We start from the raw sequence: 144,179 nt of genomic DNA, 5'->3' as shown, positions 1-144,179 counted from the left end.
TTCAGCAGCCCCGGAACTCCCGTAATGTTTTCCTATGTGTCCATGTACACTGTGTCATTTACAGGCAGTTGAGTTTACAGTCGTTTTTTTGAATGCACCAAACTTGTATTCAGGAGTTAACCGCGTTTATAAGCGTTTGCATTTAGAAGCGTTTTTTTTACTGTTCCATGTCCAGAGCCTTTTTTCATCATCAGAAATGCATGCAAAGCGTTTTCCATGTATTCAAATGGACCCGGTATACCAGTGCAGTCAGTTCCAGGTTTTGAGTGAAGGAAAAAATGGTAGAACGTGCCACATTATGTTCATGATGGGATCCATAGTGAATACAACCAGAAAAGACAGGTCATCTCAACACATACTGCTCTCTCTGCTTCTGCTCTCTCTATTTCTCTCAAAATGACTGAAATAATTATTTACTATTATTTAGTGCATTCTGGGCATTTGGGAAAGTCTTCTGAGGTTATCTTTTAAAAACACTTCTAAACGCAAATGCGCATAAACATGTTATGCAAATGCAGCTAAACTGTTGTTTTTTAACCTACGTTTTCCAGCAGTTTCCATTGCTTAGAAGAGTTTTCCAAATGCCCCGTGTACATGAGCCCTTAAAGTATTATTAAAAACACAGATTGTTTTAAGTTTTGGATATAATGGGGAGGGAATAGAGCACCCGTCAGGTTTGTATTGCTGTCTTTTTCCCCATTAGGGGGATTCATCCTCTCCATGTGGGAGGTTTACTAAAATTGGAGCACACCAAATCTGGCGCAACTGTGCATAGTAACCAATCAGCTTCCAGGTTTGATTGTCAAAGCTTCGCTGAGTAAGCTGAAGTTAGAAGCTGATTGATTACTACGCACAGCTTTACCAGATTCTGTGTGCACCAGTTTTAGTAATTATCCCCCTATGTGTCTTGTTTACCATTAACATTAAAATTGAAAGAAAATGAAATCCCAAATTTTGGGTTGTTTCCAAGACAGGAATAGATAGGAAATGTTCCAATGGGATGCTAGTTCTGGGGGCAACCAGGTATTCCCTCACTTTGGAAGGATTTTCTCTCACTTACCATTTTGGACTTGGGACAGGAAGTGAAAGGGAAATCTCCCTAATAAGGTATGGATGGACAAAAAAACCCCTGAGAGATGTTATAACCCTACCCTAAAAAAGGTAGAAAAAAAAGAGAGACTGGAGGAAGTGTGTCCCCTCGGATTGCGTATCCCATCACCATGTGAGGAGTCCAGTGGCAGCTGGGGCAATCTAGTCTTTCCCTTACACTGGATGCCAGGTTCATGTTCCTCAGTTTAGCTGCAGCTCCTTCTCTGTCTCCCACACACCATGCTCTGGACTTTGACTCGTGGTTCCTCATATTACTCCCTTCTGTGAGTACAATAATTTACTTTTTGCTTACTTTTGCTTTTATTTTACTTTCAATAAAAACGGTATTATGCTACGAGGCTTCCTGCGCCCCTTTGTCTATACCCTACCTTACTCTATCCAAAATGAAAAAAAAAAAGTTCTAATTGAAAGCCTATCTTCAGATTAAACAAAGGTTCAAAATGTCCCACAGACTAACTGCTATAGATCATGGCCACCTATCCTCCTCTAGGTTGAAAGACGCCCAGTGTGTCATGGCCCTACCACCTGCCTTGGGCTACTGCAGCAAGCCATGCCATGTTATTATGAAGCCTCTCTCTACAGTATTTAGACTTTGCCATGTAAAGTTAAGGACACAGAGGACCCATGGGGATTTATTTACTAAAGCTGCAGAGTGTAAAATCAGGCTCACTTTTGCATAGAAATCAATCAGCTTCTAATCTCAGCTTGCTCAATTAAGCTTTGCCAACAAAACCCGGAAGCTGATTGGTTTCTATGCAGAAGTGAGCCTGATTTTGCACTCTCCAGCTTTAGTAAATAAACCCCATGATGTCATTAGACCTGAGCAAAGACAACTGAAAAAGGGTATAACTTACACTCTCCCTGGCTTTATTCAAGGCTTTGGTTGGTTGCTTTTCCAATTAAGCTTCCCATAAGCACTCCCTGGTCTAGCACACTCCTAGGTCCCAAGGCCTTGTTCACATGGGCATACTTAAGCATGAGTCCCTATGAGGGCTGTGCTTACCCATATGGGGATATGCAGGTGTTCCATGCATGCCTGTGCCGGCAGTCCATTCATGTCAATTGGTGCGCAGCAGCTGCACTTGCACAGCCGCTGCTCACAATCCGACAGCTGTGCGACTGCGTGTGCGGCCCACACACAGAGAGTGCATTCGGGGCCACGCACCCATCAGTGTGAACAAGGTCTAAGTCTTCCTCAAGATAAATCAAGAAAACCCCACATATATCAGTGGGTCCAATTACTTTGATCAGGACTCTGCAAGGTGAACTGCAAATCTAAACCAGCAGCACTGCAGAAAATCCATAAGTTCCCTTTAACATCTGCCTAGTGTGGGAAAATTAAAATGGAAGAGAGTCAGGAGGTTCACAACTGAAGGATTCAACACCTTTATATATTCTTAAATCTTTACAGAAACACGTTGCAACATAATGACTGAAAATTTACATTTTGCAGCTACAAAACAAAAAGAAAATGCAAACATCTAACAAAAAAGCTAAGTATTTTCATACATAAGAGTTATAGTTACAATATCAGAAAAATCAGGAATAACAACAACAACTAAAACAACACATAAATAAATACTGTTGAAATTTTCTATACAAAAACAATTATTGTATTTGGGCTGTAAAATTGTGGAAAAGGCTTTATATACATAATCTTTATTCATCCAGACCCTTACCAAAGGTCTCCTTTTACAGACAACAGTATAGTGAAATCTGATTGGCTATTAAGCTTCATCAAAAACCCCATTTGTGTGGTGGAATCAGCAGTTATGATTTAAGTAGCTGGGATAGGGTCTGGACACACTGCAGATCTGCAATCGTGATGCTTTATGAAATTTTCTTAAGCTCATTCAGAGAGCTGAGGAATGGTGGAAGGATCACAAAATGTTAACAGTCTAGCTGTTCTAAAGAGCACCATACATGGTGTGTTAGCTCGTAACAACCTATTACAATTCGTTTTACAACTTGTGTAATATTAGCTTTCTAATCCACTGTATTGTGACCTTATTATAAAAAAAAACACATAATATAATATGCATCAGCCAACTGAAAAATGACATTTCGGTTTTTGGAAAATGTTGACGATTTAGATCTCCTGGTTTTTTTCCTCTTGAGATTTCTTCAAAAGTTTCCAGATCTGCCACAGCTATTACAAGGGGTCCCTTTCTTCCTGCATTACGTTTAAATTAGTTTATATCATGGAGAAATCTAAAGCTGGCTATAGAAGGATCAAATCTTAGCTGGTTCTGCCTGGACCAACTGAGATTCGATCCATCTATGGGCAGGCTGGTTGTACTGAAGCCGATCCATCGATTGACTTCAGTACAACCTGTCAGATTTTTTTGTATGCAAGTACTTCTGGTGGCTATAGCCACTAGCAGTGATTATTGGGTTATGCCGGCCGGGAAGGCTTCCTGCTGGCAGAACACAATAGCTCACCTGAAGGCATACCCCCATGAACATGACTGTGTTGATAGGGGAATCAAGCGATTTTCTTTCTTTCCACTTGTACCATCTATGGACTGCTTAAAGCAGAACTTCACCAAAAAGGGGAAGTTCCTTTTTTCCTCCTCATCCCTCCTCCTCTGTTAAAATTGGCATTTTGACAGGTTAGGCTCTCCCCTCCTCTCCCTGCAGCCTCTTGGGACACATGACAGGTCCCAAGAGACTGCAGGATCATTCACAAGGTGATGTAATAATTAACAGTTATTTGTGGTAACTAATAGAACTCCAAAGGATAAAGTCAGATGAGTGACACACAGCAGACCTATTAATAAAAGTAGGTTTGCTAAAGCACTGTGTATCTTATATAGTTTTTTTTGCTTTTTTTTTTTAGAAATAAAATACTTGTTTTTTTATCTTTTTTTCATCCTTAACTACATAAGCCTGTTTCTGGTTACATGCACTCCAATGATGGTTGTATAATGGATGGGTTTCCTGATGGTGACAACAGTGGACCATGCCTGCTTAATGTATGTGTTAAACCAGCCACTTGTAGTCTCCACCAGAAGCCCACTTGATACACTGACAACTGAAGAGCACAACTGGGAGACAGGGACAGAGTGTTGTCGCCCAATAACAGGAAGTGCCTGAACAAGGAGCATCATAGCAGGATCACTAGGTGTTAATTTAATAAAAAGCTACAGATTAAAAAAATATTAAAACAACTTTTGAAATTACATAAACATTTTAATGTTCATATGATATTGTAGTGATTGGGTTTACATACAGTATACTTTAATATAATTATTTTATAACATTGTATGCAAGGCTTCTCTGCTGAGCTGCATGAAAATGGGAAAAACCATTCACTGCAATAGATTTAGTTGCAGTGGATTGGTCCCTCCTCTGTCAGAAGTCAGGAAAGAGTGAATGGCACAAAACGCATTGAGTGATGTCAGCCATCCATGCTTATGGTACAGAGGCAGTTTGTTTACACGGAAGCATTATAAAGTACTAAATACGTCACCTAACCAATGACACGCCTAAACAGAACACACCTCTCTGAACTAGCTGTTCAGAAAAAAAGGAAAAAAAGGACACTTTTACAGTTAAGATGGGGGATTCTCACTTTTTTGCAGGTTATAGATAGCTGGACACTGGGGACATTCTACCCCAGCCACCAACCTTAGGAAATTTTCAGGGTTTCATTATTATGACTTGATGTGACATGGAGGCAAAAGGTCCACAAAGACCCTACTCTGAGCTGAGGCAAACTGCTGAAATGGTGCAGGATCCTGCATGTCCACGGTCATTCCTGTTAATTACAGTAAAGAGTGCATAGCTTGAATACTCTAAATGGAGTACAAAGCAACACCTAGAGGTGTTCACACACACATTTCAGGATAATAATTCCCTTCTCAGAAGCCCTGAAGTCAGAGAAAAGAATTGTGGGCTCCTGATTAGGTGACCACTGTGAGATCCAACCACAGTGGTCATGTGATCGAGAAGCCGCTCCATTTTCTGGCATTAATGCACACTTCAAGGGCCACCGAGAGGTAGTATGGAGGAGTTTAAAGTCAGCAGCTGCAGTACTCGGTTTAGTTTTCACACAGTTAGGTGAATTTCCTCTTTAAAAGGTGAAATCAAACATCCATACTCACCTCTGTGCTGCAGCTGTCCCAAGACGGCTCTAAGCCCGAGAACTGAACAATCATATGATCACTGATCACTCAGTTCTTGGTCGACTCAGAGCAGAGAGCAGTGACTGTCAGTCACTTAGAGGTGGAGCCAGCTGTCAATCATGCAACTGGGAGGACTCTTGACAATATTGGTAGGATCCTTCCAGAGCCTGGAGTGGCTCTGCCATATCAGCGGATAGTGGGTCACAGGAAAACAAATGTAAGTGCACTCCTGTGACCCACATGATATGTAGGGTTCATAATTCTCTTTTAAGTAAATACAGGCTTCAATATCTGAACTTGGAACTCTGGTATTCAGTCCCACATGTCCCAATGGGTTATCACAGTAGCAGCAAGCCTGGAAAGACACACAAGGTGGCAGACCAGACCTTGGATTTCAGGAACCATTTCCATATCTTAGAAACCCAGAACTCAGGGTTCCCAAGGAGTTCATCAAAAGGTGTGCAGGTTGATCTAGATGTGGCTTTCCACTTCTACTGCCGCTTCATTAAAATTAAATTTCTAAATAAATACACAAAATACATATATAAGTGCTCTTTTACAGGTCAAATGATTTGTATTTTTATTCATCTAGTCTTGAGATTTAGATATTCCTACTGGGCAACACAGTCAGACTGATAACCTGAATTTTCTCTTTTGCAGTTAAGTACTAAAACAAGGTTACCTCCATACTCCTAGGCTGCAATTACACATTACCTAGGCAGCAGCAACCTGATATGTTACTCTGCTCTATCCTTCTGTCAGCATGTTCCTCATCAGCTCATTTGTATACAGCACTTCTGACTGGTTCTTATCGCTGCCTCTCCTTCTCCAAGTCTGAATGCTGTTTTTAGAGTGTTGCAAGATAAATGAATGATGAATTCAGTTGTTTACACTAGCTGCTTTTAAAAATACAATAATTTTAATGAAGACATAACTGCATTCATTGGTGTTTTTTACACCTGCTTGGCATTAAGCTTTAAACAAAGCCCTGGTCCATGTTGGCATAGGAAATACTTCAACCATGGAGGGACTCCATGCACATCTGCCAAAGGCAGATCTAGTGCGAATTGCTGGATCTGCAAGGAGTCTGAACTGTGACTCTTTGGAAACAAAAGGGGAATTTAACTAAAACATTCTAACTAATCCCAAGTTAAGATTGCCATACATGAAGGCAACAAAGTGTCCTACACTGCAAATAATCTCACCACACGTGAAGCACCAGTGACCATCATATTAATGAAAGGAGAGTTATGCCCCCGTGCAACTGCCACACCAGGTGTGAAAACCTAGGAACTCCTTGACAGACATAAAAGTGATTATAAAGCTTTGGCTGTTTTTAATTCAAATAACAAACATGTCATACTTGCCTGCTCTGTGCAATCATTCCTCTTCTCGGGTCCCCCAACAGCGCTCCTGGCTCCTTCCTCTTCAGCCAGTGCCCCAAAAGAAAGCCATTTCCTAAGAGAACAGTGGGCTAGCTCCCGAGCCCTGCTGTCTGCATCCAGAGACAAAGACAGAGGGGCACAGTCCCGCCCCGCACATCACAGTGTTTGACAGCAGTGGGAGCCAATGGCTCCTGGTGCTATGGATCTGCCCTGTGAAGAGGGACACAGCATGCACAATGTTGGATTGCGATGGGGCTCAGCTAAGTATGCGGAGCCTGAAGGGACTGAATGCATTAAGGTAAAAAACCTTAAGGCTTCAGAACCACTTTAAGAACGCATTTTGTGTTATTACTGTAAAATGTATGTAAAAGAAATGTATAATGTTATTCTGTTTGCTGTCCTGTATTTTAATTTTTGCACACAGATTTGTAAATTCTCCCTTTACTGGTCATCTATATATAAGGGAATGTTATTAGCATGCAGAGTATCTAAACCAAAAACAAACATTTTACACATTGCAACTTACCAGTACTCAGTAGTAGTTGCATTAACATTCTATTGTAATATTGGTTTTCTTTTTCCTTTATTTTTACCTTTTGATCGTGCCAGTAACATACTTTCTGGGTGGGATGACAAAGCAAATTCCTTGAACTGTATTTATAAAGGAACAGTGTTGTCACACAGAATGCTCTCCTGATTTGGACTCCGTTATATAGAGTGAAATTGAATTGTAGTTCACCGAAGATAGCCAAGAAAGCTGATAACATTATTTGAGACTTCAGTTCACAGGAAGTTGCAAGAACTTAAGAAGAGATCAATTGGTATTTTTCTGTACTTGCAGAAAAAAGAAAACAAATGTAGCCACCAGATATAGGGACTGGTAAGCTGCAATATATAAAATCTTTGTTCTAGGGTTCAGACATACATTATTGACTGCTGGAAAAAAGCTCTGTTAATGTTATAGAGTGTACTGAACGCATCACAAACAGATGAGCCAAGAAGCCAGGTTATCAAGAAGGAAGCAGCGTTTGCATACATAGTGAACTAATGTGGCTGCTTACATGTCAATACATAGATTTATTTATATACTATAGAGAAACAAGTTTTTTTTTTTTTTTTAAACAATTTGGCCTCACTCACAAGGGCAGCCAGGGCACTGGAATAAACAGGAGGTGGAGTTGCAATTTTATCACTTCCCTCAAGTAGAACATGCACCAGTTCAGTGCTGTACATATGCCTTGGCAAATATGAAACCCTCAGTCATGTTCAGTGAGCAGAACATCCACCAAACGTCAGTAAATGGTGCAGCCTTTTCAGAGTTAAAGGATGTGGTGTGGAGGCGACATCATTCCCAGGTGCCTGTCACCTGCATTCTGCTGCCGCCTACGTGAACTAGGCCATACTGATAAGTTTACCTTTACCTCTCCTGCTACCATGAAGTGTATTATCAGCTGGGGTAGACTGACCTTTTAAACCTTTCTCAGATTTGTACTGAAGACATGTTAACATAGATATCACAAGATTGCTGATTAAAAGAAATAAGTAAACAAAAGAAAACCATTATAGAGACACAAAACAATATATAACCGAATATCAGTTTTAACACTTCTGGAAAAAGAATGAAATGTTTGTGAAAACACAAATGACCATTTACACTGGAAACCTATGGGCCACTTGATGAGTCAACCAACAACCTGGTTTTCCCGATGTTGCCAAGCCACCATGATAAGGAACAACTCCATTGCTTTAGATTCTGTGTCCAAATTCCAAAGGAAGTCCATCCCTTCAATAACTCTTCATGTGAACAAGAAGCTTCCTGAAGTCCTTCTAAATAGTTAACAAAGAAAGGGTGATTAAGACAAGTCCAATCTAGGAGAGCAGGGACCAAAATCTGGCCAGTGCTGGAAAAAGATGGCAGGTGGGAAGCACCACTGCCCTAATGGACTAGTTCAGGCTGATTCTCCACAAATGGCAGTACTCCGCTGACATAGTAAGCTATGCCGAGAGAAAGCAGAGCAATGACAATAAGGAGGAGGAGCACCCTCCAGAATCCCAGATCCTCCACAAATTCCTGCCAAGTGGTGCGGAAGCTGGACAGGACTCCTTCCCCCTGCTGCAAGTTTGGATTCAGGAGGGAATGGCTTTCCATAGCGCTGTAAAAGAAGCAGACAAGTCAGAAAACACACAGCAAATATCCAATATATGCACACAACACATCACATGCAGGAAAAGCAAGGTAAGTGGAGATGCAGAATGAGGGAATGAAAGGTTTATCATCCTTTGCCATACGACAGCCAATCATTTTCAAACTTCCACTGGAAAATGACACTTGGTGAAAAAGTCGGAATCTGATTGGCTGCTATTCCATGTTGGCATGAAAGATAGAGGCATGTTGATAATTCAGTGCATTTTTGTTACTGTGAAATAATCAGCCCCAATAACTAAAGCTGGCTATATACTGTACAAATTTGAGCCTGTTCCCCAGGAAATTTGCTCAGTGGGGGGCCCTGTTGCCTGACATCCCAACAGTAAAAGTGAAGTAGCCAAGCAGAACATTGTTGGCAGAAAGTAGCCACATCCGTTCAGATGAGCAGCATGAGACCTATGTTGTACAGTGTGAATGAAGGAGTATGTTACCTTTTACTGTTCAGCCTGCAAAAAATGATCACAGTATGGCCAGCTTAAGGGTGAATTGACAACGTATAGTGGATAAATTGCAGAGCTCTGCGTTGCCGGTTGTGCTAGGGGGGCAGTGTGGTGCACAATTCTGCACACCGCACAGCTCCTTGTGGTTTTTTTTTTGGTACAAGCTTTATTTGAAGTGTACAAAACATACACTTCATTAACTACAATGTCGAAAAGTGTGATGCACTGCACTGCCTGACATTGCAGGGCAATTCGGCCAGGTGCGTTGCGATAAAATGCAGCATGTCTTTATTATAACATAGCACTAGGCTACGTTGCAGTGTGAATGGGACACAAGGGAAACAATTGTTTTCTGTGTGTCCCTGCATGGACAGATGTTTTACCATGTGATAAAATGTCTGTCACCGCATATAGTGTGAATTGGCACTAAAAATCTACGTACATTGTCATCAACACCCACACCATCAATGCTAGTTTGCCAGGTGCAGGAGACCCTTTATTTTCTCTGCAGAAAAAGGTTGAACGAATATATATATATATATATATATATATATATATATATACACACACACACACACATACATATATACACACACATACATACATATATACAGTCATGGCCGAAATTGTTGGCACCCTTGATATTTTTCCTGAAAATCAAGTATTTCACACAAAAAAGGTATTGCATTAACACATGTTTTGCTATACACATGTTTATTCCCTTTGTATGTATTGGAACAAATATAAAACAGAGGCAGAAAAGCAAATATGACATAATGTCACACAAAACCCCAAAAATGGGCTGGACAAAAGTATTGGCACCCTTAACTTAATATTTGGTTGCACACCCTTTGGAAAACATAACTGAAATCAGTCGCTTCCTATAACCATCAATAAGCTTCTGACACCTCTCACCCGGAATTTTGGACCACTCTTCCTTTGCAAACAGCTCCAGGTCTCTCTTATTGGAAGGACACCTTTTCCCAACAGCAATTTTAAGATCTCTCCACAAGTGTTCAATGGGATTTAGATCTGGGCTCATTGCTGGCCACTTCAGAACTCTCCAGCGCTTCTTTGCCATCCATTTCTGAGTGCTTTTTGACGTATGTTTGGGGTCATTGTCCTGCTGGAAGACCCAGGATCTTGGACGCAAACCCAGCTTTCTGACACTGGGCCCTACAGTGCGACCCAAAATCCTTTGGTAATCCTCAGATTTCATGATGCCTTGCACACAGTCAAGGCACCCAGTGCCAGAGGCAGCAAAACAACCCCAAAACATCATTGAACCTCCACCATATTTTACCGTAGGTACTGTGTTTTGTTCTTTGTAGGCCTCATTCCGTTTTCGGTAAACAGTAGAATGATGTGCTTTACCGAAAAGCTCTATCTTGGTCTCATCTGTCCACAAGACGTTTTCCCAGAAGGCTTTTGGCTTACTCAAGTACATTTTGGCAAACTGTAGTCTTGCTTTTTTATGTCTCTGTGTCAGCAGTGGGGTCCTCCTGGGTCTCCTGCCATAGCGTTTCATTTCATTTAAATGTCGACGGATAGTTCGCGCTGACACTGATGCTCCCTGAGCCTGCAGGACAGCTTGAATGTCTTTGGAACATGTTTGGGGCTGCTTATCCACCATCCGGACTATTCTGCGTTGCAATCTTTCATCAATTTTCCTCATCCGTCCACGACCAGGGAGATTAGCTACAGTGCCATGGGTTGCAAACTTCTTGATAATGTTGCGCACTGTGGACAAAGGCAAATCTAGTTCTCTGGAGATGGACTTGTAACCTTGAGATTGTTGATATTTTGCCACAATTTTGGTTCTCAGGTCCTCAGACAGTTCTCGTCTCCTCTTTCTGTTGTCCATGCTTAGTGTGGCACAGACAGACACACAATGCAAAGGTTAAGTGAACGTCTCTCCTTTTTATCTGCTTTCAGGTGTGATTTCTATATTGCCCACACCTGTTACTTGCCCCAGGTGAGTTTACAGGAGCATCACATGCTTGTAACATTCTTATTTATCCGCAGTTGTGAAAGGGTGCCAATACTTTTGTCCAGCCCATTTTTGGAGGTTTGTGTGACATTATGTCGAATTTGCTTTCTTTCCTCCCTTTTTTTGTTTTGTCCCAATACACACAAAGGGAATAAACATGTGTATAGCAAAACATGTGTTAATGCAATACGTTTCGTGAGAAATACATGATTTCCTGGAGAAATATCAAGGGTGCCAACAATTTCGGCCATGACTGTATATACACACACACACACACACACACACACACACACATATATACACACACATACATACATATATATATATACACACACACACGCACACGCACACACATACTTGCATACACGCGCTCATACACACTCCAATATAGATTTGGGATTTCAGACATGTAATATACACAGCTCTTTCCCAGTGTGCTGTATGTATCAAACATCTTCAATTTGTCACAATTCTCTGGCTTGTGTGCAAGACATTACACACCAGATGACTTGCTAGAGACATCTACTGGTTACATCGGATAATGAACATGAGGCCACTAAATAAGAGATGATAAAAATATATCCTGCACCATGGGGTTGTATTCAAAAACTGCAAAACTCAAAAACAATGGTGGCACATTATAGGAAAGCAGAATATGTGTACAGTGCTACAATACACCTCCCCCTATTCTTTAAACATTATCATAAACACCACCAATACAATTTGTGCAATCAATGAACTGCTATGTGCAAAAAAAACATATTATATACTAAAGATGTGGGTGTGGCACTACAATACACCTCTCCCTATCCTTTAAACAATATAATCAAACTCCATTAGTAAAGTTTGGACAATCAGTAAGATGTGTGATTCAAACAATACTATGTAATCAATTTCTGAGATATATAACAAATGCGTATTAAGCTTGTGACTACCAAGCATTTATTGAGTGTAAGTGTTCCTAAAGATTTGTAACTTTCAGTAAATAAATGGTAATATACTATTGGGCGCATTTTTGGTTTTGTTCCATGTCCTCTCGCATCAGTTTCTAGAGGAGAGAACGGCATCTGGATACATCCCCAAGAGAGGAGAGAGAGGAGCTTGGTGGAGAGGCAAATGAGCTATTAGACCCATCTAAAAAAATAAGAGGTCATGGATGGCTGGTGAGTGCGGTGTGTGGAGGGGAGCACAAAACTGGAGTGAATACTGCACATTATTTTTTGCCACTTTTGAACTTTTATGAAATAAGCAGAAGAGACACTTTATGGCACTATTATGATGCAGTTTATGGGATTTCATTATTACATGAGGGGTCTTCAAAAGTTTCCGCAATTTCATATTTTCTTTGGAAACGGTAAGGGCAAAAGAAGTAGTAATTGATCATGTCTGAGAGTGTCATGTGACTAGTCTGCCTGCCAAGCTGGCTGATCTTGCAGTTTAGTATAGTAGTTGTCACGCTGTGGTGAAAATGGCTGTGAAAGTGTGGAAAGTTTTTGATGAACCCTCATATATTTGCATGAATTTTTTGTACATAGTAGCGTTTGAATCACAATACTATGTGCATCTTTTTGATCTCACAAACTTTACTAATGGAGTTTATGATATTGTTTAAAGGATAGGGGAAGGTGTATTAACCACCACACCCATATCTTGCTTTTTAGAAATAAAGAATACTAGAGCTTATACTAATAGCTAAAATTTGGACCCAACAAGTGATAATGTTTAAATCAGACATGAAGGCAATGTTTATAAACTAAACAGTGTACCTTTGACATATATACTAATAATTTTCTAACCATTTTTGTTTTAACAAAATAACGCATGGAGTTTGCAAATTCTCCCTGTGCCTGTGTGGGTTTCCTTTGGGTTTCCTCCCACACTCCAAAAGACATGCTGGCGAGTTTATTGTCTTCTGTCCCTGGCATGTGTATGCACGCATATGTAGTAGGAAGCTACTTGATGGCAGGGAAAGATGTTAATGTACAGTACGTAACATGCTGTGCAAATTGCCAGTGCTGTAAAAATATCTATTATAAATAAAATGTTTTTGAAATAGTTTCTTCTCAGTCACATGACTGCCATCTCATTGCCATGTACTGTGACGGCAAGGGCTTGGGGATGTATTAATGCAGCCCTGAATGTCGGATAGCACAGCTCTCTGCCTGAGCAGTAATTTTGATTCAGGCAGAAGGAGTACACTGGGTTGGCGGGATTACAGAACGCTGCAACGATGTGTGGCACTATTGCATTATAAGAGGGACCGTGAACATCGTATATACTCTGATAAAAAAAAAACTGTGTACTTACCTATTTTTAATCTGGTCTGGTGATGTAATACAGCAGCTCTGGCTCCTCTGTGTCAGTGAGCAGCTGCTGCAGGGGAGAAGAGGGAGCACTGACAACAGCTGGGCCATGGGAGCTTACAGATGATGTCACAAATCTTGGAAACCACAACTGTTGTTGAACACTCCCTTACACAGGGTAGCCGGAGTTACAGGATCACGTAACTGGACTGAGTTTAAAAAGTATACAAATCTTTTTTGATACAGGATAGGCAGAGTAGTTAGGAGGGGGGGGGGGGAGCATTTTTAGGAATAATTAGGCTTTACTATCACTTTAAGAACACAACACAATAAAAGCTAAATAATGGTCAGATACCAAAAGGGTACTTGAGAAAAGCAACCCCACAAAAGGAGGTCCTTTGCATAAACAATGGCATTGCTAAGGGGTGCATCTTAAGGTGTGGAGATACACTAACATGGGTTAGAGAATGGATGACCAGTGGCTCTGTTAGTGTGTTCTAGGACTTTCATGGTTGATAGGACAATGGCTAACCCATAATGACATACAAGTCACTAAGCATCCTTATTAAATACACAGTGCTGTGAAAAAGTATTTTCCCCCTTCCTGATTTTTTTATTTTTTGCATTTTTGTCACATTTAAATAATTCAGATCATCAGACAAATTTTAATATTACTCAAAGATAACCCAAGTAAATACAAAATGCAGTCTTTAAAATAATTATTTCATTTATTAAGGGAAAAAAAAGCTGTCCAAACCTGCCTTGCCCTATGTGAAAAAGTAATTGTTCATTCAACAATAAGAAAGATTGAGGAAAAATGGAATCCATGAGAGAGTTTCAAGGCGAAAGCTACTGCTGACCAAAGAGAACACAAAGGCTCATCTCACATTTGCCAAAAAAAAATCTTGATTATCCCCAAGACTTTCGGACAAATATTCTGTGGAATGATGAGACAAAATTTGAACTTTCTGGAAGGTGTGTATCCCATTACATCTGGTGTTACATCTAACACAACATTGCATAAAAAGAACATCATACCAACAGTCAAACATGGTGGTGGTAGTGTGATGGTCTGGGGCTGCTTTGCAGGACCTGGACGACTCGCCATAATTGATGGAACCATGAATTCTGCTCTCTACCAGGAAATCCTGTAGGAGATTGTCCGGCCATCAGTTCGTGACCTCAAGCTCAAGTGCACTTGGGTTATGCAGCAGGGCAATTATCCGAAACACACCAACGAGTCCACCTCTTAACGTCTCAAAAAAACAAACTTAAGGTTTTGGAGTGGCCTAGTCCAAGAACAGACTTAAATCCAATTGAGATGCTGTGGCATGATCTTAAATAGGCCATTCATGTTTAAAAACCCTCCAGTGTGGCCGATTTAAATCTATTCTGCAAAGAAGAGTGGGCCAAAATTCCTCCACAGCGATGTAAAAGACTCATTGCCAATTATTGCAAATGTTTGATTGCAGTTGTTGCCGTCAAGTGTGGCACAACCAGTTATTAGATTTAGGGGGCTAATACTTTTTCACACAGGGCCAGACAGGTTTGGACAGCTTTTTTTCTCTTAAAAATGAAATAATTAAAAAAATGCATTTTGTACTTACTCGTGTAATATTGAAATTTGAGGATCTTAATCATTTAAGTGTGACAAATACGCAAAATAAATAAATGAAATATAAAGAAGGGGGCAAATAATTTTCAACAGCACTGTATGCTGCAACAAAAATTGATTACATGACAGACATCTCAGCTGCTTCTTTACAGATCTGCACTGCTATGCTGTGCCACTAAATGGAAAATACAAAATGACTTGCGTTATGCTGAGGGCATATATACATATAGTATATATACTGATCTTAAAAAATATTAAAAGTAAAAAACCGATGTGGGAACACTCATATGGAAGTAGCCATTGTCCACACACATATGCTAGGTGTGGGGTAATAAAACCAAACATATTCATGGAATCACTGCTTCCATCTGAATCTAAGGCCTCATGCACACTGGTTTATTTTAAATGCTATTTCTCCTGGCAGGAAAAAAAAAATCTGTGTTATAAACTCACTTAAGCTAGATTTTTTCAAACCAGTTTAGGCGAGTTAAGCAGTGTTTGGAGTCTGGGCATTTATTTCAATGGCCAGAATTTAAATTCATTCTGGCCATTAAAATAAACTCTGAAGTGCTAAATGTGCCTAGCATTTAGGTGTGTTTAGATGCATTTAGGTGCATTTTTGCTGCGTTGGGCACTTTTCAGTAAAAGCACTCCTCTCCTGAACGTGATTCTTCTGTGTTCAGGAGTGGACCGTTTTGCTGCCTCTAAGCTCTGCAGCTCCTAAACTCTGGTAAAAGCAATTGTGTACATGGACACATAGGCTTTTATTAGGTTGAGTTCAGGAGAATTTGTTAAAAAAAAAAAAAAACTGCATGAGGTGTTTTAATTTATAATGTAGTGCCTTTTAAAGGCCAAGTTCACTTTTAGCTATATGTTGCATCTGTATATAGGGTGCAACATGTACTAAAGAGCACCTGCCTGTACCCGTGACAGCAGGCAGGGGACCTTCTCTCCGCACTCACTGTCACAATTTAAAAATAGAGCAGCTGTGCAGGGCTGCACCCGCACAGCCATGTCGTTCATTTGCAGCCATCTTCCACCGCAAAAGATGGCTTGCAGTTCTCAATTAACTGCAAGGGTGCTGGTGAGTGCTCTTGTAGTCCATTAATTCTTCCTGCTCTTCAGTAACTGCTTGCCCGTACAGGAGGTACAAGCAGACAGCTGTACTGAGAGTCTGCAGGAGCCTGACATTGCACTTACAATTTGCTGATCTGCTATGTAATGTTCTGCAAAAAAAATGTGCATTTATTTTTTTAAGTGAATTTGTCCTCTAAAATTATATCCTAACATTTTGGCACTTCTCTGGCAATAAAAACAAAGCTTTATGATGTTTGGCAGGGTTTTTGCCTAATAAAAGAATCATAATGAGAACACAAAGTGCGCACATATGTGAACAGTCTTACTACTACACCCGGTTTCACCAGTAGATGGTGCTGCAGCTGAATTATGTGGACAGGAGGTATATCCATTCTTGCTAGACATACCAGCCATTCCATTCACAACTGAATCAAAATCGACATCTTTTATTATACGTCTTTGGGAACAGTACGGAACCCTGAGTTCTATGGATAATACATAGCATTCAATGTAAGAAGTATGAATCAATGTTCCTTTAAAGGGAATGATCTCAATGTTCTTTAAAAATGTGCTGCAGAAAAACAGGGTCAGTGCCATAGAAAAAAAAAAAAATTATGAGAATGTTTTGTTTTAGGAGTACCTAAACCTACAAAAATAAAAATTGATAGTATTGCAGCTTACCAGTCCTTAAATATGGTGGCTGCATTTGTTTTCTTTTTCATACTTTTCCCCCGTTATTTTCACCTGGTAATCCTGCTATTAATACACTTCCTGTCCTAGGGCGGCAACCGTACTGAGCAGTGCTGTGACCCTTGGACAGGGAGTGTGTTAGGACTACATAACATCTCCCTCTCCTCTGCATAACATGGGGAGGTGTTTTGTAGTCCATGGAGATAGCAGGGAACGACGCTAATAGTCCAAAGGCAGAGTTACAGGAAGTTATCAGCTCACATGATATCTTGTTGAACAAACAGCTCTTTTTTTTTTGCACTTCTGAAATATATAATAAAAAGTTCTCAATGGTGTAACCAAAAGAGAGCATATAGGGAAAAAACCTATTGTTAAAGTTTACATAGACTTTAAATAAATACCCTCTTGGATTGGTAATATACTGGAATATATGATTAACTTTAACTCACCCATAAGATTTGAGAAGAGTGTTACACATTAGCCCAAGAGAGGTAAAAATCAAAGGTCACCCTCACTGTGAACACCAGCTTAGACTGGTCTCTCTGGTTTAAGAAGCGGACTTTTATATTAGCAATAGACTTGCTATAATAAAAAAGTCAAACCTGTCCCAAACCTAGCTAACACATGTATATGATGATAGATGCAGAGGTTACCTTCTGTAAAAGCGGCATTTTTAAAATATTCAGAGATACAGGCCGTGCAAGTTGTATCCAAATCAAAGTAGAAATACACTTTATCTAAGCTCCATAAACTGAAAATGCTATTTGATTCGTGTTAATATTCACACCAAACGCACCCACCCAACCAGGCCTCCATGCTTTATTTTATTGTGAAATCACTTTGAAAAACACCCTCCTAGCATTTCTAGCTGTGGCTACTTTCTGGAATCCATCTGCCCTTAACTCAGGCAGGCAGATAGGCAGGGTGTGCTTAGCTGAGAAAGCCCTCCTCCAGATGAAAGAAAAAAATTGCCCGAGAAGACTCCTGGGATGTATAACATAATTTTGGCCTAGACCAAAAACCAGGAAGCAACTAAAGAAATGTAAAGTAAAATAAAAAAGAAAAAAGAAAAAGGTTAAAAATCAAGTAAATATGACCTCCTACCCACGTTCAAATATGGGCTGCTAATTGAAGGGGGTGACTTGAATTCCCTGCTCAAACGACTCTTGGACTCTTCCAATGGGACCTCTTCTATATTACAACAAATCAAATCTCTACCCTGGCGGACATTACACCGGAACATGAAAGATTACACAATCTTTTCCCCTGCCACACCAAAAACACTCCAGACTGGATTACTTTTTGCTTTCTCAACCGGACTTAAATGTCCTAAAGCCTTAAGATTGTTTTACCCGCATGCATTCTGTCCATAATGTAAAAAACCTTGTGTGCCACAGGATCCTCCTTCATACCCATACCATTGCACAACAAAAAAAAAATTTAAGATTTACAATCACTTTAACTTACCTATAGTTGTTAACCAATGAACCAATGCTCACCTCTGATCACCATCCTACTACAATGATTTTACTCTTCCCAGACTGTGAACACCTCAACTTGTGACGGTTTAACCCTTCTTTAACAGAGTAATCCCCTTAACCTACAGACCCTCCAAACTAAACTTTGAGAATACTTTGCCATTAATGACACTCCAGACACTTCCACTCTTAGGCTACGTTCACACTAGCCTTGTTTGCAAGCGGCAGACAGGCGTTTTTGAAGCGTTTTTACTGTTTCCCAAACGCCTGTGAAAATTCTGCACATTGCAGCACATGGTGCTGTTCACACGGGAGCGTTAGCGTCACGTTGCATAGCGTCGCGGCAAAACGGATGCCTTTGGTCGAGTCAGGAGGAGTTGAAGCCTCCTATTCAAGTCTATGGTGCCGCTCCACAAACACCCGGCTGGCGTTTGCGGTACGGTTGCGACGCATTTGTGGGGTGTTTGCAGAGCGTTAACACCATTCAAACATCACTATAGGCGTTTGTGGGGCGTTTTTAACGCTCGGCAAATGCCTAGCAACCGCCGCCAAACCGCGCATGCGGCGTTTGCGGAGCGTTAAACGTTCCGCAAACGCCGGACCAACGCTTGTCAACCGCTATAGGGGCGTTTGGCAAGAGTTGGAAAAACAGTCAAGGGTGAACGAGCCCTTAGTCAATGGAAAGAGTATCATTGTCTTCCAAAGTAAAAAAAGAGAAACCTGCACATATCGCTGCCCTTACAACCTGTCTGCAAACACTGGAAGTGGCTCACAAGAAAACGCAGACCAAAAACATCCTTTGGAATTTTATTCAGGCTATAAATGCACTGTTATAGGAACTAGGAAAACAAACCTGCAGAAGGTTTGCACTTAGTCAAAATGTTTTGTGAACATGCCAATAAGAGTGACAAACTGTTGGATGAAATGCTACAGGCTAAAGGAGTGGAAATGACCGTCTACTCTATCCAAGACAAATACGAGACAGCTCACTGTAAGACAACAGATATTGTGCAGCAGTTCATATGTTATTATGAAAAACTCTCTAACTTCTTGACCACTTCAACCAAAAGCTCTACTTGCCCGACTAGCCAAAACCTAAATGAGAACCACAGCCAACCAACCATGCCTGTTAACCAGGCAGGTAATAGAAGCATAGGTCCCGGCAGAGGAACATCCCAAGCTCTGAAACAGAAGTCCTGCAAAAGTCTGGGAGCAGATGGACTGCCATATTACAAACGTTTTTGCAGACACTCACCCTATCGCCTCACTGCATTTAACTCTTTAGCAGATAACCCACACCCTTCAGCTCACTTTTTAGAAGCCCATATATCTGTAATCCATAAAAAAAATAAAGATTCCACACAAGTAACAAATTACAGACCAGTTTCCCCTCTCAATGTTGAATTGTACACAAAAATCTTAGTAGGGTTTATCCCTGTTAGAGAAGCCCACAATAATACCATCAAATCACTCAGTGTTCACCATTGGCTGACCACAAACTCTAAGAGAGACTTTTTCTTGTCCATGGACGTAAAGGTGTTTGACAGGGTGGCCTGCAGCAGTTCTTGTGGCTAATGGATTGAGAATGAATTAGAATACTAGCCCTATATACAACCCGTCAAAAAGTATGAAATCACCACTCTTGGAATATGTTCATTCAATTATTTAAATGTGTAGAAAAAAAAAAAAACAAACAATCACAGACATGCCTCAAAACGATTTTCATTTAACATTCCAACCTTGTGGCTTTAAGAAACACTTAAAAAAATAAAAAAGAAAGAAAACTGTAGTCAATTGCAACTATTTTTTCAGATCAAACAGAGGAAAAAAATATGGAATCACTCAATTCTGAGGAAAATATTATGGAATCGATCATGTACTTTGCAGTTATAAAACAAACATCTGCATCTGATTACATCTGCTAATTAGTCTGCAGTTAAAAAAAGCTGTTGCACCAAACTGATTGACATGAATCATGGCTCCAACACGAGAGATGTCAGATGAAACACAGGAGAGGATTATAAGACTTCTTCAAGAAGGTAAACCATCACAGAATGTTTCACAAGATGTTGGTTTTTCCCAGTCAGCTGTGTCTAAAATCTGGACCAAGTACAAATCAAATGGGAAGGCTGTAAAAGGGAAGAGTACTGGTATAACAAGGAAGACATCAAAGCATCAAGATAGAAAACTTAAAGCAATATGCCTTGAAAACAGAAAATACACAACAAAAAAAATTAGGAACAAATGGGCAGAAACTGGAGTCAATGTCTGAGGATGAATTGTAAGACATCACCCAAAGGAAATGGGATTTACATACAGAAGAGCCAAAAGAAAACCATCATTAACACCTAAACAAAAGAAAAAAAATACAATCATGGACTGTGGATGACTGGATGAAAGTGATATTCAGTGATGAATCACGAATCTGCATTTGGCAGGGTGATGATGCTGCAACTTTTGTTTGGTGCCGTTTCAATGAAATCTATAAAGATGACCGCCTGAAGAAAACATACAAATTTCCACAATCATTGATAATATGAGGTTGCATGTCAGGTAAAGGTACGGGGGAGATGGCAGTCATTAAATATTTAATAAATGCACAAGTTTATATTGAGATTTTGGACACTTTTCTTATTCCATCAATAGAAAGGATGTTTGCTGATGATGACATCGTTTTTCAGGATGATAATGCATCTTACCATAGGGAAAAAAACGTGAAAACTTTCCTTCAAGAAAGACATATAGGGGTTTATTTACTAAAGCTGGAGAGTCCAAAATCAGACTCCCTTCTGCATAGAAACCAATCAGCTTCCAGGTTTCATTGCCAAAGCTTCATTGAACAAGCTGAGGTTAGAAGCTGATTGGTTTCTATGCAGAAGGGAGTCTGATTTTGGACTCTCCAGCTTTAGTAAATAAACCCCATAATGTCAGTGGCATGGCCTACAAATAGTCCGGACCTCAATTCAATTGAAAATCTATGGTGGAAATTAAAGAAAAGAGTCCATGACAACGCTCCAACCTGCAAAGCTGATCTGGCAACTGCAATAAGAGATGAAGAATACAGTTTGTCGATAGTTAAATCCATGCCTCAGAGAATTCAAGCTGTTATAAAAGTCAGAAGTGCTGCAACAAAGTACTAGTGGTGTACTGCAGTGGGTTTTTTTTTCTTGATTTCATAATATTTTCCTTAGAATTGAGAAATTCCATATTTTTTTCCTCTGCTTGATCTGCAAAAACAGTTGCAACTGACTACAGCTTTCTTTTTTCTTTTTTAAGCGTTTCTTAAAGCCAGAAGGTTGGAATGTTAAATGAAAATAGTTCTGAGGCATGTCTGATTAGTTTTTTTCTACACAATTAAACAATTGAATGATTATTTTCCAAGAGTGGTGATTCCGTACTTTTTTGCCAAGGGTTGTACGTCCCTGTCAGAGTAAACGTAATGGCCATCTATTGGATGCGTTCTCTATAAGAAACAGGACCAGCAGGGATGTCCCCTTTAGCCCATTCTTTGCAGTATTTGCTCAAACCCAGATATTAAAGAATACGTTCACCTTTCATAACATGTTACACCGATATTCAGGATGTAACATGTTATGATCAGACCAGCCCTCGCTCCCCCACTTTGAAACGTAACTTTGCCTCCTGAGATGGTTTTACAATGCCATTGCCATTTCCACGGGAAATCTGGAGCTATTACGTACTTGGAAATACAGTTTCCACAACCTCAAAGACCTCTACTCCCACAACTATTGGCCTTTGCTTAAAACCTTCCAACAGGACCTTAATAATTGGGACAGGTCCTGTTCTTAGTGGTTTGGAAGGACTTTGAAAATGACTGTGCTTCTTAAGTTCTTTTACATAATGCAAACTGTCTCGATTAAGTTCACTGCAACCTTTTAACCATTTACATAAGGCTTTTACTTCGTTTCTTTGTAAATCAAAACCCCCAAGAATAAGTTTTACCCATTTATCACTTGCCAAAGACAGTGGGGGCACAGATCTTCCCGATATGAAGTGCTGTTGCAGAGCTAGTCAGCTGCAGAGTATAATAGACTGGCATGTCCATAGCTTTAGCCTTAGAAAACTCCTGTTTTCGATTCGCAAAGGCTTCCTAACTGTAACCATGCAGGAACACAATTATAAAATTTAAAGCGCTGAGCAAACTGTGGGCGCTATATAAATCCTGTTTAATAATAATAAAATATTTACTAGATGCTACAGGACGCCTATCTCCTCTCATAGGATTTACCCATACACGATGAATTGCTGCTGGCATGAGCTCTAAAAAAGGCTCTCTTATTCACATTCCATGAAATTGCCCCAACTTACAATCTGTATATGTATGGCATCCACAAGCTTATTACTAGGGTTACGTCTTTCCCCTAGACTTCTCCCTCGCATATTATCTGCTTCACCACTTGACAGCAATAGGCCACTCCTTTCATAAAACTTTGGCTATACACATGGGTAAACATCACATGTGTATACCTGATTTCTTAAGTTCACGGAGTTCAAATTCCCGTGACTGAGTTGAAAGTATGTTTCAGGGTTTTTTTTTTATTATTTTACTCATCCACCTTTCCAGCCGTTCAGTGTCTGCTACACCTCTCTGCCAATTCCTCCACTGGCTTCTGCTCATCCAACGAATAAAATTCAAAATACTAATAACTTGTAAAGCCACCTACAACTCAGCCGCCAGCTACATCACTAGCCTGCTCTCAAAATATCAAGCAAACCGTTCTCTTCGGTCCTCCCATTCTCGCCTTCAGGACTTTTTCCCAGCTTCTCCCATTCTTTGGAACTCCTTACCCCCATCTGTCCGACCATCCCCTAATCTATCCATCTTTAGATAATCCCCGAAAACCCTTCTCTTTAAAGAAGCGTATCCTGCTTCGAACTAATACACTGTGTTTTTACTTTCTCCATCAGCTCATCCCCCACAGTTATTACCTTTTGTATCACTTGACCCTCTCTCTCATATTGTAAGCTCTAACAAGCCGGGCCCTCTAATTCCTCTTGTACCAAATTGTATTGTAACTGTAATGACCGCCCTCAGTTTGTAAAGAGCTACGCAAACTGTTGGCGCTATATAAATCCTGTATAATAATAATTATTTTAGTGCGCAATACAATAAAATAATATGCTGGTCTATTACCCTGTCTTTAATCTTCAAGGTATTCCACAAACTAGTGAGGTGGTACGCTATCTTCCCCTAACCCTCATCCCTATGCAGCCCCCCCATTTTTTTTCCTCTCTTTCTCCACTCCTTTTTAACCCTTTCCTCCCTCTCTATTTTCTTATCATGATTCTTGACCTAAATGTTCTCTCTCTCTCCTGTGTCTGAACAAAGTACAAGTCAACACTACACAGGGTTAAAAGGTTCACCTTAACCCCTTCACGCCTAAGAGTAAAACAAATCTTAAATTTTATCAAAAGGAAAACTGGCCCAAAACAGTAAAAAAAAAAAAAAATTTTTTTAAAAATATTTAGTTGTGTGTTTCTTGTTACTACCATAACCTAGCACCAAAGAACAACCCAAAATAAATTTTCCAGCTCTTGAATATTGCAGCGATACCATATATGTGTATGATACTCGTTGTTTGTACCTGTACTACAGCCCAAAAACACACTGACACCGATACCAAGTAAAAAAAAATAAAAAATAAAAAAAATAAATTGTGACCTTTGACCCTGGCACTGAACTAGATCAAACCTTGATCTAGGTATTTTTACAGTTTTTTTTCTCTATGCAAGGAGAGAGAGAGGGGGGGGGGGGGGGGGAGAGAGAGATTCAAAGAGGAAAAAACCAAGGGGAGCAGGCTTCACAGTGACTGATCACTGTGATAGCCAATCAGAGGCTATCACAGCGATCATGTGACCCAGAATCGGGACCCTCCCATCACAAAGACAGGTACGCAAATATGCGGCCCCATGGAACAAAGCCTGGTTCTGTGAGACACATATTTGTGTGACGTCGACGCCAAGGGGTTAAAGGAAACCTGTGACGGAATACATATGTAGGCTGCCCTTGCTTATGAAAATGTTAGTTGCTTAGCTGACCACCTTGCTGTAATATTTATAAATTACAAACTCTTATTTGTATGCTTGTTCTGCATCTGAATAGGGACTTGTGACTTTTTTATTCTAATCTGCACACTTTTAGGTTGGTAACTCAAAGTATTGAAGCCATAGGGTCGACATATGCAGACAACTGGCATCTTCAAAATAAAATTAGCATCAGCTTCTGTTTTTCCCTCATGTCAGGTATACGTGTGATGGAGCGTGCATTGGTTTTCATGCAATTCCAGCTTATCAACATTGAAGATCACAATACAGGACTATTAAGATTACTTAGGAATGTTCACCTTGCCCAGTAGCCAATTCAGACTAGAAGTATCAACAGAAACTTTGCATGTTGGTGGGGTGAAAGTTGAATATAGACAGGAGACAGCCATCTCTAGCCTTAGATTACCCTATTCTACATCCTCATATCTTCACTCATTTCGCGCAGAATTAATGATTCGCTCCAAAAACAAAGTGACTTCATCACACACGTTTTCCAAATTTTTTAAACTAACCTTTTTTGTGGTACAAAGCTGTGCATCGCCCTATGGCTTTGTACACCACTTGTCATCAGCACACAGTGCAAGAGCTGGAAACTGCAATATAGGTTGATTGTGCAAAAAAAACAGCACACAGCCAACCAACATTCTGTGATTCCTAAGGTGACAATGCTGCTCCTGCAGGGGTGCAGACTCTGTTGGCACTGTCACGTTAGGACAGGAAGTCTCTTATTGGTGGGATCAACAGGTCAACTCTGAAGAAATAAAAAGGATGCAGAGAAAAAAAAACAAAACAACTCCCTCAATTCATCAGAAAAAAGCTAACATTATTTGGGGGGGGGGGGGCAATTTAGGTGAGCATCTGGGCACTGGAATTGCCATCTTGTTGACAATCATTTGGCCTTTTTTTTAACAAATCAAGCGTGGTTGCTAAATTTAAACGGTCAGAGGCAACAATATATAATAATACATTCTGTCCTGTAGGGAGATGAGGCTTGAGGCACTGAAAGGAAAAGTTAGCACATGAGCAGTGTTGTGTGCAGCATGAAGCAGTAGTTAAGCAAGGAGGAATTAGGTAAAAATATAAAGAGCTCCCAACGTACCAATCTTCCTCCGTGGATCCTTCCGACAGAGTGCTGTGTCCCTTTTCCATTAGCAGCTCAGAGCATTGGACATACCTTTCGCTTTCAGCCGTCTGCATGGTCTCCATTTTAGAGTGAGTGCCTCTATTGAAGCCCTTCACTTCTTGCTCTTCCAGAGACTCTAACATGCGGATGACTTCTTTATTCACTCCTCTGCGTTTGGCTAGGACAAGAGGAGTGGCCCCTTGGTGATTGCTGGAAAGGAATTAAGAATAAGTTCATTAAGGAAGAACTCTAAGAAGCACTATGTTGCCGCAACAAAATATCAAAACCATTTCAGAACCAACTACTCCCTCTTTGAAAACATTTAGGGGCTTCCAAGATGACCATTGTCACCAAACCAGAATGGGAAATCTCCCATTTTACAGCTGTCACCAAGACAGGGAGAGAAGTCAAATCATCCAAAGGGGACACTTGTTTCAGTGACAACTGTTTAACTCGGGATTTCCATCCATTTTGGAAAGATTTCCTCACTTCCTGTTTTGCCTTCGGGACAGGAAGTGAAGAGAAACTTCTCCAATGGGATACAGACAGCAAAAAACGCTGGACAGATCCTAGCAGGTACAAAAATATTATTACATTGTATTTGCACATATTTACAACATGGCTGTGCATTGAATATTGCACTTTTGGTTACATTAGTGTTGTCTGTTTAATGAAGAATCCTGGGCAAAAATGTTACCCACTGCACGGGTTAACTGCTCATTTTTGTCTAGGGGATCTCAGAGCCGAGATATACATACCCTATCCGCTGATCCTCCGAGTGCAAGACATGTCCCAGTTGCTCCTGCCCCCTTGCATTCTTGTGAATGGACTGTTCCTGATGTCATCACGCCCATAGATCAGCTCTGGACGTGAGGATGGCAGGAACAGTCCACCACTAGCCATGGAGGAGTGTGGTTTCCCGGAGGAGCAAAGGATTGGGTAAGTATACCCTTTTGGTGTGCCCCTAGACAAAACAAGCAGTTAACACATGGAGTGCGGGCACAGCAAAAATGTTTTCATGGAGTTCTGCTTTAAAGCCAAAAAATAATGCCAAAAGAAAAAGGTGTTAAAACTGTACAATTTGAATATTTTAATTTTTGTTTCCAACTTCCCAGCAGCCCCAACACAAAATACCCATACTCAGCAGTATGCTGTACAGAAAGATCACTAAGCTATGTTGTCCTCTTAAAATAGCCAGGCATGCTACCTGCCTGGTTTTAAACAACAGAGCTGCAATCAGCACAAAGGGTGAGTATTTCTGATTGCAGCTCTGCAGCTATAAACCTGTGCATGCAGTCTCATAGCTGCATATCTGTAGTGTGAAATCATCCAAGGGCCTGCTGCCTGTAAGTGCTAGTCTCAGTTGGAGTGACATCTTGTGAGACAACATTACTGTGCAGCCAACTGTTCAACTTGCTGGAGAGGATGCTGTACCTGAGCACCTGCAGTACATGGATCTTCCTTTTTCTTCTTCAACCATTTGGTAGACCTGTTCTTTCTGCACCTCTCCCGCTGCTGCTTGACTGTCAGTCCTTAGTTATCAGATAACTAGTCTTGGGGGGGGGGGGGGGGGATGACATGGCACATCATTCAATGAATAACAGGGGGACTGATATACCAGGGTGTGTCAATTTCTGGACCAGAGAAAAAATGTGAACTGTAACACAGGGTATAGACCAGCTCATGGTTTACACAGATAACAGAGAGGTTAATGAATGGTCTAGAGAATCTGACAAAATACATCAAATTGTCACAAACTATTGTGTAAATAAGAATTTCCCTTCACCTTTCAAACATCCTCATTTATGACCTCCAAATAAAATTCAAATGTGTGTTCACTGACATTTACTGCAACAGACAGGGAGCCTGAGACCAAATTACATGCAAACTCTCATGTCCATCATACTCATAGATGTAAATTGGTGAACTGAATACATGAGAAAGTAAAACTCTCTAAGGCAGACTTTTTCAACCAGGGTGCCTTCTGGGTTCTTCAGGGGTGCCTTGGCAAAATGCCTAAAAAAATGTCTAAAAATGATGTACAGGGCACCGGATAGACATAGATGGTGAAAATGTCTTTCATGCAACCATGGTCTGCAGGTAAGAAATTCACTGGATTCCCCCATGAACACAGTCAGTCTTGACAAGGGAATCCCTCCTGCAAAGCCATCATGTCTCCTTGTGGGGGGGGCAGGGGAAGCCGTCCATGCCGGGGGAACACAGTGATTCTTGCTAGTGGCTACAACAGCCGCTAGCAATAATCACATGTAAAATCCGTCAGGCTGGTTGTGCCCAAAATTGATCAATCAACTTGGGTACATTCAACCTGCCCATACATGGTTCAAATCTCAGCCTGAACCGGCTGAGATTCGAACTGTCTATGGCAGGGGTGGGCAACTGTGGCCCTCCAGCTGTTGTAGAACTACAAGTCCCATGAGGCATTGCAAAACTGACAGTTACAAGTATGACTCCAAAAGGCAGAGGCATGATGGGATTTGTAGTTCACCAACAGCTGGAGGGCCAAAGTTGTCCACCCCTGGTCTATGGCATGCTTTAGTTTTTCTACATTTTAGAACAGAGTGCCTCAAGATTGTGCTAAATTTTAAAGGGTGCCTTGACTGGAAAAAAGTTAAGAAACACTGCTCCAAGCAAGCAAATTTCTAAGCATTAACCCTGCATTATCTAGTTTAAAGTGCCCAACTGCTTAGACTATGGGCAATAAAGTATTTTCAAATGCTTAGCCAACAGTAACAGTGACCTCTCTAGCTTCTTGCACTGTGACGTAACTCATCACCAAAGATCCTTAAAGTGGTTGTAAAAGCGTTTATGTGCAGCTTTCCCCTCTCCCTCCCTGTGTACTTACCTGAGCCCAATCTCGATCTAGCACTGTGCACAAGAGCAGTGGTGCTGCTCTCTCTCTCCCTACCCACTGGACTCAGTGAGAGCAGTAGGAGCCACTGGCTCCTGCTGCTGTCAATCAAATCCAGTGACGAGGGAGCAGGAGGTGGGTCCGTGCCACACTGTCTTCGTCAATAGACACACACAGCTTGGCTTGAGATTGAGCCTGCACATGTGCCTCCATAGAAAGCGGCTTCCTATGGTGGCATGCGGAAAAGAGAAGGAGCCCAGAGTGCCAGCGGGGGACCCAAGAAGAGGAGAATTGGGGCTGCTCTGTGCAAAACCATTGTACATAGCAGGCAAGTATAACATGTTTGTTGTATATAAAAAAAAAAACAAAAAAGGGTCTACATATCACTTTAACCTCTTCCTTCCGGCCGCATGAATATGCAGCCTCTTGGCGAGGGGATTTTTAACACCGAGTGGTCACATATATCCTTCTATATGTAAACAGTTTACTGTGCTGAGAGAGCGCTGCCAGCACAGTAAATGAAGTGTCACGGAAAGTTCCCGATGCATACTTGTGATCAGGGGATTTCAATCATGTGACCACTGTTACAGCCAATCACAGCAATGGGCATGCCTGCCCCTGCCTCCCAGCTTTTCAATCCACTAAAAAGGACCGGGAAGGCAGAGGTGGGAAAAAAAACTCTGAAGTTGGTTTTAAACAGTTTAAAAACACCTGCCATGTGTTTAAGTTAGGCAGCTGGAAAGCAGCCATGATTCTGCTCCAAATGCATGCACACGGGCGGTTTGAAGCTTAAAATCTGTTAGCATAAAATCTCAGCAATTTTACCCGCCTGTGAAGCTGCAAGTGGTGCATATGAATGGCCACAGAAGTGAATGGTTGTATGCAGTCATACTTGGGTATACACCGATGCTCTCGTGCAACAGTGTAAAAATATATAGATTTTCCTACAACGCTGAAATTCTGCCCTCAGCGAATATGTGCTATGATGCATGTGTATATACTTAGATGACCTGCGGTATTTTTGTGACGTCATGATGTCACCTTTTCTCACCTCTCTTTTGTTCAGTGGCAGGGAAAATATTAACTACATTGACACTTCAGATTATATTTACAGTTCTCCTTTGTGTAATGGGTCTGCTCAGTAAAAATCTTTGGTAGAGAAACATGGAACACCTTGCAACAAGCACTTACCATATGTCAATTTTAAGGCCATTAGAGACAAGGAACTGAATAGTGTCAACATGGCCACATAAGTGAAGTGCTGTATTCCCCTGGTAATCCGTTGCCAGAAGATCTGCTCCAAACTTGTGCAGCAGCTGACAGATGTCTACGTTTCCTCTAGCTGCAGCCAAGTGCAGGCCAGTGCGGCCACGACTGTCCCGGATATTAGGGTCAAAGCCACTTTCAAGGAGTCGCTTGGAGTAGTTGAAGTCCCCATCAATGCAGGCCTGCAGCAGGGGGACGTTGGTCTGGGATGAATCATTCACAAACACATAGGACATGGTTGCACGTGGATGTACTGTAATAATCAAAAAGATTTATTTACACATAGAATATATCCACCAAATAAATGTCTGTTACAGCATAAATGATTTGGGTCCACCCTCTAACTTCTACATCTGCAGGACAGCTTGATCTGCTGAAAAACAGACTCACTGGCCCTCCTATCTCACGCACATAATTGGTTGGCCTTGGATGATACCAATGCGTCAGTGGTACTCAAAGTGGCTTCCCTTGGCTCTTCGCAATCTTCCATATCTACACCCCCCCGCGGTTCTCTTGTGATCTCCTGTCCGACCGACAGTTGAAAAAAACCTAGGAATCAGCTTTGATCCTCTCCTTTATAGTAAACTGGAAGCAATGACCTAATATCACTTCCAGTTTACTCAGAAACGTTGGTCTCCATTTTTCAAAATCTGAGAGCATTCAAAAACTCTGATCTTGTTTTGAATGCTTTCAAGTGCAGAGGTGAGATATGGGGTCTCATAGACCCCAAATCCTTCCATAAAGTGTACCTGTCATGTGCCTATTGCTGTCACAGGGGATGTTTACATTCCTTGTGACAGCAATAAGTGATGAAAATTTTTTTTTTAAATGACAGTGTAGAAAAAATAGTATTAATAATAACAATTAAAATAAATTCCAAACCCATCGATTTGGGCTGTTAGGGGAATAATGTCCTAGAGCAGCGGTTCTCAACCTGGGGGTCGAATGACCATTTCCCAGGGGTCGCCTAAGACCATCGGAAAACACATATTTCCGATGGTCTTAGGAACCGAGACACCGCTCCTCTCTCCGGCGATGTGTGGGCGGGATGATATGCTGCCCCTGTCACCGCCTCCTCGCCGCTGATTGGCCACCGGAACTGTAGCTCAGGAGAGGCACACAGGCGGCCAATCACCAGCGAGAAGGTGGAGCTTGGAGAGGAGGAGCCGAGCTGCAGCGCGCGGAGATCGAAGAAGATCGAGGGAGCTGCAGGAACGAGTGAAGAGAGAGGCCAGAGAAGGAAGACAGCTGACAGGTAAGTGCAAATTTTGCTGCTGCAGCCAGGTATGCAGGCTGTAGATGGGAGAGGGAGAGAGCGAGCCCAGGCTGGAGCAGGAGTCAGCAAGGTAAGTATCATTGGTGTCAGTGGAAGGGATAGTGCCCCATCATTTGTGTCACTAATACCAACGATGGGGCACTATTCCTCCCCCCACTGACACCAACGATGGGGCACTATTCCTCCCCCCACTGACACCAACGATGAGACAGTATTCCTCCCCTCACTGACACCAACGATGGGGCACTATTCCTCCCCCCACTGACACCAACGATGGGGCACTATTCCTCCCTCCACTGACACCAACGATGGGGCACTATTCCTCCCCCCACTGACACCAACGATGGGGCACTATTCCTCCCCCCACTGACACCAACGATGGGGCACTATTCCTCCCCCCACTGACACCAACGATGGGGCACTATTCCTCCCCCCACTGACACCAACGATGGGGCACTATTCCTCCCCCCACTGACACCAACGATGGGGCACTATTCCTCCCCCCACTGACACCAACGATGGGGCACTATTCCTCCCCCCACTGACACCAACGATGGGGCACTATTCCTCCCCCCACTGACACCAACGATGGGGCACTATTCCTCCCCCCACTGACACCAACGATGGGGCACTATTCCTCCCACTAACGCCAATGATGGGGCACTATTCCTCCCACTGATACCAATGATGGGGCACTATTCCTCCCACTGATACCAATGATGGGGCACTATTCCTCCCACTGACACCAATGATGGGGCACTATTCCTCCCACTGATACCAATGATGGGGCACTATTCCTCCCACTCATACCAATGATGGGGCACTATTCCTCCCACTCATACCAATGATGGGGCACTATTCCTCCCACTCATACCAATGATGGGGCACTATTCCTCCCACTCATACCAATGATGGGGCACTATTCCTCCCACTGACACCAATGATGGGGCACTATTCCTCCCACTCATACCAATGATGGGGCACTATTCCTTCCACTGACACCAATGATGGGGTACTATTCCTCCCACTCATACCAATGATGGGGCACTATTCCTTCCACTGACACCAATGATGGGGCACTATTCCTCCCACTGATACTAATGATGGGGCACTATTCCTCCCACTGACACCAATGATGGGGCACTATTCCTCCCACTGACACCAATGATGGGGCACTATTCCTCCCACTGACACCAATGATGGGGCACTATTCCTCCCACTGACACCAATGATGGGGCACTATTCCTCCCACTCATACCAATGATGGGGCACTATTCCTCCCACTGATACCAATGATGGGGCACTATTCCTCCCACTCATACCAATGATGGGGCACTATTCCTTCCACTGACACCAATGATGGGGCACTATTCCTTCCACTGACACCAATGATGGGGCACTATTCCTCCCACTGATACTAATGATGGGACACTATTCCTCCCACTGACACCAATGATGGGGCACTATTCCTCCCACTGATACCAACGATGGGACACTATTCATCCCACTGACATCAGTGATGGGGCGCTAGTCCTCCCACTGCAAAATTACAGTTATGAAGTAGCAACGAAAATAATTTTATGGTTGGGGGTCACCACAACATGAGGAACTGTATTAAGGGGTCGCGGCATTAGAAAGAACCACTGTCCTAGAGCATGTTTGTGATGGAACCAACCTGAAATCGTTTGACCGTTTTAAAGAACAGTTTAACCTACCTAACTCTTATCTGTTCAGATACCTGCCTATTCTAAACAGTTCTGGGCTTCTCCATTGACTCTTCTTGCTTCCTTCCATGGAGGAGCTGCTGAGAGACCCCTCCAGGTTTAGAATCTCTGCATTTCAAGTGTATCAGACCTTGATGGTTAGGACTGGGAAGAGGTTTTGGATTACCGTTTCACGCACATAGTGCCAGCACGCGGTAGATTGATACAGTTCAAGATTTTGAACAGAATTTATCCTACGCCACTGAGGCTCCATAACATATACTCGAGTGTCTAACCAATCTGTTGGCAATGTGGGAGTGGGTCAGCTGATTATATACATATGCTATGGGCCTGTCCACAACGCCATTACTGGGCTGCTGTATTACCAGACTCACTACTGTTCCTTTGCAACCTCAAGTATGCCTATCAGGTCTTGTAGAACCTCTAGCCGATGTAAGGCCAACCAGAACCCTATTAGGCCTTCTTTTGTTCTATGCTAGAAAGACAATCATTCTAAAATTGATAGACTATTGGTATCCTTAGTGGGACCTCTGGGTCGATTCAACTGACACTACTGAGTCATATATCGGAAAGTAATATTTTCTCATGTTGATATTTTCTGTCTCCTGTCACATTATGGTCCCAATATATGTCAAGACCTCGGATCATCTTGCTGATTGTGCTCAGTTATACCTTTATTGAGCATTTCCTTGCCCTGCAGGACTTTCTCATATTTTACCCCCCTGGTGTACTTCTCCTTTGCCATGCTTATCATGAGTGAGAAGTTGTTTGCTGTTCTTTTAAGCATTAGTTGGTTATTATACTGTAATTCCTTTGTTGTTACGTACCTTTCAGGCCTGGGAATGCCGAACAGGCCCTGTTTTTCATGTACCTATCCTTTCATAACTTAATAAAAAGTTTAAAGCAGAAAACAAAAAAAAAAAAACAAAACAAAAGAAAAAAAAAAAAGGAACTTACTGTCCAGATCACCAGGTGAAAGTAAAAGAAAAAGCCTAAAAATAAAACTAAAATAACCATCACATCTAAGAATTGGCAAGCTGCAATATAATTTTTGGGTTTAAAACTGTTTTAAGTAAAAATCTGATGTGGCCCTTTGCAAAACTGTCAAAGTCAGCGACCCAGTGCGCACAAAACCATCACAAATCCTTTGCTATATGCAAGGCAGCTGGATTTGAACATCGGATCCGGTTTGTATTACTCAAGACAATTCCGTTTTACAGTATCTCTCATTTCCATGTCATAATGCAAAACTATAAATAGAAAGTTCCATCACAACCATCCCAGGACTAGCACATCTCTGTACGAATATGTATGGGAATTGATGGAGTGGTTCCAAGCTTTGACGTTCATACTGACAGTGGAAGGGGCCCCTTCTCTGGACATGACAACTGATTAATGGAGGCCGCACACTGACATCTGATGGAGCCTGCACCTCCATGGACAGGTTGACAGTTTTTTTCTGACAGATTGCTTTAAAATCAGATTGCCCGCTTTAAACATACATGAGGAGAGAAAGGGTTGGCTAATAAATGGTCCCCATGGGCCAATAAGAGAATTGCAGTTTTCTTTTAACCAAACAAACATTCACACACAAAAAAAAATCATCTTACATGTTCTTCAATCAGTCAAAGGAATCCAGTCTATGTCTCCACGCTGGGTTGATAATTTGCAGTCCAACAGACTTACTTTTTAGATCTGGAAAAAGAAGAATACTTCTGGTCAGTTCACATACAGTGCAGAGCTTCTCTGTGTAGGTAATACTCAGGGCAATGTTTAGTATTCCAGACATTGTTGGTCACTCAATTTTCAACAATTTTACTGTACAACTTCTCATTGTTTTCCTTTCTTTTTTTCTTAATTAGTGGAGCTAGTACACAGCGTGATTTTTTGCATTGCATGAGGTTGCAGGTCGCCTGCAGAGCGGTCCTATTCACATGAATGGGTCGCATTCAATGGGCACTATGTCTGCCAAAAGCAACAGGGGGTATATTCCTGGGGTGGCGGCGAAGCAAAACATCATGGCCATGTGTACACCCATGGACACTGTCTCTGCATTTATAGGGGGAGAGGTTGGGAAACGGTGACAACACGGCTCAACCACAGGGTTTTACTGCCCTTCAACTGCTAGTGTGAACAAGCACTAACTGCAGAGTAAATTTTGACTTAAAGCAGAACTAAGCCCCCCTATCCTTTTCAGCCAAGGAGGCTAACATCTTAGCTGTTCTATCTGCAATTATCATGATGCTGCACACATGATCAGTTGTGACACCAGCCATTTGATGGTTTGACAGTTTGGTTGACAGCGCAAGCAACTGTGACAATTAGCACAACTGTGGCAATTACCAATCCCGGGATGCTGGGAACGTAACTGTTTTTTGAAACTGTTAAGTCAATGGTTTTATTTCTGATTCAAGCTGGCCATACACCAGCTTTGCTTGTATGAAAATTCAGAAAAATCATTTGTCAGTACATTTCCTCACTTCATTCAAAATTTCTTAAAATTATGTCCAGATGTGCTACTTGAATGGAATTCCAGATGTTGTAATTGGGTTTGTTTTGTGCCTAGGACAGCCTTTTGCAACCTTTTCAACACAGGAATCCTTGAAGTAAAGGTTTCTAGTCTCAGGAAACCCCTGCTAGACATGTACAACTCATGATACATCAGTGTCATAGTTCGTGGGAAGAATGCTCCTTACACTTGTGGACATTTGGAAGAATTACCCCTTACAGATAGTTAATAGGATCAATGGTGTCAGTGGAAACTTTTCTGAGAGGCAGAAATTTCTCATCGCTCAAGGAACCCCTAACAACCTCTGGAGGAATCTTGATTTTCTATTTTAATGGTTTTTATTAATTTTTTAAACAGTATAAAACAGAGGCAATAAAACACGCCCACGCAGGGGCTATCAATTGCACAGATAAACAAAATGCAAAATTACAAAAAAGGAAAAACAGTGCTCTAACACCAACAGGGCAAAAGGTACGCCTACGCAGGGGCTATCAATGGCACATAAGTTACAAAACATTAATGTAACTGACTATAACAAGTAAATGCAGCTGTCCAGTCATGCCAAAAACAGAGAGAGAGAGAAAAAAGAAGAAAGAGAAAAAAAAAGGGGGGGCAAAGAGCAGGGGTCCAAGAGCGCCAATACCGAACGCCATTACATCCCCAGACTGGCCGGGGAGAGTGAGGGAAAGCCATATTGCAACCACGGCTCCCATATTTTCAAAAATTTACGTTGGGAGTCGTTGCGGATACTCGACATCTGTTCGTTGAGCATCATAGTGGTCATACGATCCCACACCCCCTGAAGAGGAACAAACGGCTCTTCCAGGCCTGAGCAATTGTTCTAGTGGTGGATAAAAACAGATAGGAAGCCAACTTCTGCTGGTGAGCCAAGAGGCCCGGTATGGGGCAATGAAGCAAGGCATACCGAGCATCCCGGCGTATGGAGAGATGGAACAAGGTGAAAAGGAGGCCAAACGCATGAGACCAAAAACGAAACAGTCTCGGGCATGACCACCAGACATGCAATACATCACCACGATGGCCACAACCCCGAAAACATTGATCACTACAGGCAGGGTTAGCCCGGGCCAACCGAGCCGGAACCCAGTACCAACGAAACAATACCTTATAGGCTGCCTCCAGTGTGGTCGTATTAAATGAACATTTAGCTATGAGTGACCAGGCCTTATTCCAGTCCTCCGGATCCACAACCACTCCCAGGTCGCGCTCCCACTGAACAACATATGAAAGAGAAGTATGCGACGAGCGTCTGTTCAGAGCTGCATAAAGAAGGGATATAAGGCCCGGAGCGCCCGAACGCTGTTGGCAAAGCTGTTCAAAGGCAGATTTCTGGCACGGGAAAGCAGAAGTACCCCGCAGCGACAGCAGCCAGTGTCGCAATTGAAGGTATCGAAAGAATTCCGCCGGGGGGATATTCCGGGATTCCTGAAGAGAGTTCCAGGTGGGAAAGGACTGAAAAATCAAAAAGTGTTGCACCTGCGAAAAACCATTAGTCACCCACCAAGAAAATGCCCCTGGGTGATCTAAACCCAGTGGGAAAAGAGGGTTGTTAATAATTGGCAGCAAAGGCAGAAAAGGTGACATCAGGCCACCAGAATAACGTACCGAGTACCAAACTTGTAGGCCATGAAGTAACATCGGACTCAGTGCCATAGGGCGCAGGGCAGGGGGAAGCCATAGAAGCGTCGACAGTGCGATAGGGGCACAATAAGGTAGTTCCAACAGGACCCAGAGGGGGACGTCAGAAGAGGCGTGCAACATAGACAGCGGGGCAATCTGGCTTGATAATACTTAGTCACATTAGGCACCCCAAGACCACCCTGAAGTCTATGGGCAAAAAGCGTACTTTTGGATACTCTGGGGTGCTTATCGGCCCAGATAAAACGCATTAACTTCGCCTGAAGCAACCGAAGGAAATGAGGGGGAACCCGCACCGGGAGTGTGCGAAAATAATACAATTTCGGCAAGATGGTCATTTTCACCAAATTAACCTGTCCTATCCAAGACAGGTGCGGAGGAATCTTGATTTTCAAACAAAAACCACAATCACAGTTGGAATTTTAATTAAAAAAAAAAATGTTCCACCATGCTCCTTCAAATTTAGTTGCTACTGTGGTCATTGAGTTGACACCACATACAATAGAAAATTGAACAAAAGTTCTGAAAACTAAAATTTTCACACAAAATCCTACTGGTGTATATGGCCAGCTTCACTTCCAAGGCTGTTCAATTGTACAAATGAATGCCAACACAACGCACCACAACCTGTGCCTCCAGAACAGCGCAATCTTATGCACCCTCATGCTGTTTGAGCTTTGCATAACCTTTGAACAAATCTTTTGTCATACAGGACAGTGGTCTCCAAACTGCAGCCCTTTGGGGCACTATTCCGCTCACTGTCACCAACAGTGGGGCATAGTTCCTGGCACTGACACCATTGATGAGCCATTAGCTGGAGGTGCACATTGGAGGACAAAAGAATTCAATTAGAACCAACGGCACAAGGGACATGTGTTGCTAGGATTATCTCTGATACACTAGAATTGCCCATCCGGGGACACAGAGCTGTAGTTAGTCATATTTTAACCTGGACATTTCAGGGACTTTGTCATCTCAGGAACTGTCAGGACAACAGGTAAATCACTTCATAGCCACCAACAACCATTTGTCCATTTCTGCCAACTACAGCGGATTATACAAACAGATGGAAACCACCAGATGCTTCTGTAAGGGCCACAACCATAACAACATATGGACAAACAACTTTCCCTGTTATTGGCTCCGAACACCACGGTGACCGACTACTACAGTAAGACACAAAAGCCTACTAGGTTCAGTCTGACCGATTTCATTCCCATTCTTTGTCTGCTATCTGATCATTCTGCTATAGAGACAATTACTTTTATTACAAACCAACAACCAGAAGATGAACCAAATGAAAAAAATATGGCATGTCAGTGGTGTCTCAGTCCTGCAGTTCTTGGACATATGATCTCAGATACCTTTTGCTTTATCTCCCGAATTCTTCCCCTTATGACCTGTCCCCAGACACAGACCTCAGTGCCAGATCTGCCAGACACCAGACTCTGTGTGCCAAAGTACATGATCACCAGGGTCAGACTTGTGCCAGAGCTACAGGAACCATGTCTGAGCCCCCTGCCACAGCTATGGCCACCTTGTCTAAGCCCCCTGCCAAAGCTATGGCAGCGTCTGGGAGCCCTGACGCAGCTACAGGAAAGTTTCCACCACCTTTCACAGCTATAGCAATATCTTACCCCCCACAGCAGCTACAGCAGTGTCTTGGCCCCCTGTCACAGCTACAGGAAGAACATTTTAGCCCTTGGGTACCACATCTATGCCCCTTAACTAAGCTGCACAGCTTCTGACCATAGGATGGCAGATACCTTTTGCTTTATCTTCCCAAGATTTTCACCTTATGACCCGGACACAGGACTATTGCAATGTCCTGGCACCCTACTGTAACTAGGGCAATGCCATGGCCTCCTGTCACAGTGACAGAAATGTCTCGACCCCCTGCCGCAGCTACAGGAAGCACATTTTAGCAGTTGGGCACCACATCTAAGCCCCTTACCGAAAATGCACAGCTCCTGACCATTAGGTGGCAGATACCTTTTGCTTTGTCTTTCCAAGTTTTTCACCTTATGACCTGTCCCTGGACACAGGCCTATTGCAACGCCTCGGCCCTTCTGCCGCAGCTACGGCAACGCCTCGGCCCTTCTGCCGCAGCTACGGCAACGCCTCGGCCCTTCTGCCGCAGCTACGGCAACGCCTCGGCCCTTCTGCCGCAGCTACGGCAACGCCTCGGCCCTTCTGCCGCAGCTACGGCAACGCCTCGGCCCTTCTGCCGCAGCTACGGCAACGCCTCGGCCCCCTTACTCAGCTACGGCAACGCCTCTGCCCCCTGCAGCAGCTACGGCAACGCCTCGGCCCTTCTGCTGCAGCTACGGCAACGCCACGGCCCCCTTACTCAGCTACGGCAACGCCACGTCCTCCTTACTCAGCTACGGCAACGCCTCCGCACCCTGCCGCAGCTACGGCAACGCCTCCGCACCCTGCCGCAGCTACGGCAACGCCTCCGCACCCTGCCGCAGCTACGGCAAGCACATTTTAGCAGTTGTGCAACACATCTAAGCACCTTACCAAAAATGCACAGCTCCTGAACATTAGATGGCAGATACCTTTTGCTTTATCTTCCCAAGATTTTCACCTTATGACCCGGACACAGGACTATTGCAATGTCCTGGCACCCAACGGTAACTACGGCAACGCCTCGGCCCTTCTGCCGCAGCTACGGCAACGCCTCGGCCCTTCTGCCGCAGCTACGGCAACGCCTCGGCCCTTCTGCCGCAGCTACGGCAACGCCTCGGCCCCCTTACTCAGCTACGGCAACGCCTCTGCCCCCTGCAGCAGCTACGGCAACGCCACGGCCCCCTTACTCAGCTACGGCAACGCCACGTCCTCCTTACTCAGCTACGGCAACGCCTCCGCACCCGGCCGCAGCTACGGCAACGCCTCCGCACCCGGCCGCAGCTACGGCAACGCCTCCGCACCCGGCCGCAGCTACGGCAACGCCTCCGCACCCGGCCGCAGCTTCGGCAACGCCTCCGCACCCTGCCGCAGCTACGGCAACGCCTCCGCACCCTGCCGCAGCTACGGCAAGCACATTTTAGCAGTTGTGCAACACATCTAAGCACCTTACCAAAAATGCACAGCTCCTGAACATTAGATGGCAGATACCTTTTGCTTTATCTTCCCAAGATTTTCACCTTATGACCCGGACACAGGACTATTGCAATGTCCTGGCACCCAATGGTAACTAGGGCAATGCCGTGGCCTCCTGCCTCAGCGACAGAATTGCCTCGGCCCCCTGCCACAGCTATAGGAAGCACATTTTAGTAGTTGGGCACCACATCTATGCACCTTTCCAAAAATGCACAGCTCCTGAATATTAGATGGCAGATACCTTTTGCTTTAGTTGCTCAAGTTTTTCACCTTATGACCTGTCCCTGGACACAGGCCTATTGCAATGTCCTGGCACTCTACTGTACCTAGGGCAATGTCTCGGTCCTTCTGCCGCAGCCACGACAACACCACGGTCCCCTGCCGCAGCCACGGCAACGCCACGGCCCTTCTGCCGCAGCCACGGCCCTTCTGCCGCAGCCACGGCAACGCCTCGGCCCTTCTGCCGCAGCCACGGCAACGCCTCGGCCCTTCTGCCGCAGCCACGGCAACGCCTCGGCCCTTCTGCCGCAGCCACGGCAACGCTTCGGCCCTTCTGCCGCAGCCACGGCAACGCTTCGGCCCTTCTGCCGCAGCCACGGCAACGCCTCGGCCCTCCTGCCGCAGCCACGGCAACGCCTCGGCCCTTCTGCTACAGCTACAGGAAGCACATTTTAGCAGTTGGGTACCACATCTAAACCCCTTACCGAAAATGCCCAGCTCCTGACTATTAGATGGCAGATACCTTTTGCTTTATTTTCCTCCTTATGATCTGTCCCTGGATACAGGCCTATGGCAACGTAAGGAAGTACATTTCAGCCCATGGACACCATATTTACACATTTAGGCCCCTTACCAAAAATGTAAGCATTCCTGGCAGCTCCCAGCCCCCGGTTATGTTGTCCTATGCCGTGACCACCTAATGTCACATCTGCCAGGCACTGAGCTCCATCTACCTAACCCATGACCACCACATCCACCTCCTGCCCCTTCTTCTGGACACAGATGTCTCCTCCTCCTCCTCCCCAGTCCTGCCCCCTCCCCGGAGATGTCACTGCAGGCTGTCCTGTCCCCACCATTACATCCCGTGCCACAAGTCCCCGCAGCCTCTTACCTACAATTCTGCTGCACGGCCAGCAACCCCCAGGCACAGCACAGGCCAGCCTACTGCTAACCATCCATCAGAGGACCGGAAGTGAGGGATCCAGGCTGCAAGCGGAGGGCGGAGCGAGGTCAGACGCGCGCTCCCGGACAACAGTCACAGGGACGCGGAAGACGCAGAGCTGAATGCAACCACGTTGTGGGCGCGCACGTAGAGCTTGCGTGAGCGCGCCTTGATTGGTGTGACGTTAGATTGGCATCCTGTGGGCGATGTGCTGCAGAGGTTCTGTGGTGTGTATACAATCATGAAGGGGGCAGGAAAGGCCGCCCCAGGACTTACCTGTGGGACTGTAAGTCCTAGCATGGCTGCACTACATTCTTGTCATAGGAGCCCATTGCCAGAGATCAGGCTTTCTCACACGTTGTAAGGTTTGGGCCCCATTCACAATTGCGCGTCGTGAGAATGCGTGTCTGTGTGTGTTTTGTACGACATTCGTAAGGCAGCTCAGTCCTTTGAATGCCATCTGCGTGACAATTGCGCCAAAAGCAACCCCTGCGCGTCTGCAGGTGTTGAGTGCTGCACTTTTTTTAACCATGTTTGCCAGGCATTTTGTTGTACGGCAAAACACGCGTTTGGGGTGCTGTTAAGAACGAATGGCACCGCTGGTGCGACGTTTGTATTTCATACATTCTGAGAAACACGCATGCACCCCTTCGGGCTGTCACTCACTGTCATGTGTGGTGCCCTCTGAAGAGAGATCTGCGTTTTGATCCCTTTTCAGAGGGCATTTGACAGGCAGTGTGAAGGCATAACACCTCCTTACCACCTTTTAATTGAAGCTTTTTTTGGGTCCTTTCACAGAAGTGTACAATACACAAAACATCTAATATCATTATTATTATACAGGATTTATATAGCGCCAACAGTTTGCTCAGCGCTTTACAATATAACGGGAGACAATACAGCAACAATACAGTTCAATAGAAGATAGATAGGAGGGCCCTGATCCTTGGAGCTTACAATCTAAGAGGGAGGGGTAAAGTGATACAAAAGGTAGTAACTATGGGGGATGGACTGGTAGGAGGAATAGAAGATTCCATTATTAGCTGAGGGCAGGATAGGCTTCCCTGAAGAGATAGGTTTTCAGAGATCGCCTAAAAGTGAGCAGAGTAGGCGATAGTCTGATAAATTGGGGTAGAGAGTTCCAGAGGATGGGGGAAGCTCTGGAGAAGTCCTGGAGACGAGCATGGGAGGAGGAGACAAGGGAGCTAGAGAGCAGGAAGTCGTGTGAGGAGCGGAGAGTACGGTTTGGGTGATATTTGGAGACAAGATTGGTGATGTAATTTGGGGCAGAGTTATAAATGGCTTTATATGTTATTGTTAATGTTTTGAATTTTATCCATTGGGCAATGGGAAGTCAGTGGAGGGATTGGCAGAGATATCAAGAACCAACACCTTGCCAGTTGCATGAAATAAAAAGAATCAGCAGTATATCCCCTGAATATTAGCTACCCCTAGACTTACCGCATTATTGGAGCACTATCATACCACAATCTTGTGTCTTGCATGCCATTGCACTGCGACCCGATTAAGCTCAATGGGGGAGTTTGACAGGCAGTACTGCCTATAGTGGGAGAGTTCAGGAGGGCAACTGGGGGGAGGGGTTGGTTAAACGGTAGCCCAGCTGCACATTTTTACTGCCCCCACCCGACCAAACTGAAAGAAGTGGAGAAGAATGCTCCTCTTAGGCCCCTTTCACATAATCGGGCCAATCAGATCCACCTGACCCTTCATTTATCTATATGGATCACAGCGTATGTAAACGGACTTGGGTCCAACCTGATCCGATCTGCTAAAAACAAATGGAAGGGGATCCGTTCTCCTCCGTCTGGGACGGGTAGGCAACCTGCTGCTCTCTAGCTGTTGTGGAACTACATTTCCCATGAGGCATTGCAACATTACTAAACTGACAGTTACAGCTATGACTTGCAGAGGCATGATGGAACTTGTAGTCCTGCAACAGCTGGAGTCCGCAGGTTGCCTACCCCTGGTCTGGACAGACATAATCAGAGGGCAGTCAAGTGTAAATGGACAGCCGGTCTGTTTAGAATTGACCACCCATAGAGCGGGCTGTGTCTGTGTTTGCTCTGCGTAAGTGGATCGGTCATCTGCCTGCTCCTTGCTGCTCAGCGGGGGTTCAGCGGACAGATCTGCTGAGAAAGCGGAGTCACCTGTGTGAAAGGTACCTTACAGACTGCTATAAAAGATGATCAGTGTAATATTTTTGGCTTTGTCCACTGGGGTTGGCACTGGAACTATGCCGGAACCATCAGATGGGAGGTCAATCAGCCACAGCTCAAGGAACTGGCAGAAACCTTTGGAGTAGGGGTGAGCTCAGTGGGGTTTGGACTGAGATGTCCTGCTGGGAAACTGTAGAGACCTAGTTCACATGGGTGTATTACAGCATACAACACATGTGTGGGCCATGTTTGTGCACACGGAGATGCAAAGGTGTTCTGTGCAAACAGTTCTATTCATTTCAATTGGGACACAGCGGTGTGTTCGGGGACATGTGTCACGGACGCACGATCGCAACCCTCAACGTGCGATAATCGCACGACCGCGACCAACAATACGTCACATCCGCGGCGTCAGACCCCAGACCTTCTCACCAAACTCGTGACCAAAGGACCGGCCGATCTGAAACCGCTAGGTGACGTGCGTAACAATGCCTCACTCAGCTGCGCCCTGCACAACGATTGTCCAGCTAATGTTACACAATCGATGCACCGGCAGCCTGAATGCGCTTGTTACTGGGTCGGGTTAATTACGCAACTAACCCTTCACTGCCACCACCCTTTTTTGTACAGAGAAAGGGGAAACTCTCTTTATCCAATATACACTGTAATGGTTGAAAAGTCGTCTGTCCAATACGGTCACCGCAGGCTGATTTGGCAGAGGATTAAACAAACACAGTAGCGTCTCTTCAAAAGGCAGGAATTCGTGAATTGCAAGTAAGCGCGTAGAAACAGTTTAACACTTTCAGAAAGAAAGATTTATTACTAAGAGTCAAACAGGTGCAATAAAATATTTACAAAGAAAATGTAACATATATATATATATGCATAGTGTTATAAACCACCTAGCGGGGCCCCTAGCAGTCCACAGGACAGGATTCCCCAGGGCGCGGAGTCTAAGCCCCAGTCTGCTTGTTCACCAGAGCCCCTGATGGTGGGGATGGGCTTGGAGCAGACAAGGACCAGGTCGCGACCCCTGAGTACCCCCGTCTGTGGCAGCGGGACCCGCCAGAGGTATGTGCAGGTAGAGAGCCTGATGTGAAGAGGTGGAAGACGGGATCCGAGCGGGATGGATGGATGGCAGAGTAGTAAGCGTGGTCAGCGAGCCGGGTCAGTAACAGTGGGGTCAGCGTAGTACAAGGCGGCAGGCGGAAGAATAGTCAGGTCACTTGCAGGGGTCGGCAACAGGGGTTCAGATCAGGTACGGAGTATGCAGAAGAGAAGTCAGACTAGCCAGGGAATCAGAGCAGGAGAAGTCAGCGGTGGTCAGGTGCAGGCAGGGTCAGCAACAAATCTAGGATCATAGGAACACAGAAGAGACCATACGGCAATGGGTGTTAGTGCAGGGCAGTTTTAAATAGTGCGCCCTGCCCTGCTATTGGTGCCGGGTGAGCGATCGCGAGTGCGCATGCGCGGCCGCCGCCGTACAGGTCTCAGAGTCCGTCGGATAGGATGGATCGGTGCTCCGCGCATGCGCGGAGTCACTTGCCGCCGCGATCCCTGACACATAGAAACAGCACAGCACAGCAAAGAGATAACAGGGAGAAGTTACAGGGTTAAGTTACTTGCCATTTAAGCCTTTGATGTAAGCAGATCCCAGTTGTAGAGCGAAAGGGTCTTTGATCTCCCGTTGTTACAATAGAAAATTAGGAGATGTGTTTAGCTTAGTTTTAGGCCTACAGCCTGTGTTTTTTAAAGTCCCCCAGCAAGGGGGGTGGCTCTGAATAACTAGCCAATCTCTGTTTAAGGAGGGATGTCGGGTGGACTCTGAATTAAAAACAACAGCTTCATAATCCATGATATGAAACATAGGTGACAGCTGACCTGAGGAATGTGCATTTAAATTCTGTCACCTGGCTGGTAGGGTTTATGAGGTTCCAATTTCTTTCAAGTCCTGGGAACAGCTGCCTTATCTTGGTTAGGAGGTGCGAGTTTACACAGGCTTTGGGACAGAGAGTCTGCTGTCTCTATGGGGGGCTTTGTAGTTCTGGGCCCCCTGCTGTTCCAGCCTGCCAGTGACTCTTTTAACACACACACATCTGTCCCTGTGCCTCTCAGGAAGGGAGGGGGTAGGGAATGAAGGATTGAGGGAGAAATGTATGCTCATATCAAATTGGATGTGCCTTGACAAATTGGTGGCACTGCGTCCATATCTGAGCGCAAGATTGCTACAACATGCACCTACAGGCTGTCGGATAGGGAGTACAGCTGTGTCCATGCAGCTGCTGCATTCCAATTGAAATGAATAGGACTGCCTGCATGAGGATCCGCAGAACACGTGTATATTCCTGTTCAGAAAACACTGTCCTTGCACAGGTGTATGCTGCAGTACGCCCGTGTGAAGAAAGCCAAAGCCAGCCAATCATAGGTGGCAATCTCAATCCTGCAGCTGCATATATGCAAAGAGAGTGTATACATGCAGCTGCGGGGAAGGGAATGCCTTTGCCACCTATGATTGGCTGTCACATTGACAGCTTCCCAGTGGGATAGCTGAGGCGGGTTTGGGCTCCTGTCTGAACACACCCTGAACTCATCATTTTCTGGAGGAACCCCTGGAATTCCACAGCAACATGGTCGAGAGTGACTGCTGCAAATGATAATTACCTGGCTGTCATGCTGACTATGGATTCAATGTCTTCACCTTCTGAGAACAGCTCAGTAATAAAGGGACAATGGGTTTTTTGACTTGCCAAAAAAATCCCCTTTCTCAGAGTCCATGGAGTGACACAGAGACAGCATAACTATTGGTTATTTAGTGGCATTACCCGATTGAACCTAGAAGACTCATTCAGTGTTGATGAGCTGGGAGGTGAATCTCTTGCAGTTTCTAAACATTGCTCACCATTTGAGATTCCTCCAGCAGCTAATCGTCTTGCATTGAGATGTCTAGAAGCCAGATCAGTCGCGCAGGCTGGAAACCAACATCCCTGCCTCCCAACACAAATGGGAGAGGGTAAGGACCCACGAGAAAAAACAATATTACATTTCAGTGGTATACTAGTCTAAACATGTAGCTGAATCTCCAGTTCTGAAGACAGGGAATTTGTTACAGACTGAGAGGATGTTCCACTGCAGGCATCTCATTTGAAACTAAGTAAATGTAATCACCTTGAAAAAAAAAAAAAAGACTCATGAAATCCAGAGCCGTCATGTAAAAACACCAGAGAGGCATGAGGCCAACTGCGGAGCTTATGGAACAGAAACTGCAGCCAAACAGTCTCTCCTGAGGTAGAAGATGTATCCAGAAGAGATCCAGAAATTCTAAATGAAACCTTACAGGCTAGGGAGACATTCTACAGGATCAACTGAACTCGTCTAATGCCTGCAGAAAAAAGGACATAGTGGACTCCAGATTCTACATCCCCCTGCTTTCTTAGGTGAAGGGTAACTTGGCAACCAATGATATAGATCACCTAGAAACTCAACACTTGGCCACATTTTGTTAATTACTTGCTGTGCTGAGGGTAGACTGAAAGGATCGCCACAAAAAATGACACTTTCCTACCTTGAAGCAAAGAATTAACATTCAAAAAATTATTAAACCTTCAAACTGGTGTCTTGATTAGATTCATCCAGAAGACACCATCAGATTTAAATCATTGCGCCTATGTGCTTAAAAGTAACATATGAACATTTAAAGTGGGTGCTGCTATTACAAAACCACTGTAACTTATAACAAAGATTGTGATCAATAAATAAATTAAATAATAGCACATATATTTAATTGATTTATTGATCACAATCTTTGTTATAGAATTAACATTGCTGGACCAAAACAAGGGAACATGAAGATAGGGCTCTCAGATGTCTATAAAGACTAATGAAAGTTACCATATGCAGAGCTGGGTAGATTAAGGGATTACAATCAGGATGCACAAAAGCATACAAAGCCTGCAAGTTCAGAAGGGAAAAAATACTCTATTGGGCTTAGAGAACAATGATGAGTTCTGAATAACCTCAAAACAGCTCTGCAAGTGGAAAAAGGACAATGACCGCTGGTCTAATAACTCACAATTAACTATGGGGCTCAAGGGTAGAACCAAACCAGAGGCAGGAGAAAGAAAATCTTTACTGTTTACCCCTGAGTGACCCTTCAGAGCCGACACAGGTGGAAACTGAATCTTTAAGTCGCAGTTTAATATGCAGACTGCATTTCTTTCCTGTCAGAGCTCACTAGAATGCAAAGAAATGGGTAGCCTGAAATATTTCAAGATAGTAACCAACCTGGTGTGCCTTGAAGTTTCTTCAGGGGTGCCTTGGCAATGTTCTTAAAAATTGCCCAAAAATTGTATAAAAGCCGGCAGCCTGCCTTTTAGTTACACAAAGCCATAAAATGTTATTGTGCACCATACAACCTTATAGCCACAGGCGTCCTAACAACCAGTGGTGCCACCAGTTGATATGGAGGATGTCAGCTGCCTGCACGGCATTTTTGTTTGACCCTCCCCTGCCCCTATCTGTTAGTAATGGGATCAAATTAGCTGAGTGATAGAGAAAAACTGAGGGAGAGGGAGAACTGAACCAGCATGAAGCAATTCAGGGCCTACAGCTCACTATAACTTGTGTGTGAGTCTATTTTATGTTAATAAACAGAGGGTTTACCCAGGCCAGAAGTGTACTGTGGTGTCAGCAGGGGTTGGGCTTTCAGAGTGGGGTCAAGAGAGCAACAGGGAACCTGAAAATAATTCAGCGACTCCTAAAGGGGGCTACACCCCTATTGTCTCAGCAATGCCAGGACTGGAGCCCTCACACCAGGGAACATGCAGGTATGCACTCTTGATGTCCGTGTATGCTCGAAAATACCCTAGATGAAACAAACGGAGTCCAGCCAGAACCCCTGAACCAGCATGAAGCAATTCAGGGCCTACAGGTCCAGCAGCAGGCGAACCCTGACCTTTTCCAGGATCCAGGATTCTGCACTGCACTGCATAGGACCCGAAGACGCAATGGCAGAAGATGAGGATTGAAAGTTAAGAATTCCTCTGGTGGATAGGAATAAAATCCTATTTTGCGGACGGCCACAAACAGGTCACTGACCCATAAGTCAGGAATAAGGGAGGCCCACAAGCCCAAGGATCAGAAAAACAACCTCCACCCTGGGAACGGGCTGGTCAAACCTCCATGCTAAGATGATCGCATGCACAAGCTGGGTGGACTGGAGGATCCAGGCGAACGTAGACCCATCCGTGGGGGCCTTAAAAAGCTTGGAGCTAGTGGTGCACTAAAATGAAAATTCTGGTGTCGAAACCGAAATGTGTAGTTTTTAAAAATTAATATATATTTTTTGGAAAAAAATACACTTTGATTAAAAAAAACAATATATACCCAAATTGTTTTGTAAAATATGTAAGAGGATGTTATGGTGAGTAAATAGATACTCAACATGTCATACTTTAAAATTGTGCACGCTCATGGAATGGAATAAAACTGCAGTACTTAAAAATCTCCATGGTTGATGCTTTAAAAATTTCTACAGGTTAGCAGTGTAAAGTTACAGAGGAGGTCTAGTGTGAGAAATACATTACTCTGACATTCGTGGCGATACCTCACTTGTGTGGTTTGAACACTATTTACATATGTGGGCATGGCCTATGTATGCGTTCACTATGTGCGCACGGGGGGATGGGGGCACTTTTAACTTTTTTTTGTAAAATGTATGTAATGGTTTTTTTTTCTTTTTTTTGCACTGTTCCTTTTAAAAAAATTGTAATCACTTTTATTCTTATCACAAGAAATACATGCATCCCTTGTGATAGAAATAATTAGTGACAGGTCCTCTTTATGGAGAGATATGGAGTCAATAAGACCCCACATCTCCCCTCTGCAATGTAAAGCATTAGATCAAAAAAAGCACTGATCTAGTGCTTTAAAAAAATGGCCGGAACCAGAAGTGACATCGCTCCGGTCCTCCAAAGGCATAGAGATGTGTGGCGGCCATCTTTCCTTCACCCATCTCTATGCCCAGCCCAGGGTCGATGGTTTCTCAGGTAATACTCAACTACTGGGTGGCTTTGAGGGGCAGGGTTTTTTTCGGCACCTGTATCTGTGCTTTTTTTTTCATTTGAGCCGACAGCAGAAAGGGGTGTTTTCGGCTGAAACGTTTCGACCACCAGAATTTCGGGGCATCCCTACTTGAAGCCCCTGTCAGAGGAGCTGACATGATTCCTTCCCCATCTTAGTGGTGGGAGGATGGCCCTCTTGACACACACGAGATTCTTGGTGAAGCCGTCCAAGCTAGCACCAAGTAGACAATCTCCCAGGAGGGGTAAGTCTACCAGGGCCTTTTTCAAAAGACTGATCAGCAGCCTAGAAATTGACCAGCACCTAAGGATGCATCATATCCGTATTTCAGGCCCTGTACCAACTGGCCCACCAGGTCCAAATACACCGGATCCATAGGTCTAGTGCTGTCAAAACTTGGCCATGGTAAGCGTGGAAGACACCAGGGCCATGGCCACCCAGGCTGCAATGCCATCCATGCAATGGTAGACTTATAGCGGTGACCAGCTCTGCCCTGTGGGCTTATCTGTCCTGTATACAGACCTTCTGCACCACCATGAGACACCTATGCTATGGCCAACACTTGCTGAAGAGTCTCACCAGCAGTGGTAGACAGAATAAGGCACCAGGTGCACCACACAATCCACAACATCTGTAAAGAGGAAGATTCCTCCACCAATACCATGATGGCACTGGATCCAACCCAGAAGGAAAGGTCCCTTTTTATTTTGTTTTGCAACACCTTCATAAAAGGAGCGGCCCTCAGCACCTATTTCTGTGCCGAAACAGTATCAGAAGCCCCCTCTTACACAAGTACATTGGTCATAATATAGCTGCTACCATTCAGATATGCACTTTCGCTATATACACACTGCATGGGTAGTAGGGCACTGAAGTGTAATGTGCACCTGTAAGGCTGCTAGGCAGCTACTTGCAAACAAGTGCCCAAAAGCCATACCAGGAACAAACTCTGGCAAGGTGGTACCCGGGACCGCCATTCCACGAGAACAGTGCAAGGGCTCCAGGGACCCTAACCCACACAGTGGGAGCACAATAGGGCATGCCGGGACTAATAGTACCCTGGCACAGCTGGTTGCCATACATCGCTGATAGGGGTACTGCAGGCAGGCAGGAACAGGGTTGTGCCCTTAATAAAGTTGGCCGTCACACATTGCTTAGAGTGGGTCACCCACTGAGCCCAGCCCCCACAGTCCCACCTACTGCAGAAGGTTGCTGGGCTGCCTTCCATCCACCATTGGCTCAGTAAAGCGTGCGGGCAGAAGTGATACAAGGGAAGGGTGAGTGCCCACAAACAAGATGGCGGGCAGAGCAGCCCATCTCAAGAGTGATTTCTCTACCACATCTCTAACATGTACCCAAAACCAGCAATGCATTCAAAGGATCCAATATTCCACCACGTGCGGTAAGATTAATAACTTACCAGATGCCCATCATCATAAGCGTATCACATACCAGCGTGATAGTAACCACCAAAATGAAGAGGAAACTGGTATCACCAGGGCCTTCTTAGAACTACTCTTTTGTAATTTATGGGATGTGACCGTACATACACTCAGAAAGAGAAAGAATGCTACCATGGTGTAGTATATTTATTAAAATTGGAAGAAATGTATTAAAAATTGCACTCACATATATATGTGCCTAAGGTGCCTAACAACAGCATGGGATAGAAAATGAGCGCTGCACACCACCTCTCACCCTGTCTGAACCGGCGTGTGTTCCATGGTTCAAATCCAACCCACCGAAAGGGACGTGCTAAAGGGACCAGAAGTGACAACAGTGACCAGGCCTCAATGCATTTTGTGGAATCGTGTCATCAGGAAGTTCAGCTTCAGCCATTTTTAGGTCTTGTTATGCCCTCAACAAGGAGGAGATTGATAACTAATTAGTATTAATGCCCAATCGGTCCGATTAGTAGAAATCGTCACAGCAGTGTGTGTTGGATTCCCCACTTGCTCTAAAATAGTGCATAGTTCTTAAATGTAATTATATTAATTTTTATTTACAAATGCTTACTAAAATAACAAATATACTGTTCCAAAACATTAAAGGAACACTTTTTCATCAGAGTATAGCATCAAGTTAATTAAACTCCTGGGATATTGATCTGGCCAGGTAAGTAGCAGAGGGGGTTGTTAATCAGTTGCTGCTTTGGCGTTAATAAAATTAACAGGTGCACTAGATGGGAGACGATGAGACAATCCCCAAAACAGGAATGGCTTTACAGGTGGAGGCCACTGACATTTTTTTCCCTGCTCATCTTTTCTGACTGTTTTTCACTAGTTTTGCATTTGGCTAGGGCAGCAATGGGCAAACTACAGCCCGCGGGCCGTATACGGCCCGGCGGACCTTTTAATCCGGCCCGCGGAGCTAGGCTCCTCTCACAGTTCGCCCTGAAGACCGGTGTAGCAAAATCTGTCTCCTATGAGGATCTGTCCCCCTCGACGTATCTGCGCATGTGCCGGAGATCGCCGATCGGCTGCTAATGCCTGAAACTGGCACATGCGCAGATACAGTTGCAAGAAAAAGTATGTGAACCCCTTGGGATTACGTGGAGTTTTGCATGAATTGGGCATAAAATGTGCTCTGAACGTCATCTAAGTCACAACAATAGAAGAACACAGTCTGCTGAACATAATACTACACAAACATTAGATGTTGCCATGGTTTAATTGCACATAACATGTAAACATTCACAGTGCAGGGAGTAAAAAGTATGTGAACCTTTGGACTTAATAACTGGTTGACCCTCCTTTGGCAGCAATAACCTCAACCAAACATTTCCTGTAGTTGCAGATCAGACCTGCACAACAATCTGGAGTAATTTTGGACCACTCCTCTTCACAAAACTGTTTCAGTGCAGCAATATTCTTGGGATGTCTGGTGTGAATCGCTCTCTTAAGGTCATGCCACAGCATTTCAATCGGGTTGAGGTCAGGACTCTGACTGGGCCACTCCAGAAGGCATATTCTGTGCTGTTGCAGCCATTGTTTTGTTGAATTACTTGTATGCTTTGGGTCATTGTCCTGTTGCATCACCCATCCTCTGCGGAGCTTCAGTTGGCAGACAGATGGTCTTACGTTTTCCTGCAAAACGTCTTGATAAACTCTGGAATTCATTTTCCCATCAATGACAACAATCCGTCCAGGCCCTAAGGCAGCAAAGCAGCCCCAAACCATGATGCTCCCTCCGCCATGTTTTACAGTGGGGATGAGGTTTTGATGTTGGTGTGCTGTGCCTTTTTTTCTCCACACATAGTGTTGTGTGTTCTTCCCAAACAACTCAATCTTGGTTTCATCTGTCCACAGTATATTTTGCCAGTAGTGCTGTGGAACATCCAGGTGCTCTTTTGCAAACTTTAAACATGCTGCAATATTCTTTTTGGACAGCAATGGCTTCCTCCGTGGTGTCCTCCCATGTACTCCATTCTTGTTTAATGTTTTCCTTATTGTAGATGTGTCAACAAAAATGTTAGCATGTGCCAGAGATTTCTGTAGGTCTTTAGCTGACACTCTGGGATTCTTCTTTACCTCATGCAGCATTCTGCGCTGTGCTCTTGCAGTCATTTTTACAGGACGACCACACCTAGGGAGAGTAGCAACAGTGCTAAACTTTCTCCATTTGTAGACAGTCTGTCTTACCGTGGACACATGAACATCAAGGCTTTTGGAGATACTTTTGTAACCCTTTCCAGCTTCATGCAAGTCAACAATTCTTGATCGTAGGTATTCTGAGAGCTCTTTTCTGCGAGGCATGGTTCACATCAGACAGTGCTTCTTGAAACCAGTAAACCCAAAACAGGTGTGTGTTTTTTAAGGGCAATACAGCTGTCAGCAACACATCCAATATCATCACACTGATTGGAGTCAAGGTTGGCTCACTCCTGGCTCCAATTAGCTCTGGGAGAAGTCATTAAGCTAGGGCCTCACATACTTTTTCCTCCCTGCACTTTAAATGTTTACATGTTATGTGCAATTAAACCATGGAAACATCTAATGTTTGTGTAGTATTATGTTCAGCAGACTGTGTTCTTCCATTGTTGTGACTTAGATGACGGTCAGAGCACATTTTATGCCCAATTCATGCAAAACTCCACGTAATCCCAAGGGGTTCACATACTTTTTCTTGCAACTGTACGTCGAGGGGGACAGATCCTCATAGGAGACAGATTTTCATGCTACACCGGAACGGTGCGGGCGAGAGGAACGCGCGGAGCAAAGGTAAGTGAATTGACACAGGGGGGACTTGGGGACTTAATATGGGGAATGAATTACTATATGGGGGATGAATTACTCTGGGGGATGAATTACTATAGGGGGGATGAATTACTATGGGGGGATGAATTACTATAGGGGGGGTGAATTACTATAGGGGGAATGAATTACTATAGGGGGGATGAATTACTATATGGGGGATTAATTACTATGCTTACTATGGGGGAATATTACTATACTTACTATGGATGACACATACACATCATTCATCTACTCTTGGTCCGGCCCCCGGGTCCAATATATGAACCCATTGCGGCTCTCAAGTCAAAAAGTTTGCCCACCCCTAGGCTAGGGTCAGTGTCACAACTGGTAGCATGAGGCGATACCTGAACCCTACAGAGGTTGCACAGGCAGTTCAACTCCTCCAGGATGGCACATCGATACGTGCCATTGCCAGAAAGTTTGCTGTGTCTCCCAGCACAGTCTCAAGAGCATGGAGGAGCTTCCAGGAGACAGGCAGTTATGCTAGGAGAAATGGACAGGGCCATAGAAGGTCCTTAACCCATCAGCAGGATCGGTATCTGCTCCTTTGTGCAAGGAGGAACAGGATAAGCACTGCCAGAGCTCTACAAAATTACCTCCAGCAGGCCACTGGTGTGAATGTCTCTGACCAAACAATTAGAAACAGACTTCATGAGGATGGCCGGAGTGCCCGACGTCCACTAGTGTGCCCTCTGCTCACTGCCTAGCACCATAGAGCTCGATTGGCATTTTCCATTGAACACCAGAATTGGCAGGTCCGCCACTTGAGCTCTGTGTTTTTCTCAGATGAGAGCAGATTCACCCTGAGCACATGTGACAGACATGAAAGGGTCTGGAGAAGCCATGGAGAACATTATGCTGCTTGTAACATCATTCAGCATGACAGTTTTGGTGGTGGGTCAGTGATGGTCTGGAGAGGCATATCCATGGAGGGGCGCACAGACCTTTACAGGCTAGACAATGGCACCCTGACTGCCATTAAGTATCGGGATGAAATCCATGGACCCATTGTCAGGCCGTACGCTGGTACAGTGGGTCCTGGGTCCCTCCTGGTGCATGACAATGCCCAGCTTCATGTGGCAAGAGTATGCAGGCAGTTCCTGGAGGATGAAGGAATTGATACCACTGAATGGCCCCCACGCTTGCCTGACCTAAATTCAATAGAACACCTCTGGAATATAATGTTTTGGTCCATCCGATACCACCAGGCTGCACCTCATACTGTCCAGGAGCTCAGTGATGCCCAGGAAATAACCCAGGACACCATCCGCTGTCTCATTAGGAGCATGCCCCAACTTTGTCAGGCATGCATACAAGCATTTCAAGAAAAAACAAAGCCAGCGCTCAGATCTTCGTGCTAAACAGGGACACGGTGTCTGTCACACGCTGAGGTGCAGCTTTCTAAAGTTTGGGGAGTCTTGATGCTAACAAAACAAAAAAAGGGGGAGCACTCTCCTCATGCATTACCGTGAAAAAGAATTTATTAAGATATTAAAAGCAGATGCAAAGAGCCAAAGATGTTAGTCCCAGAGAGTAGGGGTCCTTCATTGAAATTGTCTAACGCTTTTCGGGGGTCGAACTCCCCTCCTCAGAGCTGAAGCTACTATACATGATAATGACCCATATTTCGGGAAAATGTGAAATGCAACACCTCACCCCATCTACATGGGGGTGGGCTGGGGTGGAGCCCAACAAGGGCTGCCCAGACACTGAACCCTATCACTGTGAGGTGGAAAGTGGTATATCCATAGTAATAGTGCCCATAAAAGTGTAGTCCTCCAATGTCCACAATCTGAATATTGATGATATTAATATTGGGAGCCCTGTGTATATAGGAAAACATTTAAATAACAAATGGTGAAGGACTTGGCGTGAAAAATGGGGGGACAGCAGGAACGAGTAACACTTGAGGGCTGGCCAACATGGCATCTTCCATGTGGATTGGGATGCCAGGAGCACAAGCCGTGGAACGGCCGTTGCTCTGGATAACTGGACGCTGGCTTTTTTTCCAACGCATGCGCAAGGGTATCAGATGTGCATGTGCCAATTCACCGCTCTCAGGGAGCGGACCAGAAATTGGTCACATTAAGGGCAGGAATGCGCTATGGGACAGAACCAGAACTGGCAAAGCTGGCAACCTCAAATAGATGGGTGATAAGGCAGCAAGTGCATAGGGCTGAGCTGCTTGGGAATACAGCCAAAAACAACATATTATACAATTTCACTAAACATGTTAAAAAATAGATAAATGAAATTATTGTATGATGCAGCAATATGATTAATAAATTAAAAATAAAACAATATATAAAAACATTTTATAATACAATTAGGGAATGCAGAAATTAACCATTATAAATGACATAAATACACAAATAGGCCATTTTTACCAAAAAGGATGCATAACTCTTGAATGGGAATAGAGGAGGTTAAAAAGGGAGGAGAAAATGTTACTAGATACACAGCCCCCTAATGGCCGGTGAGAAAAAATTAATACAAAATAATGAACTTCAGAGAGGTAATGTAGAAAGGTATATTGATGTAAACAGGGCTCATGTAGAAAAAACCTGGATAGAGCCCATAATGTGATGTGCGTTATATATGCGTAGTGTGGATCTGACAACAGAGCTATAGAAAGTGCACCGAAGCTCTACACCAAAAGCCCAATTTAGGCCTATGGAAAGGCAACTGTGATCAATGTCACTTGTACTATACCTAAACTATGTGCAACTTAGATAAGAGACTGGGCATCTAATGCGTCATTGAGACCCTTGGGGAGCAGGGAACTCAAATGATGGATCCAGAAGGATTCTCTTACAGAGCTTGCGAAAAACTTCCTGCCCATGTCAATACCACTCTGTATGGCTTCTGTACCAAATAGTTGGCATACAAGCATGTGGAGGTCATAAAAATTAATGAGGACCATTTTGAGTTGCTGCAATGAAATTTCAGCAAAATGGACTAGCCTGCTGCATAATTTTTTCACTTTGATTTTCGGTGTGTCTTTGAATTCAGTCCTCTGTAGGTTGATATTAATTTCCATCAAACAATGGGGCATCCTTACGTTCCTAACACATTACCCAGTCGAGAGAGAGAAAATACATAAAATCTCAACCCCTCATAAGAATAACTCTCCTAAGCACTTCTAAACATAAAATAAGGAGGATGAATCATTAATATCATCCAATAAAATAATAATTATATTCCTACAATAATGACTAACATGTTAAAAATCATGATGGCTCAGACTGCTTACGTCATCTAGTGGTGACATAATTAAACTGCACCTTAAAAATCATTCTCCATGAGATTGCCATTTTAGGGACAAAATATATATTGGCAGTTACATCAGAAAAAGCTTACTAGTGAATAGAAAACGGATTTAATAATATAATTAAAAATTAGCTAGAAAGCAATTTAGGTCTATATCAATATTTAAACCGGATGATAATGGAACAAGGGTGTTAAGTTCAAAAATCCATCTTGTCTCATTCCGAGATACCCGTTTCCGCATGTCACTACCCAGTGTCTAAAAACTCATTGCAATAAACATAATAAAGAGGGATCCTTATTGTGCACCTTTCCTGCCCCTGCAGATTGAAATTTGTTGGGAGGACTACTAGATGTTTATCAAAACGGATTAATGAACATGCGAGTTATATAAAGAGAGGGTTTAAGTAGCATAGTGTATCCAATCATTTTAGATTGGTGAACAATAAAGATCCCTCTTTATTAACTTTATATGGAATAAAGTTTTTAGAGACTGGACGGGTAGTGACATGTGCAAACAGGTGTCTCAGAGCGAAACAAGATGGATTTATGAACTTAACACCCTTGCTCCATTTCCATCCAGTTTAAATATTGATATAGACTTTAATAATATTCCTACAAATTAGTTGGAAAAAAATTTAAGGATAAGTTCACCTTTGGGAACATGTTACATGTTCCACCCGTTTTTAGGGTGGAACATGTAACATGTTCCCAAAGCTGCAGCCGCACCCGACGTGAGAAGTTTCCGTTCTGTCAGATTTGAAAACAGCGTGGCCATGCAGGGCTCCACCCACACAGCCACGTCATTCATTTATGGATTTCCATGAATGAATGAACTGCAAGTCCCAACAGCCTTAGTGGCTGTGGGCTTGTAGTTTTCAATGAACTACCACGGCACTGTGAAGCGCCGTGGTAGTTCATTGAAGCCTCCTGTCAGAATATCTGCTTGGCAATACATCCCTGTATGGTAAGCAGATATTCTGACAGGTCTGCAGGAGACCTGAAATAAGAAAAATTAATAATAGCGCCTATGGTCAAAATTATATAACTTACTAATAGTGTACCAGCTGCAAAAAATCACCATATATAAAGTGTACCAATAAATAAATAATTTGCGCTAGTAAATGTGTATAAATATATATGAAGAAATCATCAAATCATAAGTCCAGAAAAAAATATATATATGCCAATACCACAAAAAAATATATATAAAAAAAAAAAAAAACTTTTATGTGCAAAAAACTTTTGTGCAAAAAAAGTGTCTAAATATGAAAAATTTCACCAAAAAACCTTGATAATATAATGGCAGATCATCCATAAATATATCTTCAGAAACGGAAACTCTGCAACACACCGATCCTCATCGATCGAAATAACAGGATGAAAAACTTTGTAGTTAATCGAAAATCCACTTCTCCAATAGAAAAAGGACCACCTTCAAACGTATCCATGGGGGGAAATGCCAAGCACTCGAGAGAAACAGAAAGACTTCATGGTGCAATATTATAAAAACCAATTCCTTTATTAGGTATTCATTGCACTTACTCAAGAGGTGTCCCAGCCGACACCAGCATCAACAGCATAACAGCAATCACATAAACGAGCCTGGCTACTCAGCACATGCGCAGTAGCTGGCAGCCAAAAACGTAATGACGTCACACCAATCAAGCTCCGCCCTACGCGTTTCGTCATCGACGTCCTCACGGAGCGGAAGGAGACCTGCATTGCATCAGTGATCTATTGATCGCTGGTGTAATGCTTTCCAGCCTCCTGCAAAGGAAAATAATAAATGCACATTTTTTACCTGCAAAAAATGTGCATTTATTATTTTTGTCCAAAAGGTGAACTTAAATTTAAGTGTTCTTGCATGGCAAGACCACTTACTGTTATCTCACATATATATTCTTATTAATATAGCCAAATTTACCACCTTAACTTCTCCCACAGTTTTTACACTACATAGACAGTAATATACCGAAACGTGCGGATTGTTCCCGATTGGTGTGCTATTACTTTGTGGAATGTTTCACTGAATGGTTCACGAAATATCGACGTTTTTGTGGTGAAATTGGTCCCATAGGAAAGAATGGCGGAATGTTCAAAACTAGAGTGGGAGCTGACAAAACCTTTTCACAATTACTCCAGCCACTCCAACCACACAACAGTTACTCAAGCCACTCCACCCAGTTACTCCTCGCACTCCAGTTGTAGACTACTGGTAGAAGAAAGAACACTTCACACAATTTCCCCAGAAATTGTAGCTTTTCTAGTTTAAATTAGTTTTCTATTCATTACTAAGCTTTTTCTGATGTAAATGCCAGTATACATTTTGCCCACAAGATGGCAACCTAATGGGGAATGAATTCTAAGATGCAGTTTAATTATGTCACCACTAGATGGCATAAGCAGTCTGAGCCATCATGATTTTTAATTTGTTATTCATTATTGTAGGGTTATAATTATTATTTTATTGGATGATATTAATGAGAGGTTTATCCTCATTTTATATTTAAAGGTGCTTAGGAGAGATTCTTTTGAGGGGTGAGATTTTATATGTATTGCACAACACATTATATATAAAAAATAATTATGTTTCATAAAATGTGTTATTTTAGTAAGCATTTGTGAATAAAAATGAATACAATTACATTAAGAACTATACAGTATGTTTGAGCGAGGGAGGAATCCAATACACTCTGCTATGACGATTTCTACTAAGTGGACATATTGGGCATTATGTGAATTCGTTATCAACCTCCTCCTTGTGAAGGACATAAACAGGCCTTCTAAAAATGGCGGCAGCTGAGTTTCCTGATCACGCGATTCTATGAAATGCATTGAGGCTTGGCCGCTGTTGTCACTTCTGGTCCCTTTCGCAAGTCACTTCCGGTGGGTTGTTTTAGTGCCTCAGGCACTTTACCAGAGTAAATATGACCATATGCAGATTGAATTTCAGGACAAAATTCCTACTGTTGGTAAGCATGTTGGCATGACCTGGTGCAACAAAAGTTGACTTTTCAGTTTCAGAAAATATATGACGACTGGGTTTTTTCACACATTTGGGTTCACATAACTGATGTCAGTGCACCAAGTATAATATTACATTTAAACAGTGGGGTTGATTTACTAAAGTCAACTAGCCTGTGCATTTTGGAGGTACATTTCCTCCAGGGCTTAGTACAGTCATGGCCAAAAATATTGGCACCCCTGCATTTCTGTCAGATAATGCACCACTTTGCCCAGAAAATTGTTGCAATTACAAATTTTTCTGCATTCTCCTGTTTATTTCATTTGTTTATATTGGTATGACACAAAGAAGTGGAGAAACGAAAAGTAAAATCTGACACATTCCACGCAAAACCCCAAAATGGACTGGACTAAATAACTAGCACCTTCTCAAAATTGTTAGAAATAATTGCATTCCAAGTTTTTGATGCTCCTGTAATTTGTAATTAAACTCACATGTATCAATTAACAGGTGCTGACAATATAGAAATCACTCCGGCAACAGATAAAATGGGGAAAAATTGACTCAACCTTTCTGTTGTGTGTCTCTGTGTGCCACATGGAGCATGGAGAAGAGAAAGCAGCAAAGAATTGCCTGAGGATTGGAGAACAAAAATTGTGGAAAAGCATGGACAATGTCAAGGTTACAAGTCCATCTCCAGAGATCTTAATGTTCCTGTGTCCACTGTGCGCAACATTGGCAAGAAGTTTACAGCCCATGGCACTGTAGCTAATCTCCCTGGATGTGGACGAAAGCAAAAAATTTATCAAAGATTGCAACTAACTTCCAGACATATTCAAGCTGACCTTCAGGCACAGGGTACAACTGTGTCAGCTTGCACTATACGTCACCATCTGAATGAAAAGTGCCTCTATGGTAGGAGACCCAGGAGGACCCCACTGCTGACACAAACATAAAAAAGCCAGATTGGAGTTTTCCTAAACTTACCTGAGAAAGCCAAAATCCATTTGGGAGAATGTGCTGTGGACAGATGAAACAAAATTACAGCTTTTTGGTATAGCCCATCATTCTACTGTTTTCAGAAAAAGCAATGAAGCCTTTAATGAAAAGAATACAGTCCTCTACAGTCAAACATGGTAGAGGTTCACTGAAGTTTCGGGGTTGCTTTACTGCTTTAGGTACTGGATGTCTTGACCATGTGCATGGCATTATGAAATCTGAAGACTACCAAAAAATTCTGGGGTGCAATGTAGGGCCCAGTGTCAGAAAGTTGGGTCTCCGTCAGAGATCACAGGACTTACAACAGGAAAATGACCTGACGCACACGTCAGAAAGCACCCAGAAATGGTTTCAGACAAAGCACTGGGGAGTACTGAACTGGCCACCAATGGGTCCAGATCTCAGTCTCATAGAGCACCTGTGGAGAGATCTCAAAACAGCAGTTGGGAAAAAGAACCCTTCCAATCAGAGAGACCTGGAGCAGTCGGCGAAAGAAGAGTGGTCCAAAAGTCCAGTAGAGAGGTGTAAGAAACTCATTTATGGTTACAGGAAGCCACGGCTTTCAATTATTTTTGTCCACGGGGTGTGTTACCAAATATTAAACTGAGAGTGCAAATAATTTTGTCCAGTCCATTTTTGGGGTTTTCTGTGGAATGTGTCAGATTTGGCTTTTTGTTTTTCCACTTTTTTGTGTGTCATACCAATACAAACAATAGAAATAGACATGAGAATGCCTAAACATTTGTAATTGCAACAATTTTCTGGGTGGAGTGGTGCATTATCTAACAGAAATGCAGGGGTACCAATATTTCTGGCCATGACTGTAAATGAGTGAAGCTTCACCTGCAAACAATACCTTCTCACATTCAAGAAAAAAAAACACAACAAAAAACAGTATTTTGCTTGCACATGATTGAATGATGAGAGTCAGCAGAACTTCCTCTCAAGTAGGCAGCCCATACATTGTGCTATTGAATTCTGACAGCGGGAAGACTTCCCAGATTTCCAAAGCGAGCAAAATCCTTTGTATTGAGAGGTATAGACTCCAGAGAGAAAGAGATATTATTTTACCCCTTGTACAAATTATTAGTAAGACGTCATATTGGGGGCAAAGACAGGAATAACACCTGGCAGGGGTTCTAATCCCTCTCCATTTCACAAAAAAAAGTTTTGACTTTAGTGACACTTGAAATTAAGTACATCTGAAGAAACAGGGACATCAGAATGAGAAAACAAATCTTAAAAAAAAAAAAAAAAAAAAAAAAAAAAGAAGGAGTACAGGTCTCTAGGAATCAAAACAGAAAGATAAAGTCTCATGGAAACTCAAGAGGAGTGGAGGGGAAGATTAAAGGAAGAGAGGAGGCAGTAAAGTAGAGATGCTTATCAATGGGGTAGAGGAATGTTCCTCATCTCAATTGTGTGGGGAGGAGTTCAAAGTCTTCATGTTTGGGGTTTTAACTAATCATCAGGCCTAAAATGTGCATTTAAATGGGCATTTGTGTTCAAGAAATGCAAAAATGGTTCTGTAGCAAACTGGTAAAATCTTATCAGTACATTTTAGGCTTAAGATATGAATTGGCCCCCAACAGCCAAGTATATGGCAACAAATTATAGGACTATGTCAACCTATCCAAGTGACCTTGCCTCTACAGGTTCAAAATTAAACTAAAGCCTTGAGGACATCAGTAAAATCTTAGAGGCTCCAACCTTTCCCCATTCTATCAAAAACAGAAACAAAGTTTCAGCTGCAGTTCAATTGGAAACACATGTTGTTATTGTGTGTTATTTCCCCATTTTACATCTCCAAAGGGTTCGGTAGACACTGACAAGAATGCCATGGATAGCTATAGAGCAGCCCACTGCTTCAGTAAAGAATGCCTTTTAATTATTTCCCACAAGGTTCAACACATTCAACACATGCAAAGAACTGACCAAGACTAAAATATTGTAACCTATAGACTAGGGTTTCTCAACCAGGGTTCCTCCAGGGATTGCTAGGCTTTCGCTGAGCAATAAAAACAAAATTCTGCCTCCCAAATGAGTTCCCACTGATACCATTGACCTTTTTAGCTATCTATAAAAGGGGGTAATTCTTCCCAATGACCACAAATGTAAGGGGCAATTTTCCCACTGACATCACACTAATGATGGTGTTGAAAAGGTTGAGAAAGGCTGCTGTAGAACATAGTATATGTACTGTGCATGGCAACAATTAACACAATCAGAGAGATCTATACACACTTTATTATTTACATGTTACTATAAATTCACTAGCACATACAATACAGTATTAACATTTAACAAAATGTTAACTACAAGTAATCAATACACATTTAAAAATTTACAAAATATCACAGTTTGGTTGTTCTATGGTAAGAAAATATACACACACTTCCCATTTAGTAAAAAAAAAAAAAAATAAGTGCACATTCCCCAGTTTCAGATGGGGTAGATGAGGAGACAGCACAGCAAAGGTCGGAAAAGGTGCAAAGCGTGTCTTGAGGTAGAGTTGAGACTCTATAAAGAACTCTAAGTGCGTGAGTCTACAGAATAAAAAAGGCAGCCAAATGTGTGAGACAATTTATGAAACAAAAACATAGAGAAAATGCAGATGCAATATACCTTGTGTTGCAGAAGGTTTGCTATATTAATGTTTTCAGATTACCTTAAAATGTGTACATTACAGAAAGGGAAAAAAATTACAGCTGTCAGTTCAGTACAACCCGCTTTTTTTTTCCATTAAACTTTACGAACAATATTAATTTGTCTGTATTTCACATGGATAGTGCAGCTGATATCCCTGGTAATAGCAGACAATGGAAATACTGGAGATAATATTGTAATTCTATTTACAGAATTTGGCCAAGCAAGCCCATAGAGCAAAATTACAGACCAAAATCGTGAGACTCAAACACATCACTTTGTTCAAGGTCGGATGAGCAGGAAACATTTTTCTTAAAGAATCCAACCTGTGCAAAAAAATAAAAAAAATAAAAGGAGTTAAAGCATGGGTGAGCCAACATTTCAAAGGTTAAAACACACTTGAACAGCTGCCCATACCAACCAGACTAGGGAAGCTAATTGGTTGGGATGGACAGCTTTTGCAGTTAAGTCTGTTATGCACTGTAAGACTAGTCATACATTGTAAGGCAAGCCATAGATAACTTGATTTTCTTTTCTTCCACTATGGATAGAAGGAAAGAAAATCGCTTGATTCCTCCATCAACACAGTTAGTGTTGATTGGGGAATGCCTCCTGTGGAGCAGTGTTCTGCTGGGGGGGGATCTGGCAGAACCTAGTAATTACTGCTAGTAGCTATAGCCACTGGCAGTAGACGAATGTAAAAAATTTGACAGGCTGGTTGTACCCAAGTAAACCAACGAATCAACTTGGGTATAATCATCCTGCCCATACATGGATCGAATCTCGGCTCGTCCCTGCTGATCTGGCTGAATTGCAATCCATGTATGGCCAGCTTTAGATTTCTCTCATTCAGCCCATGGACTGAACAAGATAAAATTCAATACATTCTCCATTCATGATAAACAGCGTGGATGGAGGCATTTGAGCTGATGGCTATAGTATTCTGACAGCCACAGCACCTGCAGCTTCCCGAATACCCAAACAGCGTTTGCATCTTATGGGATAGTGTTTCTCAAGCTTTTTTCAGTCAAGGCACCCTTTAAAATTATGGACAGTCTTGAGGTACCCCATTCTAAAATGTGTTCTAATAGTTTTATATAATGCAGCAGCATCCACACATGGACACCCAACGCTGGAGGTGATTTATTCTTCCAAATTATATACACTTTTGCACTCTGATCCTGACTAGTATTACAGTTTTTCTCTATCACTGAGCTAATGTGACCCCAGCACTGATGGAGAGGGGCAGGAGAGGGTCAAACAAGGATGCTGTGCAGGAAGCACACATCCTCCTTAACTGATGATGTCATTGGTTGTCAGGATGCTGGCAGCTAGAAGGGTGTAATGCTGCACAATGAGGACCTGTGGCTTTGTGAAATTAAAAGACAGGCTTCTTCCCCTCCGCTGGCTTGTATACAAGTTTTGGGCAACTTTTAGACATTTTGCCAAGGCACCCCTGAAGGACCCTCAAGGCACCTTGGTTGAGAAAGGCTGTTACAGGATGCAGTCACTATTCGGCCATTAATCCAGCTCAGTTTATTTTCAAATCTTCTTTTGTCAAGTGGCACAGGTGTGAGAAGTGTATGGCTAGCTTACGATATATACTGATGACCTGCAGTCAGTTGGTGAAAACACCATTAAAGGAATGCTACAATATTAGGATACAAAAGGAGAATAATGTTGTAATTAGAGTGCATCTTTAGACCAGAGGTCTCCAATGTTTGGCCTACAAGCCAAATACGGCCTGCTGCAAGATTGTATTAGGCCCTGTGATGCGAGAGAGCACTCTGGGGATTTAAATGTACTCTCATGTAAGGGGGAGGCTCTGATGAGGATTCTGATGCAAAAGGGGCTCTGATGAAAACTCATGTAAAAAGTGTCTCTGCTGGGAACTCTGATTAAGTGGGAACCAAAGTTTATTTGGAGTTTCTTTGCAAAATATCCCTTAGAAGAACAGAAAAAAACAAAGCAAATTACAAAAATCCAAGTAAAATGTATTCATTTAAACTTGATTCGTACATTTTTAAAACGGATTTTTTTTTCACCGAGCAAATCATTGCAAAATATATGATGTGCCCCTTATACTGAAAAGTTTGGAGACCCCTTCTCTGTACAAATGTTTTTGTATTCAGCTTTGGATAGAGAGTATAGAGTAGTTACTACCCTATCAGGTTTTTCTTTGCGTCTGTCTCTTTGGGGTTATTTCCCCTCACTTCCTGTGCAAGAGAACTGTGAAATTTTGGAAAAAAATTTTCAGTAAGATCTTGTTCACACTGGCGTATCACAGCACACCCCTGTGCAAGGGCTGTGTTCTCCACCAAGGGGATGCAGAGGTGTTTTGTGCATCTTCATGCAGGCAGTCCCACTCATGTCATTTGGGACACAGCATCTGCCCCCAACATGACAGCCGTGCAGGTGCACAGCCCCAAATGCAGACAGTGTTTATCTGGGGCTGTGCACCCGTGCCTGCATGCCTGTGAAATGTGGATGTGCAGGCGAGTCCGTGCAGCCTCTGCATCTCCATTGACTAACACAGGCTGCCTTGCATTGGGCCAAATACAAAATACTTATGTGCAATTCTAGAACATGTACATGATCTGTCTCAGTTACAGGGTTGATTTTCTTCTGGCTTGTGATGTGCAGATTGTGCTCTATAAACATACCTGCTTAGGTATTCTGCTAAATATATTTGCGGATTTCTTCTTTTCCATCTGTGTGAGAAGAATACAGAATCCATTTCATTAAAACATAATGGGTTCTGCTAGTTTTTAAATTGAAGATAGAGTTTAAAAAAGGTTTTAAAGTGTAACAGTGACCATGCTTTGGACATTTAAGTATTTACACATTCTGTACAAGCGGTAATGTCTGATTCCTGTGCGTTTATTTGAATGGTCTGCAAATTGTACTGGAATGCAGAAAAAGTAGGACATGCCAGTGGTATTACTAGAACCTTCAGGGCTCCAGTACAAAAAACCATGAAGGGCCCCCCCCTCGGCTGGAGCCATTCCCTTCGAGCCTAGTGGCGAAACGCCAGGGCCCAGTCGCAAGTGTGACCTTTGTGACCCTGGTAGTTCCGCGACTGGTGTCTTTTATTTTTGTTATTTTATTCTTTTATTTAATTTATTTCTGCAAAATATTTTTTAAATTATTCTTTACAATATATTTTATAAGCCCCGATGGGGCACAACCCTCAGTTGCTGTATAGAGCTTCCCTACAGTCACAGTCAAATATAGTAAACACAGTTTATGGGGGGGGGCAGCAGAGAAAGGCTGGATAGGAGGAGCGGCTGCATATAGAGGAACTGTCCTCTCTATGTTCCTCTCCATGTTCCTCCTGCAGCCGCTGAATGCCTGCTTCTCCTCCTCTCCCTCCTGCCGGCATTCAGCAGCTGCAGGAGTAACATGCAGAGCTTGATTCCTCTATATGCCACCCCCACTGTTCCTTCTATCCAGGCATACGGGGGGGGGGGGGGTAGTCACAGGTCCCCTGCAGCACCCCTGTAGGTACATTACTGGTACATGCACTACTTTTGAAAAACACACCACATCACATCTCTTGGTACTGTGGTATCATGCAATCTAGTGCTGCAAGTGCACTGTGATCTGCATTTGGGGTGCCGTTAGCAATGTGTTGTCACCCGCAGCAGATTGCGAGAGGAGAGCGTTTTCAATACAGTGCAGGAAATATGCACAGAACATGCTTTTCCCACACTGCGTTCTGCTGTGAACTGGCTCTCAATGAGCATTAAAGACCAAATTTAACTTTTGTCTAAAACGGATTGGAATTGTAGCCAAGTGCCCAGTAGGTTAAAAAAAGGGTGCAGTTTTCAAATGTATTGCTTAACCATTTCCATACCGGGCACTTTTACCCCCTTCCTGCCCAGGCCATTTTTCAGGTCTCAGCGCTCTCACACTTTGAATGACAATTGCGCGGTCATACAACACTGTACCCAAACTAAAATTTTATCATTTTCTTCACACAACTAGAGCTTTCTTTTGGTGGTATTTAATCACCACTGGGGGTTTTTATTTTTTGCTAAATTAACAAAAAAAGACCACAAACTTTGAAAAAAAAACAAAAACATTTTTCTGTTTCTGTTATAAAAGTTTAAAAATAAATAATTGTTCTTCATAAATTTAGGGCAAGATGTATTCTGCTACATGTCTTTGGTGAAAATAACCCAAATTAGGATGTATTTTTTAGTTTGTAGGAAAGTTATAGAGTTCACAAACTATGGTATAGATCCGAATATTGATCAATCCTGAAGTACTGATGGCCAATCTAATTTCTTGAGGTCCAAGAATATCAGAACAGTACAGATATCCCCCAAATGACCCCTTTTTGCAAAGTAGACAGTCCGACGTACTTCATAAGAGGCATGGCGAGTTTTTTGAAGTTGTAATTTTTTTTGTCATCATTTCTCGGAAAATGAAAAAATTTAAAATATTTTCACAATTATTTTTTTACATACTGTCACCAGTGCAGTACAGTGTCATCATATAACTGGCATGGTGGTGATCAGGGACATTGACTGGTAACAGTATGAAAAAAGAAAAAATATTTTTTTTCTATTTTAAATTTTTTATTACATTTGTTTTTCTTTCTTTTTTTTTTTTTTTTTAAGATCTTTTTTTCATATTTCACTTTGACCAAAGTAGTACAATGTTACCATAGTAACATTGTACTACTTTGGGGAAGTGATCAGTATTTTTTTTTTAAACACAATTTGCTTATAGCAAAGAATTACTTTGCTATAAGCAAGCATTTACCTGAATGACATCGATTCATTCGGGGCTTTTTTTTTTTTTTTTTTTTGTGCTTAGCTGTGATTTGGCCACGGCTAATCACATGACACAGCTGGGCCGTGATTGGCCCAGCTTGTGCATGTGATCGCTGTGACCATTCACAGATAGGCACACTAGTATACAATGGATGGCATGAATGAAGCCATCCATTGTATACAACTGTCATGTGACCTGCTGTGATTGGTCACAGCAGGTCACATGGTACCGGCAACGGGGCTGGTACTCAGATCTGTCATCGGCTGTGTCCGAGGTACACGGCCGGTGACAGATCGCGCCGCTGCGTGGCTCTGCAGGCGTGCAAACTGCGCATGCCTGGGAGGACGCCATATGGCATCCACCCAGAACGCTTAGGGATTTTGCCGGCCACCAAATGGCCAATGGCCAGGCGGCAAAAGGTTAATGTAGTCTCCATACCTGTAGGCCTTTTTGTGTTCCCAAACCTGGCTGATAAACAATATGGGCTTTTTTGGCCAGGCATTGGGTGCCACAAAAGGCCTAGAGACATAGAAACTACAAATAAGCAATATTTTTAAAAGCCATAAAGACATCTGGTGCGATCACCATTTACGTATGCCAGCATGAGCAGAGACAGGTACTCTTTACTGAGAGATCTAGGGTGTCTCTCACCTGTGCCCTCAAAAGCATCTAATCGCACAGAGATCGGTTTGATCAGAAGCTTTTAAAGCTGGTAACAGCTTGTAAACAACAAACTGACACTGGAAGTGACAAAGTGCTTGTTGCTACCAGTTTCATAGAGATGATGGGGGAACGGAAGTTCATCCTTCATCTCTATGGTGTGCTGGCCAACTGGAATGGGAAAACCCAGACAGCCGGCGTCAGTGGGAGGGGACCACCTTCCATCACCTGTAAAAACGGTCCAGTAGCTGTGTACCTGCTCATATCACTTTACAATAACCAGTTCCTGCCTGCCGTATTGTACGACAGTTGGGCGGGACTGCTCATTATGGGAAGATGTGATAGGATGTCCTGCCATTGTTGCCACCCATTCGCAACAATTGGTGACGAGTCTTGTCCCTTGCATCACCAAGCAGGGTAAAGAGCCAATGACTGCAGCTCTTTGCTTACATTTGTGACCTGCTGTGATTAGACACAGCCGATCACGTGGTAAGGACCAGTAACTCATGGTCACTGGCTTCTCCTCATACTCAGATCCTGAGTAGTGTAGTGCACAGTCAAGAGCACCTGTCACATCGCCCATCAGCAGTGTTACTGTCGCCCATCAGTGCCAATCTGTATACCTGTCGCCCGTCAGCAGTGCACCTGTCACCCATCAGTGCCCTTCAGCAGTGCACCTGTCACCCATCAGTGCCCTTCAGCAGTGCACCTGTCACCCATCAGTGCCCTTCAGCAGTGCACCTGTCACCCATCAGTGCCCTTCAGCAGTGCACCTGTCGCACATTTTTCAGAAATTTCTTATATTAATTTTTGCCCGACAATTTACTTCAGTTCATTGTGGAACAGACCTATATATTTGCCCAACAATATATTGCAAACAACTCCTGTTCATCCTATGCCCATCTCTTTGAATGGAGATGTCTCACAGTGGAGGAGATATTTTAAAATTAAATTATTTTAGGGCCTCACAAAAAACATGGGGCTTACCAAAAAAAAATGGACATGCTTACTGGCCCACCCAGTTCTGGAAAAGGAAAGCCGAGCTGCTGAAAGAAGTACTTGACCCCTTCCTCAAAGTTCATTTCTGCTGTGTACTTTAGTAAATAATTACTTCACAGTGCCTGCACCTACGGAGGTTAGCGAGGCTTGTTGTAAAGTCCATTCACAGCTTGTTAGTAATGTGTAAATACTTAGCCTAGGCACAGGATCACTTTAAGTTTCATCAGAACCTGTGATGAGCAAATCAATTAATTTATGAGGCTAACCATGGAATTGCATTTTTTCTGATTCACCCAACTAAGCAAGCAGATTTGTCCAATCAGCAAAGAGTCACACAATTCATTATAATTATAAGACTAATTACTTTCAAATCAGGCAAATCTGCATGCAAAAAAAAGAGAACAAAAAAAATCTGAGACTTGCCATTTCTGCTGATTAAATCCCTTACTGATCACAGCAGACCACCCATGGTCACTTACAATTTCCAGGTTCTCCTTGACTGCTGTCATTGGCTGCTCACTCGATGTCTTCTTTAAGCAACTGCTCAGCAGAAACGCCTGGAAGAGACATCAGGAAAGTTAGACAAAGACCAAAGCAGAGGCAAAGGTACCACAAAGCAGCTTAGATCAGCTCCTTGAAAAACTGAAAGGCAAGTCAAAGCAGCTCAAATGCAAGTCAATACGTCTCAGAAACCTTACTGCATTTGAATGCCTTCTGAAAGCCATTTAGTCTTAGTCTGATTGTACATTCATTTCACATTCCAATCCTACATTTTTATTTAAACTTTAGGATTTAAAAAATACTGAATATAATTTTTGAAAATAACATGCTTAAAGAACTCTGGGCAAAAAAAAAAAAAAAGTGGCCCATGCAGTTGAGCTGTGCAACTGCCGTTCTTCCCTCCAATTAGCTCTCAGAGCTCTCCTCACTAAGCTCTGCCGTGTGTAATTTCAGCTTTTCACCCCCTTTTTTCTGAACTCTCAGACAAACTTTATAAATTTTGGACTTGAATGGAATAGGTGTAGAGAATAGAACAGCAGATAAACAGGTTTTGTTTTATCTCTGTATATTACCTGATGCCAGTCACACCACTGGGTATATATATGGGTTTGCAACAACATTAATAACTGTCAAAAAAAAACAAAAAAAAAAAAACTGGAGGAGGTTAGATAATATACGTAATCTGGCTTCCTCCCGCAGTGCCTAAGCAAGGGTGATGTCATCTATCTTCCAGACAGATCCCAGAATATTGCGTAGGCCAAATCTTGCAAGAAGCTCCTGCACTGTGCTAGGAGTCTTGTGAGATTTAGGCTACCAAGCATTCCCATGGATCCTACTGGCAATCTTCATTGTACAAATGTAACAGATATTCACACAGCCACAACAAAAACGGTATTTTGTGTAATATGATCATTTCCTATTACTGTGACAATTAGTGACCATAATGCAGTTACAGTACCTGTTTGAGGTATTGAAAAAAAATACTGCCTTATGGCCACTAGATGACACTTCCGATCATAGGAAATAATCATATTATACAAAACATGGCAACGTTTGTTGGAGATATGCAAATATCTGTCACATTTGTAGAAGAAAGCTTCTATAGATAGACCCTTATGTATTATTGCTACTTATTAAGCTATAAGCATCTGATTTTTGCACATTCACTGGTAATGGTGAAATGATTGCATATTTTGATGTATTCTCCTATCTTATTAGCTTATACTTAACATAATGGATACACACTTGTTCTGTCCATATTGTGATCCATGTCCTCTGCTGTCCTTGCTTGTACTCCAGTTTGAGCTCTAATGGCTGTCTGTTGGATTTTTCAATTTGCTGAAATAAAAATAAAAACAAAAAAAAAAGTAATAAAAATAAGGTAAAGCACAACGGTCAGCAAAGGTTGCCCAGTAAATACAAGCCCTGACATTGCCTGTACTAAACCCCCGATTACAAATTCGATGGTAACAATTCTGTCTTTTTACATTGCGTACAGCAGTCCTTGTACATAATTTAGACCAGCCTGCAGCTGTCCAGATAACATAGCTTTGCCTATTAAAGTGTATTTATAGCCAAAACAGTTTAACGCAGTAGGGAAGGTTTAGATCCGCAGATAGGTTTGCGGTGTTGCTCTGCTGGGGAGATTTATTCTCTCTATTGTCATGCAGACCAATGAAAGTAATGGGATTTTTAAACATTTAGGCCGGCCACACATGGATTGAAATTTGGCTGGTTAAGCAGAGACTGGCCAAGATTCAATCCATGTATGGGCAGGCTAACTCTACCCAAGTCGAGGTCGGATTTTTTACATACTGTACGATTACGGTCAGCTGCTATATCTGCTCACAGTGATCATTGTGTTCTGCCAGAAGGGAAGGCTCCCCGCGTCCCCTTGCCCGCAGAAAACAATAGCTCTGTGGGAAGCATTCCCTCATCAACACTGACTGGTGTGGAGAAACACAGCCCACTGCACATGGAGTGAATGGACCCTAAGAATAGCCATCACCACATAAGTTTGTTCTCATTCAGCCCATTAGATTCCTCCATCCACAATAAACAGCTTGGATGGAGGAACCTCCCTCATTGTATTCTGGCAGCCACAGGACTCCGGGCTAAATGCCCAGACAGTGATTGAATCTGGCAAAATGTTCAGCCAATAGTTTACCATCTGACAATGGCATAATAATGAGGGGGCGGGCTCCCTAGGGTTGCTGTGGCCACCTAACAGTTTTTTTTTTGGATCTGCTTGGAGTGCCTCCAGTACTCATTCCCCAGCACTCCAGTCTTTATGCAGCAAGGGTCTGATCTGCCAGTAACTCAATCCTCAGCCTCTGAGCACTCAGATCTGCTTCCTCCGGTCCCCAGAACACAGGACCCTGATCGCTGGCTCAGGTTGTGGGCTTGTGTCAGGTGGGCTCATACACAGGTAGGCAGATGTGCTCACTCTGGTTGCCTCATGGCAAAAGAGGAAGTTCCACGGTCTGCAGCCCCAGAAACACAGCCTTTTTTTCTCCCTCTGTCTCCATAGGGTTAGTGTAGTTCAGTGGCTCATACGATGTCACAGCATGGCCCCCATTACAAACTCCTACAGTCCAATGGGGCCAGCATGCACGTCTATGGAGCTCCTTTGGCTTGTTTGCTCCCCATGCTGGCCAGAGGCAGACAGTGTTACCAAATTCAGCATGACTACATTGAGGGCACAGAGAGCAGCTGCAGCACAGTGTCCTAATTTGCTCTCTGGCTAGCCAAGCACCTGGCTACTGTCATTTTCTGTTTTAAATTTCACAGTTTTAAATTCTTGACGATCCATATACTTCTTATTGTATCGGTTTACAACTTTATGGATTAACCACTAGACAGAGCAAACACACATTTTGCAATCAATGTCGGCCACTGTCAACCCTTCTTGATAACTGTACAATTCAGCCACACTGGGAGTGCATTGTTTTCAGTGAATCTGCCCACCTATTGACATACACTTGCATTGTACATGTGGGCTATATGAGAGAAATCTAAAAGATTTCTCTATGTGTGCTAAACAACATGAATAGAGGAAGCTGTCCAAATACCTAAACAGTTGACTGCATTTGATAGGAGACACTATTCTGTACTTCTACTTCTGGACCTCTCTGCTGCCTTTGACACAGTGGACCTCCTCCTCAAAAAACTCCACTGCTTTGGTCTCCATGATTGTAGTCCTTGCTGGTTCTCATCCTTCTTATCGCACCGCACCATCAGTGTCACTTACAATTTTACTTCCTCCGCTCCTCTTCCTTTCGCTGTTGGGGTTCCCCAATGTTCTTTTCTTAGACCTCTCCTATTCTTGATATACACCTCCTCCCTGAGTCAGCCTCTCATGGCTTCCAATGCCACTTCTAAGCAGATGACATCCAAATCTTTCTACTCTCACTTCATCAGTCTCTTCGTGCATCACTAATTTATTAACAGACATATCAGCCTGCATCAGTGTCATTACTAGGGTTGGTGTCACCTGATGCTGTAAAACATGGTGTCACCCCCATAGAAATAGTGAGCAGGCAGGCTTTTATTGAAGAAGAGATATGCACTGTCTCTTCTGCAATCAAATGTCCACCTGTCTTCTTCAGCTCTGCAAGCTGAGCTGCAGACCGATCTACTTTAAGTAAGGGCTCTTTTGAGTAGGCAGCTAGGGGACGGTATATACAAGCAGCTGAGCTGTGGTTTTGAACCCCCCCTCTTCATGGCCAACCTGAACTGTAACACAATAGCTGGACAGAGCTGTATACATGCTGAGACTGGGACACATTAGTTGGCAGCTGTGGCATTTTTAACTCGGGGCACAGAGTTTGACATGCGATACTACCTGTCAAACTCATCCATTAAGCTTATTGGGGCCGCACCACAACCAGGAGGCGAAAGCTTGGCTCACAGTTCCGCAAAGTAGAAAAAAAACAAAACAAAACAAAAAAACACACAGCAGGTATTCAGGAGGCAGTAGTAGCACCTGCTGAACATCTGTCAGCCACTTTTCTGCTACCCTCTGAATAGTGATCCACCAAGAATCACTTCCAGAGTGACTAAGCAGTACTGCAGGTCTGGAAGAGCACTAAAAGAAAGAATCCCAAGCACATTACTTACCAAATTACCGCTTGCTGAATGCGTGCCCCATCTGTTGAGTCCTTAGTTCCTCTGCCTCCTAGAAGTGAAGCAGCTCCCCTTGTTAACACTCACGCCTCCCAAATGGCACCAGCAACATCACGTACAACGTGCACCAGGAGGTCCCACAGACCTCCAACAGTTTGTCCTACCCATCCCCTCCAATGGGTCCCACTCACCTCCAGTGTGTCGCACTGACTTCCAACAGCGTTGTCCGCCTACCTTTATCAGTACGTCCCAGCCACCTTTCCTGTACATGAAGGAGGTGTTGTGGTGTCGCCCAGCCCAATCTCTTCCGCACACGTCAGACGGCTGCTGGAAGGAGGAGAGAGCAGAGTCCACTCCTCCAGACGCTGTTCCAGTCACTGCTACGCGCTATGCTGTTCTGTAGCTGAATGACAGGGGTGACGGAGGCAGCATTACCACTGTCATTCAGGTACGGACAAGCTCCCAAAGCACCTCTCTGGAGGGTGTCACCTAGGTGCGGTCCACAGCCCCATAGTGACCCCACTGGCCTGGATGTCACACCACTTCCTCAAACTCAATCTATCCAATCCTGGCCACCATGTGCCTCTTCCCCTGACTTCTCTGTCAAGATTGATGGCACTCAATCTACCCATCCCTGCATGCCAAGATGCTAGATGTTATCCTGGACTCTGGACTATTCTTTAGCCCCACATCCAATCACTGTCCAAAGCTTACCACCTCGACCTCCAGAACATATATGCCCCTTCTTAACCAACAATACCACAAAGCTTCTAATTCACTCCCTGGTCATCTCTCCCCTTGACTACTACAACTCCCTCCACATTGGATTACCTCTACCTAGGCTATCCTCTCTTCACTCCATCATGAATGCTGCTGCCAGACTCATCCACCTTACCCACTGTTCAGTGTCTGCTACCCCTCTCTGCCAATCCCTCCACTGGTTTGCGCTCACCCATTGAATAAATTAAAAATACTACCAACAACTTACAAAGCCATCCACAACTCTGCCCCCAGCTAAATCACCAACCTAGTCTCAAAATATCAACCAAATCGCACTCTTCATTCCTTCTAAGACCTCCTGCTCTCTAGCTCCCTTGTCAATATCCTCCCATGCTTGCCTCCAGGACTTCTCCTGAGTCTCTCTCATCCTATGTATCTGTCTATTTTTAGGTGATCCCTGAAAACCATTCTCTTCAGAGAAGCCTATCCTGCCTCCACCTAACAGCTATCTCCACTTTCTCCATCAGCTCATCCCCCACATACTTTTTGTATCACTTGACCCTCCCTTTTAGACTGTAAGCTCTATGAGCAGGGCCCTCTGATTCCTACTGTATTAAAACTGTACTGTCTGCCCTCACAATGTAAAGTGCTGTGCAAACTGTTGGTGCTATTTAAATCCTGAATAATAATATTTATTAATAATGATTATTCTTATTATAAACAGGCAGCTACTGTTCGGCCAGCAATATTAAATGGACTCCTTTGATTTTTGAATTGTCATGTATGGTCAGCTATAGAAGGATGGGTAAAGCACAACCATTGTGTAGTACTACAAAACAGGAATCGGAGCCTGCCATCTAGCGGATCTCAACAACATGTGTACTTAAAAAAAAGAAAAAAAAAAAAGTGTACTACACATTGTTTTCAATTAAAAGTAGAACTAAAGATAAAACTTTTTTTTAGTTTTGGACAGAGTGGAGAGGGATTAGAAACCCTGTCAGTTTTTAGTGCGGTCTGTGCCCCCTTTAAAGGAGATTCATCCTCCCTATTTGTCCAGTTACCATTATCAATTGAAAGTGAAAGTAAAGAAAATCCCAAATTTTGGGTTGTCCCTAGAAAAGTAATAGGAGGAGAAATTGTCCTAGTTCTGGTGACCTGGGAAGGCCCAAGGAATTCCTCTAATTTGCAGGGATTTCCTCTTACGTCCTGTATCCCTGAAGGAATAGGGATTATAACCACAGTGACTTAATGGTTCGCACCTCCTCCTGTCAGTACTAGGGTCGTTGGTTTGAATTCCAACCATGGCACCACCTGCCTGGAGTTTGAATGTTCTCCCTGTGCCTGCGTGGGTTTCCTCCAGGTACTCCGGTCTCCTCCCACACTCCAAAGACATACTGATAGGCAATTGGCTCTTGTCTAAAATGGCCCTAGTATGTGTATGTATGAATGTGAGTTAGGAACATTAGATTGTACATCCCTTGAGGGTTAGGGACTGATGTGTATGTACAATATATATGTAAAGTGCTGTGTAAATTGATAGTGCTATAAAAGCACCTGAAATTAAAAAAAAAAAAAAAAAAAATATATATATATATATATATATATATATATATATATATATATATATATATATCCCCCGTGCTCGATCCAAAATTCATTAATAAAACAGTTTTTCCTATAGTTCTACTTTAAATATAAATGATAGAACAGACAGGCTTGCAACACAGGTCTACATATTGGCTCATTCAGCTGGCATAAAGCACACCATTGGAAGACACATACCTCTCCTTCAATAACTACTAATTACATACATATACACAAGAAACAATGCTAGTGATGAAACTACACCACAGGAAACTTACCACATGCATATTAACATGCCATTGAGTAATCATGTTGAAGGGGAGACAAAACTGTTCATTCTCACCGCTACAGGACAGTTCACTACTGCCCACAGACACAGTCATGGTGCTGCTGGTTACTGCTAGGTTTGCAGTACAAGGGCCCAATACCATGTAATTGTAATGTTCCACTTCCTGCATAAGCTCCAAAAACTGCAATACAAAATGCAAGCGTGGTTAGCAGAATTCTTCCACTGCCCCAGACAAGGGTCGCCACAGGGGCATACCTACAAGTGTAAAAAATAATAAAAAATATAACTGAAAAAAAAATTAAAATAAAAAATAAAAAAAACTACTTATACCAGTGGCGGAACTACCAGGGTTGCAAAGGTCGCACTTGTGACTGGGTCCTGGTGTTCTGCCATTGTGGGGGGGTCCCCAAGATAGCAAGAAGGGAATCCGCTGCAGGGCAGTAATTAAAGACCCCATGATGGGAGTAAAGGGCCCCGGGATCAGCGGGAAGGCCCCCGACCAGCAGTCAAGGTTTCTTGCACTGGAGCTCTAAAGGTTCTAGTTACGCCTTTGGGCCATCATGTTTTATTCTTCATTTAGAGGGGGTCACTGGACAAGAAAAATTATAATAAAAAAAATATATAATCCACCACCCCCTAACTACTAATAAATTTGGTAAGTGATTGAAGCACTTCACATCATCCTAGTTACTACGGCAGGTACATTTGATGAATGTGAGCTATACTGCATACGATTATATATTCTATTTTTGAGGCAGCAGGGGGAGCTTTTGGCTCCTTTTCACATATCTTTCGATTTGTGGAACCTTTGCTGTGTTGTCTCTTGAGCAAACATAAGTGCTTTGGGAATTCATCATGCATTAAATGTTTACTTGTCAGGGCTGGTTCACAGAAAAGCGTGGTGCAGGAGAGGTGCATTCCAATCGCAATTCCCACACTGCAGGTGATCGTACTGCCCTTGTGATCTGCATGTGTTAATGGCACCCCAAATGCAGAGCGCAAACACAGTGCGTTTGTGGGCACCAAATTGCGTGGTGGTTTGGTGTGGTGCATTTTTAAAAGTAGTGCCATATGTATTCATGAACTTTGGTGTCTTGAGTTTTTTTTTCCAAGATCTGTTCAGTATTCCACCATTAATTCCTGCACTGCCTTTGTGCAAGAGTTTCCCCATTATAAGGACCAGTCACTGCTGCTCTCTCTCTCACTTGTGCAGGGTTATTGGCCTTAAATCTGCCCCCTCCTGTTTTCTGTAGGCAGCCTGTAGTGAAAGGACCTGCAGGGACCTCCAACAGCTCTGCTTTTTCCACAGGCCTTATGCAGCACAGTAATGTCACAGATACTTTTAGAAGGTAATATCTGGGTTTGTGGGGTATTTGCATACAAAGTAGATATAAATCCCTATTCAAGAATACACCTTTAAATAAAAGTATTTGCACCCCAAGTTGATTTAAAAAAAATAAAAAGACTAAAACAAAATTGACCAAAACCTTTATAGTTTCAGTTCTGTACCCAAATGGACCCAAGGGTTCTTACTTATAAAGTAGTCATAAAGCCTAACCATCTTTTACCTTAATACATTCCTTGCATTAACTGCTTCCTCTCTGCCCTAAATGCTACAGGGCGGCAGGGGTGCGCAAAATAATGTATATATACACATGATTTTGCAGCTTCGGGTAGGGGACGTGTGTGAGCTGTGCGCACGCACTACCTGCGCCACCATTTGCAGCCTCGGCTGTCAATCACAGGGTCCCAGCCAGTGATTACTCATGGGCACCCGTTGATCGCCAAGTATTACTGACAGGGGAGAGAACTGTATGTAAACAATACAGATCTCTCCCCTATCAGCTCCTGCACACTGCTTTGTTACAGTGGAAAGCACACACACACAGCCTCATAGTAAAATAGCACACAGTTAACCCTTTGATTGCCCCACGTTAACCCCTACCTGCCCAGTGCCATTAGTACAGCGTCAGTGCTTTTTATTAGCACTGATCACTGTATTGGTGTCACTGGGAATGTCAGTGGCACAAAGTCAGTTCCCCCCAGTGTCAGAATGCCCGCCGCAGTCCCGCTATAAGTTGCTCATCACTGCCATTACTAGTAAAAAAAAATAAAAAAAAAATTCATATATATATGTGCCATTTGTAAATGCTATGACTTTTGTGTAAACCAAATAATTTATTAATTTACACATTTTGAGATTTTTTTTTTTTTTTTTTTTTTAGCAAAGACAATGGTTTTTACATTTTTTTTATTGGACATGTTTAATAGCAAAAAGTAAATATTGTTTTTTTTTTTCAAAATTGTCAGTCTTTGTTTATAGCGCAAAAAAAAAAAAAAAAAAAAAAAAAAAAAAAACACAGAGGCAAATCAAATACCACTGAAAAAAAAGCTCTATTTGTGGGGGAAAAAAAAAGGCCGTAAATTTCATTTGGGTGCAGCGTTGCATGACCGCACAATTGTCAGCAACGCAGCGCCGTAACACAAAAAATGGCCTGGTCAGAAAGGGGGGGTAAATCCTCTGGAGGGAAAATATTTTTGGCATCACCTCCCCTTTTACTTACCTGAGCACTCATTCGATCCAGTGCTGTGCACGTCTGCAGTTCTCTCCCCTCACTTTCGGTTTTCACAGGCTTTGCTGGGGCAGCGAAAGCCATTGGCTTCCACTGCTGTCAATCAAAACCAGTGACAAGGGAGTAGGGGGTGGGACCGAGTCCTGCTGTCTGTATCAATGAACGTAGACAGCAGGGCTCAGGAGTGAGCCTGCACAAGTGCAAGTACAAGAGGAGGAGCAAGGAGCACTGGCAGGGGACCCTAGAAGAGGAGGTTCGGGGCCTCTGTGTACAATTCCATAGCACAGAGCAGGTAAGTATGAACCTGTTTTTTTTTTTTTTTTTTTAATTTTACGTTTACAACACAAAATGAAGGCCATTCACAAGACAGCAGTCATTACCTTAACTTTATTGTCTGTCTGGATAAAGTGCTGAAGATTCTGCCTCTGTTCCTCCGTTGGTCTAGACCAATTCATTTCCAGCTCTTGAACAGCCTTAATAGGATGAACAAACAATGTTCCGGTTTGTGTAAAGCTTGCTGGATTTTATTCGATAGAAGACAATCACACAGTCAGAACATAAATAACTGCCTTTTAAATCTGCCGTACCTTCAGCCTTGCACAGCTGTACAGGTTCCTCTCCTGCAATAAAGTCGCTTGCTCTGATGGGAGCTTCTCACAGTATGCATTAGAAGCTGCAGCAAGTCACATAGAGCCTGCTTTATTTCCTGGCTGGAGGACATCTGTCATTATCTAGCACTTTCTTCCCCATCCTGACTGTCCCTGGCCTGTCTCTTTCAATCAATGCATTGCAGTTATTTCAATCATGCAGGCTCAACGTCACATGTGAGCATTACCTAGGGTTGTCTGCACGAATACAGTCTAACTAGGAATGCCAGTCCTTGAGAATGAAACCAAGCCTTCCAAGAGCCATCCCACTGCTTGCATCAGGGTTGGAGGCTCTTGAGGAGTCCTGAGGCAGAATGCCGTGATGTTTTTTTGGAACCCGAGCACAGAACCCTACCGGCCCCTCCCACCAGCCACGATTTGCCTGCAATGCATAGAGAATTACTGTCTTAAGTCAAAAATAAGGTATGCAATTTAAATTGAAGGGTTTTATTGAAAAAAAATAATTAGCATGTTCCTAAGGGGAAAATGAGGAACCAGGAAAGGCAAAAAAAAATTCAGATTAGGGATACCCAATAAAATAGACTAGCACTGGAAGGTCTACAGCAATTCCATGTGATCTCTTGCACAATGCTATCTCTGACACCTGGAAGCAACAGTGTGTGGTCTGACTGAACCCAGGTTGCTAGATTGGCTTTATCCAGTGGTGTCAAAACTATGCCGCTTGTCTTGCCTTCAGCATGAACTCCCCTCTCTGCCAATCCCTCCACTGGCTTCCACTCGCGAAAAGAATAAAATTCAAAATACTAACTACTTACAAAGCCATCCACAACTCTGCCCCCAGCTACATCACCAACCTGGTCTCAAAATTTCAACCAAACTGCTCTCTTCGATCCTCCCAAGACCCTCTGCTCTCTAGTTCCCGTATCACCTCCTCCCATGCTCACCTTCAGGGCTTCTCCCAAGCTTCTCCCATCCCATGGAACTCCCTACCCCAATGTGTCCGGCTGTCTCCTAATCTATCCACCTCTAGATCCCTAAAAACCTCTCTCTATAAAGAATCCTATCCTGCTTCTACCTAGTAAACCTCCATTTATTTCCTCCATCAGCTCATCCCCCACAGCTATTACCTTTTGTAGCACTCAACCCTTCCTCCTAGATTGTAAGGTCTAACGAGCCAGGCCCCCTGTTTCCTCTTGTACCAAATTGTATTGTAACTGTAATGTCTGCCTTCATTTTGTAAAGCTCTGCACAAGCAGTTGGCGCTATATAAATCCTGTATAATAATAATAAAAAAAAAAATATGAATATTTCCCTACCCCAACTTTAGCCTACATCTCACCCATATAAAAGATCTGCCTGTTCCAGCCTCAAAATCCTTTATACAGGTGTTCCTTGTAAACCTACAGTGTACACACTTTTTTGCAATCTCAGGTGTCATATTCGTACAGGCACAGGGTTTACATATTATTTCATGGTAGCCTTCTACTAGGCAAATAACATCAGTGCAACAAATCATTGCTTGCAGTGGTTAGGTAGTGAAAAGATACTTGAAAATCCCTGACAATCAGTAAGTGCCTGTTCATATATAGTGGTGTGACCAATGGTTTTCCGCACTAGAAGAACACCAGTCACTGTTAAGAAACACAGAAAACAATTGTTTTCTATGTGCCCTGTCCACACTGCGTTGAGGTGAGGTGCAGTGAGCTGCGATACATTGCAGACATTCTGCACTTTATTGCAGTGCATGGGAAGTCACAGCTTTCCACTGTACAGCAGCGCAATACATTGTTGTACAGTGACATGAATGAAGTGTCACTTTGTAAACTTCACATAAAGTTAAAAAACAAAAAAGGGAGGGTTGTGTGATGCAGTAAAACATGCATCACACCGCCCCCTACTGCCTACTCACCGCAATCAGAACAGTGAGCTGCCCGCACAATAATTCACCATGGTTTAGTATGTGGGTAGTGTGAAGATTGTTTCTTTATTTCTACCCAACACTTTCACTGTGTCTGCTCATAAAAAGTCATACAAAAATAAGGCAAGTTTGTGAATAGGATGATCTATTTTCCTGAAAGGTCTGCCTACAATCAGCCATAGAATTGCCAGTCAGGGAATGAATAATCAGAGAGTTGGAGCATTTTAATTTGCTATGCTACTTTATGCAGGAGATACTGGAAGTGGTCATAAATGAAAACCGTGGTACCTTGGCTTCAAGATGACCATTTAGCAGGGGCATTGCTAGACCCTGGCACCCATGGCACGTGCCCCAGGTCTTCTTTGAGATATGGGGATGATACAGTCTATGCATGCAGTTTTGGAACAAGTATAATCTATGTATTTTTTTCAATCCATTTTATTTGGTCATCAAAATGTGACATTACAGTTTTTTTACCGATTAATTTTTGTTCAGTTAAAAAGATAATGCAAGAATCAGATTTGATCCAAAGTGGTCATCATGGTATCCTACCAGCCCCTCAACATTTTGATCTGTTTGCCCAGAGGTGCCCATGGTCTATTGGGACCCTAAAAACAACTTGCCATATAGGAGAGGCAAGATTGAAGATGAGGAACAGGCTTTGGAATGACGATTTAGGTATATAAAAAGGAGGTTTAGCCCACCCTGAGTACCCTTAAAGAAGGAAAGTACTGACATGGCTTTTGTCATTATATAACTAAGAGTGGCTTCACTGCCATGGAACGGTCTTGCTGAGCTTTGGACAGGTTTCATGCAGGTTAGCTGTGATTTCTCATAGACTTCTATGATGTCCCATGATTTTGGTGCAGTTCAGAAAGTGCTTTATAGATGCAGCATGCAGGCGTTTGGTGCACTTTCTGAAATCGCACCAAAATCGCAGGACCTCACAGAAGAAGTCTATGGGAAAGCGGAGCTAACCCCCACAAAAACTGCAGGTTAGCGGAGCTTTAGCAGAAGCACAGCAGGGCAGTGTGAAGCCACTCTAACAGTCTTGCCTGAAGGCTTAATGTTCAGTTCTCACCTGACAATAAAGCAAATCAACTGCAGCTGTACAGCCCATTAACATGACATCAGTAGAGGGATCCATATACCTGGGAGACACAGGGAGAATTGCTGCAATAAACTAATATGTCAAACACATGTGGTGCATATATTACCATACATAGCTTTGCCAAAACTCTCTGCAAATGTTTTAACCTGCCATTGACCTCCGCCTAAACTGCATCAACCTACTTCAATCCGTTTCTGTATACCCCTTGACTTATATGGGGAGATAAGCAATTCTGGCACAGGCAAAAGTTTAAATTGACAAAAGGTCCTAAAGCAATGCTTCCTTGGATTACTGTGGATTATGATTAACTGGTAATACTGCATAATAAAAGAAAAAAAAAAAAAAAGTCATGGGATGGTCCATTTTCTCTGAATCTTATATGTTTAGATGTTCCTCAGCGGAAAGGAAAACTCTGCTTTGTAGATTGCCCACCAAATCTGTCATCTTTTTCTACCCATCCCAGCAAACCTTTTTTTTTTTTTTTTTTTTACCTCCACCATGCATTTTCTTTCTTCCCCACTTCATTTATTCCTCCATTTCTCGCTCCCCCACCCATCCTCCATTCCTCACTCTCCCTACCTAAATTTTTTTCTTCGGCCACTGCACCCATGCTTCCCTTCACACCCATTTTTTCTTCCTCCACTTTGCCTCTATTTCCTCTCCCACTCAGTATATTCCTATTCCACTCTATCTATTCTTCCATTCTTACCCTCCTACCTTACACCCCTACCTCCATTTAATGTGTTCAGGCTTGGAGATTAGTTGTTTAGGCACCAAACACCACCACTTGAGGGAAATGCACGCTCTTCCTGCAATTCAGGGGCTTGGGTGACGCTACCATGAGGGGGTCAATGATCATTACTGTTTTATCTGTTACATTATGGTGCCTACTCTGCAGAAAACAGCTTAGCTGCCATTGCCTCAATTCTCAGGAAGGTATGCCTAATGTGATATTCATATGGTTTATGCCAGGGGTCTCCAAACTTTTTAAACGAAGGGCCAGTTTCCAGTCCTTCAGACTTTAGGAGGGCTGGATGTTGGTGTCAGTGGAAGAAATAGTACCCCAATATTGGTGTCATTGGGAAGAATGGTGCCTCATCATTGGGAAGACTTGTGCCTCATCATTGGTGTCATTGGGAAGAATGGTGCCTCATCATTGGTGTCATTGGGAGGAATGGTGCCTCTTCATTGGCAGCAGTAGGAAGAATAGTGCCCCATCGTTGGTGTCAGCAGGAAGAATAGAGTCTCCTAAGAATGAGAGGAACAGTGCACCAGGTAAAGGCCAGCAAAGGGTCATATCTGGCCCATGGCCGCAGTTTGGAAACCACTGGTTTATACTGTTTTAGAATATCACTGTCATTTTTTTTTTTAATGAACTTTCAATTACACAATAGGCTACTGATTACAGTCACAGAGATTAAAAAAATAGGTATGATCTGAATCTGTTGATCTAGAACAAAGTAATAGAGCTGGTGGAATCATAAAAGTAGGTTCTTGGTCACACTTACCACTTCCTGATCTCAATCTGAAAACTGTCATCTTTTGTGTTCCATATTGTTACAAAAGGGATTTCAAAGGGCGCAATCCGCTTTATCACTATAGGCAAAAAGCAGACTATGAATGCATTATGAGGACATTTATCAAAAGAAGTGCAGTTGGATACAGTCAGTCATTCAAGTTCAAGCCTATTCATAAAGCTATCCAATTTATTCAATTATGATTCACAATCTATTACTGGCATTTTTTATGAATGAACTGAAATGAAAACAAAGCCTATTCAATGGATTCCGAGGTGGTTGACAGAAAAGTGACAAAGGCTATTCTTGCATAACGCTGACCATCCATAAAATAAAAAGTCATCAGAGAGAATTTAAAAATAATGTAATTTCCTTCTTGCATATATTTGGAATTTTTGTGTTTCGTTTTACCTTCTTTTAGAGAATAGGAAAGCCAAAAAATCCCAACAACACATATCCTGTGCTAAAAAGCGCAAAAGTTATTTTCATACCTTTCCTAACATGTTAAAAATCTTAAGAACTTGAAAAGTTGTTTTAGTATATTTTAAGTAGACTTTCAAAAACAATAACATACACCAAAAAAAAAAAAAAAAAAAAAAACACCCAGGCTCAGCAATGTAAATAAACATTGCAAGCTTGCTTCCAGGTCTAGGGCAAGCATGAGACTCCCTGCTACTGACCTGCTCTGCAGCTGGAAACAGAGTGACTGTCAGCAGGTTCCTGCAAGTGATTTATGGCTGAGACCTGCTGATTGGCTGGGTCCAATCACAGCACAGAGCCCTGTGTTTACAAAACACAGGACTCTGAACACAGAGCAGAGATCTAGCTGCTTATTTTCCCTGCAAAGCAGGGAGAACAAACAGCAAGATGTATTAGTAAAAGCAGCACATATTACACATTGTTAGGCACACAGGTAACCCTTTGATTGCCCCTAGATGTTAACTCCTTCCCAGCCAGTGTCATTAGAACAGCAGCAGTGTGCAGTAATATATCTGATCACTGTATTAGTGTCACTTTTGAGGTCAGTGGCAGTTAGTGTACCTCCCAGCTAGTGTCAGATCGCCCGCCACACTATCAAATTCCCACTAAAAGTTGCTGATGACCACCATTACCAGGATAGCGTCATACTGTAGCTGCATAAATGCAATTATATATACCCTAATTTGTAAACTGTATAACTTTCACACAAGACAATTAATATACACTTATTGGGATTTTTGTTGTATCAAAAACATGTTTTAGAACAGAAAATATAGTTTTGGGGAGTTTTTTTTTTTCAAAATTTGCAGTCTTTTTTTGTTTGTATAATAAAAAATAAAAACCCCAGTGGTGGTCAAATACTACCAAAAGAAAGCTCTATTTGTGTGAAAAAAATGACAAATTTTATTTAGGTACAGCGTTGCATGACCACACATTTGCCAGTTAACATAGTGCACTGTTGAAAAGCAAAAAATGCCCTGGTCATGAAGGGGGTAAAACTTTCCAAAGGTCAAGTGGCAAAAAGCATGAGTTTATCATTTCCCATCCTCCTCATTGCATTTTGGCCATAGACAACATTTCATTTAGATATCTTAGATTGTAAGCTCCCAGGAGCAGGGCCCTCCTATCCCTCTTGTGTTGAACTGTATTGTTGCTGTATTGTAAAGCAAACAGTAACAGCAAACTGTTGGCGCTATATAAATCCTGTATTATAATAATCAGCAAATTTGGGCAAGTTTGCAATATATGAGATACAGAAATAAATATTCTGAGAACAATGTATAATTCTGACAGCTTGTCATTTGCACTTACCTGTGAATGCACCATTGCATTCTTTGTGTGTAATAAACAGACTGAAATATTCCTTCAATTCTCTGGACACACCCAGTTTGTACAAAGTAGCCTAGAATATACAAACAAGATAGAGTTGTGTGCATTAACAATCAGATAATATAACCCCATGACAATGTAAGCAAAAAGACAATCCTTTCTGCAAAAAGAAATGGAAGTGACACATTGAGGCCTTTTTATGCCATTCACATATACAGGATTTGAAATTTAGCTTTCATGCGCGTTCACTCTTCCTCCTCAGCATTTCGTAGCGGAGTGGGTCTAAGCTAGGTAAACGCTCACTCATGATGTAGGTGGAGTTTCCACTATTTTACTATGTGTAGTCTGCACTGTCAGTCAGTATAGGGTTAGTGTCTGATGGGGTCAAGGTGCATATCAAGTCTCACCCCCCCCCCCCCATTGCAAGGTTAGTTACATAGTTTTACAATAAGTATTTAAATTGCTAAATATAACATTTTTCTAATGGACCAAGTTCTGTAAAGATAACCAACCATACGACTGATTATTTAGGCCTCATGAATACTGTGTGTTTTTTTGATCCTACTGCAAAGGGCTACAGATGTGTTATTTTCCTGCCTCTATGTGTCCATACATACATAGACTTTTTTGCAGCCTTTTGTGCTAGGAGAGTTTAGGGGCAAAAAAGAAAACAAAGTAAAAAAACTTCAACTGCCAGGGCGCTCTGGAGCAGTGTAATTTTGGCTGAAAAAAGAAAAAAAAAAAAAAAAGGAAGAAAGAAGATCGATGAGATTTAACAAGTTTAAACATGCCTAAATGATTGGAGCATTTAGTGCACAGGTGTCAAACTGGCGGCCCTCCAGCTGTTGCCAAACTACAAGTCCCATGAGGCATTGCAAGATTGACAGTTACAAGCATGGCAGAGGCATGATGGGACTTGTAGTTTCGCAACAGCTGGAGGGCCACCAGTTTGACATCCCTGGTTTAGTGCTTGAATGTTAATTTATTGCAATGGACAGAATAAATTAATGTATTCTGCCCAATGAAATGAGCGCCCAAGCACTTGACGCCTGTAAACACACCTAAACGTGTTAGACACACTTTTACACCTATTTTTTCCTACAAAAACGCTGCTGGCTTCTAGGAGAGTTAAACAAGTCCTGAGCGTGAGGCCTTATTCTTAAATTATTATAATCTTGTAGATTTGATTTATATATAGCCCACTAGGACCAGTGTTCTAATGGACTAAATATAAATGCTTGTGAAGCCAGTTTGAGAGGCTTCGGAGATCAATCAAAATTTGTTGCAGGCGCAGCTGACCTGCAGTTCACTTCCTTCTGACTTGCTGTAAGATGCTTTTGCTTACACATAGACTTGGAAACAGACGCAGTTCTGAAGCAAACAAAATGCCGTTAACAGTGGCATTTAATCAGCTCTACTTTTGTCCAAGGGCGACTCCATAGCTAAGGGGTCAACTGAGGTCTGGCAGCTACAGCATTGTTAACGCTTTGATCTTCCGTTTCCTAAGAGTCTATAACAGTAGATGCTAAATAATTCAGCATTATTATTATACAGGATTTATATAGCACCAACGGTTTGCGCAGCGCTTTACATTATAGTGGGAGACAATACAGTAATAATACAGTTCAATACAAGAGGGATTTGAGGGCCCTGCTCCTTGGAGCTTACAGTCTAGGAGGGAGGGGTGAATGGTACAGTAGGTAGTAACTGTGGGGGATGGAGTGGTTGGAAGAGTAGAGGATTCCAGAATTAGCAGAGGGCGGGATAGGCTTCCCTGAACAGATAGGTTTTTAGTGCTCGCCTAAAGGCGAGTAGAGTAGGTGATAGTCTGATAGATTTGGGTAGGGAGTTCCAGAGGATGGGTGACGCCCTGGAGAAGTCTTGGAGACGAGCATGGGAGGAGGAGATGAGGGAGCTGGAGAGTAAGAGGTCTTGCGAAGAGTGGAGTGTACGGTTTGGGTAATATTTAGAGATAAGATCGGTTATGGAAATTGGGGCAGTGTTGTGGATGGCTTTATATGTCATTGTTAGTGTTTTGAATTTTATCCGTTGGACAACTGGAAGCGATTGGAGGGATTGGCAGAGAGGGGTGGCGGATACAGACCGGTTAGTGAGGTGGATGAGACTGGCAGCAGCGTTCATGATAGACTGGAGTGGGGATAGCCTGCAATGAGGCAGGCCAATGAGGAGGGAGTTACAGTAGTCGAGGCGTGATATGACAAGGGAGTGAATGAGTTGCTTAATGGTTTCCAGGCTAGGAACGGGCGTATCTTGAAGATGTTGTGGAGGTGAAGTCTACATGATTTTGTCAGCGATTGGATCTGGGGCTGGAAGGACAGATGGGAGTCTAGGATTACACTTAGTACCCAGGCATGAGGGGATGGACTGAGGATAGTGTTAGCGATATTTATGGTGAAGTCAGTGGGGGGGGGGGCGCGGGCAGGGGGGAATACTAGGAGCTCAGTTTTGGAAAGGTTGAGTTTGAGGAAGTGGAGTGACATCCAAGCCGATATGTCACTTAGTAAGCTAGCGACGCGGGTGGAAACTGAAGGGGTGAGGTGGGGGGTAGACAGATGGATTTGCATGTCATCAGCATAGAGATGGTAATTGAAGCCATAGGAGGTTATCAAGTGACCAAGGGAGGAGGTGTAGATGGAGAAGAGAAGGGGTCCAAGGACAGAACCTTGAGGGACCCCTACAGAGAGAGGGAGTGAGGAGGAGGTGGCAGCATTATAGGGAACACTGAAGGAGTGCTGCGATAGATAGGAGGAGAACCAGGAGAGAGCGGAGTCTCTGAGGCCAAAAGAGTGTAGTTATTTGAGGAGGAGGGGATGGTCAACCGTGTCAAAAGCCGTAGAGAGGTCGAGTAGTAGGAGTATTGAATAGTGGCTGTTGGTTTTTGCAGTTAGTAGATCATTAGAGAGTTTTAGTAGGGCAGTTTCAGTGGAGTGTAGAGGGCGAAAGCCAGACTGTAAAGGGTCGAGAAGGTTGTCAGTGAGGTGGGAGCTCAGACGATTGTAGACTAAGCGTTCTAGGAGTTTAGAGGTAAATGGCAGCAGGGAGATGGGTCTTAGGTTGTTCAGGTTGGTGGGGTCTAGGGAGGGTTTTTTGAGTATGGGAGTGATGCGTGCATGCTTTAGAGGGGAGGGGAAGTCACCTGTAGAGAGGGAAAGATTGAAGATGTGAGTGAGGGAGCATAGGATGGAAGAAGAGGGTGACCGAAGGAGTTGTGAGGGGACAGGGTCCAGGGGGCAGGTGGTGAGGTGGGCTTCTGAGAAGACCTTAAGGACCTCTTCGGTGGTAGTGAGGTCAAAGGAGGAAAGTGTTGAGTGTTGAGCATGAGAACCGTACATGTATTCCTAACTTTCTGGTACCCACACCCTATATAAAATTCACAAACTTCATTTTTTCATGTTTTTCAGCAGAACCACTCACATATCGAAGAAATTTTCATAAAAATTATTTTTTTGTACAAAGATAATAAAACCCTCAGATAGTTTATATACATAAAAACACCGCAATACCAATAGCTCCTAGGCCAGGCATTACTAAATGGTGGACCTGTCCTCTCCCCGCCGCAGGCTCCCCTGCCCGCCGCTGACGCTATTATCTTCAAGGAAGGGCACATCATTTGAGGCCCAGCAGGTCTGTCCCTTCCATAACATTGCAGCATTCCCCCCTTGCTCCCTCCCCACACTGTCCTACCTTATTCACACAAGACGGAAAGCATGGCATGTCTGGACATAGGGCAGGACTTTTCATGTTAGGAAGTGAGTGATTGGTCGCGGGTGATTGGTTGCTAGGCAGCGGGGCAGTCCAAGCAATCATTTACCCACCTTTAAACATGAAAAGTCCCGCCCTATGTCCAGACCTGCTGTGCTTCCCGTCTTGTGTGAATAAGGTAGGACAGTGTGGGGAGGGAGGGAGGAAGGGGGGAGTGCTGCAATGTTCTGAAAGGGACAGGTATCTGTAATATGCAGAGAGGAATGAGATGGGGGGGGTCTTTGATGGGGCGTCTGTGATTGGGAGGGGTCTGTAATGATGGCTCTGTGATGGGGCAGTCGGTGATGGGGTGGGGGTGTCTGTGATGGGGGTAGGGGATTTTTTGTGATGGGGCGATCTGTGATGGGTCGGCGCGTAATGTATAAGTGGGGGAATGGGGGTGGGGGGAGGAATGGTGATGTGAACGGGAAACTGATGAGAAGGATCTGAGTCATAGCACCGCTGGAAGCAAATTTTACTGACCGGACCCCCGTGAAGTTTAATTCATTACCCCTGCCCTAGGCTCTCATCACATCAGTTATCACAAAACTACTGCATTCTATTTTGTGACAACTGATGACATTATGAAAACTTCTTGGATACGTGAGTGGTACCTTTGAATAATATGAACAAAAAGAGCTTTAGAGAGTCTATAACAGTATCAAACAGGTAGAGACTCAGAGTTGTTCCCATTTAATTTTTTTTAACAGCTCTGTTATTTGGTGATGCTATGTGAGATGGGGAAACAGCTCTCATTGTTTGAACATTGTTTGTATGCAGTAAATTATGGTGTGGAGTAAATTGATATTTTGACTGACATTCTGCGGTTTAGCCACAAGATGTCACTGTTTTTCTAACACAGGCTCAGACTGCATACATATTTGAATATTCATGAAGAGGTGGGGTTTTCACACAGAGTTGGGGTTTTTAATGAACAGGAAGAGGAGACTGCAGCCATGTTTTGGACGATGCTGAATGCAGGAGCCATGTTTTGGACGATGCTTAATGCAGGGGCCGTGTGAACTGAGAATCCGATGACATCCAGGTGTGGGAGCTTCCCTCAGTAACCAGAGCTGAAGCTAAGTGAAGTTGATAGTGTCCAAGACCCTGATCCTGTTCAGAGAAAGGAAGATTGCTGCCAGTAATGCTGATGAGAGCAGAGGAACAACGCAGCATACACTGCAATATCACAAGCTTGTTGGAGAGACATTTGTTCTGTTCAGAGTCACCAGCAGATGCAAAGCAGACCCGGGTCGGTAAGATTGTGCACGCACCTCATTTCAGTGTTTGGCGCCTTGAGACTGAGTCCAGGCCTATAGTTAGTTAGTTAGGGTCTCTGTTTGTGTCAGGCCACAAGTGTTGTTACTGATTATTGGAAGGACTCCACAACTTAAAAAAGTGACATTTCACATTGGAGAGCTGATAAAATCCTACAAACTCAAGCCAGACTGGCGTTTTGCTCAAAAGGAATACTCAGGCACGTGCTACAGGACCAGTTATGGGAGGGGAATACTGTTGATTTGTGTAAGATTGTAAGCTGTTGTGCTGCACCGCAGGCTAGCCCATACCGTACACCCATACACTGATTCCTGCTCTTTTAGGGTAATAACAGGTAAGGTGTGGCAGCTTAGTTGTGCCCGCCCGTAGGTAAATTACTTCACTTTCTACCTTCATCTATCAGAAGGCGCCATGCTGTGCAGCACAAGGGTCTCATCCTTTGGGCTGGGTGTATGTAAATTTATTGTATATTCCAGCATTTGTGGTTGTGTTTATTTGCCACATCTAAGTAAAATTCTGTTGTGGCAAAAGCTGGTGTTGCTTTCCTCGTTCGTGACTTCACTATATCCTGGGGAGCCCACCCTGGTACACGGCTTACAGTTATACACATTCAGGAGCTAGGAGACAGATACATAAACACACTGGGAGCAAAATGCAGTACTATAATATATTTTTAGTTCACACATATCTTCATATAACACACTGAACTGTGTCATATGAACTGAAACCATAGTTCACAATGTGAACATTTGAACTTGAGGAAGGTGGGGACAGCCAAAAACTTTTGTCACTATGGTTTTGGTTCACTTTATTTTATGAAGATATTTTTGGATCCAAAAATGTGATTGTCTGCAGGACAGTGTTTGGAGCCCATTTGACTGGTTAATGCATTGTTTGAAAAAGTCAAATTCTCCTGTGCATAGGTATGGTGAGCCAGAGACCATTCTCCTAAGTGGGTGCAATCAAGTCATTCAACGAATAAGTGCAGGCCTTGCTTCTCACTTAGATGACTGAGGTAGACCCAAATAGATTATATGATATAAAGCGGAGTTCCACTCGAAAGGGGAAGTTCTACTTTAAAGATTGGTCCCCCGCTCCCCATTAAAGTTTGGCACCTTTGGGGAGTGGGGGGGTGAACGGGTACCCGAATTTGACAGGTACCCACTTCCACTGCGATTGCCTAGGCGATTGAAAATGGAAGTTGTCACAGAAGATGACGGGACCATTCAGGAAGCGCAGTGCTGCTCACGCATGCGCAGTGGGCAGCCGGCTATGAAGCCGCAAGCGGTCACGGGGGCAACGCGGGATCGTGGGACAGGTAAGTGGCTGTTTTTTAAAAGTCAGCAGCTACAGTTTTTGTAGCTGCTGACTTATTTTTTACAGAGTGAGTGGAACTCCGCTTTAAGGTTTCTAGTTGATTGCCCCTTCCCATGGAGGGGAGGAGGGGCTACTGATGTTTGTATAAGAGCAATGAAGGATTTTAGGTAATGGTGGATCTTATCCTTCTGGCTCTGAGGAAGACGGTTGTCCTGGAAATGCGTCAGCATCCCATTTTTGTTCCTAGACGACACCTGTCTGGCGTCAAAGGGTCAACAGGGTCATATTCACCACTGCACATTACTTGATAATGCAAGCTTTTAATTATGGTTTGAGAGTATAACTTTTATCAGCTTTTTAATAAACTATGCTGGGGATAATGCAGTCTCTTTTCTTTACAGTAATGCATTGTTTGTTCATCGCAACATGCAAATTCCCTATTGAATTTACATACATCAATATTGAGATTAATAGTCTGGAAACAAAGTCTTTTTTTTATTATTCACCTCTTCAGAATTGTTATCTTTAAAATAAATAAAAAAAAAAAAAAAAAAGAAAGAAAAAGCAATATACATTGTAGAAGAGGAGACATTTCAAGTCAGAAGTCTGCACAACGATGAAAACTACAAATTGTAAAAAACAAAAAAACAAGAATTTGAAATGTTATTTTGCAATCCGTGCACAAGAGAATTCACAACACTTGGGCTGTGTTTTCCCCGTACTGAAAATTAGAATTCAGAGTATTTTTAAACCTGTACTTTCCGGGCAGTATTGCAAACATTCAAAACACGCTTAACTTGCTCCTCAAGTAATAAAACCATTGTTTAATCTGGTAACAGGGTCAATGAGAGGTAAACCTGATATTCAGATAAAATGTATTGTGCCTTGAAAAGCAAGCTGTAGATAAACCGGTAGACTCTCGATCAGTTTACAGCCAACAAGAAAGCTACAACATATGAGGAACCATTGATGATATACAAAACAGAAGAGTTTCCTGCGACAAGTCAACTTGCAACATTTTTTTCAATGTCTCGTTTTCATATACTATATACACACACACACACCAATGCCAAAATAGCTCTATATAAAGTGGTACAACTGAACAGGAGGATGAATGATTTTACAGGCAACCTACATACAGGTAATTACCTCCAGCACTCTTTCGGCGGTATCAGATGACTGACCTTCCACGTTAACTTGCCTGCCATCAGGCAAGTAGACCTTGAGAATCAATACCACAGTGGGGATCTTAAAAGTTCCCTGTTCAGAAAAGAAGGAAAATGTAAAGCATTTTAAAACTGTACCATAACCAACAATTTTCTTTAAAAACAATATTCATTAAAAAAAAAAAAGTGACAGTACAGGTATGGTGTTTGTCCTCCACAGACCCAGACTGGAAAAAAAAATTCTAATGCTACTTTTCTGCAAAAATTATACACAGAATGCTGCCTAAACCAGCACTGACCACATACATTGTTTTCTTGCACTGCTTTACTGAATAACCTCAACTGGGTTATTTTAGGAGAAAGCGTATTTTGTGCAGTTGTAAAGAAGAATACATTTACAAGGAATTCTGCTCATTCTTTAAAATGTGTGTGATAATGCAAGCAATAACATACATGTATATTAAAACATTCTCAGCTGGCATCTCTTTGTACTTAATGTTATTGGTACATCTTGATATTTGCAATGAATCATACAAAATACAGCAGAGCACAATTGATTGTTCAAAAGCATATTCCACCACTTGAAAAAAATTAATAAATGCATTGATTAAACAATATGTTCATTTATTAGTTTTTTGTTGCATTGGAGCCTGCAAAGCATTGCAACTGCATTCAGCCAATCGAGGGTGCAATGCCCAGGCTCCTAAACCATTCCTCCAGCCCCATGTACGAACTGAGGTACAGAACTTTGGTTGCAGTGCTGGCAGAAGTATCAGTGGTGTGGTGTGCGGTGAGGTCACTGCATTGAGAACTATGAGTTCCTCTGCAAATCCAAAAAAGTCAGGAGCTTGCAGGAAAATGAAGTAAGCCATTGAGAATAGAAAAATTGGTGCTTCCATTGCATGCCAATAGTGATGTCAATGGTTTCTACCAGATGTAAACACAGACAGGGATCTAGTCCAAAAAATTTGTCTCTGCAGGTTCACGTTTCAGTGATGGGCAGTTTTACTGTAGCACTTCCTCAGCCCGGGCTGTGTTTATGATAAGGAACCCTGGGCCAGTACCTAGGGCAGAGGTCTTCAACCTTTCTAAACAAAGGGCCCATTTACTGTCTTTCAAACTTTTGTGGGTCAGACTGTGGCAAGTAGAAGAAATGTCCTGGCGTCAGTGGGAGTAAACAGTGCCCCATCGTTGGTATTAGAGGGAGTAATAGTGCTCCATCAGTGGTATTAATGGGAGGAATAGTGCCCCATCATTGGTGTCAGTAGTAGGAACAGCATCCCACTGTTGGTGTTAGTGGGAGGAATAGTGCTCCATCATTGGTGTCATAGGAGGAATAGTTCCCAATCATTGGTGTTACTGGGAGGAATAGTGCCCCATAATTGGTATCAATAGAAGGAAAAGTGTCCCTTTGTTGGTGTCAGTGGCAGGAAATTTGCCCCACTGTTTCTGACAGTGGGGGGAATAATGCCCAAGGGCCACATAAAAGCAAGCAAAAGGGCCACATCCGGCCCCCGGGCCACAGTTTGGAGACTACTGGCCTAGGGCACAGGATAAGAGAGGTCACAGGGCAAGAGTAGAAGCACCAAACCTCAAAACTGACAAGAGTGATAGCTCTTTCTTTAGGTTATGTCCCTCCTCTGGCCACCTCTGTACATGTAAAGAAGACATACATGCCATTTCTGGGTCCCCCGCAGCTTTCACTGGTTCCTTCCCCCTGCTAACCTTCACATCATTACAGGATTTTGTAGTGACATTGAGGTCATAGAGATCAGCAAAACCAATGAGTGAGGCAGGGAACCCAGGAGAGTGACACTCCCGGAGGTATAGGTATGCCCAGCAAATTTCAGAGGACCATTCCTGGAGAATAGTATATACAGTCAGGTCCATAAATATTGGGACATCAACACAATTCTAACATTTTTGGCTCTATACACCACCACAATGGATTTGAAATTAAACAAACAAGATGTGCTTTAGCCGCAGACTGTCAGCTTTAATTTGAGGGTATTTACATCCAAATCAGGTGAACGGTGTAGGAATTACAACAGTTTGCATATGTGCCTCCCTCTTGTTAAGGGACCAAAAGTAATGGGACAATTGGCTTCTCAGCTGTTCCATGGCCAGGTGTGTGTTATTCCCTCATTATCCCAATTACAATGAGCAGATAAAAGGTCCAGAGTTCATTTCAAGTGTGCTATTTGCATTTGGAATCTGTTGCCGTCAACTCTCAAGATGAGATCCAAAGAGCTGTCACTATCAGTGAAGCAAGCCATCATTAGGCTGAAAAAACAAAACAAACCCATCAGAGAGAGCAAAAACATTAGGCGTGGCCAAAACAACTGTTTGGAACATTCTTAAAAAGAAGGAACGCACCGGTGAGCTCAGCAACACCAAAAGACCCGAAAGACCACGGAAAACAACTGTGGTGGATGACCAAAGAACTCTTTCCCTGGTGAAGAAAACACCCTTCACAACAGATGGCCAGATCAAGAACACTACCCAGGAGGTAGGTGTATGTGTGTCAAAGTAAACAATCAAGAGAAGACTTCACCAGAGTGAATACAGAGGGTTCACCACAAGATGTAAACCATTGGTGAGCCTCAAAAACAGGAAGGCCAGATTAGAGTTTGCCAAAAGACATCTAAAAAAGCCTTCACAGTTCTGGAACAACATCATATGGACAGATGAGACCGAGATCAACTTGTACCAGAGTGATGGGAAGAGAAGATTATGGAGAAGGAAAGGAACTGCTCATGACCCTAAGCATACCACCTCATCAGTGAAGCATGGTGGTGGTAGTGTCATGGCGTGGGCATGTATGGCTGCCAATGGAACTGGTTCTCTTGTATTTATTGATGATGTGACTGCTGACAAAAGCAGCAGGATGAATTCTGAAGCGTTTCAGGCAATATTATCCGCTCATATTCAGGCAAATGCTTCAGAACTCATTGGACGCCGCTTGACAGTGCAGATGGACAATGACCCAAAGCATACTGCAAAAGCAACCAAAGAGTTTTTTAAGGGAAAGAAGTGGAATGTTATGCAATGGCCAAGTCCAGTCACCTGACCTGAATCCGATTGAGCATGGATTTCACTTGCTGAAGACAAAACTGAAGGGAAAATGCCCCAAGAACAAGCAGGAACTGAAGACAGCTGCAGTAGAGGCCTGGCAGAGCATCACCAGGGATGAAACCCAGCGTTTGGTGATATCTATGCGTTCCAGACTTCAGGCTTTGACTGCAAAGAATTTGCAACCAAGTATTAAAAATTGAAAGTTTGATTTATGATTATTCTGTCCCATTACTATTGGTCCCTTAACAAGTGGGAGGTACATATGCAAACTGTTGTAATTCCTACACCGTTCACCTGATTTGGATGTAAATACCCTCAAATTAAAGCTGACAGTCTGCAGTTAAAGCACATCTTGTTTGTTTCATTTCAAATCCATTGTGGTGGTGTATAGAGCCAAATATGTTAGAATTGTGTCGATGTCCCAATATTTATGGACCTGACTGTACACTTGTCTTTTTCTGGTTATGTGTTTTCTGCAGATTTCAAGCACAGGACAGGGTCGCTTTAATAAAAAAGTGTGTTTGGTGTAACATTACCTCTAGATCCCATTCATTGCCTTCTTGGATTTTCCTTCTCTAGGCATTCCCAAAACTTAAAAAAAAAACCCAAAAACTGGCCAATCACATTCTGACTGCTGCTTGAAGACTGATACTCATTGGAGATCTACTACACCCCTTTCTCAGACATAACGTTTGAACTATCTCAGCAGTACAAAGAATGAAGTGTCTCATAGCGAAGAGATAAGGTATTATCCTTCAATCAAATTTAGCACTTGTGGGATTGTTCACCCTTTGGTCTGAGTGATCCCTCAACCCTTCTGAGAGACTCCTCTCTTTATTGTTTCATCTCATACTCCACAGCTAAATTAATTTTCCACTCTCTGGTGTGCTCCCCATGGTTTTCTCCCCAATTTTTATTTGTGTAATTGGTTCTAACATATCCTAATATCTATATGATAGGCTTTCAATTTGGTGCTTGAGACATACTATGTACTTTGATCCCTGAGCTATTGTCCACCTAGCTGTGCCTTAAACTTAGATTAAGCCTACTGAAGAACGCCTTTGGTATGTGACATGTGTCTATGTTCATCATTTGTTATATTCCTGCCCTATAAAACTGAAAAATAAAATAAATTAAAATTATATAATAAAAAATGTGGTTTTAGAAAGGACAAATTCCAATTTCATCTTTACTGCACGGACCATCATTTTGTAGTGAAAGCTGACAAAAAAAAAAAAAAAAAAAAAAAAACAACAACAAACACCAAAACAGCTTACCAACTGAGATTTCTTCAAAAAGTCTATGAATATCTCACTGCTTGAAACAACAGAATCTGAAACAACTGAATAATTGTATTAAGCATTAATAAAAGGTGTACAGGAAAAAATAAAATTATATTACTGTAAACATCATTTTTGCAGGAATTCTAGACGATTAAGTGTACATTTAGGAAAATAGTCTGACAGTTCCCCTCAGTGGGACACAGTACTTTTTTGGAGCACTAAAGCTGTTGAATAGGAATGAGCAGAGCGAATTGGCTAAATGTTTACTTAGAAGCTTCAACAAATCTGAAAACACACTCCTTAAGCTGCTTAAGTGACTTTTGCTTCAAAAAACTAAAAAGAACAACAAACCTTTTTTCCTATATTTAAAAAGGTATGTTTTTGTCCCAGGGGGTGTATTTAGGGTAACTTAATTGATGTTTATTAGTTTCTTTAGATTTGTATATATGTTTTTTCCCCTTTCTTAAACACTTCACTGCTGCCCTATAGCAGAAATACTGCTACAGGGCGGCAGGGATGTGCAAAATCAAGCGCCGTCATTTGCGGCCTTGGCTGTCAATCACCGGGTCCCGCCCAGTGATTACTTGCCAGCCCCCGGTGATCGCCAAGTACTACCGACTGGGGGGGAGAGAATTGTAGGTAAACAATACATATATGTATTATCGCTGCTCAAGGTAGAAAGGCTCCCAATATCCAAGCACAACTCCTCCTGTAGGTTTTAGCCTAGCTCGTGTGCTGCATAGATGAGAACAAAGGATGTCCGATCAGCTGCACTCCCAACAATCTACTTTATTGAACAAAGATAAAACCAATACAGACAGTGGAAATACAGTGGAGGACTGGCAGGTAAACACGTTTCACGCTAAAGGCAGCTCTAAAGACAGTTCCAGCTCACTGCTTTGTATGACTCTGCATAGCACAGCCATACAAAGCAGTGTGCTTACAGTGGAAAGCACAGACACAGCCCCATAGTAAAACACACACCACACAGTTAACTCTTTGGTTGCCCCAGATGTTAACCACTTCCTGTCCAGTGCCATTAGTACAGTGTCAGTGCTTTTTATGAACATTGATCACTGTATTGGTGCCACTGGGGATATCAGTGACACCAAGTCAGTTCCCCCCCAGTGTCAGAATTCCCGCCACAATCCTGCTATAAGTCACTGATCGCTGCCATTACTAGTTAAAAGAAAAAAAATTCCAATATGAACCGCCATTAGTAAACGCTATAACTTTCACGTAAAGCAATTCATTTACACGTAATGGGAATTTTTTTGTAGCAATCACACGTCGCAGAATACATTTTGGTGTAAATTTATGACGAAATTTGATTTTTACAACTTTTTATATTGGACATGTTTAAATAGCAAAAAGTCAAAAATATTTTTTTTTTTCTAAAAACATTGTTTTTTTTTTTGTTAACAGCGCAAAAATACGCACAGCCAATCAAATACCACCAAAAGAAAGCTCTATTTATGGGAAAAAAAGGACAAAAGATTTCATTTGAGTGCAGCGTTGTATGACCGTGCAATTGTCAGTTAAAGTAACGTAGCATTGTATCGCAAAAAATGGCCTGGTAAGGAACGTGGGTAAATCCTCTGGAGGGCAAGGGGGTTAAAATAAATATATAATCCATACATTATACAATTTTCATGTTCAATTTCCTTTAGATTTAACTTCAACTATGTAATGCAAGGGCCTTGCCTGATTGCATATAAATTGAAAGTGTGTAGGTTTGACCTCATATTATATGGTTCTGGTAAATCTAAAGGAAAATTGTACAAGAAAATTGTATAATGCATGGCCAGCAATAGTTTAAAAATCCATTTGAGAAAAATGAAAATTCAAATTTTCCACTCATGCCTACTAACAAACAATAGGGTTGATTAAACTGGAGAATGCAAAATCTGGTATAGCTGTGCATGGTAGCCAATCAGCTTCTAACTTCAGCTAGTTCAATTGAGCTTTGACAAAAACACTGGAAGCCAATTGGTTTCTATCTATTTTAGTGAATCAACCCCACCCAGTACTATAGTTTGGGGGAGAGTTATGCAGGCCATAGATGGGTCGAAAATCGGCCGATTTTTCGGCCGAAAATAAAATCGGACGATTTTCGGATCGTTAGTGGGCGATTTGGTCGGCCGTTTTTCGGGATTTTGGCCGTTTTTTTTTTTTTGGTAAAGTTGGAAAAAAATCGGCCGATCGGCCGATTTTCGCGGCATTAATGGGCTAATCGGCCGATTATTTATCGATAAAAAATCTGCGCATGAGCAGTGACCTGCAAGAGGAAGACAAAAAGAAGAAGAGGAAGAGGATGAAGAAGAAGAAGAGGATGAAGAAGAAGAAGATGAGGATGAAGAAGAAGAAGATGAGGATGAAGAAGAAGAAGATGAGGATGAAGAAGAAGAAGATGAGGATGAAGAAGAGGATGAGGATGAAGAAGATGATGAGGATGAAGAAGATGAGGATGAAGAAGAGGATGAGGAAGAAGAGGATGAGGATGAGGAAGAGGAAGAAGAGGATGAAGAAGAGGATGAAGAAGAGGATGAAGAAGAGGAAGAGGAAGAGGATGAAGAAGAGGAAGAGGATGAGGAAGAGGATGAAGAAGAGGATGAAGAAGAGGAAGAGGATGAAGAAGAGGATGAGGAAGAGGATGAAGAAGAGGAAGAGGATGAGGAAGAGGATGAACAAGAGGATGAGGAAGAGGATGAGGAAGAGGATGAAGAAGAGGATGAAGAAGAGGATGAAGAAGAGGATGAGGAAGAGGATGAGGAAGAGGATGAGGATGAAGAAGAGGATGAGGATGAAGAAGAGGATGAGGATGAAGAAGAGGATGAGGATGAAGAAGAGGAAGAGGATGAGGATGAAGAAGAGGATGAAAAAGAGGATGAGGATGAGGATGAAGAAGAGGATGAGGAGGAGGATGAAGAAGAGGATGAGGAGGAGGATGAAGAAGAGGATGAGGAGGAGGATGAAGAGAATGAGGAGGAGGAGGAAGAGGATGAGGAGGAAGAGGATGAGGAGGAAGAGGAAGAAGAAGAAGAAGATGAGGAAGATGAAGAGGAAGAAGAAGAGGAGGATGATGAAGAAGAGGATGAGGAAGAAGAAGAATAAGAAGAGGATGAGGAAGAAGGAGGATGAGGATGAAGAAGAAGATGAAGAGGAAGAGGAAGAAGATGAGGATGAAGAAGAGGATGAGGATGATGAAGAAGATGAGGATGAGGATGAAGAAGAAGAGGATGAGGATGAAGAAGAAGAAGAGGAAGAGGAGGAAGAAGAAGAAGAGGAAGAGGAGGAAGAAGAAGAGGATGAGGAGGAAGAAGAAGAGGATGAGGAGGAAGAAGAAGAGGATGAGGAGGAAGAAGAAGAGGATGAGGAGGAAGAAGAAGAGGATGAGGAGGAAGAAGAAGAGGATGAGGAGGAAGAAGAAGAGGATGAGGAGGAAGAAGAGGATGAGGAGGAAGAAGAGGATGAGGAAGAGGAAGAGGATGAGGAAGAGGAAGAGGAAGAGGAAGAAGATGAAAAAGAAGTAGGATGAAAATAAGAGGAATTCCAGTCCAGCAAAAAGTGTCTCTGCAGAGAGCTCCGCTATTTCTTTGACAGTTCCTTGACATTTACAGCGGTTGCAACATTGTATCTATTTGTTTCCGAATAAAAACATCTGTATCCTAAATGGAAACAAATAGATACATTGTTGCAACCGCTATAAATGTCAAGGAACTGTCAGAGAACTGTCAGAAATAGCGGAGCTCTCTGCAGGGACACTTTTTGCCGGCTGTAGACGGGATGAAAATCAGCCGATTTTTTTTACCATTGGTGGTAACGTCGGCCACTTGAACGACCGATTGTTCGTTTTTTTAAAAGAAAAATCGGCCGATTTTCGACCCATCTATGGCCTGCATTATGCAGGTCATAGATGGGGAGAAAAAAGGCAGATTTTTCTTTTAAAAAACGAAAATTCGGTCGTTCAAGCGGCCGACGTTACCATCAATGGTAAAAAAAAAAAATCGGCCGATTTTCATCCCGTCTACAGCCGGCAACAAGTGTCCCTGCAGAGAGCTCCGCTATTTCTGACAGTTCTCTGACAGTTCCTTCACATTTACAGCGGTTGAAACATTGTATCTATTTGTTTCCATTTAGGATACAGATGTTTTTATTCGGAAACAAATAGATACATTGTTGCAACCGCTGTAAATGTGAAGGAACTGTCAGAGAACTGTCAAAGAAATAGCGGAGCTCTCTGCAGAGACACTTTTTGCTGGACTGGAATTCTTCTTATTTTCATCCTACTTCTTCTTCTTCTTCATCCTCATCCTCTTCTTCATCTTCATCCTCTTATTCTTCATCCTCATCCTCTTCTTCCTCATCCTCATCCTCTTCTTCTACATCCTCATCCTCTTCTTCTTCTACTTCTACATCCTCATCCTCTTCTTCCTCATCCTCTTCTTCTTCTACATCCTCATCCTCTTCTTCTTCTACATCCTCATCCTCTTCTTCTACATCCTCATCCTCTTCTTCTTCTACATCCTCATCCTCTTCTTCTTCTACATCCTCATCCTCTTCTTCCTCATCTTCTTCATCATCATCCTCCTCTTCCTCTTCATCCTCATCCTCTTCTTCTTCTACATCCTCCTCATCCTCTTCTTCCTCATCCTCTTCTTCTTCTACATCCTCCTCCTCTTCTTCCTCATCCTCTTCTTCTTCTACATCCTCCTCCTCTTCTTCTTCTACATCCTCCTCATCCTCTTCTTCTTCCTCATCCTCTTCTTCTTCCTCATCCTCTTCTTCTTCCTCATCCTCTTCTTCTTCCTCATCATCCTCATCCTCTTCTACATCCTCATCCTCTTCTTCTACATCCTCATCCTCTTCTTCTACATCCTCTTCTTCTACATCCTCATCCTCGTCTTCATCCTCATCTTCTTCTTCATCCTCCTCCTCCTCTTCTTCTACATCCTCATCCTCTTCTTCCTCATCCTCTTCTTCATCCTCATCCTCTTCTTCTTCATCATCTTCTTCTTCATCATCTTCTTCTTCATCATCCTCCTCCTCTTCATCCTCATCCTCTTCTTCTTCTACATCCTCATCCTCTTCTTCTTCTACATCCTCTTCTTCTTCTTCATCCTCATCTTCTTCTTCATCCTCCTCCTCTTCTTCCTCATCCTCCTCCTCTTCTTCCTCATCCTTATCCTCCTCCTCTTCTTCCTCATCCTTATCCTCATCCTCTTCTTCCTCATCCTTATCCTCATCCTCTTCTTCCTCTTCATCATCCTCCTCTTCTTCTTCCTCTTCATCATCCTCCTCCTCTTCTTCTTCTTCTTCATCATCCTCCTCCTCTTCTTCTTCTTCATCATCCTCCTCCTCTTCATCCTCCGCCTCTTCTTCTTCTTCATCCTCCTCCTCTTCTTCTTCTTCATCCTCCTCCTCTTCATCCTCCTCCTCTTCTTCTTCTTCATCCTCCTCCTCTTCTTCTTCTTCATCCTCCTCCTCTTCTTCATCCTCCTCCTCTTCTTCTTCTTCATCCTCCTCCTCTTCTTCTTCTTCATCCTCCTCCTCTTCTTCTTCTTCATCCTCCTCCTCTTCTTCTTCCTCATCCTCATCCTCTTCCTCTTCCTCTTTTTGTCTTCCTCTTGCAGGTCACTGCTCATGCGCAGATTTTTTATCGGCAAAAAATCGGCCGATTTGCCCACTAATTGCCGCGAAAATCGGCCGATCGGCAAAATCGGCCGATTTTTTTCCAACTTTACAGAAAAAAAAAACGGCCAAAATACCGAAAAACGGCCGACCAAATAGCCCACTAACGATCCGAAAATCGGCCGATTTTATTTTCGGCCGAAAAATCGGCCGATTTTCGACCCATCTATGGCCTGCATTACTAAAACTGGAGCACTCAATCTGGTGCAGCTGTGCATGGTAGCCAATCAGATTCCAACTTCAGCTTGTTCAATTAAGCTTCAGCAATAAAACCTGGAGGCTGATTGGTTACTATGCAGAAGTGCACCAGATTCTGAGTGAACCAGCTTTAGTAAATAAACCCCTGTATGTGTTTTTCTCAGCAAAGACGCATAGGCATCTATTTATTAACATTTGTTGTGCAGATGTGACAAACATCTGTACACTTAGAACCAATTGTGCCTATTTTCTGGAATATATGTATTTCCTCTATTGTCAGAGGCACCTAGTGGCCATAATGCATTTATTTCAATCTGGAAAAAAAAATGCATTGTGGCCTCCGGGCGAACCTGTCAATATAGGAACCCCATATATTAGGAAGAATCAGTGGCGTATTTATGGTGAGGCAAACAAGGCGTTTGCCTAGGGCCGCCTAAGGAGCTGATGAGCCTCCGCCATGGAATTCGAGGAGGCTGCGCACTGCTGGAGGGTGTATGCTTCCCGCACAACGAAGGAAGACACTGGGCTGGATTCTGGAGAGGTTATGGTTGGTGCTTGACTACCTTTGTCTCTCTGGGTGGGGGGTGTTTTGTTTGGTTTTGGCGGAGAGTGGCGGGGGTGTTTAGGGGTACCCAATTTAGGTGGCAGTGGGGGCCGGGTAGGTGCCCAATTGTAGCGGGAGCCGGGGGAGGGGTGCCCCATTTTAGTGTTGGCTAGGGCAGCACAAGGGCCAAATACACCACTGGAGAGAATACGGCGAGTTTTGTTCTAAATGTGCAGATATTTTTTTCAAATCCATATTACGAACGTTTTATAAACAAATCCCTAGGTGTTCCAAGAACATGCTGGTATGGTTAAGGTCAACACAAGTTTTTTTATTTTATTTTTGCGGTTGGTGTCCCCGTTTGTGTGTGGGGGGGGGGGGTAATCTATCCTTACATTCTGCCCAGTGAAAGGTGGGACAAGTACAGGAAATTATAGTAAGTCTCTCTGATGGGGACAGAGGTAGCAACAAAAGCACATTTATTTAATAGAGTGATGAAAGCCCTAAAACCTGTCAGTTTTCTTCACTTCCTGTCTAGGTGACACACATACTTATATCATTTCTTGTCCTGATGTCCCAGAGAAGGGATGAAAAATCTTTCCAATGAGGTCACAAATCAGCAAAATAAATAAAGGGAGGAGGCTCTAACCCATTCATGCTCTACTGAAAACTAAAAGGTTTTGGCTGGAGTTGGGCTTTAAGTATGGGATGATTGGATTTGCATGTTGCATTTAGTTTATAAACAGCTATAATAGGTAGATATGTGATGTTATACGATACCTTGTTCTGCACCTCTTATTGCCATCTTATAATAACGTAAAGCACATACACACCCAACATGTCATATTCCTGATATGTGCCTGCTCTATCATGTACTTATATGAAAAGGTATCCTGTTCTCTTTGTATTGCTTCCTTTATGTGAAATACTTGATGCTCCAAAATACATGCTGGTAGGTAAATTGGCTCCTGTCTAAATTGGCCCTAGTATATGTATGAATGTGAGTTAGGGCCCTTAGATTGTACACCCCTTGAGGGTTAGGGACTGATGTGAATGTACAATATATATGTAAAGCGCTGCGTAAATTGACGGCGCTATACAAGTACCTGAAATTAATAAATAAAACGTTCCTGCCAGTCCCCCATGTTTTTCCTATAGAACCTGACCAAACTAAGCAGAATATAACATGGTCAGTTCTCTAGCAGTGCTCTCTTCTACACACTTCTGCTCTCACACACCCCTGCACAGCCTTTCACTGGGAAGACTAGTGTACTGCAGTTTCTCTACCCCCAGCTCCTTATGCAGCTGACAACAGATGGTATGTGATCGTTTAAAGGATAAGTACAGCCAAAGCTCTTTTAGTCCTGCACTCCTGTGACCAGTTTTCAGCTGACAGCGGGTTGAAGCTAGCTGTTGGCTGATGTCACTCATCCGGTCCAGGCTGGGGAAATATCCCTACTTTAAAGATGGCATCCGCCCCAGAGACTGGAGTGGCACCTGGCTCCGCGTCTCAGCGAACCGCTGAGAGCCTGGCCCAGCCACTCCCTCCCCGTCCACAGCCCAGTGCTCTAGTGAGCACTGAGGGGGGGGGGGGGGACAGAGCATACAGTGGTGACTGACAGTCACCGCTCTCTGATCAGAGTGGCTGTGAGAACTCAGCAATCAGCGATCATGTGATTGCTGAATTCGCACACTTAGAGTCAGCGGGGGACAGATGCAGCATCCACTTAGGTAAGTATAAATGGAGGAAAAAAAAAAAAGTCCACATTGATCTATTAAATTCATTAAATCACTTATAAAAGTATTTATAATTTTTTTATATTATGTATACACAAATGTTTTGACGTTCACTTCTATTTGAAACTGAATGGGTTGTCTTGCAAGGTGAGGGTTTGCATTTATTTGAATATTAAGGGCATGCCATAGGACAGGTAAAGCATTTACTTTCTTGTAAGTAGTGTTCAAGCCTTGTCCTCCTCTCTTCAGCCATGGATTTGGTCATCGCCAGGTAGAATTTTGGTGGAAATTCAGGTAGTCTGTTCCCAAATATTCGGTGCATCTATGGAGGAAGAGACATAAGCCATTTTAGTATTTTTAAGAAAATGTTATATTCACATTCTTTTAAACCTGAAAGGATTTGACATATGATGCCCAAACCAAATGCATGACTGAACAATACAGCTGGAAATAGAATAACTGTGTATGTTCACACATGCAGCCAATGTCTACAATGTTGACCTTATTCTCACTATAGACAATACTTGTTTAGAAATCTTGAATATCATAATGATGGTGCACAAGACTTCCTGTAGACTGGTTTGGCTTGTTTTTCTTACTCTGCCAGCTTGCAGTATTTCTTTTACAGTTAGACATGGTTTAAAACTTGCTTATTCTTCACTGCCTAGCCTAGCCAGAAAAGGAAAACGTAAGGCAAACCTATTGTGACGGAGTACTGGAGGAAAACCCACAAATAAACAGAACACACAGAGCAGATGATAAACACACAAAGCTTTATTGAAAGAGGACAGTCACTCAATTTGGGGCTGAAGGTAGCATCCCAGTACCCAGGACAGGGAAAGAGCAGGGATGGGGCCCAAAACAATTGTAATCCGGCCCCAGGAGGGGCAAAGTTGGAGTCTCTGGTAAATTGATAATCCAGGCAGGGAAGAGTAAGGGGGGAAAGTTCACGGACAGTCCATACAGGGGGAAAACGGGTGCAGACACTCACAGTTCCGGCAGGGTTGTCCTGGCTCACAGCGGACGACAGCAGGGGGGCGACCCTTCTCAGCACACATCAGAGGGTCCACACAGCAGGTACTAGTCCTGATACTCCAGCACACAGCAACACAAGCAATCCTGGCCCCGCAATATTAGGCAGTATAGCAGCGGGTACTCCTCCTGAGCATTAGCAGAGTGTTCAGCGGGTAATAGTCCTGAGCCTCTCCGAGTATGATGCAGAGTACCCAGCGGGTAATAGTCCTGGGGTAATATGCAGAGGGCCGGCGGGTAATAATCCTGAATCTCCCTTGTATAATGCCGAGTACTCAGTGGGTAATATGCCTAAATCTCCCTGGTATAATGCAGAGTACTCAGCGGGTAACAATCCGGCGATCCCCAGGGTCTTAAGCAGAGTGGCTGCAGGGGTCTCGCCTCAGCGTAGACCTCCCAGCAGCTCGCAGCAGAACAGAACAGACGGGAGAGGCCTGCATCGGCCTTAAGGCTTAGCAGGACGCTCCCAGTTGCCCTGGCAACGTTGGGCTGTGTGCCGCGTTGCCCGGGCAACGAGGCATGCCCACTCGACACAGGCCGTGCGCTCGAGAGCGCTGCCTTTTGTTTCCGGCGGGTGCAGACGCGGGAAGCCTCGTGCCCGTGCTGTACCCGCCGGGGGTACTTCTGCTCTGTTCAACCACCAGGATCAATGAAACTAGCTAAGTATGGAAAAGCATGTGACCTAATCCATGTGTCAGCTCTAGCTTTAGGTGATTGACCCAGCAGGGAGAGACTTGAGCCCTGTGCAAGCTCGGACAGGAGGAACTTGCACATAAAACAAAAGTCATTCACTGACAGATGCAACAAGCACAGGACCCAGCTTGGCCTGAGTCGGTGTCATGACTTGCTGCAGTGTGGATAAACCGGCCTTCAGCACCACAACAACTAATGATGACCTAGGTCCAGGACACTTGGCGTCATTCCTGGATATGGTGATGGAGGCTGGCTCACCCACACCATGGCACCGCATGACTCTGATCCAGAGCAAACAGCATGCAAGGCCATCCCCATCATTCACCAGAAGATGGAAGCCTGCCTCCTCCAGACCTCCTTCACCTCCCGCCCCTTGCTGTACTGCCGGAAATTAAGGGGCTCTATGATAAGGGGACTCTGGTGTGATGGGGCTCATGTATAGGGGGCGAAATCTGTTATTGGGGGTCTCTGACATGAAGGGGGGGAATCTGATGGGATGGTGTGACGATCGTGGCGTCAGACCCCAGCCCCTCTCACCAAACTCGAGACCGAAGGACTAGCCAATCTAAAACTGTGCTATCACATGCGTAACAATGCCACGCCCAGCTGCACCCTGCACAAAGATTTTTCAGCTAATGGACCACAATCTGTGTACTTGCAGCCTGAGAGCGATTGTTACTGGGTCAGGTCAATTACGCAATTAACCCTTCACACTGCCACCACCTCCTTTTTGTACAGAGAAAGAGGAAACTCTGCGATATCAGCAATAACACTATGATGTTTGAATAATCGTCTGTATACCACTGTCACTGCAGGCAGGTTATACAGAGGGTTATACACACATACATACATATACACACACATACATACACACACACATATATACACACACACAAACACACATATACATACATACACACATACATATATACAGAGAGCAATAGCACAGCAAAGAGATAACAGAAAGAAGTTTAGAGGGATAAAGTACTTGCCGTCAGCCTTGGTTTAAGCAGATCAGGTTTCAGAGCCAAAAGGATGCCTTATCTCCTAAAGTTAGTTCCGTTGTTAAAAGGGAGAATCTTCAACTTACCTCAACTCATTTTAGCTTTTTCTAGGAACTCAGGAGGGTGTCTCCCTGAAGCAGAGAACCAATCGCCTCATTTGGGGAGGTAGTTGTAGGCGGGGAGCTCAGGCTCTCACCAAAGCATTCAGAAATTATACTTTGGTCAATAACTTTTCCTAGGTACATGTAACAATCCACCCACGGGTAGATTAATACGCAGAATCGTCTGCTGAATGTCTACATATGAAATATGACATACCTGCTGGGATGGTTAAGGAGATATTTTCTGTTCTCCTGTTGATCTCAGCTAGGGGATGTAATAAATAAAACTATTTGTATTAAAGTGAGCCATCCGAATATGTGCTCCATTTTTGTGTAAGTCTTTCATAATCCAAGATATGAAATCAGAGGGGAAAAGGGGATGTTTAAATGCGAGTCTGTTTTGCAACTACCTGAAATGTCTTTGAGCTCAGTGAAGGACTTGGTTTATGGCTTTACGATCCCCTTTCCAAGCAAAAGTCTCACAGACATATGGGCACCAGCTAATTGGGGGTTATAGCCATGACGCCCTCCCAATGAGTCTTGATGCCTTTAATCTCTGCATCAAACAGACCACATGTCACTCAACAGAGAGGGAGGGGGGATATCGGAGGAATCTGATTTGGGAGTAGAAAATGATACAATATGGAAGAGCCTTTAGCAAAATGAAGGTTTGCATCCATCCCTGTGTGCATGATTGCTACAGATGGCTCCTCTGATGTGAAGTTAATTGCATGCAATGTCCCAGGCTCAGGATGCCCATTACTACGTAACTTTTTTTTTTTTACATTTTGGACTGGGCTGCCTTGAGATTTTGCATACTTTTAAAGGGTGTGGCAACTGAAAGGTTGAGAAACACTAGTAAAGATGTGATGGGTCCCCATAGCGGATTGTGTTTCCACCTGATGGTTTGGAAAATGGTAGTAACATGACAGTGTTTTGACACTAGGCTGACTGCTGTTCTGAGTGACAGAACCTCCTTTGGACTGTGACTCAAGAAAGAGATAAGTACTGAAGAAGCACATCAGAGTACTGAAGTTGAAAGACAATTAATTTGAATAAAAATTTCAAGTAGAGTCTGTCTAAATATCCAGCACGTTTGAGGCCTCCAGGACACCACCTTCATCAGGACCCAAGAATGAATTGAATGCCTTAAATTGTGGGCAAAGTTCAGTTCAGTGGACTTCGATGAACCCAATGGGAAGTTCACAAACCTTGAACCTAGCACTGTACCCCTATGAAGTCTATTAGGGCCAAAACTTGTTAAAAGGTTTTGGCCATTTTCAAGCTTTTGATAATGAATGGGCAAGGACATTAGTGGAAACAGATACAAAACCTCCTGCGCTCATAGACCCAGATCAGAATTCATCGGGTAGAACCATATATGAAAGTTAATCCAATAGCCGATCAAGGGTTGTGCAGCTTAAACACAAGGTTGGGGAAGCCCAATAGAAACTGTAATGGAGAACAAAAACAAAAAAAAACGCACAAACCTTGTGCATTACCTCAGTAAGTAAAGGGTGAATTAAATTGAGATATATACTCACAAAAGTAGCAATGTTAAAAGCATAGCTAGCTCTGAGGAATAAGGGAGCCCCCTTCGAAACGCATCAGTTTCAGTCCAAGAGTCTCCACTCTCGATGTGACCCGCACCCGTCTGCTATTCCAGTATGCTGATGTTGGATTTTATATCCTTTTACCATTGCTACTTTTAGGAGTATATATATATATATATCTCAATTTAATAAATTCACCCTTTACTTACTGAGGTAATGCACAAGGTTGGTGTGCTTTTGTTTTTGTTGTCTGTTACAGGACAATGACATTACCCAGGGACCCCAGCCTGTTTGTCCACAAATGGAAGCCAGCAGGGAATTTTCATTTAGCGGCAGCAGCACTACTACCGCGCCAGCAGTAGTGCAGTGCTAGCCCTAGGGGTAGATTTACTAAAACTGGTGCACACAGCATCTGGTGCAGCTGTGCATAGTAACCAATCAGCTGTTATTGTCAAAGCTTAAACAGACAAGCTGAAGTTAGAAGCTGATTGGTTGCTATGCACAGCTGCACCAGATTCTGTGTGCACCAGTTTTAGTAAATCTTAGTGTCACATTGTTGGATTAACCTGACCATCAAAAGCTACATTACCATTTGCACCTACCCTCCTCTTTCTACCTAGGACTGATTATGGACTTCTATGCAGGGGCGTATTTACCACAAGGCAAACAAGGCATTTGCCTAGGGCGGCATTTTTCAGGGGGGCAGCACTGTCCCCCAAAAGAAGAGATGGAAAAAGGGACACATGCAGCATGGGAACCAGGTGGGATCTTAGGCTGCGGGCTGCTTAATGGTGTATGCAGAGTCTGACTCTTGTTCCCGGGGATATCCAGAGCTGTAAAGGGGAGTGTCTTCTCTCTCACTGGGGTGGGGGGACATTGCCACTGTATGGGGGGCGGTGATAGTGGAAAACTCGGTTGGGGCTGGGGTGTTGTTGGTCAAAGTCAGGCTCTCTTCGTGGGGGAGGAGGGTGTTGGTCCGTCTCAGGGTCTCTCCATGGTAGGAGGGGGGAAGCCAATTTTTGTGATGCCTAGGGCAGCACAAAACCTAAATACACCCCTGCTTCTATGCTTAGAATATCCCTCTGGATATTGTACACATTTCAGTGCCCTGCTACTGCTTTGTGTATGAAAGCAAACCAGTTTCTTTGCCCTATATGTCTTTTCATTGCAGCAGCAGAGGAAAGGCAGAGTGAATCTACGTGGGAATTTACTTTTGGGGGCTTTCCTACAGATAAAATTAGTGTATCTTACTTCCTTGGCCGTTAGACATATTGACAAGTGCAGTATGTCCTATAAGGCACATTCCAGCAAATTTCTACTCTTAGAGCATTTCAAGAATTTCCAGAGACCATAGAAACAGTCACACGATTCAAACCTTGTAACATTTCAGTGTTTTGAAGTTTCCAAAATACGGGCTCACCCATGGGTTAGAAAACAAAGTGTTCAATGTTACAACATAGTTTTTATTTTCAATAGGGTGTTGTGTAATGACATAATTTTCAAATATCTCAAATACACACTGGGGTTGATTTACTAAAGGTAAATAGACTGTGCACTACAAGTACACCGCAAGTGCAGTTGCTTTAGATCCGAGGGGAAGCTCTGAAATGAAGAGCTGCTGATTTCTTTTATCCAATCATGTGCAAGCAAAAATGCTGTCTTTTTTTATTTTCCTTGCATGTTCCCTTCAGATCTAGAGCAACTGAACTTTCAGTGCACAGCCTATTAGCCTTTAGTATATCAATCCTACTGTGTGCACAATTATTATTAGGCAAGTGAGTATTTTGACCAAATCATCATTTTTATGCATATTGTCCAACTCCAGGCTCTATACACTTGAATGCTTATTGGATTTAAGCATATCATGTGATGCTTTTTTGCATAATGAGGGAGGGTGTGGCCTAAGGCGCTCAACATCCTATATCAAGGTGTGCATAATTGTTAGGCAGTTTCTTTTCCTTTGACAAAGTGGGGCAAAAAAAGAGATTTAAATTACTACGATATTGGGGGGTGATCACAGAACCAAACATTTTGTTGCATATAGTCAACAGGGTCCCAAGAAACGCGTTCAGAAAAAAAAAAAAAAAATAAGACGCAAATTATTTGCCAAAGATCTAAGAATCAAACTTGAAGCTACCAGGAACCCATTATCATCCAGTGCTGTCATATTCCAGAAATGCAACCTACCTGGGGGGCCCAGAAGGTGTTCAGTGCTCAGAGACATGGCCAAGGTAAAGCAGGGTGAAACCCGACCACCACTGAACAAGACACATAAGTTGAAATGTCAAGACTGGGCCAAGAAATATCTGAAGACAGATTTTTCAAAGGTGTTATGGATTGATGAGGTGAGAGGGACTCTTGACGAACCAGATGGATGGGCCCATGGCTGGCTCAGTAACAGGGAACAGAGCTCCACTTTGACTCAGACGCCAGCAAAGTGGAGGTGGGGTTCTGGTATGGGATGGTATTATTACAACAACAGCAGGGAGCAGAGCCCGTTAGTGTAATAATCAGCTGCAATTACATTCATTTATTTATTTAAAGAATAAGTTCACCTTTGGGAACATGTTACATGTTCCACTTGTCTTTAGGGTGGAACATTTAACATGTTACCTCTCCGGCAGCTCTGCCTCCGATCTTCTCCCCGCATCTGCAGTCAGAATTTGAAAAGAGTGCAGCGCAGCCATGCAGGGCCCCACCCACATGGCCATGCCATTCATTCACAGAGGTCCATGAATAAAATGCCTACAAGTACCATCAGCATTTGCGGCTGAACGGCTTGTAACTCTCAATGAGCAGTGTGGGTGCTGGTGAGCACTTTTCTAGTCCATGGAGCTTCCTGGACTGAAGTAACTGCCGGCCTGTATCAGAGGACAGTCACCCTGACAGTCTGTAGGTGCGACACTGCACCCACAATCTGCTGATCACGGGTGCAATGCTTTACAGGCTGTTAAGAAAAAAAAATATATAGTAAAAACGCACATCTTTTTAGCTGCAAAAAAATGTATGTTTATTATTTTTTTAATTCAATTTGAACTTATCCTTTAACCACCTCCCGCCATATAGTAATATGATGGATGCAAGGTGGTTCTCTCGTTCTGGGAGGACATATGACGTCCTCCCATTCTTACCGCGCATGCGTGGCTCAGGGAGCGCGGCGATTGGCGGTGCGCTGTGTCCCTGAGACACAGCAGATCACCGATCACGGAAATAGCCGAAGATGTCGGCTCGGTCATGTGATCAGCTGTGTCCAATCACAGGTGATCACATGTAAAAACAGGCAAATGCCGTTTATCGGCATTTCTCTCCTCTAGAGCTGTCACGCTCACAGCTCGAGAGGAGAGCCGGTAAGCGGCATTCCACGGAGGGGACATGTACACTGATGATCAGTGTGCCCTGATGATCAGTGTAGCCCCAGCAGCACCACCTGTCAGTGTCCATCAGTGCCTTGTCAGTGCTCATCAGTGCCTCGTGCCAGTGCCCATCAGTGCACATCAATGCCACATATCAGTGCCTACCAGTGCACATCAATGCCACATCAGTGCCGCCTATCAGTGCTGCCTTTCAGTTCCCATCAGTGATGCCTGTCAATGCCCATCAGTGCCACCTATCAGTGCCCATCACTGCAGCCTCATTAGCACATATCAGTGAAGGAGAATAATCACTTATTTACAGAATTTTATAACAAACACTAAGAAGAAACTTTTTGGGTTTTTTTTTCAAAAAATTTTCAGTGGTTTTTGGTTTAAGAAGAAATAAAAAAATTCCAGTGGTGATTAAATACCACCAAAATAAAGCTCTGTCACAAAAAATGATAAAAATGGGCCTATCAGTGACCATTAGAGATGAGCGAATCGAACCAGGCGAACCGGAATTCGAGTCGAATTTCAGGAAATATTCGATTCGCGGCGAAACCGAAATTTTGCCTACTTCGGGTGCGCGAATCGAACATTTCCCGATCAGCCGGCAAAAGTGTCCCTGCAGTGAGCTCCGCTATTTCTGACAGTTCTCTGACAGAAGGAACACATGTTTAGCGGTTGAAACATTGTATCTATTAGTTTACATTTAGGATACAGATGTTTCAACCACTGTTCATGTGAAGAAGCTGTGAGAGAACTGTCAGAAATAGAGGAACTCTGCACATACACTTTTTGCCGGCTTGGAATTATTCTTCTTTTCATCCTACTTCTTCTTCTTCTTCATCTTCATCCTCAGAAGAAGAGGATGAGGATGAGGATGAAGAAGAAGAAGAAGAAGAAGAAGAAGTAGGATGAAAAGAAGAATAATTCCAAGCCGGCAAAAAGTGTATGTGCAGAGTTCCTCTATTTCTGACAGTTCTCTCACAGCTTCTTCACATGTACAGCGGTTGAAACATCTGTATCCTAAATGGAAACTAATAGATACAATTTGTATCTATTAGTTTCCATTTAGGATACAGATGTTTCAACCGCTGTACATGTGAAGAAGCTGTGAGAGAACTGTCAGAAATAGAGGAACTCTGCACATACACTTTTTGCCGGCTTGGAATTATTCTTCTTTTCATCCTACTTCTTCTTCTTCTTCATCCTCATCCTCTTCTTCTGAGGATGAGGATGAAGAAGAAAAAGAAGCAGTAGGATGAAAATAAGAATAATTCCAAGCCGGCAAAAAGTGTATGTGCAGAGTTCCTCTATTCTGCAGATACACTTAGAGGAGCTCTGCACATACACTTTTTGCCTGTTTGGAATTAATCTTATTTTCATCCTACTTCTTCTTCTTCTTCTTCTTCTTTATCCTCATCCTCAGAAGAAGAAGAAGAGGATGAAGAAGAAGAAGAAGAAGTAGGATGAAAATAAGAATAATTGCAAGCCGGCAAAAAGTGTATGTGCAGAGTTCCTCTATTCTGCAGATACACTTAGAGGAGCTCTGCACATACACTTTTTGCCGGCTTGGAATTAATCTTATTTTCATCCTACTTCTTCTTCTTCTTCTTCATCCTCATCCTCAGAAGAAGAAGAAGAGGATGAGGATGAGGATGAAGAAGAAGAAGAAGAAGAAGTAGGATGAAAATAAGAATAATTCCAAGCCGGCAAAAAGTGTATGTGCAGAGCTCCTCTAAGTGTATCTGCAGAGCTCCTCTAAGTGTATCTGCAGAATAGAGGAACTCTGCACATACACTTTTTGCCGGAAACTGCTGTATGGAGGGAATGTCCCAGAACTGTCATAAATAGTCTATTTCTGACAGTTCTGGGACATTCACTCCATACAGCTGTTTCAACCGCTGTATGGAGGGAATGTCATAGAACTGTCAGAAATAGACTATTAATGACAGTTCTGGGACTGTCCTTCCATACAGCGGTTGAAACATTGTATCTATTTGTTTCCATAAATGGATCCATTTATGGAAACAAATAGATACAATGTTTCAACCGCTGTATGGAAGGACAGTCCCAGAACTGTCATTAATAGTCTATTTCTGACAGTTCTATGACATTCCCTCCATACAGCGGTTGAAACAGCTGTATGGAGTGAATGTCCCAGAACTGTCAGAAATAGACTATTTATGACAGTTCTGGGACATTCACTCCATACAGCGGTTGAAACATTGTATCTATTTTTTTCCATAAATGACATTCTGCAGATACACTTAGAGGAGCGCTGCAGATACACTTTTTGCCGGCTTGGAATTATTCTTATTTTCATCCTACTTCTTCTTTTTCTTCTTAGGAGGATGAGGATGAAGAAGAAGAAGTAGGATGAAAATAAGATTAATTACAAGCCGGCAAAAAGTGTATCTGCAGCGCTCCTCTAAGTGTATTTGCAGAATGTCATTTATGGAAAAAAATAGATACAATGTTTCAACCGCTGTATGGAAGGACAGTCCCAGAACTGTCATAAATAGTCTATTTCTGACAGTTCTGGGACATTCACTCCATACAGCTGTTTCAACCGCTGTATGGAGGGAATGTCATAGAACTGTCAGAAATAGACTATTAATGACAGTTCTGGGACTGTCCTTCCATACAGCGGTTGAAACATTGTATCTATTTGTTTCCATAAATGGATCCATTTATGGAAACAAATAGATACAATGTTTCAACCGCTGTATGGAAGGACAGTCCCAGAACTGTCATTAATAGTCTATTTCTGACAGTTCTATGACATTCCCTCCATACAGCGGTTGAAACAGCTGTATGGAGTGAATGTCCCAGAACTGTCAGAAATAGACTATTTATGACAGTTCTGGGACATTCACTCCATACAGCGGTTGAAACATTGTATCTATTTTTTTCCATAAATGACATTCTGCAGATACACTTAGAGGAGCGCTGCAGATACACTTTTTGCCGGCTTGGAATTATTCTTATTTTCATCCTACTTCTTCTTTTTCTTCTTATGAGGATGAGGATGAAGAAGAAGAAGTAGGATGAAAATAAGATTAATTACAAGCCGGCAAAAAGTGTATCTGCAGCGCTCCTCTAAGTGTATTTGCAGAATGTCATTTATGGAAAAAAATAGATACAATGTTTCAACCGCTGTATGGAAGGACAGTCCCAGAACTGTCATAAATAGTCTATTTCTGACAGTTCTGGGACATTCACTCCATACAGCTGTTTCAACCGCTGTATGGAGGGAATGTCATAGAACTGTCAGAAATAGACTATTAATGACAGTTCTGGGACTGTCCTTCCATACAGCGGTTGAAACATTGTATCTATTTGTTTCCATAAATGGATCCATTTATGGAAACAAATAGATACAATGTTTCAACCGCTGTATGGAAGGACAGTCCCAGAACTGTCATTAATAGTCTATTTCTGACAGTTCTATGACATTCCCTCCATACAGCGGTTGAAACAGCTGTATGGAGTGAATGTCCCAGAACTGTCAGAAATAGACTATTTATGACAGTTCTGGGACATTCACTCCATACAGCGGTTGAAACATTGTATCTATTTTTTTCCATAAATGACATTCTGCAGATACACTTAGAGGAGCGCTGCAGATACACTTTTTGCCGGCTTGGAATTATTCTTATTTTCATCCTACTTCTTCTTTTTCTTCTTATGAGGATGAGGATGAAGAAGAAGAAGTAGGATGAAAATAAGATTAATTACAAGCCGGCAAAAAGTGTATCTGCAGCGCTCCTCTAAGTGTATTTGCAGAATGTCATTTATGGAAAAAAATAGATACAATGTTTCAACCGCTGTATGGAAGGACAGTCCCAGAACTGTCATAAATAGTCTATTTCTGACAGTTCTGGGACATTCACTCCATACAGCTGTTTCAACCGCTGTATGGAGGGAATGTCATAGAACTGTCAGAAATAGACTATTAATGACAGTTCTGGGACTGTCCTTCCATACAGCGGTTGAAACATTGTATGTATTTGTTTCCATAAATGGATCCATTTATGGAAACAAATACATACAATGTTTCAACCGCTGCATGGAAGAACAGTCCCAGAACTGTCATTAATAGTCTATTTCTGACAGTTCCATGACATTCCCTCCATACAGCGGTTGAAACAGCTGTATGGAGTGAATGTCCCAGAACTGTCAGAAATAGACAGAAACTGTCACAGAACTGTCCTTCTCATCCTTCTCCTTCTTCTCATCCTTCTTCTCATCCTTCTCCTTCTTCTCATCCTTCTCTTTCTCCTTCTTCTCATCCTTCTCCTTCTTCTCATCCTTCTTCTCATCCTTCTCCTTCTTTTCATCCTTCTTCTTCTCATCCTTCTCCTTCTCCTTCTCCTTCTTCTCATCCTTCTCCTTCTCCTTCTCATCCTTCTCCTTCTTCTCATCCTTCTCCTTCTCCATCTTCTCATCCTTCTCCTTCTCATCCTTATCCTTCTCCATCTTCTCATCCTTCTCCTTCTCCATCTTCTCATCCTTCTCCTTCTCCATCTTCTCATCCTTCTCCTTCTGCTTCTCCTTCTCCTTCTTCTCATCCTTCTTCTTCTCATCCTTCTCCTTCTCATCCTTCTCATCCTTCTCCTTCTTCTCATCCTTCTCCTTCTCATCCTTCTCCTTCTCCTCATCCTTCTCCTTCTTCTCATCCTACTCCTTCTTCTCATCCTTCTCCTTCTTCTCATCCTTCTCCTTCTCCTTCTTCTCATCCTTCTCCTTCTCCTTCTTCTCATCCTTCTCCTTCTCCTTCTTCTCATCCTTCTCCTTCTTCTCATCCTTCTCCTTCTCCATCTTCTCATCCTTCTCCTTCTTCTCATCCTTCTTCTTCTCATCCTTCTCCTTCTCCTTCTTCTCATCCTTCTCCTTCTCATCCTTCTCCTTCTCCTCATCCTTCTCCTTCTCCTTCTCCTCATCCTTCTCCTTCTTCTCATCCTTCTCCTTCTCCTCATCCTTCTCCTTCTCCTCATCCTTCTTCTCCTTCTTCTCATCCTTCTCCTTCTCCTTCTTCTCATCCTTCTCCTTCTCCTTCTTCTCATCCTTCTCCTTCTTCTCATCCTTCTCCTTCTCCTTCTTCTCATCCTTCTCCTTCTCCTTCTTCTCATCCTTCTCCTTCTCCTTCTCTTTCCTCATCTCCAAGGGCATTTAAATTAAAGGTACAGTGTTCTGCACTAATTTAAAGGCTCTCTGAAGCCTAGAAACCCTTTTTATAAGTCATCTTCGTAGCGAAGAAATTCGCATCGAATCGAATTTCACACTGGAATTCGCCGAATCAGCCGAATCGAATTTTTGAGAAATTCGCTCATCTCTAGTGACCATCAGTGAAAAAATTACTTATTTACAAAACTTTATAACAGAAACTAAGAAAAACTTTATTTTCAAAATTTTTGGTCTTTTTTAGTTTGTTTAGCAAAAAATAAAAAACCCGGTGGTAATCAAATACCACCAAAAGAAAGCTCTATTTGTGTAAAAAAAAAAAAAAAATTAATTAGTTTGGGTACAATGTTGCATGACCGTGCAATTGTCATTCAAAGTGCGACAGCGCTGAAATCTGGAAATTGGCCTGGGCAGGAAGGGGGTATAAGTGCCCTGTAGGCTAGCGGTTAAGGCAGATTGAATACTGTCCTAAGGTACATGTAACATCCACACAGCTAATGTGAATTGGTAGGAGAAACAGTCACTATGCTGATTATGGTTGATAATCCAGCATCTGAAATGTATGGTAATATGAAAGTAACCAAAATATTTACCTGTTCATCCCAAAAATGTAATTCTCTGTAACGCACTTTGAAGAGGATGAAGCCTTCCAGATAGACAGTGTAGAGCTAAAAACACATAAGAACATCGGGATGAGAAATATAAGATAACAGTAGTGTAATACATTACATACAGTAATATTATGCAATACATACATACATACACACACGTTCAAAATAATAGTGTGTTGAAAAAAGTGAATAAAGCTCAAAATCCTTCGCTGTTATTTCCATATACACAAATGCATTGGGAACACTACACATTCTATTGCAAATCAAAACATGAAGCAAAATATATCAAATTTGTGTTGTTCCTCTAAAAGAAATTGAAGAAAAGTGAATATTAGACTGTTCAAAAAAATAGCAGTGTTTGTATTCTTCTTTACAAACTCAAACATTCACTATATAAACTGAAAATGTTTGAAGATTTTGCTTTCCTTTGAATCACTTAATGAATATTTAGTTGTATAAGCACTGTTTATGAGAACTGCTGTACATCTGTGTTGCATGGAGTCAACCAACGTCTGGCACCTGTGAACAGGTATTCCAGCCCAGGATGATTGGACTACATTCCACAGTTCTTCTATATTTCTTGGTTTTGCCTCAGAAACTGCATTTTTGATGTCACCCCACAAGTTTTCTATTGGATTAAGATTCGGGGATTGGGCTGGCCACTCCATAACGTCAATCTTGTTGGTCTGGAACCAAGATGTTGCACGTTTACTGGTGTCTTTGGGGTCATTGTCTTGTTGGAACACCCATTTCAAGGGCATTTCCTCTTCAGCACAAGGCAGCTTGACCTCTTCAAGTATTCTGATGTATTCAAACTGATCCATGATCCCTGGTATGCGATAAATAGGCCCAACTCCGTAGTATGAGAAATATCCCCATATCATGATGCTTGCACCACCATGCTTCACTGTCTTCACAGTGTACTGTGGCTTGAATTCAGTGTTTGGGGGTCGTCTGACAAACTGTCTCCGGCCACTAGACCCAAAAAGAACAATCTTACTTTCATCAGTCCACAAAATGTTGCGCCATTTCTTTTTAGGCCAGTCAATGTGCTCTTTGGCAACTTGTAACCTCTTCAGCACGTCTTTTTTTTTCAACAGTGGGACTTTGCAGGGGCTTCTTGCAGATAGCTTGGCTTCACATAGGTGTCTTCTAATTGTAACAGTCCTCACAGGTAACTTTAGACCTTCTTTGATCTTCCTGGAGCTGATTGTTGGCTGAGTCTTTGCCATTTTGGCTATTCTTCTATCCATTCGAATGGTAGTTTTTCGCTATCTTCCACGTCTTTCAGGCTTTGGTTGCCATTTTAAAGCATTTGCGATCATTTTTGCTGAGCAGCCTATCATTTTGTGCACTTCTTTGTATGTTTTCCCCTCTCCAATCAACTTTTTAATCAAGGTACGCTGTTCTTCTGAACAATGTCTGGAACGACCCATTTTCCTCAGAATTTCAGAGAGAAATGCACTGTAACCAGCATGTACAACATTTGCTGCCTTCCTTCCTTAAATAAGGGCAATAATTGCCAGCTGTTTTTCAAAGAATGAATGACCTCACTAATAGAACTCCACACTGCTATTATTTTGAACATGACCCTTTCAATTAGTGATTCAATTACACAGAATCAGCAGCATGCATGTCATGACTGTTGGGTCTGTTGGATTTCTATTACTCTACTACACCTGCTAGTAAATTATTTGCCATGTAGAAATATCATTTCTACCAAAAACAGTGATTGATCAGGTTAGTGATGTCTGACTACTATTATTTTGAACACAACTGTACATACACACATGCATACCTCAGCATAAATGGGTACACCCCTTTTGAAAAGTAAGATTTTAAGCAATATCTCAATTAACACAAGAACAATGTCCAACATTTTGACAAAACATTTCTTTAGCTCATTACATGAAAGTAAGGTTAATAATATAACTTAGATTACAAAATCTTCAGTTTTACTCAAATTAGTTGATGCAAAAATGAATACACCCCACAACAAAAACTACTACATCTAGTATTTTGTATGGCCTCCATGATTTGTAAGGACAGCACCAAGTCTTCTAGGCATGGAATGAACAAGTTGGCGACATATTGCAGCATTTATCTTTTTCCATTCTTCAAGAACGACCTCTTTTACAGCCTGGATGCTGGATGGAGAGTGTTGCTCAGCTTGTCTCCTCAGAATTTACCATAGGTGTTCGTTTGGGTTCAGATCAGGAGACTTTCACCCTGTTCTTCTTCAGAAATGCAACAGTGGCCTTAGATGTGCATTTTGGATCGTTGTCATGTTGGAAAAGTACACGACAACCAAAAGGCATGGAGTGATGGCAGCATCTTCTCTTTCAAAATAGAGCAATACATCTGTGAATTCATGATACCATCAATGAAATGCAGCTCCCTGACACCAGCAGCACTCATGCAGCCCCACAAAAGGCCACTGCCACCATGTTTCATTGTAGGCACCATGCATTTTTCTTTGTACTCCTCACCTTTGCGATGCCATACAGTTTTGAAGCCATCAGTTCCAAAAACATTTATCTTCGTCTCATCACTCCAGAGTACAGAGTCCCACTAGTCTTTTTCAGCATGGGCTCTGATAAATTCTAGGCTTTTTTGTGCATGGGCTTTAGGAGAGGCTTCCTTCATTGACAACACCCATGCATGCCATTCCTCTGCAGTGTCTGCCATATTGCGTCACAGGAAATAATCACCCCAGTTTGGCTTTCGACTTCTTTAGCTAACTGCAGGGAACTTGCATGGCAATTTTCTTCAACCCTTCTCATCAGAAGATGCTTCTGTCAAGGTGTTAACTTCCGTGGACGGCCTGGACATCTCTGTGAGATGGTTACATTTTTTGTATCATTTTTGCTACAGTATTCTGACTGATCAGTAAAGCTTTGCTTATCTTCTTGTAGCCTTCACCTTTCTTGTGTAAAGAAATTATTTACTTTCCCAGGCCTTGTGACATTTCTCTTCCATGTAGTGCCATTACTAACAGTATGAAATGGGAAGGGGTTTTCTTTGTCAAGTAATGCCCTTTTATAATCAATTATCTGCTGGACACCTGTTTAATGAATAATGTGACTCACCTGTCAATCAGAATTTTGTTCTCTTAAAATGTAGCTTTTCTCCTAAGACTTTCATTGGGAAGTATTCGTTTTTGCAACATGGTCTTGAATGAATTTGTTAGGAAAAATACTTTTTTTGTGACAGGAAAGTAAAGGTTATCTGACAAATGTTGGGGTGTACTCATTTATGCTGAGCACTGTGTATGTATGTATGTATGTATGTATGTATGTATGTATGTATGTATGTATGTATGTATATATATATATATATATATATATATATATATATATATATATATATATATATATATATATATATAGTTTATCTACCTATTTTACAGGAAATAAAGAAAACTAGATGCTTGCGTCTTAAACTCCCACAGCAAATAGCAGGAGTCCCTTTCCTGTGCCCCATTTCATCTGCAGTATAAGTCTAGGTGAAAGGTGGAAAAGTAGACTAAACAGTCAGATAAAAGGATATTCTGAGTTCCTTTGTCCCAGTCACGTCTCATGGAAAATGTTAGCGTTTTGTCTGTGACTTTCCTGCCGAAGTGACATAGTCATTGAGGTCGCTTTTCAAACAAATCTCAGCCTTTCGAGAGCAGACGTTCAGACAGACATATATATGCCCACTGGGGTATCCCTGATAAATTTTATAGGATTTGGGGCAAGTAGATTGAGCCACCTAGGCTGCCATCTTTGGATCTACTAAGCACCCCTATAGAGTAAGAGTGCCTTATAGCGCTGATCCAACTCTCCTAGGCCAATTGGATGGAGTTGACATCTGCCCTGAACCTTTTTCTTAAGGATTTTCTTGTTTATTTATAGACTTCAATGAGATCACATGGAAGTATCTTGCAGTTCTCAATGTAAGTAACTCCACAGGCATCTGAATAGACAACATTGATCAAAAAAAGGAGACTCTGCAAACACACCAATACCCTTGTGTTTGGTAGAATAAAAGCGCAGGGATCCAAAATGGCCACCGGCCTTCTACGTGGACCGAGTGGTGTCACCAAAGTAGGACACCACTCTAATGCGTTTCGTGCCCGAGCATCACCCTGAATGTGCCTGATGTCGTCTGATCTCAGAAGCCAAGCAGGGTCAGGCCTGGTTAGTACCTGGATGGGAGACCGCCTGGGAATAGCAGGTTCTGTAGGCTAAAGTCCCTTTGATAACATGCTGGGGCACGAAACGCGTTAGAGAGGTGCCCTACTTTGGTGACGCATGCCGCTTGGTCCACGTGGAAGGCCGGTGGCCATTTTGGATCCCTGTCAGCTCATTGCCAGATGTGAGTGCACATTTAGTATTCTCTGTATTGATCCATTCATAAATAAAAATACTACACGATTGGAAGTTTTTCCTCTCTGGCTCGTTTATTATGAGCCCCCCCTAAGGTGAATTCCTGATATTCTACATATACCTCCATGGAGTGATTCCCCCTGCTGGATGGATGCTATATCCCTGGAGCCTGGAGATGTATGCGGTGTGTTACCTGTCTTGCTGAGGTTTGCCAGATGACCCCCAGAGTCCCCCTTGTTTCCAGAGCCAGATAACTAGGAGTTGGTCTGAATTACTCAAATGCGCATGACATTGCGCTGTCTGGTTAGTGCAATATACACTCGTTTTCAGCCACTGGAATCACGGAGTTTCACCTTTTAGATTTATTGTCGAACTCACATTGAATATCTTTACCTCACTTTGTGCACTCTATACGTCATGTTTGGACGTTAAATCACTTTGTTTTTTGGAGCTCTGTAGCGTCCTTTATTGCCGATTTTATCATTCAAGTGGACTTATGTATTCTTATATTCATATAGTGCTGCATATTTTATGTTTATATTTATGAGTAGGATTCAGAGGTTTGCCTTTATGCTAGCTGCTCAATAATCTTTTACCTAGCATTCGTTTTTATATTTTTTGTGTTTATACTTTAAATACTTCTGGTCAGGTATGAGGTTTGAGTTCACCACCACCATGGAATGAAGGTAAAGCCTGCATGTTCGTGGTCCGCAGTCTTGGTGAAGGGAAGGAGCAATTTGCCAGACTGAATTCTTTGCCAGACTGAATTCTTTCTAGCCATAATGCTGGCTTTTTAACTTTGGTCATTTGGTTTAGAAAAACCACTAAAGGGGGCTTTTGGATAAGCCAGCCCCTTTAGTATAAAACACAACTTGAATCTTGGTATACACCCTCTGTCTCCCCTGCACAGCAGAACTGGGAGCACAAGTACTGACAGGGAACATGCTCAATAAGGTTTCGGTCACACAGGTGGCCAGAGGATGGTAAAAACAGGGAATTGATCCGAAGTTTTATCTCCCATCTTACGCCTACCATACAGCCAGGGGTGGGGAATGCTGTTCACATGACACAACATATTTAATGCGGAATGTTGCGTTGGCAGGCAGCACAGCACCTGTAAAACTCGCCGATTCATGTTGTGTTTACTTTTACAAGAATGAAGAAGTGTGACGTTAACCTAACTTTTTTGAAATATAATTTTTTTTTAGCCTGAGTGCCACCAGATCCGCCAAGTCACGAGAAACTTAGAATAAATAAACTAGTGAGCTTTGTTCACCCAGCAGTAGTCTTCCTTACTATGTTGAAGTATGGAAAAAAAAAAGTTTTTTTTTTTTTACCTATATGGGTTTTTCCCCTTCAGTGTATGTACATCAGTTGACATAGGTTTCCTGCAAAATAAACTGACCGGATTGCTTCCTTGTACAAAGCAGGTAAATTATTGCAATGTGAAATTTTTGAAGTGGACCTTTACCCACCTTCTATATTATTACTCATTCCCCTTCGTTTCACACAATTATACAGTTGCAAGAAAAAGTATGTGAACCCCTTGGGATTATGTGGAGTTTTGCATGAATTGGGCATAAAATGTGCTCTGAACGTCATGTAAGTCACAACAATAGAAGAATACAGTCTGCTGAACATAATACTACACAAACATTAGATGTTGCCATGGTTTAATTGCACATAACATGTAAACATTCACAGTGCAGGGAGGAAAAAGTATGTGAACCTTTGGACTTAATAACTGGTTGACCCTCCTTTGGCAGCAATAACCTCAACCAAACGTTTCCTGTAGTTGCAGATCAGACCTGCACAAACGATCTGGAGTAATTTTGGACCACTCCTCTTCACAAAACTGTTTCAGTGTAGCAATATTCTTGGGATGTCTGGTGTGAATCGCTCTCTTAAGGTCATGCCACAGCATTTCAATTGGGTTGAGGTCAGGACTCTGACTGGGCCACTCCAGAAGGCGTATTCTGTGCTGTTGCAGCCATTGTTTTGTTGAATTACTTGTATGCTTTGGGTCATTGTCCTGTTGCATCACCTATCCTCTGCGGAGCTTCAGTTGGCGGACAGATGGTCGTACGTTTTCCTGCAAAATGTCTTGATAAACTCTGGAATTCATTTTCCCATCAATGACAACAATCCGTCCAGGCCCTGAGGTAGCAAAGCAGCCCCAAACCATGATGCTCCCTCTGCCATGTTTTACAGTGGGGATAAGGTTTTGATGTTGGTGTGCTGTGCCTTTTTTTCTCCACACATAGTGTTGTGTGTTCTTCCCAAACAACTCAATCTTGGTTTCATCTGTCCACAGTATATTTTGCCAGTAGTGCTGCAGAACATCCAGGTGCTCTTTTGCAAACTTCAGATGTACTGCAATATTCTTTTTGGACAGCAATGGCTTCCTCCGTGGTGTCCTCCCATGTACTCCATTCTTGTTTAATGTTTTCCTTATTGTAGATGTGTCAACAAAAATGTTAGCATGTGCCAGAGATTTCTGTAGGTCTTTAGCTGACACTCTGGGATTCTTCTTTACCTCATGCAGCATTCTGCGCTGTGCTCTTGCAGTCATTTTTACAGGACGACAACGCCTAGGGAGAGTAGCAACAGTGCTAAACTTTCTCCATTTGTAGACAGTCTGTCTTACTGTGGACACATGAACATCAAGGCTTTTGGAGATACTTTTGTAACCCTTTCCAGCTTCATGCAAGTCAACAATTCTTGATCGTAGGTCTTCTGAGAGCGCTTTTCTGCGAGGCATGGTTCACATCAGACAGTGCTTCTTGAAACCAGTAAACCCAAAACAGGTGTGTGTTTTTTTTAAGGGCAGGACAGCTGTCAGCAACACATCCAATATCATCACACTGATTGGAGTCAAGGTTGGCTCACTCCTGGCTCCAATTAGCTCTGGGAGAAGACATTAAGCTAGGGCCTCACATACTTTTTCCTCCCTGCACTGTGAATGTTTACGTTATGTGCAACTAAACCATGACAACATCTAATGTTTGTGTAGTTTTATGTTCAGCAGACTGTGTTCTTCTATTGTTGTGACTTAGATGACATTCAGAGCACATTTTATGCCCAATTCATGCAAAACTCCACGTAATCCTAAGGGGTTCACATACTTTTTCTTGCAACTGTATATATTTTGTGACAGAGATGCACCTCGTTGTGTTGTCAGAAGGGTTTCAGTTATGCAGGTTGAGGGGCTCTGAGATGTCTTGTCTGAGTGGGGAAAAACGTGTTTTGCAGGTTTCTCCGGGATCAGCAATACCTGCATTGGGTCCACATTTTATAGAAAATCAGTATCCTAATTGTTTAGGAGCGTACAGTCCTGTTAGTCAAGGGCCTGTCTATGATTCACAGCTCCTTCCCCTAAGGACAAGCTGCTGCATGGGCAGGTTGTATGAAGAGGTACCGGGAAAGGGATCAATTAGTAACATTTAACAGGTTGCATAGTCATGATTAATAAGCTTCAACTACTTAATTGCAACACCAGCAGCAAGAGGGGAAAGAAAATGCTTGTTGACTTATCAGCTCCCTCCGTGCCACTGGTGTCACAACGGGGCATGCAGAGAATTATGTAAATGTATACTCTGGCATAAATAGATATAAATACCCTAAATTGACCAACAATGGCTTTATAAGAGAAAATGTCCCTTTAGCTAGATATTGCAACTTGAGTCCTGCGATGTTTAAAGTTCCTGATATGCTGTCTTCTGCTAGAAATGGTGGGGCCCATAAGCATTAGTGAATACCAGAAATTCAATGAAGTTAAACAGATAAGCTGTGGTATTGCTCAAAGCAAAGATCTCCTGGTAACAGGAGCTGTAAAGGTGTCTGTATGCAGTGTCTGCGTGATGACAGAAGGAGGTTGGGCAACCGTCTGCTCACCAATCCTATGGATAGCACAGCCTTCTTGGCATGACAGTTCTTGCCCAAACTTTTGGCTTTTAGCAGGGAAGTGCAGAGTTACCACCTGACAGCCTGTCAGCGTGCCAAGCAGAGATATCTGCGTGAAGACCGGATGATGACAGTGCAGAAAAGCTGATGAAATCTCAATGTGGCAATTGGTGGCACTGTTGTGCTGAATTGATGTGCTGAATTGATGTGCAAAGTCCCAAAAGCTGTCTCTGGAGGAGAAAAGCCCTCCCCGTGTTCAGATCTGAATCTCGTGCCAGGAGAGCGAGCCAGTCCCTTGCTGTAGAATATACCTGCTTTCCCAGCATCCTTCTGGTTACCCAAGTCTCTGGTAGTTGTAGTTCAATTAGCACTCAGGAATACAGGATGTATTGGCTATAGGACTACAGGTCCCAAGATCCACTGCTGTTGGAAGAACTAAATCCACTGTGCTAAAAGGAAGTGATGTAGCAGTCTCAGTACTGGGCACTAGGGGGAAAAGGATTGAGCAGAGTCTCATCTGTAAATGTCCCTGAATGGCATAATGATATAACCAGCACGTGTCTACATGTACTTTGGCAGGAGCCTGTGCAGCCCAAGTTGGGCAGTTTGTCACAAAGCTGGATGTGAAAATGTGACAAGTCTGTGCAGAGACAGAGTCAAGGACTATGGAGTCCGGATAGCCAGGGAGCTAGAAAATTTCTGTTTGGCAGTTGTGATGCTGAAAACCCTTGTAAGGGTAGCAGAACTAGGACAAGGGGGATGGGCAGAGGAGGCCGAAGCCCTGAGGCGAAAGGGGAGCGCAGGGTAGGTGAAATGCCGGCAATGTGCTGGTAAAACCTTGCTGGACAACAAGTAAAAACAGATACTGATCTCCAACTGACAGGAGCTTCCTAGTCCTGGCGATGTCATCGAGAGGGCGGGATGAGAGAGGACTCAGAGGAGTGTATAGTGCTGCCGCCGGCGCTGCAAATGTGGGGCCAGAGGAGCCTTGTCAAGTAAGCAGATGTGCAAGGTGAATTTGCTAACTTTTTTGTTGGGGGTGAGGGTTGTTAATTACCAATGGTACCGGTATTTGTAATATGCAACACGAAGGGGTCAATGTTAGGCCACTGATCCACGAGTGACCAGTGGCATGTAATTAACCCCTTAGTGCTGCATTAGTGGCCCCAATTTCAGTGTTAATTACCCCTTTATGTTTCAGCAGGAAGGGGTGCATAAACACTGATTCTGGGGCCACTAGTGCATCACAAAGGGGTTAATTACCTACCACTGGTCACTAATGCGTCATTGACCAGTGGCAGTACATTAACCCCCTTCATGCTGCATATTACAAATACCATTGGTAATTAACCACTCGCTGACCTGCCGCAGTACATGTATACAATGGGCAGCAGCTACAGTCACGACGAACCTGTACATCACTGCCTGTTTCAGGGTTTCGGGCATGTGCGCATGCCCCCACACACCTTCTTCCCTGTGATTGTGCACAGTCAGCAGATCCAATAATTCATGGCCGGGACATGCTGATCAGCTGTGTCCAATCACAGCCCAGAGTCCTGTGTTGACAATCAACGCAGAGCTCTGTACAGAGGGAACAATCGATGTTTAGTGAAAAGCAGCACACACATTACACCTTGTTAGGCACACAATTAACCACTTGGTTGCCCCTAGATGTTAACCCCTTCTCAACCAGTGTCATTAGTACAGTGACAGTGTATAGTAATAGCACTGATCACTATATTACGGTCACTGGTGATGTCAGTGGCAGTTAGTTCCCACAAAGTGTCAGTGTCACTATTGCAGTCCCATTCGTAGGCACTATAGCTTTCACACAAACCATTCAGTACACTTATTGGGTTTTTTTTTTGTTGAAGACATGTAGCAAAATACATTTTGGCCTAGATTTATGAAGAAATTTGATTATTTTTTAATTGGATATGTTTTATAGCAGAAAGTAAAAAATTGGGGTTTTTTTTTCAACATTTTTAGTCTTTTTTAATTTATATAACAAAACTAAAAAACCCAGTGGTGATCAAATACCACCAAAAGAAAGCTTTATTTGTGTGAAAAAAAAGGATATAAATTTAGTGTGGGTACAGTTTTGCATGACTACACAATTGTCAGTTAAAGGGGCGCAGTGCTAAATAGAAAAAAATGGACTGGTCATAAAAGGGGATAAAATCTTCCAGAGCTCAATTGTTTAATTATCTCCTCCCCCAGTCAAAGAGTTAACCACTCCAGCCAGTCTGTATGGGGATCGCAGACACTGCTATCAATGCTGGGGGTTATTACAGAAGCTAGCACCATTGCTGGGGATAATCGTTGCAGAAACTGACGTAAACGGTGTGGGTTACTATTGCGCAAATTGGCTGCCGTTTCCTGAACTGGCACCAATGCTGGGGAATATAATTGCAGAAACTGCCACTGATGCTGGGGGTTATTATTGCTGCTACTGATACTAATGCTGTGAGTTACTGTTGAGAAACTGGCACTGATTCTAAAGATTATTATGGAAACTGCCATTTATGCTGAGGGTTATTTTTTTTCCAAACTGGCACAGATGCTGAGGGGTTTAATTGCAGAAACTGGCACAGATGCTGAGGGGTTTAATTGCAGAAACTGGCACAGATGCTGAGGGGTTTAATTGCAGAAACTGGCACAGATGCTGAGGGGTTTAATTGCAGAAACTGGCACAGATGCTGAGGGGTTTAATTGCAGAAACTGGCACAGATGCTGAGGGGTTTAATGACAGAAACTGGCACAGATGCTGGGGGTTATTATTGCCGCTACTGACACCGATGCTGGGGGTTATTATTGCCGCTACTGACACCGATGCTGGGGGTTATTATTGCCGCTACTGACACCGATGCTGGGGGTTATTATTGCCGCTACTGACACCGATGCTGGGGGTTATTATTGCCGCTACTGACACCGATGCTGGGGGTTATTATTGCCGCTACTGACACCGATGCTGGGGGTTATTATTGCCGCTACTGACACCGATGCTGGGGGTTATTATTGCCGCTACTGACACCGATGCTGGGGGTTATTATTGCCGCTACTGACACCGATGCTGGGGGTTATTATTGCCGCTACTGACACCGATGCTGGGGGTTATTATTGCCGCTACTGACACCGATGCTGGGGGTTATTATTGCCGCTACTGACACCGATGCTGGGGGTTATTATTGCCGCTACTGACACCGATGCTGGGGGTTATTATTGCCGCTACTGACACCGATGCTGGGGGTTATTATTGCCGCTACTGACACCGATGCTGGGGGTTATTATTGCCGCTACTGACACCGATGCTGGGGGTTATTATTGCCGCTACTGACAACAATGCTGGGGGTTATTATTGCCGCTACTGACAACAATGCTGGGGGTTATTATTGCCGCTACTGACAACAATGCTGGGGGTTATTATTGCCGCTACTGACACCAATGCTGGGGGTTATTGCGTAAATTGGCACGGATGTTGGTGGATATTATGATGGAGACTGCAATTTATGCTAGAAGTTGTTCTTTCTTAAAATGGCACTTGCTTTGAAATGACACTGACTCATTACACCTGGCGGGGGAAGAGGTGGGCGCAGTTTGCCATCTTCGCTCTGGGCACCAGATGACCTTGTCTTGGCACTGAAGGATAGCTCCGTGAATCGTTTTTAACTTTACTCTTAAAATGGTTCTAAAGGCTAAAAGTTTTTTTTTTACCTTAAAAAGGAGAAGTTCACCTTTTTGACAAAAATAATAAATGCACATTTTCTTTTGCAGGAAAAAAAATGTGCATTTATTATTTTTTCTACAGGAGCCTGTAAAGCATTGCACCAGCGATAGGTAGATCACCGATGTCATGCAAGTCTCCTGCAGATCTGTCAGAATATCTGCTTGCCATATGGGATGCACAGTCAAGCAGATATACTGACAGGAAGTTTCAATGAACTACCATGGTACTCCACAGCACTGCGGTAGTTCATTGAAAACTACAAGCTGACAGCTGCTAAGGATGCTGGGACTTGTAGGCACTCATTCACAGAAGTCTGTGAATGAGTGACACGGCTGTGTGGGCGGATTTCAAATCTGACGGATAGTACGGGGAAACTTCTCCCCTTCTCTGACTATCTGTCAGAAGGAGGGTGGGTGGCGGGTGTGGCTGCAGATATGGGAACATGTTCCACAGTAAAAACAGGTGGAACATGTAACATGTTCCCAAAGGTGAACTTATCCTTTAATGCATTCTCTGCATTAAGGTAAACAACCTTTAAAATGTTGCTCGCACCCCCCCAAATACTTACCTGAGCCTGAACTCGATCCAGCACTGTGCCAGGGATCAGTGGCATTCTCCTCTCTCCTCACTGGACATGGAGGCAGCAGGGGGAGCCACTGACTCCAGCTGCTGTCAATCAAATCCAATGGGGAGGGTGTGGGGGGGCGTTTGTTGATGGACCCGAGCCATGCTATGTGTGTCTATAGACAAGTACACAGCCAAGTCCGGAATCGAGTCCACAGCATCTGCCCCCGAAGCAAGCTGCTTTCTATTGGGGCAGACATAGAAGAGAAGGAGTGGAGATCGCCAGCTCTGTGCAATACCGGAGTAATGAGTATTTTTTTAAAAATAGCTTTAATAACACTTTTAAGAAAATTGTGCAAAATCACCGAAATGTACTTTACTAACTGGACTGCTTTGGAGTGAACCCCCACAATGGTTTTTTCACCAACACTGCACTTCCCTTCTTATCACACGGCACATGTACTGCAAAATGCTGCTGGTCTGAATGAGGCCTTATGGTAAGACCTTGTATAAAGTCAGCAATGCTCTCAAACAAACACAACAGTTCTTGTGAAAAGGCTAAATACAGCTATGCTAGAAATGTTGGAGATTTAGCAAGAATGTCGTGTTCACACTCCTTGAGTTATATGGTTCAGGGAATGTCTAAAAATAAATGGAAAACATTTCAAGTTCATTATATGCTCATTGTGAATTATATGCAAGCATGAAATTAGCAGTGTGCGTCAAAATATATTTTTCAGCTCAATTTTCAGAGAACAAAGTGCTATAAAGCAACAGGAAAATATTGATTTGCAATGTGTTCCTGAACTTTCAAGCAAATTTGACCCAACCTTGCACATCATACCCCCCTCCTGTTCTGGGAGCATCTCATTTCCCGTTGTGCTGACCAAGCTCCTCTGCCCCTCCCCTCACTATATTCAATAGCCATTTATGTAGCAGTCAAGAAGGTTGCTATAATGTGTCACTGGAGTGATAGCCCTTAACCACTTGCCTTCCAGAGGCTTTCCCCCCTTCCTGACCAGGACATTTTTTGTAATATGGCATTGCGTTACTTTAACTGACAATTGTGCGGTAATGCAATGCTACAGCAAATTAAATTTACTTCCTTTTTCCCCCACAAGTAGAGCTTTCTTTCGGTGGTATTTGATATAAAACAAAAAAAAAAAGAAAAAAAAAAAAAAAAGACCGACAATTTTGAGAAAAAAATAAACTATATATTTTTTACTTTTTGCTATTAAACATGTCCAGTAAAAAAAAAAAAATCAAATTTCATCATAAATTTAGTCCAAAATGTAATCTGCTACATGTCTTTGCTAAAAAAAAATCCCGTTACGTGTAAATTAATTGGTTTACGTGAAAGTTATAGCATTTACAAAGGGGCGATTATATATACATACATACATATATATATATATATATATATATATATATATATATATATGGACTGCGGCGGGCTGGGGGGACTGACGTGGTGTCACGGATATCCCCAGTGACACCAATACAGTGATCAGTGCTAATAAAAAGCACTCACACTGTACTAATGGCACTGGGCAGGATGGGGTTAACATCTAGGGCAATCAAAGGGTTAACTGTGTGTTACTATGGGGCTGTCTCTGTGCTTTTCACTGTAAGCACACTGCTTTGTATGGCTCTGCTATACAGAGCCATACAAAGCAGTGTCCTGGAGCTGACAGGGGAGAGCTCTGTATTGTTTGTGGTAATGAATAAGTGCAGTTTTTAGCGTGAAACAGTTAACTGAAACGTGAAAACGGTTAACTGTGTGCTGTTTCACAGTATGCTGTGTGAGTGCTTTCCACTGTAAGCACACTGCTTTGTGTACCTCTGCTATGCAAAGCCATACAAAGCAGTGTGCAGGAGATGACAGGGGAGAGATCTGTGTTGTTTATACTTGTTTATAATAGACTTCTGCCATAAAATATTAAGGGGTCCTAACTCAGTGACAAAACTGCTCCTTAGGAGTATAGCATGAAGAACAGGTAGGAGTTTCTCTATCATTGACCACGATTAGTAGGACAGGAAATACTGTCTATTAGGGAAGGTGTATAACAGGGCAGCACAGTGGCTAAATGGTTAGCACTTCCGCCTGGCAGCACTCAGGTCGCTGGTTCGAAACCCAACCGCAGCTCCACCTGCCTGGAGTTTGCATATTCTCCCTGTGACTGCGTGGGTTTCCTCCGTGTACTCCGGTTTCCTCCCACTCTTCAAAGACATGCTGGTAAGTTAATTGGCTCCTGTCTAAATTGGCCCTAATATGTGTATGTATGATTGTGACTTAGGGACTTTACATTTATGTCCCTTGAGGATTAGGGACCGATGTGATTGTACAATATATATGTAAAGTGCTGTGTATATTGATGGCGCTATATAAGTACCTGAAATAAATAAACAGGAGACTTTCTAGGAGAAAGGGACTCAGATAGCACTACAAATCTGACAGAGATTCTGAGCTGTTCCCACACTATCCAATACCAAACATTTGGGCTGGAAGGAATGTATGAGAACACAAACGTTACCGTACGCATTACCGCAACAGTAGGTGCCGCATTCTGCTTGCAATAGTGCGATGCAGTGCCATTCATTATGAATGGCACCCCAATATATCTTGGCAAAGGAGGTGTGCTGCACCGCGAGGCAATGCCATGTGTGGTGAAGTACGGTGTCAAAGAAAAAAAAAAAAAGGTGCAGGTCTAATTTCTGGACAACTGAACTGTGCGAGAGCCTATTCATTTTGAGCCTGGGTTCCCAGGTATGTGGTGCCGCATATCACATGTGATTTGCGCAGGAAGCACGCTGCATTCCTGTGCACATCACATGTGAATTCTGTGTGGTGCGATTTGAGCCACACATTTTTTTGTATGGCTCAAATCACACTGCATCCGCACCAAAAAGGTGCAGGGACCTTTTTTTTGGTCCGCACTAGAATCGGATGGCATGGATATTCACACCCATGCGATCCGATTCTGCACATCGCACGGCATTTTGCGAACCGGTTTTGGGGTATTAACATACACACCTGCAGCGGTTTGCATGAATGGTGTGCGATTGTGATGCAGAATTTGCACAGAAAATGCTGCAAATTCCGCATTGCATCAGTGTGAACCCAGGCTCAAAGCTTAACTTTGGGAAGTAACAAAAATAAACATGCCCCCCCTCCCTCCAAGCTGGTAAAGGGTCTAATGCTCAGTTTGTCTAGGAAATGAGATAAAATAGAATATTCTGCTGGAAAACGTGGCCCTGCGACAGTCCAGCTATGGAATGTGGACCACCCCTTCTATGTCATCAGGTACAATGTAGGACCGTGCACATCTTCATCTTTTAGTAACACACAGTAAAATGCACGCTTTCCACAACCACAACGGGAAAACGGAGTAGCAAGCACCTTACCCACACTGCGGTAAAATAAAAAAAAGGTCAGGTGAGAGAACGAAAAATAAAAAAATAAAGGTCAGGTGTATCTCCAAAAGCCTTGATGTTCATGTGTCCACGGTAAGACAGACTGTCTACAAATGGAGAAAGTTTAGCACTGTTGCTACTCTCCCTAGGCGTGGTCGTCCTGTAAAAATGACTGCAAGAGCACAGCCCATAGATGGGTAGGTTTTTTTTTTCCTCTTCAGCCAAATGATGGATGGAGCCATCCCCCCAGCCAGGACATTGTATTCTAACAGCAGGATCCAGGGTTGTATGAACACACCTAGAAGTGGCTGCAGCAGCTGATCAAAACAAGTTTTCCAGCATGTCCCTTCAACAGAAGTTGTTCAAACGATTGACTTCTGTCGAACAGGCACAGCCACGCACTGATTGAAATTTGTTCAATCCCTGCTGAAACGGACAAATTTTGATCAGTCTATGGCCTCTTTAAAGGATAAGTTCACCTTTGGAACATGTTCCACCTGTTTTAGGGTGGAACATGTAACATGTTCCCATAGCTTCAGCCGTGCCTGCTGCCCCCCTCCCTCTGACAGATAGTATATGGAGACTTCTCCCCGTACTGTCAGATTTGAAAACAGCGTGGCTGTGTGGGGCTCCACCCACACGGCCGCATCACCAGGGGCGGACTGACCATTCGGGCACTAGGACACTGCCCGAGGGCCCAGGGTCAGTAGAGGGCCCCATGAGATGCCTCTAATACCTTTCATAGGCATTTTTGGGTGTGGGTGAGAACACAGGGGCCCCATGATCCCCTATTGCCTGGGGGCCCCATGAGCTGTCAGTCCACCCCTGTGCATCACTCATTCACAGAGTGCCTACAAGTTCCGGCAGCCTTAGCGACTGTCAGCTTGTAGTTTTCAATGAACTACCACGGCACTGTGGAGTGCCATAGTAGTTCATTGAAGCTTCCTGTCAGAATATCTGCTTGGCCATACATCTCAAAAGGCTAGCAGATGTTCTGACAGATCTACAGGACACCTGCATGGCATCAGCGATCTACTGATTGCTGGGGCAATGCTTTACAGGCTCCTTTGGACAAAAATAATAAATGCACATTTTTTTACCTGCAAAAAAATGTGCATTTATTATTTTTGTCCAAAAGGTGAGCCTATCCTTTAAAGATAAGCTGTAAGAGAAACCCAGGGGCTACTAATTGTGAACTCCTGAGAACGATATCTGCCTGGTTTTCAGGCTGATCCAACAGCTTCAATACAAGACATTGCGGCTGATTTAATAAAAGCAAATATAATGTTCACTTTGTAATGGAATTTTCCCCAGAGCTTAAAGTGGAGTTCCACCCAAAAAGGGAAGTTCCACTTTTAAAGATTGGTCCCCTGCTCCCCATTAAAGATTGCACCTTTGGGGAGGGTACCCGAATTTGACAGGTACCCACTCCCACTGCGATCGCCTAGGCGATCAGAAGCGCGTAAGTTGTCCTCCTACCCACCCTCCCAAAAATCTTGTGGGACACACACGTGACAGGTTCCAGAAGACGACGGGGCCATTCAGGAAGCGCATTGCTACTTGCACACAGGGGCGGACTGACCATTTGGAAACTCGGGCACTGCCCAAAGGCCCAGGGTCAGTAGGGGGCCCCACGAGATGCCCCTGGTACCTTTTTCATAAGCTTTTTTGAGTTTCGGCAAGGACACAGGGGCCCCATGATCCCATATTGCCTGGGGGCCCCATGAGTTGTCAGCCCACCCCTGCTTGCACATGCGCAGTGGGCTCCTGGCTGTGAAGCCGCAACCTGTCACAGCCGGGCGCTCACACTGATGATGCCGGCACCTGGAATACAGGAAAGCCAGTTTAATGGGCTGTGGTGGGGGCACCGCGTGATCATGGGACAGGTGAGTGGCTGTTTTTCAAAAGTCAGCAGCTACAGTTTTTATAAATGAGGTGATGCTCTGCTGACTTCCATCTTCCAATAATGTGCAGGCAAAAATGCTGTTTTTTTTAAAAAAAATTCTTCTTCTGCATGTGATTGGATATCCTTTGAAAGTGGAATTTCCCCATATGCACTAAGCTTAGGAGAAAATTCCCCTGCAAAGAATACAGCCTGTTTGTCTTGGGGGAAAAAAAAGCATGAAACTCAGGAAAATCAAAGATGTCCATCTGCACACTTGTTCCCCATCAGTGACATGACAGAGAGTAGACTAACATTTTTAGTATCAAAATATGAAAATTGATTTTTCAAGCCCTGTATGGCTAGCTTAACCTATCAAACTGCTACCTTCCAAAATGTGCCTTAACCGCAAGCTGGCCATACGCCAGCAGAATTTCATGTGAAATGATTCGTTTTAGGAACACTTGTTTGATTTTCTAATCATTAGTGGGGTCAAATTGGCATTCGTTTCCACCTCACTGATGAGAAAATTCGAAGAATAAGCATGGAATTTTTTTCTTCTGCAAACAAATTTCTAACAGTCTACGTGGTTTATATTCAGTAAAGTCCATTCACTTCAAAATTGAATGTTAACCACTTGACAACCGGGCTATTGCCAAATGACGGCTACAGCATGGTTGACCAGTTCTGGAAGTCATGACGTCCTCCCAGAATGCTCCCTCCTGCGTGTCCCCAGCGGCACGCACCCGGTGATCTCCGTGATCACTGTGTCCTATGGACACAGCTGATCATGTGATGTGTAAAAGGCCAATCACAGCAGCTTTTTACCACGTGATCAGCTGTGTCCAATGACACAGCAGATCAACGGGGAAATGCAGTGGCAATTGTCAGAAAACAGATCAGCCCTGATCATCAGTGCCCAGCAGTACCACCCACCTGTACCCAGCAGTGCCACCCACAAGTGCCACCCAGCAGTGCCAGCTCAGCAGTGCCACCTATCAGTGAAAGAGAAAAATTACCTGTTTGCAAAATTTTATAATAAAAAAAAAAAAAAAAAAAAAAAAAAGGTTTTCTTTGTTTCTATCAATTTTTTTGCTTTTTTTGTCTATAAGGCAAAAAATAAAACTCCCAGTGGTGATTAACTACCACCAAAAGAAAGCTCTACTTGTGTGAAAAAACATTTCATATGGGTACAGTGTTGCATGACCGCGCAATTGTCAAAGTGCAACAGTGCTGAAAGCTGAAAATTGGCCTGGGCAGGAAGGGGGTATAAGTGCCCAGTGGGCAAGTGGTTAACACCTTCCCGCCCGGCCTATAGCAGATTGATGGTCGGGACACTCGCCATTGTGACTGAGCATCATATGACGTCCTGTTAAACCGAGCCGCTGCCGCACAGTGGCACGATCTGTCACCGGCTGTGGCCACGGGACACAGCCGATGACATATCACCGGCCCGTTGCCAGTGTCATATGACCGCTGTGTCCAATCACAGTAGATCACAACTCAATTGTATACAATGGATGGCTTCCTATCATGCCATCCATTGTATACAATTATGTTGTTAGCTGTGACTGGTCAAGGAAGTCACATGATAGAGACAGGGCCAATCACAGCCCATCTGTATCATGTGATCAGCTTTGTCCAATCACAGCTAATCACAACAAAAGACTGACTGAATCAGTTTCATTCAGTAACAATGATTGCAAATATCAATGAAAAACATTGGTATTAGCAATCAATGTGTTACAAAAAAAAAAAAAAAAAACCTGATTACTTGCCCAGGAGTAGTTCAGTGTTACTATGGTAACATTGTATTGCTTTGGTCACAGTGCTGAAAAATAAAATAGTAAAATAAAGAAAAAAAAAATATAGAAACATTTGAAAAAAAAAATGCAATTTTATTAATTTTCACCAAAGAAATTTATTTTTTTCAGGTACTTATATAGCGCTGTCAATTTAGACAGCGCTTTACATACATATATTGTACATTCACATCAGTCCCTAACCCTCAAGGGGTGTACAATCTAAGATCCCTAACTCACATTCATACATACACATACTAGGGACAATTTAGACAGGATCCAATGAACCTAACAGCATGTCTTGGAGTGTGGGAGGAAACCGGAGTACCCAGAGGAAACCCACGCAGGCACAGGGAGAACATGCAAACACCAGGAAGGAGGTGCTGTGGCTGGGGTTCGAACCAACGACCCTAGTACTGCCAGGTGGAAGTGCTAACCTTTTAGCCACTGTGCTGCCCAAATGTAGCAGAACACATTTTGACCTAAATTTATGAAGAGATATTATATATTTGCTAACTTTTATAACAGAAACAAAGAAAAGTGTGTTTTTTTTTTCTAAAGTTTCAGGTGTTTTTTGTTTTATTTTGCAAAAAATAAAAAAAACTCAGTGGTGATTAAATACCACCAAAAAAAAAACTTTGGTGTGAAAAAAATGATACAAATTTCATATGGGTACAGTGTTGCATGACTGCGCAATTGTCAAAGTGCGATAGCACTGAAAATTGGCCTGGGCAGGAAGGGGGTAAAAGTGCGTAGTATTGAAGTGGTTAAAATGAGAATTTTCATACAAATGTTCCTTTTGAAATCTACTAAGGTAAGCCAGCTTTAGAAATGGCCTTTTCTGACTGATCAGTGTGGAGACAATTCTTTAATGCCAATAGAATGCTCCTCTGCGGTCACATCAACCCAGCCTAAAGATGGATATACACACAGTTTTTTTTTCCTTCAGGAGCGTCGAGAAAAAAAAAAACAAAACAAAAAAAAAAAAACACACACACACAGCAAAAACCTCACAGATCCCTGCATCAACACAAGCAATGTGGACGCAGGGATCTCTCCCGCTGCGTTATTGTATTCTGACAGCGGGGACTCCATCACTGCAAGCGCTGGTCAAATGCTGGTTTTCCAGGAGAACCAGTGCACAGAAGCTGATCATTAGACCATCATCTATTGAACAGACAGCAGCACATACATGTAATTCTGGTATGTGTATACACAGCTTAAGCTAAGACCAGTACAAAAAAAAATAATATATATATATATATATATATATATAGTGGAATGGTAAAGTGCAACACATCAAAGTGCAAAAAACATTAGTAAATTCAAAATCTAAAAATCAAACAATATTGTAAAGTGCATCATAAATGTAATGAGCTGAGTGAAACAGTAAAGTGCATCAAGTAAAAGCATGAAAATATCAGCTAAACAGCTCAAAAAGCAAATGCCAAACAATAAAGTGTATCACAGCAAGAGCAATAGATTCTGTTACATTCTAAACAAGTCACATGAAAAAAAAAGTGTAAAGAAAAATGATTACTTAACCACATAACGTCCCCCAAGATCGTCCACCAGCTCTTCTGTGATAGGGATGCTGACATGCATGACTCCAAGTGATCTTAGCAGGTATGGCAGACACAGCGGCCCAAGTGTTTTGTCTGTGTTTGTACAGGTTCTACCTGAGCTCACTATGGAGGCATGGCCTACACACCTGAGACATCAATCAGGAGGAGGGACATACCACACATTACTGCACACACATGGAGAACCTGCTAAAGACACTAGGCTGACCAAAGCACTGCAAGCAGCAATGAGGATATACAGACTGTCAAATTTCTGTTTACTGTAGTCAGGTCAGGAGAGGAAATCTTTTGATGGATTATCATCTTTGCATAAAAGGTATGCCTTTAAGACGAAACAGTGTTTAACCCTTTCACTGCCAAAGCCGTTTTTGCATTTTTTGCACACGATTAAAAAATCATTTTAGGGCTGAATATTACACAAAACCCCCAAACATTATATATTTTTGGAAAGCAGAGACCCTAGATCAGGGGTGGCATACTGGCAGCCCTCTAGCTGTTGCGAAACTACAAGTACCATCATGCCTCTGCCTTTTGGGAGTCATGCTTGTAACTGTCCATCTTGCAATGCCTCATGGGACTTGTAATTTGGCAACAGCTGAAGGGCCACCAATTTGATAGTGGTAGTTCCAATTTTTTATGTCACACGATATTATTGCAAAAGTCTAAAAATTTCTGTAAAAAAAATCCCATTAAAGTGAATTTTAGGGCAAACAAACACAACAAATTATAAAAATTATAAAATATAGGTGAGGTTATGCTGAGTAAATAGATACCCAACATGCCAAACCTTAAATTTGTGTGCACCAATGAAATTGTGTCATACTTCAGTACCCTATAAGATCTATAGACGACGCTTCAAAAGCCCCTATAGGTCATCAGTTTAGCTTTATGGAGAAGGTCTGGTGCTAATTTATTGCTCTCACTCCGGCATCTGCATCAATATAGAACGTGTATTACAATCAACATTTTCACACGTAGGCACCCGACGTGTACGTTTAAATATGTATATGCAATTTTTTTTAGGGGGGGAGATGTTATGTACTTAGACATAACTGGATTTGTTTACAAAAAAATTTTTTCTTATACTTAACTTTTTTTTTTCATCACATAGGGGACAAAAAGTCTCCTATGTGATGATTTTTTTGGTGACAGGTTTTCTTTATTGAGACATGCAGGGTCTAAAAAACCCTGCATGTCTCCTCTGTGATTCATTAGATGTATTGCAATGCAAATCGCATTGCAATACATCTTTATCCAGCTATTCTAGCCAGGAAAGTGACAGCCGTGACCCCGAAGTGATGTCATGGACATCACCTTCCATGTCACACAAAGAAGGAAATGTGAGCAGACGCTCATCTGCTCTCCTCTCTCCCCTCCACCCACTGGCACTCGCCATTGCTTGGGAGCGCACCCATGGGGAAGGGGCACCGTTGCCGGGGGGCTGTGGAAGCAATCGGCAGCAGCAGAGCCGCCTGACTGCTTCCACCTGACAGTGAGGAGTCTAAAAAAACTGACAGAAGCAGTGTTGTGTTTCATTACAAAACTGAATTTATGTCTGTGAATAGTTCTGTAAAACTATAAATACATAAAAGTGCAGTGCTTAAAAAGTTACAAATAATCATAAGAAAAACTACAACACAGTCACATAAACTGAAATTACAATATGCTTGTTTACATGTCTCTCACAAAAAACAAATTTCTTACAAACAGCTACTTACAAATCACATTGAATACATTGAAATGTGATCTAGTTATGTCTGTGACTTTAACAAACACAATGAAAGAACTTACAGGAATATGTGTATCAAAAGAGAATGGAGGAGACCTTCACTTGTGTTCTTCTAGAACAGGGGTGTCAAACTGTCTGAACCAGTATCCAGAGGAAGGGAATCCCTGTAAAGAAGTGGCAGACCCTATCTATCCTAAAGGAGACCTCTGGAGCCAAGCAGACATCTTCCACAGATCGCAGAGCTGCCCATTCCCAGACGGATGTCCTACAGACACCTACTACACATCACTACTTTTAGTTCCTGTGGAGGAATTATTTATGCGCATAATCTATGCTCATCTGGTAAGCGCACAATCCTACAATTTTCTACAGCACTGTATCATCTATATTGGCATATTCCCGGATTTATCATATGTTTATAGACTGTTTCTACTTCGATTAGATTTACTCTAGCGCTGCACTTTATTATTTATTGTATCTTTAAGGTTTCATTTGGTTGCCTGAGTGTACTAGCTGCTACATGGGAGAGCGCTCACTACCATTATTTTATACTAGGGGTGTCAAACTGGCAGCCCTCCAGCTGTTGCAAAACTACAAGTCCCATCATGCCTCTGCCTTTGGGAGTCATGCTTGTAACTGTCAATCTTGCAATGCCTCATGGGACTTGTAGTATGGCAACAGCTGGAGGGCCGCCTGTTTGACACCCATGTTTTAGAAGCTGAAATGGCTGCAGTGGTTTATGGCAAATCTTTACTCTTAACGAACATGAGACACTTCCTGTTCTTGTTGAAGGGAATAATAAAACAGGTGCAGTTGCAGTGAACACCCAATAAATGGCTCCCTGCTCAACACA

General features: G+C 42.9%; 2 protein-coding genes across 3 annotated transcripts; both read right to left on the bottom strand.

Annotated features, from left to right (window-relative positions):
* Positions 1-2,480: 2,480 nt before the first annotated feature.
* Positions 2,481-41,276, bottom strand: ANKRD46 (ankyrin repeat domain 46). 2 transcript variants are annotated; one of them, XM_089684643.1, is made up of 5 exons: positions 41,130-41,276; positions 34,356-34,440; positions 29,671-29,998; positions 25,587-25,820; positions 2,481-8,775 (listed from the first exon to the last, which is right to left on the bottom strand). In XM_089684643.1, the coding sequence occupies exons 3-5, from the start codon at positions 29,979-29,981 to the stop codon at positions 8,559-8,561; spliced, it is 762 nt and encodes a 253-aa protein (XP_089540769.1). In that variant the 5' UTR covers positions 29,982-29,998; positions 34,356-34,440; positions 41,130-41,276; the 3' UTR covers positions 2,481-8,558. The 2 variants fall into 2 exon arrangements, with proteins under 2 accessions (XP_089540769.1, XP_089540770.1); XM_089684644.1 differs by having other exon boundaries at positions 41,134-41,266.
* A 21,875-nt stretch (positions 41,277-63,151) lies between these two features.
* Positions 63,152-141,717, bottom strand: SNX31 (sorting nexin 31). Its single transcript, XM_089684642.1, has 14 exons — positions 141,560-141,717; positions 120,335-120,409; positions 107,023-107,137; positions 98,640-98,704; positions 94,271-94,381; positions 86,747-86,837; positions 84,947-85,034; positions 83,409-83,478; positions 80,182-80,274; positions 77,218-77,409; positions 71,756-71,848; positions 70,489-70,566; positions 66,232-66,279; positions 63,152-63,894 (listed from the first exon to the last, which is right to left on the bottom strand). The coding sequence occupies exons 1-14, from the start codon at positions 141,617-141,619 to the stop codon at positions 63,811-63,813; spliced, it is 1,263 nt and encodes a 420-aa protein (XP_089540768.1). The 5' UTR covers positions 141,620-141,717; the 3' UTR covers positions 63,152-63,810.
* Between the last annotated feature and the right edge of the window lie 2,462 nt (positions 141,718-144,179).

This window comes from Staurois parvus, unplaced genomic scaffold (genome assembly GCF_062004578.1).
Source record: "Staurois parvus isolate SC_StPar_1 unplaced genomic scaffold, SC_StPar_1.0 ptg000351l, whole genome shotgun sequence".
Lineage (NCBI taxonomy): Eukaryota > Metazoa > Chordata > Amphibia > Anura > Ranidae > Staurois > Staurois parvus.
This window is presented reverse-complemented; position numbering and strand designations above follow the sequence as displayed.

Coding starts and splice junctions, on each gene's coding strand:
- ANKRD46 (XM_089684643.1), bottom strand. CDS start 29,981: ATGTCCTATGTGTTTGTGAATGATTCATCCCAGACCAACGTCCCCCTG. Junction 25,821..29,670: donor GGCCTTAAAATTGACATATG/GTAAGTGCTTGT, acceptor ATTCCTTTCCAG/CAATCACCAAGGGGCCACTC. Junction 8,776..25,586: donor GGATCCACGGAGGAAGATTG/GTACGTTGGGAG, acceptor CTTCTTTTACAG/CGCTATGGAAAGCCATTCCC.
- SNX31 (XM_089684642.1), bottom strand. CDS start 141,619: ATGCATGTCAGCATCCCTATCACAGAAGAGCTGGTGGACGATCTTGGG. Junction 120,410..141,559: donor ATCTTGGGGGACGTTATGTG/GTTAAGTAATCA, acceptor ATGTGTTTTTAG/CTCTACACTGTCTATCTGGA. Junction 85,035..86,746: donor ATGCAATGGTGCATTCACAG/GTAAGTGCAAAT, acceptor TTTTGCCTATAG/TGATAAAGCGGATTGCGCCC.